Source organism: Ananas comosus, linkage group 6 (genome assembly GCF_001540865.1).
Source record: "Ananas comosus cultivar F153 linkage group 6, ASM154086v1, whole genome shotgun sequence".
Lineage (NCBI taxonomy): Eukaryota > Viridiplantae > Streptophyta > Magnoliopsida > Poales > Bromeliaceae > Ananas > Ananas comosus.
Genome location: NC_033626.1, coordinates 8,691,358 through 8,794,754, shown reverse-complemented (window position 1 = coordinate 8,794,754; position 103,397 = coordinate 8,691,358). Strand labels below are relative to the sequence as shown.

The following is a 103,397-nucleotide window of genomic DNA, read 5'->3' as shown; positions in this document are numbered from 1 at the left end:
TATAGTAGCATATATATATATATATATATATATATATATATATATATATATATATATATATATATATATATATATATATATATATATATATATATTTATCATTCACTATATTTGCAGGGATCTATAGGAAATTAATCCTAATATTTATTGATTAACAATCTATAATTAAAAATTTAGGTCTCATTTGCTGTCCTGTTTATTTTTTATTTTTTGAAATAACTATTTATATGTAAATAGGTGTAAGAATAGATAGTAGATTGGTTGTAATCTTTTTTTTTAAGATATTTATTAAACAATAAAAAAGTTAAATCTTGGGAATAAATTTTTATATTTTCATAGTTTTTCTTAAATAAATTATTATTTATCACTTAGTTAGATCAATAAGCTAATCAACAGTACCAATAAAATCGAAGCCATTTCTCCAATGTATTAAATTAAATTATATAGAACCTTAACAGCAAACGAGGGTTAGCCTACAAATATGATCTTAAAACATATAAAATGTTTGTGTACAAAAAAATTTTCACTCTAAAATCTATCATTAGGGCTGTTTGGTTCCTCGTAAAACTGCAAAAAAAAAATTTTCGGTGAAAACAAAATTTCGGAGGAAAATAAATTTTACACTTTTAGCGTTTGGTTTATAGGAAAAAAAAAAGTAATTTTTCATTACGATTGTTTGATTGAAAGGAAAAAAAAAAGAAAAAAGTTAGTTATAAATAAAAAATTACTCTATATATATATATATATATATATTATATATATATATATATAGTATTATATAATATTTAGTATATTATATATTTTTAAATTTATATAATAATTATTATTATTATATATTTTAATATTTATAATTTATATTTGAAATAAAATATTTTAAAATATATTGCTACAATAATATATATATATATATATATATAATATATATATATATATATATATATATATATATAGGTCGGCTACTATACTATCGATAGTACAAGCCCTTGGTGTATTATGAGTTTGTCTACTGTTAGATCCCCTTTGATTCATTGTCTATCCGTTAGATCTATACTAATTAAACCAACCACGCCATCTCAACCCTAGGGACCTATTAATTTTATACCGGGGACCGGCTTATCATCCTAACCGCTATCTTTTCATTCAACAGCGCAAAAATCTCATAGTATCAAGGGTTTGATACTATTTGATAAGTATAGTAGCTAATGTGCTTATAGTAGTTTTATATATAGATATATAGTAGTATTATATTTATAATCACTATAAAATAAATTTATATATATATATATATAACTAGGCTGAATACTATTTAATACACACAGTTGACTTGTTGCTATTTAAGGTTTTCTGCCCTTGGATTAAAAGATGTGTGGTGTGATTAAGAATGAATGTAGGGCTCTTATTAAGGTGAGTGTTGTGGTTGGTTAATAGTATAAGTCGAACGGCATTAAAATAATAAAGAAGACTAAATCTACGCGCCAGAAATTTGATAGCACCAAATATTTTGTGTTATCGTAGTGTTATCCACCGAACTATATAAATATAATATCATAATATATATAATATATATAGTATATATAGGTATATGTATTAATAGCACCAAGTTATTGGTCTACCAAGTTTTTGGCCATTGATGTTAAAGCGTTGCGGTTGGATGATGATGTTCCTCTTAAATTGAGGTGGATGGATTGGTTGAATAGTATGATCTAACGGTCGAAAAGATAAAATGAGTAGATCTAACGGCGTGAAAATGATTAAAATTGTAGATCTTAACGGGGGCGGCCTCGGGCGCTACGCCGCGGGCTCAAAAAAATTCGGTAACACCAAGTGCTTCATGCTATTAATAAAATAGTAGTCGCGACCTCTCTCTCTCTCTATATATATATATATATATATATATATATATATATATATATATATATAAAGAGGGAGAGAGAGAGAGAGGTTCATCGTGGACCTCTTCTCACGCGGTTCAAGAGGTGGAGCGAACCTCTGAAAAAATTTTTTTACTAGCCACCAAACACGGGAATTATATTTTTCAACTAAAATAAAATTTTTAGAGTGATTTTACGAGGAACTAAACACACCCTCAGGGATAAAACACCTTAATTAAAAATTAATAACAAAAAAGGACTAGTTAGTAAACAGTAATAAGAAATCTATTTTGCCGCCTCGAGAATTCATGGCTCACAGAGTGCAGTTACACACGGTTCAGGCAATCCGCTCGTCAGAGCGCACAACATGACGTGGATTCCGCCTCTGGCGGGCCCCACCGGGGCCCACCTCGGGCTCCTCAATCATTTTCTGTGGGCCCCAGGCTCTGCTTCGTTACGGGCAGCTACCAACTCCTTTCTTTCTCTCTCTCTCTCTCTCCCCCAGGTAAAACCCGCAGAGAGAGAGACAGAGAGATGCGTGTGTGCAGGAGCAGCGCTAAATATATAGAAAGAAAGATCCCCGCCTCCTCTTCCGCACCCTTACTAGGGAAAAAAAAGGAAAATAAAAAAAAATAAATAAAAAGGTTAAGAGGAGGAGAGAAATCGCTTACGGGAACGCGATTCCTGCGATGATATCGGAGAAGACGAAGCAAAACGCGGCGGCGGCGACGACGACGACGACGACGACGACGACGAGAACGGCGTTTGCGGCGGCGTTGGGGATCGGCGGAGAGGACTCCTACGCCGTATGGGAGAAGGAGCGGTAGCGGAATCGCCCCTCCGAATCGCGTCGTGACCGCTTCCGCTCGGATCGCGGAGGGACCGGCCGCGAAACTCGGGGCCTCGATCGCTAGGGTTTCTGTTGGGGGACGGCGACGATGATGAATGGCGCGGATGCGGCGGCGGCGGAGGAGGCGAAGGGGACGGTTTCGGAGGTGGAGTGGGCGCGGTGCGAGTGCTGCGGGCTGACGGAGGAGTGCACGCCCGCGTACATCTCGAGGGTGCGGGAGCGGCACCTCGGCCGCTGGATCTGCGGGCTCTGCGCGGAGGCCGTGAAGGACGAGATCGGACGGTCGGGGTGGCCCATCTCGACGGCCGAGGCCATCGACCGCCACGCCAGCTTCTTCCGCGCCTTCCGGGCCGTGGCGCCCCCCGACCACGCTGCCCAGCACCTCGTCGCCGCCATCGCCCGCCTCCTCCGCCGCAGCCTCGACTCCGCCCCCGCCCGACTCCCCACGTCTTCCGACGACAGCGGCGCCGCCTCCCGCGCCCGCGCCGTTCCGGAGAACCGCCGCACGGCTTTCGCCCGCTCTCGAACCAGCTGCTTCGCCACTCTCCAAAGCTGAATAAATCAAATAAGAGAGAACTCTCTTCATAAATTTTTACTTGCTTTCTCGTTCCCTGCTTCTTCGAAAATAACTCATTAGAGCTGCGGTAAACAGTAGAGTAAAAATTATAAGCTAGTAATATAACATACTTTGCTATATATATATTATGTGGTTCGTACACTGTAGCTATATAGCGCTTCACTATTTTATGTTCTTCGCATTAATTGCATGATTTTGCGAGTCTAATTATGGGTAGAGCTTTTGTTTTTAAAGCAAGAATAAGATTATAGAATAGTAACTTGAAACCTCGCAAACGCTCCAGAAATAAAAAATTGTTGTTGGGTATATATTCTTTCAACTTTTTCTGTAATTACTATTCAAACATTAGTTAGAAAAATATATATATATATAAAAGGGCTACTAGCTTATGATACTAGAGATAATTAATGTAAAGTTAGGTTGTGTAGATATAATTAAGCCACTGGAGTGTGCAAAATAAGTTAAAAATCTCCGTTTCTACACAGGTATATACATATGTCGTACGTATTTATTGAAGAGATTTAAAGTTATTTTCATTTTTTTTCTCCGGGGTATGAGGAAAGCATTTGAGAAAACTTGATACTGGAAAGTAACTAAGGGCCCGTTTGTTTTGGGGTAAGTGGAGTGATGGAACTCAAGTTCCATCACTTTCGTTATTTGTTTTGGTGTAAGTGAAAAATATAATGTAACTCAAGTTACGTTAGAGCTCCACTTCACCTACTCTCGACTTCCGGCTCTAAAGTACCGAACTCGACTTCCACCACACTCAACCTTCTCTAAACAATTTATTAAACAGTAAAACCTAAACTCTACTTTCTTTATAATGGGTTAGAATTACCTTATTTATAATAAATTAAGATTATCTTTAAATAATAATAAAAAATTTAATTATATAATAGGTTAAATTTTATAGTGATAAATTTATTACTATATTTAGGAGATAATGGGATCCACTTACTTACATCAAAACAAACAATGGAACTCAAAAAACTAATTTTACCAGCACTAAGTTACATCAAAACAAACAGCAGAAGTGATTGAATTTAACTTTCAGTGGTACGAGTTACGTCAAAACAAACAACAGAAAAATAATCACACTTCAGGAAAACTCAAACACCACTACACTTGACTTACGTTGAATCTACAAATTCGTCAATCCAAACGCCCCCTAAGAGCTAACATCATTTCCAACGTAACAGGATTAGTAGTTGATAATTTAATGGAGAAGAAGAATATGGCCCTGTTTGAATATCTGAATCTGAATAAATTATTATATTTATGATTTGGTAGTATAAGCATATTTTACTTACAAAATAATTTATTTTATTCTCTAAAAAAAACTTTAAAATTATGGAATATTAATATTTTATTTTAAATATTTAATAACGGTTCTTGTCTACTAAGATCCTATCTAGATATCAGAATAAGTCATTCGGTTAAGAATTAGGAAGAACCCCACTTGCAAATTAAACATGATAAATTACATATGTCCTAATTTAAAATTTTATTTAAATTTGATCGCTATATATTTGAAATGACTTGCACCGGGCCAACTCGCTCCTTTAATTTGCGTACACGATGATTGCAGTGGTTAAACGGCTCCATATCAAAATTTGTCTCGTACTAATGATTTGTTTGTCTATAATAACAGAGATCTAAAAAAATAATAAGATACATAAATTAAAATAGTCCTCAAATAATTTGTAAGTGTAAATTTTATATCTATCCACAAAGCGTACGGATAGTATTGCCCAACAAAAATATTTATAGGTTCCTCGTATTAATTATAGTATCGACAAGTGTCACTCACATGTGGGAAATATATTTATTTATTTAGGACAAGGTAAACAGTTTTAGGCTTTGATTAATTGGTGGGTTTCATTTGGTGCAACCCTGTAATTAATAATAATATTATAATTTTCCAAAACCAAGCTAGTGGTGCTCCATGCACCCTACCAAAGTAGGGACAATTAAAACCATATCCATAAATTTAAAATATTATATTTTTATTTTTATTTTTAAAAATTATCATATATATTATTTTTGTTAGTTTTAAAAAATTTATAGATATACTACAAGCTAGTCAAAAATTATTGTGTTTTAACTTGAAAAAGACGCTCTTAATTTATATATTCTTTTTGTTATTTTAACTATTTTAGTGATCGGAAAGGATTCAGAGCACATCAAGCAATCAAGGCCTAATGAAGAAAATAGATGGACTGTAATTCGACCACCTCGAGTGAGCTTCATTTATGATAATATTAAAAATAAAATAATTATCATACTAAATAAATAGTTTCCTCTCACTACTGTCAACATCTTGTCGCCATCAGCCATATTCGCTGTGAACATGCTTACTTTGGAAGCATTCTTAGACAATAATTAATCATCACCCTTCTCCTCTGCCATCTTCGCCTTCGTCTCTATTTCCGGCGAAGCGCCAAGTGGCCACAACAATGAGCGGGTCTAAGTTTGCCCTGTTTCTCTCGCTTATTAAGTTTCACAACGCGGATACGATAGAGGATCGAGTTAGTGTGGAGGTGGCGGAGGTAGGATGAGCACTCGAGGCCACCGCTGGTGGTGAAGACATTGCTTGCAATGAGGGACCGGAGGAAGGATCGATGGGATATTTAAGGCACATGGGTATTTTAGTTAGTTCTCAAAATTTTGACCAGAAGATACAAAAGTATAAATATATGGTCCATTTATATGCAAAAATATAATATTAGTAATTTTTTTCTTGTAGCAAAAAGTCTAATAAAAAAAACTATTAATTAAAAATTGAAAGAGGTGTCTGCCGGATAAAAATTTGCTGGGCGTTTAGGACGATACTAATGGGTGCCACGTGGCCCATCCGGCGGTCGCCCTCCTCTCTCCCTTTGATGCTTTCTCTCTCTCTAAAAACACAGGGCATCAAATTTTTTTCTTTCTTTCCTTTCATGGGCGCCGATCGAATGGGTCACGTGGCGCGTATCCGTATAGTCCCTAAACTAAATAGTTTTGGAAAGATGTCCATCAATACATAGTGGTTAGAGCATCTAATCAATTAATAAAGCAATCATGAAGAAAAGTACTACCATTATTCCAATCTTCCTGCAGAGTCACATGCTTTGTGGAGTTGAGATCTCATGTGGAGGGAAAGGCCTTACTACACTTATTACATTACCAAATTTAATTCAAGAATATATAAAATCTTTTAATAAAATCTTTAGAAAAGCATTAGTAATTGGGGCCAGTACCGCACCGTGGCGGCCTGCGGCCTGGTGCAGCAAAGTCCTATTTGGATTGTACCAACGTAATAGATTTGGCTTGATACATTTTCATTATTTTTATTGTACTTTACAACTTTTAAATAATTTCTCTATAATATGTAAAGAGTACTATTCAAAACTTATTTCTATAATAAATAATTATATGTACTTTAGAAAAATAATTAAACAAATAAAAGTAAAACTAAACAATGAAAATATTTTTAAAAATAAAACTAATTGGCCTATCCCATCTCTTTACACGAATCTAGTTTGATCTATCTAGGTTTCGAGTTTTGCGGGCCCATCGGTCCGAAAAAATGACCTGATATGGCATAAGGGGCTATTTGGAAGCAAAAATTAGAAAGTGAAGAACTCGAGAGTTTGTGAATTTGACTTCGCTCTACATTTCACAAAAGTCAAAAAGACCAATCTCCATACAGTTGTAAGTGAATGGTTAAACGATCTCGCAACTTTGGTGTCAAAATAAACGCCGATATGGATAAATTTTTTTAGAGTCAAGTAGAGTTTTTTTGTGTCCTTACACTTTGTACGTTACACTCTTAGTTAGTAATAATTTTTCATAGCTTGAGGCATGCTCGCAACTTGACATTGTCATGTTATATGTGTCGTACAATACAAACAATGTTATGTAGGAAGAATAAAGAAAAAAATTATTATTTGAAATGGCAAAAGAGTGCGAACGCAGTTTTATCTTCTTCTTCTTCTTCTTCTTCTTTTTGCTTAACTTGCATGCCCGTAGGCACCACAATCAAACCTGCTTCCCTACTAATTATAAGAAGAGTGAAATATATTTCACTCATCCGAAAATGAATCTAGATGGAGACCCTCCACGCTGAATACCTTTGTCATCTCATTCTCTAAGCTAAGATGGCCGAGTGTTGTAATTCATTTCTAATGGGTACAATTAACACATGAGAAAGATGATAAAAGCATGTTTAATTCCTGGTGCACCTAATATTTCTTTTGTCCTTTCAGCTCAGTTAAAGGGTGATCTAACAAAGTAGAGTGGAAAGGCTCAACCACTTCCATCCTCACCCTTCGAAAATAGTGGCATTTTGATGAAAAAGATATTAAATCATAATGCAAATAAAGTGATAGATAATTGCGATTGCGCCTTTAATCTTTAATTTATTCTGTAATATGAGGTGTATTATAGCAAGTTGTCACGGCTTTAGCATTTTTGTTCGCAAAACGCATGCAGCGCTGCCTTCCTGTTCGAAGATGGGCAAACTTAGCTCCTTGTTGCTAGCTTGGACCTACATGCCCTACGACTAAGTATGCAAAAAGGAGAGAAGAGAGAGAGGCAGAGGTTCCCAAAAAAACTAAGTATTCTACTACTTAGGAAAATAGGATTACAATACACAACTCTTCTTGTGTTTCCACCTCTCTTCCTTCTTCTTTACTTTAGGCTAAACCATCCTCACAATTTATAGGCTCCTAGATACATTGAATCTAGCCTACACTAACTCACCACTAAGCACCCATTAACTCACCCACTATCATATAATAATGAGCCATCATGAATACCTAATGATTGTAAGGTGATCCAAGAATTGCCCATGTCCCTTGGATTTCCACTCGCAGTTATAGAGGCATTAATTGCAGTAGTTACATAACCCTTCATCTCCTATGAAAGGCTGCTGGTTTTGGGCCTCCTTTAGCTGCCCACTTACCGAAGTTGGGCAAAGGACTTAGATTGCACAGCAATTTCACTAAGTCCCTGACATTCTCCCCCACCTAACACGCAGACGCCCTCGTCAGGCGCCAAGCTGCTCCCGATCCGTGTAGCCTTCTGCGCAGTCCGCCGAGCCTTCGCGCTCGAACGGCCCCGAGCCTTGCTACCGCAGTCTCCCTTCACTTCCGCACCAGTTCCTAGTGCTTCACACCTCTGAACGCAAACACCAAGTAGCTCGCTGCGTGGATAATTTTTTCGTTGAGCCCAAATCGTCGAGTGTGCCTGTTCGCCGCGACACACACACGTACACACCGCCAAGTTGCGGGACACTCCCTTGTCCTCTCGGGCTCCTTCTTGGCTTTGTGCTTGATAGTGCAATGCTTCCCTCGCTTGGGTAGTTGCTCTAGCATTGATTGAGACTTATCAATCTTACCCTCACTCAGGTCCTTCTCGAGGCCCCCAGCCCTCCTACACTTCACCTCCTCGCAAAGGTACGGGATTGTAAAGGTCCGATCCTTCGTCGATGGGCCTGAACTTTGATGGTGCCCCTTTGCGTCCCCTGTATCATGACACTCTCTCCCACCTTTAGCCTTGCTCACCTTAGGTAGTTTGCCATGATTACTCTCGGTTCACTTGCGTAGTGCCTCCCTTGTCTTGAGGTCCTCGACCTCCTTGACCTGGGCACCAATGTCCTGAAGCAGCACATCTCGCACATTCCGCTCATCATTGTGACGGGCAAGATCCGTCTTAAACTGCTTCACACGATAGCGGAATGTTGCCATAGCTGTAACAATATCCTTCTCCATCAAGTGAAGCTCATTATCCAACAAACTCACAGTTTGCAGAAATACAGAGAACTGCTCCTCCATTTTCGTCGTAATATCCTCTTGCAACCAGGCACGGTATTTCAAGGATGCGACCTCCTTTCTGAGTGACTGCGGCTCCTGTTAGTGATATACCCTAAAGCCAATCGGTGACACAGGCTAGTGAACATATTAAGTATTTTTCTTAATTAATAAAGGGCAAGCTTTATTCATATTTATTGTTAGCAGTACAATACATTTATATGAATCGTCCATTGAATCTTTGTTAAGAAAATATATTCCTAAGAGTTAGGAATTTGAGATATATATTTCTTTGTACAAGATTCTTAAATGCTCCTAGCCATAGGAATATCATAAGGACGATGATATTTCCGGATAGGCCGGTGTATGCTATACTTCTAAGTTGAGGTGACGAATCTCAAGTCATTAGTGTAGGGACACTAAAGTAAGCATGCAGGTGCTTGTTAGAGAACAAGTACACTGAGCGTGACCATTTAGTTGAACAGTCACATGGTTCCGAATTCGCCAGTGACTAGTTCTTTGCTACAGTTGTGTGAAGTACTCCTTAGACCTGAGGCATCATGGTTGCTTCACATGTAGATTGCTACTGTTTAACTGTACTAATACTTAGACTCTAATCATTGGTCTATGTCTGGTACTGATTGGCTGTAGTAGTTTATATGGGGAGGCATATGAATGCGCAATAAGGAATTCAACACTCTCAATAGTGAGAGAGAACGTCCTATGTAGACTGTCGAACTTGACTCGAAAAATCCTTGGCCAGGGTACGTGGTGTGTGGAAAGAGTTTCCAGCTGTGTTACCATATTGAGTCAGTTTTAGATATTCTAGTCATATGATCGAATAATAAGATTTGGCGAGTAATCATAATTTTAGTTCGATCGGGACGTTGTGTTGGAAGGAATTAATCACACGATAACTGATAGCGGAAAGGTTCATTTTTCATCATCATTCTGGATTACCGTGATATACTGCTAGGTGTCACTCACGGACAGTGAGAAGCTGAAATAATTTAAAATAAATTATTTCATAGATTAGAAGAGTTCTAATTCAATATTAAAGAGTTTAATATTGAATTCCACTGCCGAATGATAATGGACCTACGCGGTCACACACAATGGGAATTGTGTGCATCCAATTTGATAAGATGAGTCTAATTAATACACTAAATAGTTTAGTGAAAATAGTGAGAATTATAATTTGAATGTTACGATAGATTTAATCTCTAATTAGATTAGAGAATAATTAAATATTCATAAATTATTATGAGATAATAATATTCTAATGAGATTAGACTTAAGTATGAATATTTAATTATAATGGATAAGATCTAATTTAAAGAGAAGGATAAAGATAAAATATCCATATGGATAAACATAAATTTACTGTTTAATTATCCTATGCAGCAACTAATTGGATGTGATCCAATTAGTATAGCAACTAATTGGATATGATCTAATTGGTTGCAACAGATTGCGAGGGTGCCAATTTGTACGGCTCTACTATGAGATGGTGTACGTGAGCTGCGGCTTAATTAGTTAAGTTGTTGCCCACGTATACATTATGCTTGATGAATGGAGTTAATTAAGATATATAGATATATATATATACATATATCTATATAAGCGAGGATAATTTTTTTATAAGCTCAGAAGAAGAAAGAAAAATAATATAATTATCCGTCTCTATTAGATCTTCTGAAAATCAGTACATCTCACAAGAGGGAACGTGGATATTACAAGACTGCTAGCACCGTCTTGGTAATCTGCGGCTCATCAGTTCCGTGCGACGGAAGGCGTTGGATCTAGATCAATTCCGTGTGGATACACGTAGAGGCCGGGCACGTGCGCGGCTAATCGGAATCTCAATTTCAACCGTACAGTAGATCAAGAGACCTTAACTGGTCCGAGGTAATGTAACATGAACTTTAAATCTGTTTAGGTTAGATTTTATTTTACATTGCAACATGAGAATGATCCACCGGCACTGGATTGATTTGTTTTATTTTGGTTCATATGTGATATGGATTTTTGTTTTTCGAAAATACAATTTTATTTTCCGCTGCGATTTTTTGTGCCGGATAAATTCTTACAGTGGTATCAGAGCCGATTCTCATGTTCTATGTAAAATATTTACGATCTGTATGGTTTGATTGAAATTTTGGAACTGTTTTCGATGAGATCGATATTGTTTTTCTTAAGTTGCACGTAGTGTGATTTATTGGTTTCACACCATAAAATAAATACGTGGAGACATGAGAAAAACATATTATTGAGTTCTAATTTTTTAATCGATGATTAGATCGATTTGGTTATTATTTTCTGCATAGTTTTTAGATGGGTGATGATCATGGACCTTAGACTTCTGTGATGTGATTATGGATGTATTTGTAATGTGATTATGGATGTATTTGTAATTTGATTATGGGTGTATTTGTAATTTAATTATGGTTGTATATATTTTTTTATCACGAAGGGCCTGCGTGCCATTTTATTGGGATCTACGAATCCTTGTATTTTTATTAGATAAAATTAGGATTATTTGGAGAAGAATCCACATCAAGCGTTGATGGATTGGCGTCGCAAATCGTGATGGCATCAAAGGATGTATCAAATCCAACAGAAGAAGAGGGCTTAATATTTGCAATTGTTGAGAATATGTGTGTATCACCCTATAGACCGATTTGACTCATCGGCTCGAGTCGAATCAGAAAAGTCCATGATCATCCCTAAACTATGCAATTTATTTTTGTGTATGTGATACATGTGATTAATTTTATATGAGATATAACATGTGATGATGAGACCGATATATAATTTTAAAACTCTCTATAAAATATTAAGTTGAAACGAAGGGGCATTTGATGCTCTATCGTGGCCTTCCACCGATCACAAGATGTAGCATTGTTTCAGCATTGAGTAGTCACGCATGGTCCCATGGGGCTACTTGTGTTTGAACTATGCGAACATCTTGACATAAGATGCTACAATATGGCATTATCAATGGATCCAAGAAACCGTCCGGTGAGGGTCTTTTGATAATTCCATATTTGTAGGAGAGGAGGATTAGACTTAACTGAGGTTGTTGCGCCAAGAAACCGTCCGGTGAGGCGTAAAAATCTTAGAGGCCAAAGGACGATTGGATTGCACATAAGATGTGTCGAGGTAAGATGTTACCCGTTCATTAAATTACGGTTTTCCAAGAAACTGTCCGGTGAGGTGAGTCGTAATTTATGAAACCCCAATCGCCACTAAGAAATCTAACGGATGAGGATTTCCGTCTTTCTACTTAGGGAGTGTAGAAATTCGATAAAATTAGTGGGAGGAACCTTTTAAACTAATAGACCCTGGTTTAATTGGTTAAAAAGAAAAAATTACTTATCTAACTAAAATCTCTACTTTCTGCAGACAAAATGAATGCCTCTAACCCTCTTTCTCGCATAATGGAATCTAACCGATTAACCGGCCCTAATTTCCAAGACTGGCTTCGTAACCTAAAAATTGTTTTAGGTATTGAAAAGCTTGATTATGTTCTTCAAGCTCCAATTCCCGAGCTTACCGCTGAAGCCACAACTGAAGAAGTTGAGGAGAGAGACATGTGGGTTGATGATGACCAGCGTGTTAAATATTACATGCTGGCCTCTATGTCGAATGAGCTGCAACGGCAGCATGAGAACTATACTCGAGCATATGAGATGCTTGCGCACTTACAAGAGTTGTATGGTGCACAAAGCCGAACCGCAAGATATGAGATATCAAAGCGATTGTTTAAAGCTCAGATGACTCCAGGCACGTCGGTCAGTGAACATTGTCTCAAAATGATTGACGACATGGAGCAGCTGAAAAATCTCGGCTTGAACTTGGACGCGGACTTGCAGATCGATCTAGTTCTACAGTCTTTGCCAGAATCGTTCTCTCATTTTGTTATGAACTTCAACATGAATAGGATTCATGCCACTTTGTCCGAGCTTATGAATATGCTAATCACAGCGGAAGGCACATTGAAGACAAACGGGATGGCGATGGCGGTTGAAAGAGCTTCAAAAGGAAAGTTCAAAGGAAAGAAAAAGTTTCCTAAGTTCAAGTCATCGGGTGGAGTGAAGAAAGCAAATTTCAAGAAATCCGACAATGGCAAGGCTAAAGGAAAATGTTTCCATTGCGGTAAGGATGGGCATTGGAAGAGAAATTGTAAAGAATATCTTTCTAGCCTAAAAGAAAAATTGAAGGAGGGGCCTTCTGAAGGTACGAACGAAATGCTCATCGTTGAGGCCAATATGATTGGCTCTACTTCTTCTTGGGTATTAGATTCTGCATGCACCTTACATCTTTGTAATTCATTGCAGGATCTAAAGGGAAGTAGAACACTGAAGGACGGCGAGGTGACCCTGCGTGTGGGAAATGGAGCAAGTGTTGCTGTGTTAGCCGTAGGGAGCTGTTCTTTGAGACTTCCATCTGGACATATTTTAGAATTAGAGAATTGTTATTATTCTTCTTTAGTTGTTAGGAATTTGATTTCGGTTACAACTTTAGTACGAACTGGTTATCGTTTTATTTTTGAAACTAATGGTTGTTTTATTTATTTCCAAAATAAATTGATAGCTACTGGTAGTTTAGTTAACAATCTCTACTTTCTAAATCTGGATGGAAATGTTGCTAATATTGAACATAAAGAGAAGAGACCTAGAGATAATAGTCTGAACCAAAAGTATCTATGGCACCTACGACTAGGTCACATTGAAGAAGATAGGATAAACCGACTGGCCAAGGATGGGCACTTGCGAACTTGTGTTTTAGAATCCTATCCAGTTTGTGAGTCTTGTCTTCAAGGCAAAATGGCCAAGTCACCCTTTGTTGGACAAAGAGAGCGAGCCACAGAGTTACTTGCCCTTATACACTCGGATGAGTGTGGACCGTTTAGTGAAACGGCTCGGGGTGGTTATCTTTACTTTGTGACTTTTACCGATGATTATTCACGGTATGGGTTTGTGTTTCTTATGAAACACAAGTCTGAAACCTTTGAAAAGTTCAAAGAATTCAGACATGAAGTAGAGAAGCAAACAGGAAAAAGTATTAAGGCTCTTCGATCAGATCGAGGAGGCGAATACCTTAGTACTGAATTTTTAAATTATCTCAGAGAAAACGGTATTCTCTCACAATAGACACCTCCTGGAACTCCGGAATTGAATGGAGTTTCAGAAAGAAGAAATCGTACTTTATTAGATATGGTACGATCGATGATGAGCTTCACAGACTTACCTTTATTTCTTTGGGGTTATGCTCTATTAACCGCAGCCTATATTCTAAACAGGGTGCCTTCAAAATCTGTTCCTTGTACCCCGCATGAGATGTGGTTTGGCAAAAAACTGGGTCTCAATCATTTAAGGATTTGGGGATGCCCGGCTTTTGTTAAAAAACTTAAAACAGATAAATTGGAGGCTAGGTCGGATAAAGGAAGATTTATTGGTTATCCCAAGGAGTCTATGGGATACTATTTTTATCTTCAAAGTGAACAAAACGTGATTGTTAGCCGACATGCAATATTTTTGGAAAAAGAGTTTATCCAAGAAGGTGGTGCCGGAAACGAGATAGTGCTAAAAGAGATGGTCTCAAATGAGCAAACAATTTCTCAAGAACAATTTGAACAAGCTATTCAAACTGAACCCACTATTACACAATTACCTCGAAGATCTGGTAGAATATCCCAACCTCCAGAGAAATATCGAGATTTCGTTATGGAATGCACAAAGGAAATGTTCCTCATTGGCGATAGTGATCGCAGGGATGATCCTACTAGTTACGAAGAGGCGATGTTAGACATCGACTCAATAAAATGGCAAGAAGCTATGAAGTCCGAAATGGACTCAATGTATACCAATCACGTATGGACTCTTGTTGATCCGCCAGAAGGTATAGTACCTATTGGTTGTAAATGGATTTTCAAGAAAAAGATTGGTGTGGATGGAAAAGTAGAGACATACAAGGCGAGACTTGTAGCAAAAGGCTACAGTCAACGAGAAGGTCTCGACTATAAAGAAACGTTCTCTCCTGTGGTCATGCTTAAATCCATGCGAACATTACTTGCCATAGCCGCATACTATGATTATGAGATCTGGCAAATGGACGTAAAAACTGCTTTCCTCAATGGATTCATAGAGGAGGACATATATATGCAGCAGCCTGAGGGATTTGTGTCCAATAGCCAGAAACATAAAGTATGCAAGCTTCAGAGATCCATTTATGGATTGAAGCAGGCTTCGAGGAGTTGGAACATACGGTTCAATGATGCAGTCAAAACGTTTGGCTTCATGAGAAATCAAGATGAACCTTGTGTTTACAAGAAGACCAGTGGGAGCCAACTTGTCTTTCTCGTATTGTACGTGGACGACATTCTATTGATCGGAAATGATGCAAGTTTGATGACCTCTGTCAAGGTTTGGTTGTCCCAGAATTTCTTGATGAAAGATCTAGGAGAGGCAGCCTATATCCTCGGCATTAAGGTCTATAGAGATAGATCTAAGAGGTTGATCGGTTTGTCACAGCAGATGTACATAGAAGATGTGTTGAAGAGGTTCAACATGGAAAATTCCAAAAGGGGTCTTCTTCCTCTTAGACATGGAATTAATCTTTCCAAGATGATGTGTCCTAAAACACCTGAGGAAAGAGAGCGTATGAGCAGAATTCCCTATGCTTCCGCAATAGGAAGTCTCATGTACGCTATGCTATGTACAAGACCAGATATCGCACATGCCGTAAGTGTTACGAGCAGATATCAGTCTAATCCAGGTGAAGAGCACTGGACTGCTGTGAAGAATATCTTTAAGTACTTGAGAAGAACTAAGGATTTGTGTCTAGTGTATGGTGGAAATGAGCTAACGTTAGAAGGCTTCACAGATTCAGACTTCATGTCAGATGTTGATGATAGAAAGTCAACATCAGGGCATGTCTTCATATTGAATGGTGGGGCTATCATTTGGAAGAGTTCCAAACAGAATACAACAGCAGATTCCACTACTGAGGCAGAGTACATTGCAGCATCTGAGGCATCAAAGGAGGCAGTTTGGCTTCGAAAATTCGTCACGGAACTAGGAGTGGTGCCTTCTATTGAGGAGCCAATGCCACTTTACTGTGACAATAATGGAGCTATAGCGCAAGCTAAAGAACCGAGGTCTCACCAGAAGTCCAAGCATATAGATCGACGCTACCACATCATCCGACAATTTATAGATGAGCGTCAGATTGTTGTGCAGAAAGTAGCATCCGTAGACAATATAGCGGATCCCCTTACTAAGCCGCTCACACTTCAAAAGCTGGATGTGCATTTAGAAAGAATGGGTATGAGATACATGAGCGATTTGCATTAGTGTAAGTGGGAGATTGTTAGTGATATACCCTAAAGCCAATCGGTGACACAGGCTAGTGAACATATTAAGTATTTTTCTTAATTAATAAAGGGCAAGCTTTATTCATATTTATTGTTAGCAGTACAATACATTTATATGAATCGTCCATTGAATCTTTGTTAAGAAAATATATTCCTAAGAGTTAGGAATTTGAGATATATATTTCTTTGTACAAGATTCTTAAATGCTCCTAGCCATAGGAATATCATAAGGACGATGATATTTCCGGATAGGCCGGTGTATGCTATACTTCTAAGTTGAGGTGACGAAGCTCAAGTCATTAGTGTAGGGACACTAAAGTAAGCATGCAGGTGCTTGTTAGAGAACAAGTACACTGAGCGTGACCATTTAGTTGAACAGTCACATGGTTCCGAATTCGCCAGTGACTAGTTCTTTGCTACAGTTGTGTGAAGTACTCCTTAGACCTGAGGCATCATGGTTGCTTCACATGTAGATTGCTACTGTTTAACTGTACTAATACTTAGACTCTAATCATTGGTCTATGTCTGGTACTGATTGGCTGTAGTAGTTTATATAGGGAGGCATATGAATGCGCAATAAGGAATTCAACACTCTCAATAGTGAGAGAGAACGTCCTATGTAGACTGTCGAACTTGACTCGAAAAATCCTTGGCCAGGGTACGTGGTGTGTGGAAAGAGTTTCCAGCTGTGTTACCATATTGAGTCAGTTTTAGATATTCTAGTCATATGATCGAATAATAAGATTTGGCGAGTAATCATAATTTTAGTTCGATCGGAACGTTGTGTTGGAAGGAATTAATCACACGATAACTGATAGCGGAAAGGTTCATTTTTCATCATCATTCTGGATTACCGTGATATACTGCTAGGTGTCACTCACGGACAGTGAGAAGCTGAAATAATTTAAAATAAATTATTTCATAGATTAGAAGAGTTCTAATTCAATATTAAAGAGTTTAATATTGAATTCCACTGCCGAATGATAATGGACCTACGCGGTCACACACAATGGGAATTGTGTGCATCCAATTTGATAAGATGAGTCTAATTAATACACTAAATAGTTTAGTGAAAATAGTGAGAATTATAATTTGAATGTTACGATAGATTTAATCTCTAATTAGATTAGAGAATAATTAAATATTCACAAATTATTATGAGATAATAATATTCTAATGAGATTAGACTTAAGTATGAATATTTAATTATAATGGATAAGATCTAATTTAAAGAGAAGGATAAAGATAAAATATCCATATGGATAAACATAAATTTACTGTTTAATTATCCTATGCAGCAACTAATTGGATGTGATCAAATTAGTATAGCAACTAATTGGATATGATCTAATTGGTTGCAACAGATTGCGAGGGTGCCAATTTGTACGCTGAGATGGTGTACGTGAGCTGCGGCTTAATTAGTTAAGTTGTTGCCCACGTATACATTATGCTTGATGGATGGAGTTAATTAACATATATAGATATATATATACATATCTATACAAGCGAGGATAATTTTTTATAAGCTCAGAAGAAGAAAGAAAAATAATATAATCCGTCTCTATTAGATCTTCTAAAAATCAGTACATCTCACAAGAGGGAACGTGGATATTACAAGACTGCTAGCACCGTCTTGGTAATCTGCGGCTCATCAGTTCCGTGCGACGGAAGGCGTTGGATCTAGATCAATTCCGTGTGGATACACGTAGAGGCCGGGCACGTGCGCGGCTAATCGGAATCTCAATTTCAACCGTACAGTAGATCAAGAGACCTTAACTGGTCCGAGGTAATGTAACATGAACTTTAAATCTGTTTAGGTTAGATTTTATTTTACATTGCAACATGAGAATGATCCACCGGCACTGGATTGATTTGTTTTATTTTGGTTCATATGTGATATGGATTTTTGGTTTTCGAAAATACAATTTTATTTTCCGCTGCGATTTTTGTGCCGGATAAATTCTTACAGCTCCTTGCTCCTTTTCTGGTTGGTCTGCTTCAGAGGCTCAGCAATTACATCGATGACAGCAGCATCCGATGATGACATGGTTCCTCCTCGAATCGGCTCTGATACCAACTGTCAAGGTCGTAGCATTTTTATTCGCAAAGTCGGTGCGGTGCCTACCTTCCTGCTCGAAAATGAGCAAGTCTTGCTCCTTGTTGCTAGAATGGACCTACGCGCCCTACAACTAAGTATGCAAAACGAGGGAAGAGAGAGAGGTAGAGGTTCCCAAAAAAATTAAGTACTCCACTACTTAGAAAAATATGATTACAATATACAACTCCTCTTGTGTTTTTACCTATTTTTCTTTTTCTTTACTTTGGCCTAAGTCATCCTCACAATTTATAGACTTCTAAATATATTGAATCTAACCTACACTAACTTACCACCAACCACCCATCAACTCACCCACTATCACATAATAATAAGCCATCATGAATGCCTAATGATTGTAAGGTGATCCTAATAGTTGCCCATTGTCTCTTGAATTTCTACTGGTAGTTATAAAGGCATTAATTGCAGCAGTTATATAACTCTTCATCTCTCATGAAAAACTGTTGGTATTGGGCCTCTTTTGGCTGCCCATTTACCCAAGTTGGGCAAAGAACCTAGATTGCACAGTAATTTTGCTAAGTCCTTGACAAAGTGCTAGCTATTACCGTTGAACCTAAATATTCTAATACTATTGAAAAAATATTATAGGAAACAATGTTATACTGTAAAGAAAAACTATAAAATATTTGACTGATTTTATTAAAAGTAGTTCTTTATAAAAAGCTATTTGGTAAACACTTTGCTAAATTATTACAAACTGATATAAAGTGTATTAAAAATATAAATTTAATATAGTGGTCCCATTAATTTTTCTATTAACACCCCCTTAATATATCATATGTTAAAATTTAAAAGAATCGGTTAATTAGTGCAAATAAGAGAATTAAAGTTGAGGAACCTATGTTAAAATGGCCTATAATTTAGGAGTGTTTTATACGTGTTTATTTAGCAGCAATGGAACATCACTCCCGTGATTATCTGCATCTCCATGTTAGGGAGTGTCCTCACAATATTATTAACCTTTCAAATTAAAATTTGTTAGTGGTCAAATTTTAGCTTATTAATTTGCTGAACTTCTGTTTTCGAAACGTACGGCCATCTTTTGCCAATCTGAATAGCTGGTTGCCAAAATTACACCTATTGATCTAATGTAAAACATTCCTGAATCTACATTCCTGAATCTTCAGCTATAAAGAATAAACATCTGCCTTAGGGCCAGTTTGATTTAACAAATTAAAATATAGGATCTAAACCGAATCAATGATTTCTCCTCAAAACAATTTCCATGATTGAGATTGGAATCAACCTTGATTTGAAAAAAAAAAAAAGAAAACTCTTCCAAAATTGTTGCCACTTCAAATTCAAATTTAAATTTATTTTCAAATCATAAAATCATTTTCTAGTTCAAAATTTAAATTCAAGTTCTGGACTTAAATTTAAAGAGTAATTTGAATTTAGAGTTCAATCAAAATTCTAATTCAAGGTGTACATGGTTTTATATTTGTAGTATCCTTGTCTTCTTGAGTTGGTAAAGGCTAGGAATGTCATTTGGATTGTGGATAGGAATGCCACCTACCCTCCTCCATGCTTATCAACTTATTTATCTGAGGGTGGCACTTCTCTAACTAATTTTCTTTCTCTCTCTAGTTGAAGTAGAGAGCCGTACGTGGAGGAGCTCTCAGGTGAAGTTCGAGTGTCGCTGATGTCGCGCCGCGGTGCCGTTCGAGCGTGTGTTCGTCGTCGTAGCATCACGAGGAGGCCGGGCGAGGGTGCGATTCCGCCGTTCTCGACGTCACGCCGGATTGGGATTTACGTTTGAGGTGGGTTAATCGTCGGTTTATTCTCTAAGTAGCTAAATAGTCAACATGGGTGCATCGTGTTGTTTAGAACATTGAATTGGCTCGATTCGCGGATTTGGTAGATTTATCTTCAAAGCATGAATTGGAGCTTATATTATGACTAGATATTCACACATATTGGACTTGGACATGACTTAGGAGAAAACCCGCGATTATGATCTGTCATATGCTCAAACTACCTGATTTAGCTCTAGGAGCCGTTGTTATTTTGTATCGCCGCAGTATCGGAGTGGTGGATACCTCAGATAGTTTAGATTTCTATTACGCTCATGCTGTGATGTCGAGTGTATTTTTACAGTAGCATTCAGACTGTTCCGAACTATTGGGTGTCGTCGGGGTTAACGGTGGATCCATATCGCCGTTTGGGCGTCAGATTGTGCCGAGGGCACGTGACCTGTTGGTTGTTAGACCAGTTGATCCTGTTACTTGACTTGGGCTCGTGAGAGCCGGATTGAGTTCGACAGAGATACGCTACATACTCGGTTAGGTAGCTCCCACGAGTGCCACTCCGGAGACAGGCGTTGTGCTTCCGCGTTGGTGTCGTTCGTGCAAGTTGAACTTGCTCTCCACTGACCGCTTAGTGTGGAGATAGCTGTATAGTCACAACAGGGCGGGACGGGTGTGTTCAAAGTGCCAGGGATGGGTATGTTTACAGTCCCCAATGAGATTGGGTCAGTTATTATAGTTGATTAGAGTAGAGCATGATAGTATAGGGCTTTTAGCTGTAGTTTTCTTCCAGCTTTTCCTACTATCTTTGCTCCCTTCTGTAGCCTTGGTGGGTGGACCGATGATGTTGAGGGCAATACCCACTGAAGACTACTTATTTTTACAGTAGTTTTCACGCCCTGTTGTTACCCTTTTTTTGCAGAGCCTTCGGTTCCGGTTGCTGCATCCTCCTAGACCGGCCGTGGCAAGGACGTTGTGAGTAGAGCCCTACCAGATGAGTCGCCGAGATAGAGGATCATCTTCAGCAGGTAGTGGTGCTTTTATTTTTGAGTTCATGTACATACAGATGCTATAACTCGCTTGAGCGAGTACTTTTGTACCTGGATATTATGTATGTATATGGAACTTGCTTTCAGTTTTACCTGTTTATTTTTTCTAGCAGCTCTATACTACTGGTTGTAGTGTTGTTTGATTACAGTTTCAGTACAATTTCGCTTCGTGTACAGAAAAATTTGTTTTCGTATACGACGGGTTTGTTGGCGTGCCCGGGAACTATATAATCCGGGGCGTGACAATATTCCAACTACAAATTTAAATTTTAAATATAAATTTGTCTTTTAAACTTCATTTTAATTCTTTAACTTTCGCTTGATTTCAAAATTTTTCGATATTATTTGACTAGTGATCAAAAAGTCTCAAAATTAATAATTTTAATGGTCAATGTTATACATTTGTGATTTTAACAATTAAAATAATTCTTGCTAAATTTTTATAGAATTTTTTTTTACTCTTTAGAGTAAGATCAGTATCTCTGATCTTAAATTTAACTCTAGATTTTTTTTCAAGTGTTTATTTTTAAAATAAACTTATTTGATAGATAAATAATACTAAAAAAGTATAAAATTTGATTTTTAAATATTTTTAATAATATAGGTCAAATCTAACGAAATAGATACTAGTTGAAAACAACTTAAGGTAGCGTTTGGATTGGGGATAAGGGGTGGAATAACCCCTTATCCCCCTTTATACGCAAACGCTAATTTTTTATTCGAGAATAGTAGTTCTCAGTTACCTATAATAACCGAGTTCATATAAACGCTAATTTTTTATTCGAGAATAGTAGTTCTCAGTTACCTATAATAACCGAGTTCGTATAAACGCTAATTTTTAATTCGAGAATAGTAGTTCTCGGTTATCTATAATAATCGAGTATAACTATTCCCACCAATACCTCCATTTTCTATATATAACTATCCACTATTTTTCTTATTCCATATTATCTATCCAAATGCTACTTTTTTTATCTCCAGAAACAACCCAACTTTCATCCAAATGCTATTTTTCTTATCCCCGTACTTATATCCATCCCTGTAATAGCTAATTTTTATTTATAGCCAAATCAAACGGTGCCCAAGCGCACGAAACCTTAGAGCTACCAACAGAATAGCAATCAGACTCTAATGTAAAAAAATATATTATTGTTAATTAGGAGTCTCTGCACCCTGCCTCCACCCCCCTCCCTGCGTCCTCTTCGCCGTTTCCCTGCCGTCCACCGCCGCCGCCGCCGCCTTTGCAGCTGCCAGCCGCCTCCTTTTTCTCCTCTCCCCCTCCTCACTGCTGCCGGTGGAGGAGAGGGAGGCGGAGGTGAGTATCTCCGCCAGCCGTCGGACCCAGCAGCCATATTGTAGTTTGGCGATGAAGTTCCTTCTTCTCCTCCCATTTGCATATGCATGGAAGAACTTTGTGTTAGTATCACCTTGTTTAAGCCATCCGATACGTGATCTTTGTTTCCACTTACTTTCTTCAAGATTTAGCAATTCTTCCACACGCTCATTTAGTTGTATCCGTGTCAGTCGCTCGAATTGTGCAAGGTTTCGTCTTTCTTCTTCAATATCAGTCCTTAAAATCCGTTTTTTACATGAAGTGATCTGCTTTGTGGATATTTCCCATGCTATTTTTGCTCTAGATTTTTAGAGCTGTCCTAACTGCCTGAAGTTTCAGTAGCAAGTTGCTTCCTGTGTCGTCCACATTTGACTTAAATGCCCAAGCCTTAGTCAACAACATAGTGAACCTTCTGTATCTTGAGCCAATATAGTTCAAATCTGAAGATGGCAGTAGTTGGTATGCGGGTGGTGCTATTGAGTAGGATGTTGAACGCAGAAGCATGGACAGCACCAAGTGTGGGTAAAGTGCATCCCATTTTGTCGAGGTTAGGCATCTGTCCAAACGTCTAAGAATAGGAGAAGTCTAGCTATTAGTCCATGTAAATAAACTGTGATCCGTTAAGGGGTAGATCAATCAAGTTTAGTTTGCTTATCATCTCCCTTAACAAATTAGAATATCTGTTTGGTGCAGACAGAGTATTCTTATCCAATGAAGATTGAAGAATGTTAAAGTCTCCAAGCAGTATCCATGGTGCATTGACATAGTTACGAACTCTTTCTACCTCCATAAGAAAGTCAAATAATCTTTTAGTGCATTGGACGTTGGTCCGAAACATTCGTAACTAGTAGCTTGGTGTTTGTTCGTCAGCAGAGGAGCAAAACAGAGATCGAGTAGATATCAGTCCAGCAATTTAAAATATCAAAGACGTTGTCTTTCCAAGCGATATGTATTCCACCTCTTGATCTTGTAGCATCTTTATGGGCATAGGCAGATAATCTGGAGCCAGCCACAGATTGCTTTGATGTTATCGAGCGATGATGGCAAATTTAATTTGGTTTCTTGGAGGCAGACTATATCACAAAATGATGATAATAGTACGACATGTCCTTGATTTATTGTGTTAAAGATAATGCTAATGAGATTAGGATTAGATTATTTAATGTTATCCATTATTATATTCGGTTATTATTTAAATTATGGTTAAGATGAAATCAAATCAGAGTAGGATTCTATATAATTAGTTATAAATAGATAGGTCGGGATTATTTGGTTAATGAAGCCGGGAGTCGTCATAATTAATTAGCACTTGCCGAAGATTGCATATAGTGATGAGTTATTTTTTTCAATAAAGTTATTCTTAGTTTTGCTTCTATGACAACGTACCAGATTTTTTGATTTGTCTTCTTTCTCTCTTGTCTTTTCTATTTTACTTTTTGTGGGGATCTCTATATATCATAACAAATATATAGAACGTATTTGTTGGAGGCCCACCGCCGTAACAATTGGCGCCTCTTACGTTCCAACATAAATAGAGAAGCTTTTATATGACACTCATAGCAGAATATAGGCAGAGCACAAGGTATCGAGACACAAGCGACCTCTTATTAGAGCTTAGGCGGAGAGTTGGAGGGCTTCCTCTCTGATATTCTCAGGGAAGAGGGATGCCGCATTCACGCTCGATCAGGTTCAGATCTCGAGGTGCTAGCACTTTCCTTGTGGCCGGAAGTGTTAGGGGGTTTAGTCAGCGTTGTGTAGCTCGGCATCTACAAGTGCTTCGATGAAGAGGATAGTAGTAACGGGTTGCGGTTGCTTCTCCCTGGGCCTGTTATGTTGAGGGAGGCCCACTTTTTTTCCCACTGGCTCTTGGGCCTTCAACAGCAAGCTTTTAAAAGGCCCAGATTTCTTGGCGGCTAAATCTTTGACTCCTTTGAAATGGGCTTAAGTTGGATGGGAGGTCGCTTAATTGGGCTGGTGCAACTTTTGAATTTTCTGGTAATAATAATAATTTTATAGGAAGCTCTGTTGTGAGGTGTGGGACCCATTTGGAACATGTGGAACTAAAAGCTGGATCTCCGAGGTTGCAGAATCCGAGTTAAGAATTCCTTGATTTGTGAGAAGTTACTATTTAGGCCAATCAAAATCACTTTTTCAAACTAAAATTACTTTTTCACAAATCACATTTTCAGAAGGCCATAATCTGGTTTGTTTTGGTGGGGACTCGGTCATCATTGATGAGTGGTTGATTTGCATTCATTGCAATGGCAGGGGTTTCAAAATTCAAGTGTCCATGAGTCAAAGTGTGCATGCGCTCTCAGGTAGGTTGAAGGACCATATTTATGCACCAATAATTGCGCACCAGACCATATTCCAAGTTAGCATGGTGCCTGCTGAATCTCGTGTCTTTTCCGTTGGACCTTCTATCTGATCTAAAACAATTAAATTAACCTAGCATAATTTTCTGTGTACATAGAATTTAACTGTATTTTGAAAAATCTTCTTAACTTAAAAAAGTACCGGTAAGATATTGTTTCTTGTTTGCGATAGTGCAATATTTAGATCAATTGACATTACAAGAAGCTTCTAATCAATTACCTAAGATATCTTCTGTATGCACAGGGCGTAATGGACGGCATAGATTAGATCTTACAAAATTAATGAAAATATATATATAAATCAGGAGATTAAATAAGTTCATGTTACTGAATGCTTAAAGGCAAGGTTGAGAGTTTTGTGCTATTAAATGTTGAAAGTAAAAGGCTCAAAATTATCGGAGGCCGAGGTAAACAGTATTTATCAGATGGAGAAAATTCCTGAGATTCAAAAGTACGCGTGTTCTATACATTTCTATTGAAAGTTCACATTGTAAAAAAAAAAAAATCCTAATTATCTTTGGTCATGGGAGGGAGTGGGAATGGTGTGGCTTTATTAGGATCGTAATATAGATGTCAATTGAATCTTTCACGTCCCGAGGCCCGTTCCATAAAACCCCTCCAGGCGCGTAGAACAGACCCACCGGATGTGTCACGTCTCGAGACCAACAACTGTCTCCGTTCGGACGCATGGAACAGACCCGCCGAATGGGCACGGTTTTTTCTATCCGCACGAAACGAAAAAATACACTAATTTGTACATATGAGTAGAATAGAACATCAAAGTAATTAAAAGTTTTTAAATTTAAAAGCTATTACAAAATTACAATTCCATTAAAATAAATAATTGATCTAAATTTTGTATAGAAAACCATTAAGGTTAGTTCAGTTAGTACATTTTTCTGCACATTTTCCTCAAAAGGAGAAAAAAAAAATTTTCTCTTTTTAATTTTTCATTACACTGGATTGATTTTCCTGCTGATCATTGGTATGGTTTTTACCTGATCACCAACAACCTCAACCCACGGGGGGGTGCCCGAAAAAGTGAAAAGATCGAGATTTCTAAAGATAACAGGTATTAGGAGAAACGAGTTTACACGTGAAAATTAAATCTTAAATTTCAAAATAAAAATTCTTATATAATATTTTTGACTTTACTCCACTATATAGTATGAATATATTAATATAATTGGTTTTGTGAGCTGAACTTAACTCCACTAGTAAACATGAAAAATATTTAAAAAAGCTAAGCACTGTGTTAGTTTCGTACCTTATATCTCAAAAACTCGAACTTCTTCTTAATATATAACTTAAAAGATTAGCTTATAGAGACCTTCAAAAGAGACATTTGTGTATCTAGAGAGGGATTAATAACAACATACATGACATTATCACTGATACAGTAATATTTTTTCAACATATTTATAACAACGCCGACCGTCCCTAGAGCAAGTGGCAAAGAGCTTGGTGGTTGGTACCCGAGACCCAAGTTCGAATCCTAGTTGATTTACATTTCCAGCTAAATTTATTTCTAAATGAAATAAACGAAACGGGTAGCATGCTACCTATCTCTCTCAAAAAAAAAAAAAAAAAAAAAAAAAAAACATATTTATAACAACACGCATATTCATAAATTACCTATATGACAGCATACAATATACACTTTCTAAAAACTTAATCACAACACACATAATCAAACTACTGCATAGGAAAAACCAACATCAGCACACAAACACCTAAGTGCCATATAACGATAAAACTAACTATGAAATGAATTTGAATCTCCTCCTGAAGAAGTCCGTATGGGCTCATTTTGCAGCATTGATTGCAACAGCCTTTCGTGCAGCACTTATCATCATTGTGCTTTACTCGGAAACCCCAGTTACCACTGGAGTTACTCCGACATTTGCTTGAACCATGGCAGAAAAGATAATAAGGATCACAACAAAAACTCACTTTTTTTTTTTAAGAGATAGATAGTACGCTACCTGCTTCGTTTATTTCATTTAGAAATAAACTTAGCTGAAAATGTGAATCAAGTAGAATTCGAACTTGGGATCTCGAATACCAACCACCAAACCTTTTGCCACTTGCTCTAGAGACAGTCGGTGCAACAAAAACTAACTTGATTGCCATTTCTTTTGGCTTTTGAGACTAGCAAGTATATTTTGGTGGTTTTTTTTTCTTCCACCGTTGTGTTGCGTTGTGTTGCTTTTATAGGGTGCATGGGAGGTGGAGAAAGTAATTCAAATGATAAATTTATCGGTGATGTTACGTTGGCATTCGCGTACATTTTAAGTAAGAATTCTATATACGTAATATGGGATGTACACCATGTGAATCAAAAGACTTTTTAAGAAAAAAAAAAAAAAAAAAAAACTACTTTCCTTTTGAGTAGTGAAATCAATTATTGCAGCTCTTGTATGAAGCTTTACTTCACATTATTTTTAGTTGTTTCTTGAAATTTAGGACTAGTTATTCTATTTTGCAAAATATCTCTTTCATTAATTATGAATAGATATCTTATTTCTGTTTAGCTACAATAGCAATTGTATGCTATATAAAGCTTATCATAATTTTTTACTATTTTAAAGTTTTAATTTTATTACCTACTTAAGATATTTTCTAATGCAATAAATATTCTCAGGAGCTAACCGGATCCTTTCAGAAAATATCTCTTTCATTTTTATTTACTTGTAATATTTAAATTTAGTTCAATTATTATTCAAACTTACAATTGTACTAAATTTAATAATTTTCACTAACTATTGTTAAAAGGTTTGAGCCCTATAATCAAAACAAAATTAATGTATACGTGTTATGGCAAACATAGCGCTAATTAAGTGTAGTTATACGAAAAAAAAAAAAAAGTATATATGGTGACTAATAAGAAATTCTCAGAGTTAACATTTAACAAAAGAGCCACTTTGCAGAACCAAAAAAATAAAAAACAACTAAAAACAACAAAACATGCATAAAGGTGAACATTAACTCAAAAGCTACTATTACTTGTTTCGGTNTTATACGAAAAAAAAAAAAAAGTATATATGGTGACTAATAAGAAATTCTCAGAGTTAACATTTAACAAAAGAGCCACTTTGCAGAACCAAAAAAATAAAAAACAACTAAAAACAACAAAACATGCATAAAGGTGAACATTAACTCAAAAGCTACTATTACTTGTTTCGGTATTCAAAACAAAAGACTAACTTTTTAAAGTTTTCTCAACAAAAATGGATGGGGCTCCCTCGTGACCTCGTCTCCACACCATATTCACGTGAACCAGTTAAAATTTTCTTTTGAATTGATTTTTTCTTTATTTTTTAATTAGAGTAAACTTGGAATTGCTCTTTTGTGGTTAAACTTTTTTTTAACTTTGCTATACTGTTGTTCCAAAAATTACACTTTGTTCTCTTTGGATTAATTTTTATGTAAAAAATTCTATGTTAAATAAGATGGCAAAATAATTTTTTTTTAAAAAAAGTCGAAGAATGACCAAATAAAAAATGTGCTAAACTACAAGATAGTTAGCTGTAATTTTTTAAACATGCAAAGTTTAACTTTTTGAATCAGGGTTACTGTACAATAGAAGTAATTTGAAATTTATCTTTTTCTTAAATTTAGTTTAATTATTGGTCGAGCCAAAAAAACTTTTTTAAATTTAACCATTTTAGCTAACTATTAGTAAAGAGCTCAGACTAAATTCTGCAAATTTAATTATCCATCAACTCGTGTTAGGGCCAGCTTCGGTTAGCTTTACATAATTATTTTTCTCGTTACCAAACAACTTAATTTAGTAAGAAAATTAAAAGTTCAAAATTGTAAAATATTGTGACTAATTATACTATTTTAAAGTATAATTCGTGTGATTACTAATGAGATACATATCATTTAGTTATAATTAGGGGTGACAATCCGGCTCGTGTGCGGCTCGAAATGAGCTTGAGATCAAATCGCTTGTTTAGAAAAACGAGTTTAGAAAAACGAGTCGAATATGAGCTGAATTTTTTAGTTCGGCTTAAATGGGCCAGCATCCTGCCCTGTGGTGGGAGGCCATGTGGGCCGAGTCATGTTCAAAATGGCGTGAGGCTGGGTTGGGCCGAGTCATGTTCGAAGTGACGTGAGGCCAGATTGGCCGAGTCACAATCGAGACCCGTGGGCGCTGTTTCTATACGCTTTAAGTGAATTGGTTGCGTATTTCTAACAGCTCGAGCTTTTAGAACTAATGATTAGCTCCAACGATCCAACAAGTGGTATCAGAGCCAGAGGTCACGGGTTCGATTCCTGCATGCTGCAAATGTGTGCAGGTGCTGGAGGGGGGATTGTTGGCTTAAATGGGCCAGCATCCTGCCGTATGGCGTGAGGCTGGGTTGGGCCGAGTCATGTTCGAAGTGGCGTGAGGCCAGGTTGGCCGAGTCACAATCAAGACCCGTGGGCGCTGTTTCTATATGCTTTAAGTGAATTGGTTGCGTATTTCTAACAGCTCGAGCTTTTGGGATTAATGGTTAGCGCCAACGATCCGACATTGGGATCAGCTCGCTCGTGTTCTGCTCGATAAATGCTCGAATATATATATTTTATATTTATATAATTTATATTTATATGTATAAATAGATAATTATATACATAATACAAATTTTTATTATTTGATCTTTAGCCTAACTTAAATATAAAGCTCAACTCAATATAAAAAGACTCATTTATGTGTAAAGTTTTAATTATTTGATGAAAATCTAGTAAGTAAAGTCTCATCAAAATCTAGTAAGTAAAGTTTTTATTTGATCAAAATAAAAATAAATTTATTTTGGGTGCCCTCCTTCCAATTCACGTCTGATTTCTTGCTCGTATTTTTTCCGGGAAAAAATGGTCAGGAAAGGATGGGTGTGGACGGTGTTCAGGCGAGGGACCTAGGAAACGATGCTATACTACTCTGGGCCTCTTGGATGGTCAGGAAAGGATGGCATAAGATGAGGAGTAGTCTATCCAAATTAGTAGGATGTTGGTGGTCCATTTGGAAGGCTAGAAATGACTCAATCTTTAGAAGTACACAATCGAACCCTTTACTTGTAACACACAAGCTTAAGCAGCTGCTGAAGGAGTGGGACTATCTTATTCCGACGAGGCAAACCTCTTAGTCCTCTTAACCTATTCTTGTAACATACCCTCCTTTTTTTTTCTTTTTTTTTCTTTTTTTTTTCCGAAGCCTTAGTCGCCTCACTTCTGTAGCCTAGTTCATACTCCCTATGAATGAAGCGGGTAGCATGCTATATTTTTCTCAAAAAAAGAATTGTTAGAATAATATTAAAATTTTGTATTTGAATATAAAATTTTATATTTTTTTTAAGCCTATCTGCTGCGAAGCGCAGGTTCCTTTACTAGTGATAATTATTTGAGAGGTACTTTTCCATTTGAAGTAATATTTCTATGTACGGTGATGGAGGACGCACACCATGCCAATCAGTATCCCTTTTTAAAAAAAAAATTTATGGTGTATATATAGATGAGAGAGCCCCATACATTTTTTTATGATAATTATTTGGATGCTTTTACATTTAGGGTGCATTTGGTTCGAGTTATCCTGACAGAATTATAGGAAATCCTGCCACGATTACTGTATTTGGTTCATCCGCTATATAATCTAGTCGTTAATGTAGGATTACAAATCGAGCAGGATTACACCGAAAATATTAACGAGAGGGGGGTCGTGTATCTTGCATTACTGAAAATGGGTAATACTACGTATTATATAAAGTGACAATTTTATCCTCTAACTCTCGAAACCCCTTCAATACGTTATTTTAAAAAATTTAATTTAAAATTTTGAATAGTCAACTTTTAATTTTTAATTTTTAATTTCAAATTTAAATTTTTAAATTTTAAATTTTTAAATTTTAAACTTCAAATTTAAATTTTAAATATTAAAATTTCAAAATTTTAAATATTAAAATTTCAAAATTTTAAATTTAAAATTTCAAAATTTTAAAATTTAAAATTTAAAATTTTAAAATTTAAAATTTTAAAATTTTAAACTTCAAATTAAAATTTTAAATTTANGAATTTTAAATTTAGATTTTAATTTTTTATTTTATATATATTTATATTTAAATTTTAGATTTTAAATTTAGAAATTTCATATTTATATTTTAAATTAAAATAGTAAATTTATATTTTTGTTAAAATTTAAAATTTAAAAAATTAAATTATTTAAAATAAAATTTGGTAAAAAAATATTGTTTGTAAACAGTAAAAAAAAAGTTTACGAAATATAACTAAGGGCAATTTTGGAATTGACTATACTTTATTGTCTAAATTACTAAATTTTGTAAACAGAACCAAACATAGCAACGCTATAAACACTGCAATCCAGCATTACATTACTGTATTAAACCAAACGCACTAATACAGCATCAGCAGTAATCTCATTTGGAAATCCAAGATACCTAGATATATCGAAATACTTTATAATATTACATAACTCAAACCAAACGCGCCCTAAAAGTGATGATAAGTACTAGTTAAATGCTGAATACATAATAGATAGCATAAGAACAAGATAATACCTTTCCTCAGCTAGCTTTTCCATCTCTGCTAGAAAACCACATCACATGACAACCTCTAAATCATGTATGATCAAGTAACATTCAACTTATTCAGTGTTTCAAGATCATGTATAATAATCCTATTGGGTGTTTCTACATGCTATCCATTTGCAAGTTTAAGGCTCCTGCAGAAATAATATGAGAAATTACTAATTGCATAGACAACAGACTTAAACAATAAAGAATGTTCGAAGGTGTCAACCAGGAAGAATGTTCAAAAGTGTCATCAGCCAGGAGAGCTTTCACCTTATTGAATGGACATTAGCAAATAGCAGAGCACTATCATTCACTTGAAAGCTAATTACATGAAAAAAGTAGTGGCAGTTAATGCAACATTCCGATAGCCTTCTCTAAGAGTGTCTTGATCAGTTTTGATTGGCAAATCACTGAGGCTGCGTTTGGTTGGAAGTATATCTCAGAACAAGGCCGGATATCCCCGTTGTCCCTCCAAACGCAATGCAAAATGGAACAACCCGGTTGTTCCAGGCTTAACGGGTTGTTCCGGGAACAACCCGTTAAGATTGTTCTCCATGAAATGGAGAACAAGCCGGAACTTATTTTTTTTGTCTCTTTTTTTCTTTTTATGCCATTTTATTTTTTTTATACTTTATTTTAATTAATTTCAAATAAATTAAATAAATGCTCAAATTTAATAAATAATACATATATTAATATAAATATTATTTTTATGACAATATATTTATACTTAAATTTTATTATATTATATAAATTAATTAAATTTGATATATTTTTTATTTTATTAAGTTTTATCATTTATATATTAATATTTAATTATTTTATTTTATATTAAGTATTATATACATAAAATTATTTTTTCATATATTATATATATATTTTAATATGTATTGAAATTCATACTTAAATTTTTATGATAATATATTTATACTTAAATTTTATTATATAATATAAATTAATTAAATTTGATATATTTTTTATTTTATTAAACTTTATCATTTATACTTTAATATTTAATTATATATATTTTTTTATTTGTATTGAAATTTATACTAATTATTAATTAAAAATATAGGGATATTGTTAGTATTATACTTTATTCATTAATATATTATGAATAAATTATATAAAATAAATGATTACATAAAATAAATTATTATATATAATAAAATAAAATATATTATTTTAAATTAGATTCTTACATAAAATATTATATTATAAATTACTATATGAAATAATTTTATAAATAATTTTATATAAAATATACTAATATAAATTAATTATTTTATTTTTAAAAATATATTTAGACGTTGTTCTAGACTTTTTATCCAAACGCTATTAAGGATATCCTTTAGAATATCCTCGAATGCATCCAAACATAAATTTACAATTGTTCTATCTTGTACCAGAATATCCCTTGTTCTCGGGAACAACAAAAGTTGTTCTCCAAAATTTAGTTCTCCAATCAAACGCAGCCTGAAAGTTTTCTTGGTTCTTCCATAATATTGAACTGTAAGATATGTACCACATATAAATATAATAGCACTAATATATATAGGTCGTATAACTATAATAAAGTTGACTAATTCGTACTAGTAATCCAGGTACTTTTGGTCAAGTTTCATTTTGATCCTTGAACTTAAAGTTTGACATTCAAGATCCCAAAACTTCCATGTTTGCTTCACTTTAGCCCTCAACAAGGACAAAAAAAATTAACTAACATCATGAAAACTGAAATCATATAACTAGTTTTGTTGTCGTTGCTTTACAAGATCTAACAATGTTTTCCATGTCTAGTTTGAGTGAAAAGCGAAAAAGTTTGTCTTATTTGACTTAACTTAGAATTGCTTTCATTATCGATTTTCTCAATGATCGGCAGGTAATTGACGCGTCGAGGGGACCTAGGGGAGAGAGGTAATCCAAGGTATGGCAAAGGGAACTGCTGCAAAGGACATCCAAGTATACTAGATATAGCAGCAGCCTGTTCCGTAGGGAGGTTGATCGGAGCCAAGGAGCTTTTGCCGAAGTTGATTTTGAGCCCGGAACATGCAGAGAAGGCTTCAAGTAGAATCCTTATAATATCCGCAGATCTGATAGAGCCATCAAAGAAGAGGAGGACGTTGTCCGCGAATTGGAGAGAGTGAATTTTAACATCACCTATTCCGACGGCAGGGATGCAGTCGGCACGGACAGCATTCTCGATCAGTTTGAAAAGCACATCAATACAAAGTACGAAAAGAAGTGGGGACAGAGGGTCTCCCTGTCTAAGCCCACGTTTGCAGGAGAACGACCTGCCCGGATCACCGTTGAGGAGCACATCCGACGTATTAGAGCTCAGGAGAGCTTTGATCCAACCAATCCACTTGTCGCTAAAACCCCTGGCGTTGAGGAGATCGAAGAGAAAGCTCCAGTTGATATGATCAAAAGCTCGTTCGAAGTCGATCTTTAAGAGAGCCGCATGACGTTTAGAGGCATGGAGGTGGTGAGTTAGGATGTGCGCACAACAGAAGTTGTCTAAAATGTAACGGCCCTTGATGAAGGCTGCCTGATAAGGGTTGATGAGCTGATTCATGAAGGGTTGAAGCCGAGAAGCCAATACTTTGGAAAGTATTTAGGCCAAGCTGTAAACTAAACTGATCGGACGTAGATCTCTAGCCGTCAACACCGTCGGTTTCTTAGGAATCGGGCAGATCCAGCTGGTGCTGATTCCACGAAGATCCGATGAGCCATTATAGAAGCTGTCAAAGACTTCCATGATATCATTCTTCAGGATTGACCAGAACCGGTGGTAGAAAAGCAAGGGGAAACCGTCCGGTCCCGAAGCCTTGTCCGGTGCACAAGCAAAGATAGCAGACTTCACTTCTTCAACCGAGAAAGGACCGTGAAGGGAGGAGAGGTCGCAGCCTACTTCGTTGAAAATAGCAGAAAAGTTGACAGAAGAGGTGGGTGGTTGCTCGGAGCCAATCAGATTAAGGTAGAAGGAGCGCAGGTGATTAGCAATAGAATCAGAAGAGGATAGGGGATGTGTACCGTCCGAAAGCTGAGAGATAAAGTTCGCGCTTCTGTGGCAGCTAGCCCGGAGGTGGAAGAACTTCGTGTTTGCATCCCCTTCCCGTAGCCATTGGACACGAGATCTTGTCCGGTTGGCAATGTGCCACTCTATCCAGAGGTGGGCGCTTAATTCTGCTGAACTCGGTCCTCTCCGCCTTTGCCAATTTATTTTTGCTCCGCATTTGCTCTTCCAGCTTGGGTGATGCGTGCGATCGACAGGATTCGTCGAGGCTTCTTCTGGAAAGGCAAGTCTACTACGAGCGGTTTCCATTGTCTTGCTAATTGGGATCATGTATGTCGCCCCAAAAGAGCAGGGGGGGATAGGGATCTACAAGCTTAAAACTATAAACTCGGCCATATTGATGAAGGGGCTTTGGAAGTTCCATAACTGCGGCTCGTTACCATGGGTGCGGCTTTTGAAGCAGGAACACTATAGACGGAGACCAGCTGCTTCAGCTAGCTTCATTCCTTACGGATGCTGCCCGATCTGGAAATACATGCTTAAACTCTATGCCCCTTTCCTCACCTCTGTTGATTTCATCCTTGGCGACGATAAGGATACGCCCTTTTGGTCCACGAGATGGTGTGGAGACATACAACTAAGAAACCGCTTTCCTATTCTCTATGCTGCTTCTGCCAATTCTATTATGACAGTCAATACCTGGTGTCGCTGCTTCTCTAATCAGCCGAATCTGGGGTTCGACTCTCTTAGCGGTCCACAAGAGCTATCAGAAATTCATGACTTAGCGGCGGTGTCTAATAACTTAGTCCTCTCAACCAACAAACACGACGAGCTATCTTGGAGATGGAACAGCTCGGGAAAGTTCTCGGTACACAGCGCGGCAGAATTTCTTTTGTTTGATGGCATCAACAACTGCAATTTCCCTTTCCTTTGGAACCTCAAAATTCCTCTCAGAGTTAAGATTTTCCTATGGCTTGCTGATCGGAACAAACTTCTTACGGCTGACAACCTTCTCAAACATGGTTGGTATGGCCCGACAATCTGCACCCTCTGTCACTCCGATGCGGAGCCCGTCGAGCATATTATGCATTACTGCTTCTATGCAGTTTCTGTGTGGGATTGGTTAACAAATAGACTCACTTTCAACCTAGATTGGAGAAGCAACACAACTGAAGGACTTGCAACACGATGGCGTCGATTGCGGCGAACGGTCTCAGGTGAAAATCGAACCACTCTCGACCTCGGAATCGCAGCAGCCTATTGGGAGATTTGGAAGGAGCGTAATAGAAGACTATTCGACAATCGTCGAACCCGCTACGAGACACTGGGTTCAAACATTCTTCAAACTGTATCTTATTGGAAAATGGTGTTCTTTACCTCTGTCAACTAGGTTATAGGTGTGCTAGTTGTGCTTGTGCTAGTGTGCTTGTGTTTTTGTCTGGAGGTGTGCGCGGGATCTGCTTTGTTAGAGCTAGTGCCGAGGGTGGGATTGGGATATTCTCTGTATCGTGCATGGGGGTGTGCTCGGGTATCATTACTCGTGATTTGTTTTCGTCTAAACGCTTCTGTAAATAGGGTTCATCCCTGTTTAATCAAAAAAAAAAAAAAAAAAAAAGAAGAATTGCTTTCATTGCTCTGGTGCTCTATCAGTTTTACGTTTTTATTATCTAAATAGTCTTCAATATCTCCCCCTCATGGCATAAGTAGATCAGTTCATATGCTGTTTATATTGTGATATCCTCCAATATATGTAATACTTCCTTTGATTTGTTTATTAATGACTAGATGGATCTGCTATAGGCGAAAATGCAGTTTCAGTTGCATATATATACTGAAACGAAGACCATCAGCAATGATTATTAGGAGTCTAGGAGTTGATTTTTTTGTCTCATACCTGTAGGAATTGATTTTATTCTCTTGTTAAGCAATATGGAAGCCATCTAGATGCACCAACCATATCATGTGGTTCACTAGTTCTCTTTGAAATAACTGCTCACATATATAGGTGCTGTCTTCTTCGAATAAAGTTTACTACCCTCTAGATGTTTATCTGGCTGCCACTCATGGTATCTTAAATTCTATCTTCCATACAGTGCCATAACTTCTACTTTGCCATAATTTCAGTTTATTGTAGTATTCCATACAGTGCCAGCATACTTTTCGTAACAATACAGCGTTTGCCGGAGGAAATGTCAAATATGAGAAGTTCACTGCTAGAACTTCAATCTAGTGTCAAATGCTTTAGATAGGTCCAAAATTCTAATCAATCATTTCAATATTCTCATTGCTTTCTACAGTATCTTCCTATGTTGAATGTATTATTGTTCTTCTCTGCAGTGGGTGAATTAGATGTTCCTTGTGAAATCTATGAAAAGAAAACATACCCATTTGAGTTCTCTTCTATTAAGATGCCTTGTGAATCCTATAATGGAACAAATGTGAGACTGAGGTATGTAATTGCTTGTATAAATATGGATCAAGTGAAAGATGCATATAACAGAGCCAGGTCAAATACAAATTTTCTAGAATGTGATCTCTTTCAGCTTTCCTACATAGCAAAAGGGAAGAGACAAGCAAGCAGAGGATCCTCAAATAGTAGCAGAGAATAGAGCCAAGATTCCAAAACGAAAACAATAACCAAACCCGGGCGATGATGGGCTCGATGTCGCTGAGGATCTCGGCCTCTTTATCCTTCCACCAGTGAAACCCGGGTTCGTCGGCCCAGCCCTTGGCGCCTAGCGGAGCACCGACCCTGTCATTGGCATGTGGCGGCGGAGGGAGGTCGTCGGAGCGCCGCCGCCGACGACGACGCCGCCGCGCTCTCGGAGGAGGAGGCTGTTCAAAAATTGCCACCATTAAATTGCCGCTAAAAGGTAAAGCTCCGATCGTGATGCACACCATGCCTTTAGTAGTCCTCCTTTAAAAAAAATAATAGATATTCTATTTTATTGCACATTTTCTTGAAATTTAGTCAACCTTTTGAGAAAATTTGAGGTAACGTCCAACTCGCTAATAATAATAATTTATTAAGTCTAAATTACCGGCACAAATACTTAAATTTAATTATTATTAATAGAGTCCATAGTCATTTATATATGGCTAAATTACAGAAAATCCCCTTATAATAACTTGCTTTTTCACTTTCCCTCCCTGATATTTAAAAATCTACACTTTGCCCCCCTGTAAAATAAAAAATGTGCACTTCACCCCCTACCGTTAGAATTCCGTCAGGGTTCCATTAAAAAATATATTTTTATACCGAAAATACCCCTCTGCCATCTCCCTGTTGCTTCGACTCCCTCCGGCTCGCCACCTCGCCGTCGCCTCGCCGCCTCGCCGCCTAGCCGCCTCACCGTCCTCCACTGCCTCGCCCTCACCCACATCCCCTTCGCCGTCCTCCGCCGCCTCGCCTTCGCCTTCTTTGCCCTTCTCCTACTGTCGCCCACCTCGGTTTTCTCCTACTGTCGCCGAAATCGAGGGCGGCGAGGGTGCAGGAGGAGAAGGGAAGCAGGTAGAGAAGGAAATGGAGAGAAATTGCGGCCGATTGAGGTGGGAATCGCGGCCGAATGAAGGGGCGGCTGAGGAAGATGGGAAAGAAGACGACAATGGCGAGGGGCAAAATGGTCATTTTACACACCGTAACCCTCCTGTGAATATTTCTCATTTTACAGGGGGGCAAAGTGTAGGTTTTTAAATGTCAGGGGAGAGAAGTGAAAAAGCAAGTTATTACAGGGAGGTTTTCTGTAATTTAGCCTTTATATATTTCATCATAATTTCGTTCCTATCCTATATGGTACTATTTATAGTATCACTCCACCTATTTACGCGATGACATTCTAGTCAGCCCAATCACATAACTGTCTAAGATCATCCGGTGATATAATGCGTGGCCTCACATTTGAGTTGGACCTTGTTCTTCTCAAAATCAATTTTAAAGAGTTTGATTTGACGATCGAAATCATTAGACATATTTTAGAATATTTGATATTACCACAAACCAAAATTTATGAAATTTTACTATATTCTCCTCATTTATCAAGTCACCTCAAATTTAACGTTTGATTTGACAGAGTTGTTAATTTAATGGGTAAACACTATTCAAATAAGTTCGAAAAATTATAAAAAAATGCCTTTTATATTTTGATCTAGAGTGACTAGCTATTTTAATTTTCAAAAAATAGCTTTTATAGTGTACTAAGCCCTTTTTTTTGCATGTAATGTTAGCAATTTCTTGATCTACTAGCTTATGTTTTTGTACTGTATTCGAACCCTTTAATATTGTATTATATCTCGTATTTTCATTTGATTTTATCCATTTTTTATATGATTTGATCTACTCCTTTTAATATAATTTCATTCAATATTCATATAACTACACTTAATTAGTGCTATACGTATATGTATTTTCCTTTAAATCATAGGGCGCAAGCCTTTTAACAATAGTTGGTGAAAATTATTTTTTTTTGAGTAAACAGGGATTTACCCTATTTGTGTTACAAGATGAGGGGTCTACAGATGTGACCAAGTTGCCGTGAGGCTTTAAGCCGAAAGATACAAGAATAAGCGTGCGTGAAGAAACACAGAAAGATACAAGTAGAAAGCTGCCCGAAAGTGTCCAAGGAACCACATGGAAATTCGCCCCACAAGGAAGTTCGCCCTTTTATGTAATCATACTCCTAGCGCATGTTGGCAAAGATTCATTGTGTTAGCCACTCTCATTCCTGTTTCGTCGCTTCGAGTAAGTTGTCCACTGAATATACGATTGTTTCTCTCCTTCCACAGTTCCCAGCAAGCTGTCGAGAAGCATAGATCGAACAATTTTTTCCCCCGGCCCCTCACAGAGTATCGAGCACGATTCCATCTCTCTAATAAGTCCCCTGGCTGTGTCAGCAACAAGCGCCGAGTTGTTGGAGCGGATTGCAGCAGGAGGTTCCAAACAGCCTTTGCATAATTGCAAGAGAAAAGGATGTGTTCTAAGTTCTCCCCGTTGATCGAACAGAGAACGAAAATCGAAGGACTATGCCAGCCCCTTTTGGATAGTGTGTCGGCTGTGAGGATTTTGTTTCTCGCGGCGAGCCAAATAAAAACTTTAACTCTCAAAGGGATCTTGAGGCTCCAGAGGAAAGGGATGCCGTAAACAATCCTGCCATCGAAGATAAGCAAGTTGTAAGCTCTACGTACCTCAAACCGGCCATCGTCATTCCAGCGCCAAACGGTTGAATCGTTAGCATTCGATAGGAGAGTGCTCTGGATCAACGTTGTGAGTTGTGGGAGCTCTTCCATTTGTTCTCGCAGGAGTGCCGCAGGTTGGAAGGCTAGTGTGATGTTTTGAGCAAAACATCGCATCCAAGTAGCAACCGAGAGATGTTTATGGGTTGAAATTGCATAGAGATTGGGAAATTGATTCCGCAGTGAGAACTCACCGGACCACCTCGCATTCCAGAAGGAGGTAGTCTGCTCATTGCCCAGTGATACACAAGTGGACACATGAAAAGGAGGTGCGGTGTTGAGTATTCCTTTCCAGATTTGGCAACATCTAATGGTCGGGTTACCTCCAATCGACAGTTGTCAAAGCTTATAATGCTTTTGCTTGAGTAGCCTGACCCAAGGAAGGTCTGGGGAATTGTAAAAATTCCATAATCCCTTCATGAGTAAGGCCGAGTTCATCGCATAAAGGTTTCGGACTCCCAATTCGCCCGCATGTTTCGGACGGCATACATGTTCCCATTTGACTAGGCAGTGGAAGCCATTATGCAGTTTTTGCCCCCTCCAAAAAAAATGGCGTCGTATTTTGTCCATGGACTTTATCACCCAGGCCGGCATTTGAAACAGCGAACAAAAATACAAAGGGGTGCTCGAGAGAACCGAATTTAGAAGCACTAGTCGACCTCCCCTTGAAAGTGTAAGCCCTTTCCATCCCGCCAAACAATTGTCAAGCCTCTCAATAAGCGGCATATAATCAGCTTTACGTAGTTTTTTAGGAGAGAGAGGTAAGCCCAAGTATGTTAGCGGAAAATCTTTCACCGAGCAGCCTATAGAATTAGCTAGGGATGTTGATTGGGAAGTAGGTAGGTTGATTGGCGTGATAGAGCTTTTATTGAAATTGATTGAGAGTCCCGAGCATGCCGCAAACATGTCAAGTATGAACTTAGTAGTTGCAACTGACCTTATAGAGCCATCCAAAAAGATAATCAGATCATCCGCAAATTGGAGTGTGTGCAGCCTTTCGTTTCCGATCCCAAGATCTGGTAGTAGGCGGCTTGTCGTTGCCTTCTGGAGCAACCTGAACAAAACATCTATGCATAAAATAAAGAGCAGGGGAGAGAGCGGATCGCCCTGTCGCAGCCCCTTCTTACACGTAAACCTTTTGCCCGGAGTGCCATTGAGAATCACGGCCGTGCTAGCTGTTTGAAGTAGGGCTTGGATCCAAGAGATCCAGCGTGGAGTAAATCCCCTTGCTTGTAGCAGGTCGAATAGGAAACACCAATTTATTCGATCGAAGGCCCGTTCGAAGTCGATCTTCAACAAGGCTGCTCGGGCTTTGGCGGTATGTAGGTGGTGGATGAGTATATGGGCACAGTTGAAGTTATCGAAAATATGTCGACCCTTGATGAAAGCAGCTTGGTAGGGGTTGAGTAAATCATGTAAGAAGATTTGTAGTCTTGATGCTAGAACCTTCGAGATCAGTTTCGCCATGCTGTGTACTAGGCTTATAGGGCGAAAGTCGTTGGCGAATAGAGCCTCCTTCTTCTTCGGAATAAGACACAACCACGTCGTATTGATCAAGTCCAGCTTAGTCGTGTTATTGTAGAAGCAGTTGGAAACACTCATAATGTCATCTTTGAGGAGGTTCCAAAACCGTTGGTAGAAAAGCATCGGTAGCCCATCGGGGCCTGGGGCTTTCTCAGGAGCACAAGAGAAAACAGCTCTCTTAACTTCAGGTAAAGTGAACGGGCTCTGAAGGCCAGAGCGATCAATGGTCTCATCACAATAGGCAGCATGGAGGTCGATTTTGGCCGAAGGATCTTGTGTCACCCCCAGTTGGTTGTAAAAGAAGGAGAATAGGTGCTCCGCGATAGGCTCGGGCGAGGAGAGTGTGGAAGTACCATTAGAGAGTTTGGAGATGTATTTTTTGTTCCTACGAGCATTTGCCTTGAGATGAAAAAATTTGGTATTTGCGTCTCCTACCTTGAGCCAATGCACTCTGGACCTCTGCTTCTACTTGATCTCCTCCCGTAAGCATAGATCTTCGTATCTAGCCTTAAGCTTCGGTCTCAAGCTGCGCTCGAGGTTCGATAAGACCCTTCCTTCTTCTGCTTTGTCGAGCCATTGGATCCATAGAAGACAAAGTTTGGTCTGTTCCTTAGATGCTGAGGGGAGGCCCACACTCCAAGAACGCAGAGTCGATTGAACAGAAGTGATTTTCTGCGAGAAGAGGCTCACCAGGTCGGAATCCCGCAGAAACGAGTTTGAGTTCCACGCCGTGGCTACCACCTTGAAAACAGCCGAGTGTCGCAGCCAGTAGCTCTCAAATCTGAATAAATTTGCGTGAGGAATAAAAGTAAAGGCAGCAAGTACCAAGGGCGTGTGGTCAGATCGAGGTCGCGGGAGTGCTCGGAGAGTGGATCGGGGAAAAGCTAGGAGCCAGGAATTGGAGATAAAGGCGCGATCCAGACGTTCTAGAGTCGGGGCACCCCTACCATTGGACCAAGTAAAGGATTTATTGAGTAAGGGAAGGTCAAGCAGCCCCAGGTCATGCACAACTTCTCTGAAATTCAAAATGTCGGTAATGTTTGCATTGGGTCCATTCGTGTCCTGGACGGAGAGAAGAACATTGAAGTCACCGAGCACAATCCACGCGCCCATCACCCGCTCACCAATTGCACGAATCTCAAGGAAGAAATCTGGACGCAAGTTTGTTGTCGTAGGCCCATAGACGTTCGAGATTGTTACTAACCTCCCATCCACAATCCTCTTTAACACCACCGTCAGCGAGAATCTGCCAGCCCAGTCTTGAGTACATTCAAATAAAGATGGATTCCAGGCAGTTAGCAGGCCTCCTCTAGTTCTGTCTGCGTTTAGGGTCCGAAAATCAAGCAGATGGAGGCCAGAAAAAGAGCGAAACTTGGCACTAGAAGTAGAGGAAAGTTTTGTTTCTTGAAAACATACAACACAGCATTTGCAATGCCGAAGGAAGAGATTGACTACAGCACACTTAGAGGGGTCGTTGAGGCCTCGTACATTCCAAGTAAGAAATCGAAAGATTCTGTTTCTAGCCATAAAGAAAAGAGGAACATCCCAAGTCCAAGCAGTGAGGAACAAAAGCTACACCCCTGTATAGTTTGCCCCAATAAAGCGAGCATGAGCGTTCTGACAAATAGGCGCCGCACCAACATCTATATCAAAAATACCACAGACAGTCTTGATAAGCTGTATCTCATCGGGAGTAAGGGGGTGGGTAGTGTCTCTATTCTGAGGCGAGGCCAAGTCACTCATCGGAGGTGTCGCATTAGTCTGTCCTGCAAAAGAGCCGGAGATCTCATCCGTCTCTACAAAGGAACCGGAGGCCCCCAAATCGACCTCGGCTTGAGCCCCGGAAAGTCGTGCAATCAGTCGTGGGCGAGGCGGCTTCGAGGTGGGAATCATGACTCTAATCTTCTTGCACCTTAGATCCTGAGCTTTCTGCATGGAAGACTTTTTGTTTTCTCTATTTTTGACCGCGAGGCGTGTACTACGTTGGAGGATGGAGGGAAGTTGGTGAAAATTATTAGATTTAGTAAAATTGTAAGCTTGACTAATAATTGAACTAAATTAATATACTAGAAGTAAATAAAAGGTCAATTAAAAAAAAAAAAGTTAATGAACCACTTGAACGTCGTTTCTAGATGAGGGAAATATCTAAAGCTTCGTTTGGAATTGCGGGGAGATTGTGTTACGTGTGATAAGAAAGTACATTGGAAAAATACTCTGTTTGTTTCCGTACGTAATATTGCGTTCCGCAAATCGCGATGAGTCGGTTAGATATATTTTCTGCGGTCCCACCGGAGAACACAGAATCATATCCCTTTATGTTTTTTCCTCAACTCTATTTTATCTAATAGCGTTAGATAGACCTCAATACCAAACTAAGCCTAAGAGGGCGAATTTGTCCTTTAAATAAATTTTCGATGTAAGTTAAGGTGGGATGCATATTATGTGCATGAAATGTTAATTTCTTTTAGAAAAATAAATAAAATAAATAAAATAAAATAATAAAATTGTAGTACACTGAACTTTAGCAAATTGCAAAGTTCGAGTGTTAGAATAGTAATGAAACTATTCTAGATCTTGTGAGGGGTTGTTGAGAGATTTTCGGCATGTTACTTGAGTGATTAAGTGGCCGGAAGAGTGAAAGTGCATTGGATAATACGAAATCTATTTTTTTTTTTATTGAGTATCGGTACCCCTCAACCCGAGTACCGCTATCCAATATAGCAGCTGCGTGGATAAGGGGGTTTCTTGGTAATTTCATTTTGAGGCTTATCTTTAAACCTCCCAACTCGACCCCCTAGCTGGTTCTTATCATGTTTGAGCTGAAGAATAGGGTAAGAGCTCCTTTCCCTCTCTCTCTCTCTCTCTCTCTCTCTCTCTCTCTCTCTAGTTTTTCTTCTATTTTTAGTGGAAATCAATAGATTTGAGCTTATTTCTTTCCCTCTCTTGATGCTAGCTGAGTTGGAGGGTTTTGGAGCTGCTATAGAAGGGTGAAAAGGAGAGTTTTGGGAAGCATTTCTCAGTTCTAACTCAGCTAGAAATTGAGTTAAAGCTTGTTGAGGTGAGAAACTCCACTAATCACTAATTTTGAGGTATTAGTAGATGTAGGTGAGAAACTCCACTAATCACTAATTTTGAGGTATTAGTAGATGTAGCAGTGGATTTGAGCTTAGTCTTGCTTCTTTGTTGCTAGCTGATTTGGGGGAGGTTTGTAGCAGCTATAGAAGAGGTGTTTTGGCTGTGATTCTTCAATCCTAACTCAGTTGAAACTGAGTTGAAGTTGTGAAAGGTAAACTAGCTACTATTTCACTAGTTTTGATATTGTAATAGATGCTTTAGTGGAGTTTATGGTATTTACTCACAGCAGATTACAGAAACCACTTTGGCTGAGTTTGAATGACTCTTATAGGTTGGTTTTGATGTACTCCAACTTGAATTGAAGTGGAGCTCAAATTTGGGACTCTATACGAGGTAAAATTCTACCTAAGTGAAGTGATTATGTGAGATTCTTATGTGAAGCTCGGTTGAAACTCTTAGCTGATTTAGTATGCTTGTTAGGGTACTTGGAGGCTAGCGAACACCTTCGCTTGCGAGATCGATGAGAGTCGTCGACTATTTGGTGGGTTTAACCTTACCGAAATGGGTGAATTCCTTCTATGTCTTCTTCGACATTATAAAATTAGAATTATTGCATATTCATTTGGATATATGTGTGAATGTTTGGTGTATGCATCAATATGCATTTTATATCGGACATCAGAGAATCTCTATGTAGTAGAGGAAAGATTATGAAATTGCTTAGCTTATATAGATTACTCGCTCGTTTAGCATGTATTCATGATATTAGTAAACTTGTGTAGACAAGTTAAGTATGACATCATTCAATAATAAATAGCTGTAAAGCTATGAATATGACATTTAGTTAGTTGTACAATTGAATGAATGATGTATTTGTTGGAGAAAATTCAAAATCTCTAAATTTCATATTTTAAAATATTAATTTAATTTATTTTTATTATTATTATTTTTTAAGCGAACGTCCGCACGCACTGTGCACGCGCGGACGTTACGCATGCTCGCGCTATTTGTCCGCATGGAATCCATGCGGACATTCATGTGGGTGCTAATTAAAAGGGCTAATTAAGAAAATGTTAACGTTGGGAATACCAACGTTAAGTTTTCTCATTCCCCTGTATATATATTTATATACACTTGTTCTACTGTTCATAGATATATGAACACGGTGGAAAAACAACAAGTGAAAAGAGGGTTTTAATTTAAGTTTTTTTATCAATTGTTTATTTACTTGATTTCTTTATCATCGGGTGTTGAAAGAGTCTCCGTCAACCTCCTTCACGATCGTGCTCGCAGGAGGAGGAATTCCGGTCGTACCTTGGGGTGTTATTTCCGGTTAATCCCGCACGTAAGGACGGAAATACGCCTTAGGGCAGTGCCTCGCACGCTTCCGGATCAATTAAATTTTTATTTGGACTTAGCGATTATCGGTAAGTTGATTTTATTAATTTTATCATAAGATTTTGTTAGATTTAAATCACAATCAGATTTCTGTGCGGTATTTGTTCCAACAGTATTATGATGTCGTACCTTTGAGTTAAATCATGTAATTTCATGTGGTAGAAATGATGACAGAACTTCTAGCATATTATATATAATGGAGTTACATACATATACATTTATATTGTGGACTGAATTGTATAGAAATCATATATAGAGTACCTTATATGATGTCTTGCCTACTTGTGTTAACAAGTTGATTATCATTTTTCACATGGTAGAAATCGCATGAATTTTGTGTTCTTATGTATGATCTAGTTAAGTAACTAGAACTGGGCATTTTGACATAACATGAACATTATACTATTGAATATGATCTATTTAAATAACTAGAATTGGACCTAATGATATAGATTATGACCTAAGGGTCGTGAAATGTTATACTTGTGTAGTCAAGTAGAAGTAATTGCATAATACTTGTTTACTCCATGTAGTGGAGGTTTATGTAGAGATATAGGATATGTGCCATGAGTTATGTGATAACCAGAGTGAGTCATTGAGTATGACCTTAGTAAACCACTTTCTTTATGTGCAAAGAGTAGTGAGAGGACTATATGTGAGTATGCGGGTATAGCCGTTAGAATCATCAATATGATATAAATCATGTATCTGTTTAAGTCATAATATCCATTGGTTGAAATATGTCACCAAGTAGTTGATAGTAGAATATGACTTATTGTTAATTGTCGACCTTGTGTCAAAGATAAGATTTCATGTTAGAGACATGATGAACTTGTGAATACTATACTATGGATTACGCTTGCTTGCCAATATGCTCATTCGCACATGCATGTGAGGGTCGCGCCCTACAATTCGGCACTCCGGAGTTGGCCTACGCTACAGCAGATCGCTTGTATGAGACTGAGCGTCGAAGTCGATTGCCGTGGGTAGTGTTAACTTCCACGGGGCCATTAGGCATGGCACGAGCCAGGACTTTACCAAGTGTAAGTCTCTTGTTAATTGGGTTAATGTAAATGAGTTTAACCTTAAATGGACATAGTAGTAAAGGTACTTTATGTCATTAGTTGAAATATATCTAGTAATAAACATACTAGACGGTAGCCAATCCTGTTAGTCATTAGATGTAATGACATTACCTGTATGATTACACTTCTGTTAGTGTAGGAAGATAGCTACATGATGTCATTAGCTAGTTAAACTGTAATGATGATATCCTGCATGAATCTTGACATATAGATGATTAAACTGATAATTAGCATGACTCATAAAACTTGTATATGATGAACTAGTACATAAGACATGTTAGAAAGCATATCTTGTTGAGACATGTTTATAGTAAATTCACTTTATATGTTTGTTGTATTTACATTTCTTATTTATTGTTGTTTACTCATGCCTCAGTTGACCTAGTGGTGTACTTCGCCACTCTCGGCGGCTTACCCACTGGAAACTATTGTTAAATAGTTCTCATGCTCTTTTGTTGGTTGCTTTTGTATAGAGCCTTCCGCAGTGGGAAAGGCTAGGGTTCCTAGCAAGGGGTCAGCAGCTAGCTAGAACCTCGTCGGTGTTAAATAGATGAACTGATGCAAGCTTATTTTAGTTTAGTTCAGAGATGTATATTGGGACTGTTAGAATGTACTTTATACTTTACTTTTAAGTTGTATTTTGGTTTTATGTTGATATAAGCTTTTGAACTTTTAAGGTTTGCTCTGATTACCCGGTTAAGATATTATGCTTTTACTATGTGGATTGTAGACGCCTGGTATACACTAGAGGTGGTGGTGTATACGGCGGGTCTGTGCACGCGACTGGTGAGCTTTCGCTGAAGTGTAGGGCGTGACAAAATTAATTTTAAAGCTATTCCTTTTTGAGTCCTGCTCTAGGTACTTGCAGTTTTATTATTATTTTCACTTTACCTAGTTTTATTTGTTTCCAATTTGCATAAAAAATTCACAAGTTTTGAGCTTTTGCAAAACTGGTCCACCTTTTTCAATTTTGCGGATTCAGTCCGGATTTTCAGTAAATTGACCAAAATACTCTTATATCTTTTTCTTTCTCTTTTTTTTTTCTCGCATTTTTTTTTTCTCGTTGAAGATGGCGGCGGAGGCAGAGGCAGAAACAACCCCCCTCGCCTCTGCCCCTCCCGCCCTCACCCTCGCCTTTGCCCCTGCCCTCGGCCGTGCACCCCGCACCCTCCTAGCCTCCGACCCCGTCGAGGCTGCGCGGCAACCCTCTTTTTTTTCTCTCTGACCTTCCTCCACCGCCTTCTCGGCCCTCCACGACGATAGCGAGGATGGTACCGCGTCCTCTTCCTCCGTCTTCGCCCTCCACCTTCACTACAGCGGATTTTCCATCCGCCAAACAAACTCGCCATCCCCACTGTCGTTGCCGATGATGAAGAGGAAGTGCTTTTTGAGGCCGAGAAGCACGCCCACGAGGGAGGGGGAGAAAAATAGTTACACTTGGGTGAAAGTAAATTTGTACCCACCGAACCCACTTTTGGGAACTTGCGTCCCCACCATCGCCACCGACGATAAAGAAGAGGCATTTCTTGGTACCGAGAAGCTCGCCGGCGAGGGAGGGGGCACGCGGCCCACCGGCCTACCCCAGAGGGCAGCGGTAAGCGCGGCTTCAACAGTGTCGGAGTTGAGGAGGGCGAGAATTGTACGGGAGCATATCTAAATTAGCACTTTCATTTGTTTAAAACAAAAGGAAATAACTTAAAGGCCAACAACTAGAGAATAATACAGAAAACCAGAGAAGAAAGAAGAAGAAAATGAAGTTGCACTGTTAAGATTTGTCACACCCCAATAATCTCACATTGGATAGGAATAGGGATGTGATTGGGTATATAAGAGACTTAGACATTAGTAATAATAACCGGGTTTAAGCATTTTGGGTGGTAGTTGGAGCCAACAAATTATTATTGCTAGTGGGTTGAGTCGTTACATTTGGTATCAGAGGCAGTTCACCAGCCGGAAGTATGAGATGGGTCTTGACTGAGTAAGGGTCGGAATGACAGACTAAGCCAGGGTCGATGATTGATAGGCTAAGTCAGGGTCGGAATGACAAAGGCTAGCGAGACAAGTCTCACATCGCTTGGTGATCTTGGGCTGTGTGTGTGATTGGATTGACGAGGACGTCAGGGCCTTAACGGGGGGAGTCTGTCATACCCCAATAATCCCACATCGGATATGAATGAGAATGTCATTGGGTATATAAGAGACTTAGACACTAACAATAATAACTGGGCTTAAGCATTTTGGGCCGGTGGTTGGGCCCAACAAGTTATTGTTGCTAGTGGGCTGAGTCGTTACAAGATTAAATTGCACTGTTTTAAAAGAACGTTGCACTATTATGGATGTAAGTTATACTTTTTGAAATATAAACTACACCCTTTAAGATAAAAGTTATACTTTTTAAAGAAAAGTTGCACTTTGGGAGATATTTACACTATTTTTTCTCGTAAAAGGTGCAGTTTATACATCAAATAGTGCAACAAGAGGAGAAACACTAACACTGTTTCTCCTCTTGTTGCACTATTTGAGATATATTTACACTATTTTCCCTCTTGTTGCACTCTTTGAGGTATAAACTGCACCTTTTAAGAGAAAAAATAGTGTAAATATCTCTCAAAGAGTATAACTTTCATTTAAAAATTGCAACTCTCATTTTAAAAGATGCAATTTACATCTCAAAGAGTGTGTAAATATCTCCCAAAGAGTACAATTTTTATTTAAAAAGTGTAACTTTCATCTTAAAGGGTGCAGTTTACATCTCAAATAGTGCAACTTACGTTTATAATAGTGCAACATTCTTTTAAAACAGTGAAAATTCATCATTTTCTTCCTTCTTCTCGATTTTCTTTATTATTCTCTAATTTTTGGCCTTTAGTTAATATTGTTTAGTTTTAAACAAACAAAACTGCTAATCCAAAGATGCTTCCATGCACCCCTCGCCTTCTTCGCCTCCAACATCGCCGAGGCCGCGCTCACCGTCGCCCTCTAGGGTAGGCGGGTGGGCCGCTTGGCCCTTCCCTCGCCGGCGAGCTTTTCGGCGCTGAAAAGCACTTCCTCTTTGTCGTCGGCAGCGGTGGTGTGGACAACACGTTCCTAGAAGTGAGTTTGGTGGGTGCAAAATCTGCTACAGTAGATTTGGAAAGCGAAGGCGGAGAAAGAGAACATGTTGCCGTCCTCGTTACCATCGGATGGGCCGGAGAGGCCGTGGAGGAGGGTCGAAGAGTAAAAAAAGAAGGCAGCGGCGCTGCCTCGGCAGGGTTGGAGGCGAGGAGGGCGGGAGGTGCGGGCGCAGTCGAGAACGAGGGTGCGCAGGCAAAGGCCTCTGCCTCCACTGCCTCTTCGGAAAGAAAAAAAAAAGGAACGAGAGAAAAAAAAAGGAGGGAAAAAAAGAAATAAGGGTATTTTGATCAGTTTGTTGAAAATTCGAATTGAATCTGCAAAATAAAAAAAGACAGCCAAATTTTGCAAAAGCTCAAAACTTGTGGATTTTTTATGCAAATTGGCCTAAAATTTATAGCCATTAATTTTTTTACCAAAATATATCCCCTCTAAATTATGAGTAAATGATATGTACCGTTGTGATGCCCTAACTTCCCAGGGGGTCACCCATTCTAGGACTTCTATCCTAGTATGCTTAACTCTTTTAACCTCTTGGGCCTAACCATCACCCAAAATGCCACAATCCAAAATGCTTAAGTTGGGTTAAGAATTTAGCCCTATTATACCTTTTATATAGGACTATCTGGGGTCTCACATTCTCCCCCTTTTAAGCCCTGACGTCCGCATCAGGCTCAGACTCACAAGTATCAGGCGATGAGAGACTCGTCTTGCTAGCATTGTCATTTTGACCCTGATTCAGCTAAGACTCATCTCACACTTGCGGCTAGTAATTAACTCTAATACCAACTGTGACACCCAAACTTTCCAGGGGGTCATCCATCCTAGGACTACTCTCGTCCTAGCACGCTTAACTCTCTTAATCTCTTGGATCTAACCATCACTCAAAATGCTTAAGCTGAGTTACAAGTTCAGCCCTATTACTTCTTATATATATATAACTATCTGAAGTCTCATATTAGTCATTGTATCAATTTAATGTTAAAAAAATATAATTAGTCATAATATTTTATAATTTTGAAGTTTTAATTTTCTTACTGAATTAAGTTGTTTCCTAATGAAAAAAATAATCATCTAGAAAGCGTGTTTTGGCCCTATAACACAAGTTGATGGATAAGTTTACAAGGTTAAGCCTAAACTTAGTTAGCTAAAAAGTTAAATTTAGAAAGTTTTTTGCCCGACCTTATACTAAATTGAAAAAAAAAATTACGTTTCAAATCAACACACCGACACACACAAAAACAAGCTCTTTGACAATTAACTATCTTGTGGTTTACCACAATTTTTTATTTTCTCATCATATGACTTTTTTTAAAATTTTTTACTTTGCCATCCTATTTGACATAAAATTTTTAAATAAAATAAAAATTAAATCATACAATAGCAGAGTGCAAGTTTTGAACATAGAAATATCAAAGTAAAAATGTAAGCTTAACCTAAGAGAGCAAATTGAAATTTACTCTTGAAAAAAAAAAAAAAAAAAAAAAAAAAGTCACTTCAAAAGAAAATTTTAACCGGTTCACGTGAATAAGGCCTGTAGATGAGGAAGCCCCATCCATTCTTGGTGAGAAAAATTTAAAGGTAGTCTTTTGTATGAGTACCGAAACAAGTAATTGCAATTTTCATATTGACGTTCACTTTACACATATTTAATTATTTTTAGTCATTTTTTAATTTTTGGATTTTGCAAAGTGGCTCATTTGTTCACTTCAAGTATTTTTTTTTATTAGTCACCATACGTTTTTTTGGGCTAAAAGCAGATACTTGTCATGATTTTTTTTACAGTTCTAAAGTTTTAATCTTTTTACCTAATTAATCTATTTCTACTTAGAAAAATATTATTGTAAAGCTAACAGGAGACTATTATAAAAAAGGCTTTTATTTTGTATTTGGCTCCCTCAAAAATTTATTTCAAAAATAGCCTCACCAAATTTATAATTACAATTTTGGTCTTCTCCCTGCCATGCGGGCGTCACGTGACTCACGTCAGCGCCACGCGAGCAGGGCTAGTGCCAAGATGTTAAGTTGAACACGATAAATCATTCACCGTGTTCTCTTCGTATTAGACCGCTTACCTTGCCCAAGCTATCTTCCCCACCTCCTCTCTCGCTCGATCTCCGGATCTCTCTCTCTCTCTCTCTCTCTCTCTCTCTCTCTTTCTATGGCCTAAGCTATCCCCCCCTCTCCTCATTCTTTCTCTAACCCTAGAACCCCCCATCTCTCTCTCTTCCTCTCACTCTCTCACTACGCACACCCCCTCACCCCCCCAACCCTTCTTACAGAGCCCCCCACCTCTCACCTCTCTTTCTTCCTCTCACTCTCTCACTACGCACACCCCCCCAACCTTTCTCACAGAGCCCCCTACCTCTCACATTTATCTCTTTCTTTTATTCTCTCTATACACCTATTACCCCTTCCCCCAAACCCCTCTACAGAACCCCATTCTCTCTTTCTGACCCCCCCTCCCTTTCTCTCTCTCAGATCACACACACACTCTCTCACAAATCATTCTCTCTCTCTCTCTATCTCTCTCTCTCTCTCTCTCTCTCTCTCTCTCTCTCTCTCAGATTACTCTCTCTCTGTAATCAACCCCTTCCCTCCAGAGCTTTTAATCAACATATGTATTGTCCCTCGTGTTGGGTTGCCTGCGAGACTTCAGCATCTGTAGCTTGTTGACACGTCTGGTGGGTACCGGGATAAGTCAGAGTCATTTTAGCGTGAATTGGACGCAAAACAAACTCGACGTAGTGTGAGTAGAGTTCTGACACTGAAATCTGCGAAGTGCAGGATTTCAGTGTTGAGTACCGGTATCTGGGAGGCGTACCGGTACCCCAGAGGGATTACAGAACTGAATGCGCTCGGGTTTGCGCAGTTGATACTTAGTACCGGTACCTGTTAGTGAATACCGGTACTGGGACTGAGTACCGATACTGCATCGGGCTAGTACTGGTACCCAACGCGCGAGCTTGCAGAAAAAGGGCTGAGTATCGGTACCCAAGTTGTGTACCGGTACTCCAAAAGGCAAATTGAGTTGGTAAAGAGCCTTTCGGTCATTTTTGTTGGCGATAAAACCAAACCGACCCTGTTACTCTCTCAATTGTGCTTGGAGCTTGGAGAACTCAGGTAGGGTGGCTCCTTTTCTCTCTCTAGCTCTCTTGCCTTCTTCCTAGCATTTTTTCAGGCTCGATCTTAGTTTTCTTCGCTTGTCTTTGGAGGATTGCGCGCGCGACGTGGTTGAGTCTAGTTGAGGCCGTTGGAGGTCGAGGTAGCGTGAGGCTTCTCCTATCGACTTCTAGTTGATGTTGGACGAGCGTTCGAGGTGGGTTAATTTTTACCAAAATCGTCAGATTTCCTTCTAAGTCATAGAGTTGTCAGCATGTATTCTTGGCTTCGTTCATCATGTTTAGTAGCTTGAATTCATAGATTTGCATGTTTATATGAAATCTAAATTTGGAGCATTAATGTTAGAATATTTGTTACATGTTGAACTGAGATTTGACTTAGGACAAAACTCGTAAACCTACACTTGTCACTTTTCAAAAAGTTACTGAATTTGGCTTCAGGAGCTGTTATTCTTTTGTATCACCGCTGTTAGTGCATAGTGGATACTCAGATTAGTGTAGGTTGAGTTTACACTCGTGCTAGGGGGCCGAGCTCATTTTACAATAGCATTTGGACTGTTCCGTACTATCGGGTGCCGTCGAGGAGGACGGTGGACCCATATGTTTACATCTTGTTTCAGATTGTGCCGAGGGCACGTGAACTTTGGTTGTTAGACCAGTTTGACCCATTTGCATCGACTATAGCCTTTGTGAGCTTGATTGAGCTCAACAGAGACACGCTTGAATACTCGGTTGGGTCGCGCCCACGAATGCTGCTCCGGAGTAAGGCTTTACTTGCGTTGATGTCACAGTAGTCATGTTTGGACAGTGTACATGGACCGGCTACCCCCATGGGTGGTGTACGGTGTAGCTTGGCTACAGGCAGGGTGGGTCCGTTTGGGCAGCTCTTGTGAGATTGGGTCAGTATGATGCATGTTTATGTCTACAGATAGCCTGTGTTGGTTAGCGATAATATAGTGGAATGTAACTGTAGAGTTCTTTTCAGCTTTCCTTACTATTCTTTGCATACCTTACTGTAGACTTAGTGGGCGGGCCATTGAGGTCGGTGATGGTACCCACTGAGGACTACTCTGTTTTGCAGCAGTTCTTATACCCAGTTGTTGCCACTTTTTTGCAGAGCCTTTGTCTGCGGCTACTGCTGCTGCTGATTTCGACCGTGGTAAGGGAGTCGCGAGCTAGATCCTTTCCATTCCTGGTCTTTTGCTAGAGGAGCACCCGTTAGAGGTAGTTTTGGGTTGTTACCTTGTGCATACTGTTATAGTAGTGATACTCACTAGAGTGAGGTTGTTATGTGGCTCATGTATGTACAATGGACCCTTTTATGTTTTATATATATGTTTGGTTTAGTTATAGCAGCTCCTTACCTCTTATGTAGCTATATTTTATTTACAGGTATAGCTATCGCTTCGTATACACGAGAAATTTCTATGTATATGGTCGGTCTATTGGCGTGCTCGGGAAAACGTAGTAATTCAGGGTGTGACAGCATAGAAGTCGCACCGACCGTGTCCGCAAAATGCTAATTCCATCACTCACCCTCTCCTTTGTTGTCTGTTAGAGATGTTCTATGTTAATATGTCATAAGTGTAATACTTTTGTATATTTTATTATATTAGTTTAGAACTCTATGCCCAACGAATGTGTTCCTTTCTGTTGGATAAAATTAATACCCAAAATAAATCGCAAAAATCATATAGATTTTTACATACCTCTTTTGCTACGGAATATATTACAATTACCAGGATCGGATCTTATCTTGTTTTACGAACTCGTTAATCCGCCAACAACCTGTCTCAATTTGTTGCACGTTGTTCTTACTTGTTACAATCTAGCTACTAGAGTCGATCGCCGCACACCACCCAAATCTCTAGGGTTTCCGACAGTGCCCTAGAGCGAACCTGAGAGAGACTTTCGTGGAGAGATTAATTAATTTTTCTTGTGTATTGAATATGGCCAATAACTCATATATTTATAGGACATAAGGGAGACGTTAATCCTAATCCTATTCTAACTGAATCTCACATAGATAGAGATTTAAACAGATTAGGATATAGTTCTTGGATTTGTTCCTTATCTCATGCGGACCGGGAATATATCAGATAATTAACAATATTTATTCCTTATCCAATATAGATTAAGAATATTTTAGATAGCCAACTGTCTGCGTATCCCTTTTTTCTCACATAGTTTTCTAAACTGGTCTGATAAATACTCTCGCCCTCTATTAGTACGTAGAACTTTTAGAGTTCTTTCAATTTGGTTATCAACCTCCACCAAGAAGCATTTAAAGTAATCCAAACTTTCTGAATGGTGAGACAACAGATATACTGAACTAAAACGAAAATAGTCACCAATGAAAGTGAGGAAATAGTACGCGCCATGACGTGCTCTCACATTCATAGGTCCACATATGTCAGAATGAACTAGCTCCAAAGGATGAGTCGCCCTACGTGCCTTACCAAATGGCTTTTTGCAGGCCTTTCCTACTAAACATGGTTTACAAGGAGGTAGGCTAAGCTTAGCGAGTGACCCCAACAGGCTTTCTCTAGCTAGTCTAACTATTCTTTCTTGTCCAATGTGACCCAATCTTGCATACCATTTTACAGAATTAGACACGATATCAGAAGAAACTAATAAATCAAAATTATTATTGTTATTAATAAAATCCAAGTCCAAATTTAAGACAAAGAAATCATTCTTTAAATAGCCATTACCATAAAAGTCCTTACCCAAATAAATAGCTAACTAGGTATCCATAAATTGAAAAGAAAAAACCTAATCTAAAATGCTAAAACTGATAATAGATTACATCGAATATTTGGTGCATACAGCACATCATGTAATATTAAATAACAACCATTGTGCAATCTAAATTGGTATGCGTCAATACCAAGGACTTCTTCCGCAGTGTCGTTTCCTATCGTGACATAATGGCTGCCGGTAGACATCGATGATAATCCACATATTCTGCTCGATCTCTCGTTACATGCTTTGTTGCTCCGGTGTTTACAATCCAATCAGAGAAAACGTGAGCAACAAAAACATGAGAACATACATAAATAAGAGAGTCAGGATTAGGATTTACCTTCTTCAGCTCAGTGCAATCACGAGCGAAGTGTCCCATGTTTCCACAGTTATAGTATTTCACTTTATTTAAGTTTTTCTTTCCACGCATGCCTTTGCAGCGCTTATCTATTCCGCCCTCATTCGACGTGCGATTCCCAGTCTTCTATATTTGTTTTCTCCATTTCGGTGTTTACGCTTAGGCCACTTGCCTCTGCACTATCCACCATGGGCAACAAGTGCGTTTGTATGGTTCGCCTCTCTGCGCTTTGCTTCCAACTCAAGATGTCGAGCTATAACATCGAAGGCCTTACTACCCTCATTGTGAGTTAGCACTAACTTGACTTGATCCCAAGATGAATCCGGTAGGGACCTTATAACTGACTAAACCTGTTGTTCGTTAGTCAGCTCGCAACCAGCTACTTTAAGTTCTCTTATCATGGCAAACATCACCCGCAAGTGCTTTGCCATAGTATATTTTGAGTCCAACATGTACTGATTGAATTTGAGATTCAAGACACGAAGTCTCGTGGTTGATATACTAACATATTTTATTTTGAGCTGCTCCAACATATTCTTAGCAGTCTCATAACTCTCAAATTCTTTGATCAAGTCATCATGCATACAGATCAACATCGTATAGCGTGCACTTTGATCTTTTTCAAGCCACTCATTATACGCTTGCAAATCACAACAGTGCTGATCGTCGTGCCATCTTCAGGCCGAACCATGCTGTTAGTTAAATGCTAAGTACTCTTCTTTTATTAAGGAGATATTGAATTTTTCTATACCATATGACATAATTCTTTTCATCAATAGCAAATCTGCGATAAAAATATTTTGGAAACCATATATCACTATAATAATACATATAATTTTAAATTAGGCACAAATATCCATAATCTTATTCTCAATCCAATTTGATAATAAAATTTCTCATTGCATCTTGAAATAAAAAATTTCGTCTTTGAAAATAATCATCTCATCCAATACAGATTAAAATAATATATCAAATTGATCAAGAATAAATCCACATCGCAAATTAAAAAAATATTGCAATTTTGTCAAGTAACTATAATGTATATAAGACGACAATAACTAATACATATTAATATGACATACATAATTTTGCACAATTAAATATTGGTCTGGATGGTTAGAGGAAGTAAGCCTTATGCTAAGGCTGTGGGTTCAAGTCTCACATCGAACATAACTCAAGACCACGAATTACGGAATTAGGCTTGCGAGCTGCAATTGGCCCACAATGCAGCCTGCGCTCATCCGCGGCCCAAGGCATTGGGCCTACCAACGCGTTAGGGCCCAATTAGGGAAGGCCCTCGCAGGCCCATTGCGAGCGAGCCCTGCAAGTCCATCATGGGTGGGCACCGTAGGCCTGGTATGCTGGTCAAACTTGCATGCGGTCCCAACACACAGCGGGCCTAATCTAGTCGAGCTCACGGGCTAGATGGTCTATCATGCACTTCTAAACCCGGTGTAGTCTACCAATTGCGACTCAAAAATTTTGCCGGTTATTATTATTATTTTTTTTCTCTTATACGAATCAATGCAAATTTGTTGTTTAAAAAACAACAATTAAAAATCTATTCGATATAAAAAAAAAAAATAGATCATCGAGCGAAAACAAGCACTACGCCGCTCTGATACCACTGTTGGATAAACTAATACCCAAAATAAATCACAAAAATCATATAGATTTTTACATACCTCTTTCACTGCGGAATATATTACAATTACCAGGATTAGACCTCGTCTTGTTTTATGAACTCGTTAATCTGCCAAATACCTATTTCAATTTGTTGCACGTTGTTCTTACTCGTCGCAATCTAGCTACTAGAGTCGATCACCGCACACCGCCCAAATCCTTAGGGTTTCCGACGGTGCCCTAGAACGAACCCGAGAGAGACTTTTGTGGAGAAATTAATTAATTTTTCTTGTATATTGAAAGTGGCCAATACCTTATATATTTATAGGCCATAAGGGAGACGTTAGTCCTAATCCTATTCTAACTGTATCTCACATAGATAGATATTTAAACAGATTAGGATATATTTCTTAGATTTATTTATTATCCCATGCGGACAAGGAATATCTTAGATAACTACCAATATTTATTCCTTATTCCATATGGATTAGGAATATTTTAGATAAATCCTAATGTGGACGAATTCTAACACTTTTTATATCCATTGGGACGAAAACTTAGTCGTGAACAATAATGTACCACGATATCTTGGTGGCAGTAAAGAATTGGTTGCTATTCAACGTAATATCACATTTCGAAAATTTGAAAGGGAAATATATAAGGGTTACTAACTATGATTGAGTGGAAAACCGTCTCCACATAATGGTTTGATGTCCAATAGGAGCTAACAAATGAGAATTATAAGTTAACATATCAAGTGACAATGCACTATTTGGTGTGATGAGTTTTTTTTCGTTACATGAATGTATAAAATTATTCGTAGAGAAACATGTGTTGACGACACAAGACCGTCCAAGTACTGTTAACTACATGGAAATGCTTAGTAGTGATTATCAAAGAAATTATGTCAATTGCGAATGAGTTCCTACATTAAGATATATAGTAATGATTTGTATAAATATTTGTTATAATTCCTCAATTAGTTTATGTATGCAAAATTAATAACTTTGTTTTGTAAGTGTTATAGAGAGTTTGGAGTCCCATGTATGCTAGTTAGTGCATCATTGCCATCTACTACGATGGATCCGTCTCCATTGATTGGTCAAAATAAGAGGTAGGTGATTGTATAATTTAGTTACATAAAAATTGGACCAATGCGAATAGTTAATCTTAAATATCTTTGCAGGTTGAGTATTCCTCATAATCAAAGTTGAGGTCCATTATTTAGTGGTCGTAAATGGACCGATTGGGAAATGAGAACTACAATTGATAATGAGGACATAATTAAAAGTGATGAGGGGTATATTATTAAAAGTGATGAAGAGGATCAAGGGCGAATTGATGTTGATTCTAGTGATGATGAGGAATCCTTTCGGGATAATGTTAATACTACTAACATTGAGTTTTATCGTGATCATCTTGATTAGTAGCTATGAGTCTTAGATAAATGAAAGTAACTCAATTTTATTATAATTGTAAATTATATTTAAAAACGAGAGAGTAAGTAACCATATTTATTTTCACAATAGATTACATTGAGACCTTATACAGATGTAGTATTAGAGACATTCCCACCTTTTTGTGTAGCGGGGTCCCAGGTTTGGCGATCTAGGACCACATTAGTCTGCTTCCATATTATTGAGCTGCATCTTTTAGATCGTTTGCTTCGACAGTTTGATCTTCTACAGTATACCTGAAGCAGTGGTTGTTATATCTCGTATCACTTCACGAGATAGAGCAGATGAGAATTGGATGACATATCATGCTTCATATATTTAGTATTGGGATGATAAATTGATGAATATAGTAGAGGTGGACGTTGAAATAGATTCAGATCCTATACGAGCTACCATTGTTTACATGCAGTAGTATTGGAGGAGCACCAGGAGGTGGATATCTAGACTAGTACAGCGCCCACCCCTTGCGAATCAGCCACGTGGACATGTCGAGAGAGTATTGGTATGATTTTAATATATAATATCTCTTTATATTTATTTTTATATATAAAGAAAGTTAAGTGTAGTTTTTATGAGTGTTTTTATTTCAGGTCGATATTATGCAAAGATCACATTATACGATTAGACGTGTTGTAGTGTCCCTGGTGCTTAACTGTCGAAAGACTACTGTATCTGATGTAGTGTGCAGGAAAAATATCAAAATAGTATTTTTTCAAAATTTTGCGATATGTGATTTAGTCGGCACTTCGGGAGAGTGCCGAGAGAAGTCAGATTTGGTTTGGACGCAACAATTGATGTTGCAAATTACTCTGAACTGAATGCATTCTCAATTGGATCATGTTAATGTGCTTAAGTAACACCTTGTGTGCAACTTAACTACTCCCAACCACCCTTAAATGAGAGTCTTATCCTTTAAGTACCCAGCAGAGAATAGAATCATCTATTCTCTTTTTCATCTCCTACTTCTTCTCTTTTTCTTCCCCTCTCATTCCCTTCCTCTTTGCTGTTTCCTTTCCCTGCGCAGGCTCAGGAAGGTTGGTAGCAGCAGCGACCTAACTCCAATTGCAGGAATTAGAGAGGGATTTGAATCTTATTTTTCGGCAACTTAGGATTGGTTTTTGCAAGGAAGTGAATTCTCGAAATCCGAGAGTTAGACTTCGCTTAGAGTCGGCTAATTGTCGAGTTGGTATGCTTCGGGAAGTCCGAATGCGATAGAAATGCATAAAGTGCATTGAGGACGACCCGCGAGAGCAAGTAGTGCAAAATCTGCACAAATCGCAGATTTTATGCTCTCGGGGACCGGTCCCTCTGGGAGGGGACTGGTTCCCGTAAGCATGTGGGGGTTGAGCTGATGCTCAACCTGCCAGAATTGCTCTTTGGGACCGGTCCTTCCTAAGAGGGACCGGTCCCCATACGCGTGTAAGGGTTGAGCTGGAGCTCAAGCTGAGAAAATTGCTCTCGCGGACCGGTCCTCCCTTAAAGGGACCGGTCCCCGTAGCCTGAAATGCCCAAAAATGGGCTGTGTGATATATTGAAAGTTGAGGGGGTTTCTTGCAAGTGTGTGTAAGTGGGAGTGCATAAGAGTGCTAGGGCATCTCTTCTCTCTCTCTCTTCACTCTTTTACAACTCTAAACACTTCCCTCTCTCTTTCTAGAGCTTACTCTCTTGCTCTCTCTCTAGAAGTGAAGAAGGTGGGAGGTTAGGTGGAGCTTAAGACCAAGAGAAGGATCTTCTTCCTCTTCTTCTTCTTCTTGGGCTTGGAGGCTTAGGAGGAGCAAGCTAGTGAGGTAAGCTCCAACCTCTTTAATGGTGGGTTTCTAGGGTAGGAATTTCATACTCTAGGATTGGTTTTAGGTAAACCCTATGATGCTAGTGATGTGCTAATTGCATGAATCTAGGGTTTTGTTGGTGAGTTAATGCATTAATTGCAACCTAGGGCTCCAAAATGGGGTTTTGGGAAATCTAGGGTTTTGATCTAAGTTGGTTGGTTGTAAACCTAATTGCTAGGTATCTAAACGCGTTGGCGGCGACGGTTCGATTATTCGTCGAGTTGGTGCGTAGATATTGCCAAGCGGAGGGCGTTGGGCTTCGTCTCTATTCGGAGGGCCAAAGTAGCATCCTAGGAGGTTTCGAGTTCCTTTCCTACTTCGTAGCATCGCCAACAAGTGAGTGGTGACCATCCCGAAGCAGTTGAACTGCCCCTATGTCTAAGTCTCGTTATTGATCAAGTTGCATATTGAGCATGATACATTATAGGGTGCATTATTAGTTGTTGTATATTCTTGTATGCTAGGGGTAGTGTGATGTTGCTTGTTTAACACTTGGGCCTAGTATGCATGAGGTTGAGACATGTTGATTAATAACCCTATAATGAGATGATACATGTGGATTGGATCCTAGGTGAATGAAAACCTAGTGATTGTGTACAACTAGTGTTTTGGAAACACTTAATTGATAACGAGTGGCATCTAGTTAAATGTAAACACAAGAACGAGTGGAATATGAGAACCTTAGTGTAGTCGAAGCACTAGGATGCTGAGTATAAGAATACATTGATTCCATGATGATGACAACCCTAATCGGTAGGGTATCCTTGGTTCACAAGGATTGGATCGTGCTCACATAGCCTGTCTGCGCTTGTAGTGGTTGCTCTACACAAGCTGTGCACTCCGGAGTTTAGACACACGAGAGGCAGTCGTCGTGTGCTACCTAGACAGCCGCTAGCTGTCCGCAGGCGGTCTCGGGGGTAGTTGAGCAGCGAGACTCCTCCCCTATGAGACTCAAAAACGTGAGATTGAGAGCAAGCCTCCGGGTTAGCCGAGAGATTGGGTGATCTAATGAATAGTTTTATGGTTGAACATAGTAGTATAGTAGCTAGCCCTTACTATGAGTTGCATGCATTTATTATATTGGATTAAGGCATGGTAGAGTACTTGCATTTTTCCTTATCATTGTCGTTGCTTTCAAGTTATCTATCTATCTATCTGCCTATGCCTGCTTAGACCTAGTGGGGAGATCGGCAGAGTTGGCGGCCGAACCCACTGGAAACTATGGACAATAGTTCTCACTCCACTTTGTTGTAGGGCCGAGCTTGAGTACCCCCGGCGAGGATCGTGGCAAGGGCTTAGCGCCCTAGAGGTTGCAGATGCTTCCTATTGCATTAGTAGTCACCCTATATGCTTGAGAGTAGATAATGTATAGGTGTAAGATATTTTGGAAGATTGTGAACCTTATGTTATGTTTTGGAAGTTTAAATATAATCAGATGTATAAAGGTCGAATGGTTGTAATAGATAAGTATCTCTCTTTTATTCACTCGTATATACTTTACTTGTGATGCTTACTCTTGGTTGTTTCGTACTGGTTGTGCTCTCGCTATTGTTGTATCATTGTGTATGTATTCAAGTGATTTCCTGGGAACTTGTTGTACATGATCTCGCTGTTTAGCCTTAGGCAGACAGGGGAGGTACTGTCCGTTCGGCGTCTGTTTAACGCGCCCGAACCGGACCAAATTGGTAGCGGGCTCGTGCGTGACAAGTTTTAGATTGGCTATTAGACGTGAGAAAAGTGATTAATTCACTTCACTTCACATCATGTTAGTGGAAGTTAAATGCTAAAATCTTGTAGGGTGAGTAAAATTTCAGCATTGGTGATTCTTTTTTTTTTTGAGTTCTTTTGACCTCGTTCTTAATTATTGGCAGTAAAATCTAATTCATGAAGGTGTTTTAATAGGTAAGAGGATCTAGTGGACTGCAACCTTCATCTCAAATTTAGATAGCATGATAGTTAAATTGCTGATTTAATGTTATGATGCTGTGTTAGAACTTCATGCAGTCCACTTGTGGTTGAAGCCGAATTTTGATGGAATTCTCTTTATCTATTTTATTAGCTGTCCTTTGGTGGTGACGTAGATGAAATTATCCTCATCTTGAACTAGTGGAAGAGTTCTTTGAGCTAATTTGGAGGTTAGTATAAGGAGAATTTCGATTTTGATTCGAAATTATCTAAAATTAGCATATACTACACATTGATGATTAGACCCAATTCCTAACCTCTTTTGATTCAGAATAGTTGATGTAAACGTATGTTAGCAATGTGTAGGAGCTGAGGATTTCATAATGTATCTCTTCCTCCTCCTTCTAGCATATTTGATGGTTAGATTGTAGTCTAACGGCTGGCATTTTCCGCAAGTAAAATTATGCTTTAACAGGATTCTAGCAGCAACAATAATCTAGTCTGGTAATTTAGGGTAGTCGGAGAGTTAAGTTCCCAAATCAAGTGGATTGCTGTATTCTTAGAGAGGTAATGAATCTAGGGTTTAAGTATTATCAGCAGATTTGAATTGGTTATCACTTTTACTTTTTCGAACTGAACCTATTGATGCTTTGAAATGCAGCAGGATTTCTGGATTGTCTTCGCCTCCCTTTTGAATCAGAACTAGAGGAAAGTGTTCGTGAAATTTTAGTTCATTCTGGGATTGGATTAGCGTATTAGGTGGGTTAATGTACACCGAAATCATCGGATTTTCTCCTAAATTGTATGAGATTTCAGCATGCATTAATTTGTATGAATTATCCTATTTAGTAGCTCAAATTTTGATTTGCATGTTTATATATGATATCTGAATTTGGAGCTTAAAGTCATGAGTTTAGATAAATTTTACATGTTGAAATGGAACTTGACGTAGGAGAAAACCTATAGAACATACATATTGCATTTTTTGAAAAGTTATCAAATTTAGCTTCAGGAACTGACTTTTCTTTTGTATCACTGCTGTTAGTGCGTCGTGGATACTTAGATTAGTGTAGGTTGAGATTACGCTCGTACTGAGAGGCCGAGATCATTTTTTTCAGCAGGGTTAGACTGTCTTGTATTGTTGGGTGCCGTCGAGACTGACGGTGGACCCAAATTTTCCCATCTTGTATTAGATTGTGCCGAGGGCACGTGAATCTTGGTTGTTAGACTAGTTGAACCCATTTGCATTGACTATAGCCTGTGTGAGCCTGATTGAGCTCGGAAAAGACACGCTTGCATACTCGATTGGGTCGCGCCCACGAGTACCGCTCTAGAGTGAGGCTTTTCTTGCGTTGATGTTGCAGTATTCCTGTTTGAACAGTTTCTTGGACCGGCCATCCCGTGGGTGGTGTGCGGTGTAGTTTGGATACAGGCTGGACGAGCTAATCGGTAGTCCCTTGAGATTGGGTCAGTGTGTAGCTAGCGATGCATTCCTTTATCTACAGTGAGCTTGGTTTGGGATAGCGATAATATAGTAGCATATAGCTATAGAGTTTCTTCCAGATTTTCTATCCTTTGCATACCTTACTGTAACTTAGTTGGTGGGCCGTTGAGGTCGGTGACTGTACCCACTGAGGACTACTCTGTTTTGCAGTAGTTTTCACACCCCATTGTTGTTACCTTTTTGCAGAGCCGTCCGTTGCTGCTGCTACTGTGGATTCTGACAGAGGCAAGGGAGTCGCGAGCTAGAGTCTTCCCTTCCCGGGTCTTTTGCTTATCACGCCCGGGTATCAGCGGAAGCATATCCGGCATGTGCACAGACCCGCCATACACCTGCAGTATATAAGGCGTCTACAAAGAAAACATGTCGATAGAAGGAAAACATAGAAGTATCCTATCCTGATATCAGAGCAAGTATAAGTCTATAATACCATCATCAGAGGAATAAGGAGTATACAACCAAAAATCTCAACATCAAAGAGCAAAATCAAAACTAAAATCCCCGATTCAAACTACTCATATACATCACAGGGTTACTAAAAATACATGTACAATGGTAGTCTCTCTATACATGGATACATCACCCTCGGCCGTGGCACGAGTAGGAAGGTGATCAACTAGCAAACATCAAGCTATGTCTAGCTAGACGCGACTCCCTTGCCGCGATCCCTAGCCTCTCCTGTAGGTGACTCTGTAAAAACAACAATAAAAAGGGCGTGAGAACTATTATCCAATAGTTCCCAGTGGGTAAGCCGCCAGCCTCGGCGAATTACACCACTAGGCTCATGATATACTGAATGAAAGTAAAAGCAGTAATTGCATGATATATCTATACTGTTAACAGGTAATAGGTAATGAACATATAATCAACATGTAATCATACTTTCTGCAGTAATGAATCGACTGAATAATAAAAGTATTGGATATACTCCCCACGGATTGCCTCGTGGTAGTATATACTCCCCACGGATTGGGTGCCGAAGTGGATTGCCTCGTGGTAGTATATACTCCCCACGGCAATCCACTTCGGCACCCAATCCCGCACGGGCGAGCAACTGTCGCGTAGGCCAACTCCGGAGTGCCGGCTTGTAGGGAGCTACCCTCACAAGCGTGTGCGAATGAGCACGATGGCAAGCAAGCAAAGTCCATAGCCCAATATGTCTCAACCATCATGTCATAGTACACTCTGTTCTCACTCTCGATCTATTGATCGGAATTCTCAATATGATAAACAATGAAACTTGCTAGTATCCACTAGATTAGTAACACATAAAAGTAATGCCAATTTTACATATTGCATTAGAAACTTCTCACTATTCATATACTATCAATAGGGTCAAGAGAATGTAATTGTTCTCTACTTTATAGAAGCATAATAAACTTATCTCTTGGTTATTCAATTGAACTAAACAAGAATACTTTAGTGCATGAATACTTTATGCATGAATACTTTTATGCATGAGTTCTCTCTCCTTCATAGAGGTTTCATTACAATATCTCAACCGATGCGGCGATGATGTTTCAAATCCTTATCAATCACATAATCATAAAATGCACCTATGTACCAAATCTATAGTAACATATAGAACATAGGGGAGCTTCACTTGCTCTGGTTAGGTCAAACCCACCTAGCACTAAGCTCGATCCAGCCCCAACTGAGTCCCAAAATTCAGCTCGCTAGGTCTCAAACCTGCTGAAAACTGAGTATCAAAATCGCATTGAAGCGATGGCCAAAATGTCCGAAATCGGCAAAATTCTCACTTAGTACATAGTAGTAACTTAAATCCCTACTTTGGTTCACTTTAGTACCTCAAGTTTAACCTCCAAAAGCTCTCACAAGTTAGTCAAAGATAATCCAACGGTCGATTGCAACCTTGCTGCGAGTAATCACCAAACGGCATCAAAACACTTGTATACTAGTTAATATAGTCGGAATCTTACGTAATCAGTTTTCTAATTGAAATTTCTACTTACCCTTGGTTGAAACACCTTTCAAACCAGTCCCCCAAGGTCACCAATTTAGCTCAAGGTGGTTCGGAAACCTGCTGCGAAGAAACAATTCCAAACTGCATCAATTTACTCGCTTAAACCTCGTATAGCCGAACTAGAGTCATAGATAACTAATTACCGTTATCAAGCTTCAAAGCAGCTTATCCCTGGTCTAAAGTGGATAAATCACAGCTAACTAACTCCTCTCTAGCTGCTGGAAACTCCTAATTCAGCTGGGAGCAAAGAAACTAAAACAACTCAAATTCCGATACTAAACTTCAAATTAGAGAAGTCTTAAGCAAAATACTTATCAAAAGCTGCAACTTAGCTTCCCCTGGTGATAGGACCTCAGAAATTCAGTAAGAATCCTTCTCCCCACATGCCAAAGACTTTCCTTGAGTCTCCAAACCAGCGAACATCGAGCGGAACGCGGAATCGGCTTGAATCGGCGACTTCTACTCGAAGAGAGAGAAACCCTAGAAAGAGAAAGTGAGAGAGGTGCAAGAACACTTCTCTGAGCTCTAGGATCATCTAAGGAGCTCCAGAGGTCGTGCTGGGTAGATAAGGATGGGTTAAAGAAGTGAAATTACTAAATTAGCCTTGCTGCCACGTATCTGTCATTGTGTACCGGTACACAATGATGGCTGTACCGGTACACAATGCAAAAAAATGCTGAATTTCGCCAGAACAATGCACTTTCATGCTTCTGGCCTTCCAATCACTCTCAAACTTGTCCAATATCTTCTCTAAACCCTTTAGAAGATGTAGGATAGCTCCAAATATCCTTCCACACACTCGAACTTCGCAATTTGCGTAAGTTCAATGTATTACATTGCTAGAGAAGTACCCTTGCAGAGTTAGATAGATTTTGCCTTGTACATACTATTATGGTTAGTTGTACTCGCTGGAGCGAGGTTGTGCTGTTGGTTTTTGTATGTACAGTGGATGATTTATATTTTGTATATATTTCAGTTCTAGCAGCTCTATACTCTTGGCTATAGTTATAACTTGTTTACAGGTATAGCTATCACTTCGTGAAAAATGTTAATGTATACGGCGGGTCTGTTAGCGTGCCCGGGGAAACATGGTAATTTGGGGCGTGACACGTGTCCTGTCAGATATTTCATATGGCGGAGTATTAGAAGCTTTATCACAAGGTGCCGATCAAATGGAAGCGGTTTTGGAGACTCTACCTACGCTTCCAGACACTGTACCTCCACGGCCAACAAAATATGGTGGACTATCGACGTTGGTTCATGTCCCACTGTATAGTCCACCGAGGCCATCTTCACCGATAGAGGAGTCATTTTATTATCCAGACACAATGCCAACACCAGAGGATCTCCAATACAAGAGGATCCACCTCGACTAGCTGATATTGTTTATCATAGGCGCCAATGACAGTTGCAGTCTCTCCACACAAATTAGCTCTCATCTTCAGCTCCTCCACGACCAGACATACTACCGACACCTGCTATGGTTGAGCACGAGATGAAACAGGTGATAGAGACGCAGGATACTCAGCCAGTTGTGGAGGGTGCTGCTATCGAACATTTCGACCAGTTGGAAGTCACATTGCTCTTCGACAAGTATAGTGTTGATCGTGGTCGCGGTCGTGGTAGGGGACGTGTAGGTAGATGTGGTCAAGAGATTAGGAGGAGAATATGACTTTACATTTTTGTAAATTTTAAATTGTATAGAACTTTTTAAATTATTGATAAACTTGCTCTATTTTTTGATATTTTGTTGTGATAATATGGTATTGATGCTCTATTGATATTCTGTTGGATTTATTATTGTGTTGTTGTGGTGGATTTGTTGTTGTGTTGTTAAAGTTGAATTTGTTAAGTTATCGATGTATCATGATTTGTTGTGTTATTGTGCTGAAATCTGCAATGACCTGGGTAGAGTTCTACTGAATATAGTGAATGGTTCACCGTGTTTAAACACGGTGAACTATTCATCGTGTCTAAACACGTTGAACGATTGACCGTGTTTGGACATAGTGAATAGTTCACTGTATTTAATATATTATTCTTCCGAGTAATATAAGTCACTGAATACGGTGAACCATTCATCGTGTCCAAACATAGTGAATGATTCATCGTGTTCAACTTAACACCTTGATCCCAGTCCCACTCGCGTGGAGCTGACGTGGCGCTTGTGTGATAGGAATAGGACCAAAATTATAATTATAAATTTCGTAGGACTATTTTTAATTTTTTTTTTTTTTTCGAGGATCAAATGGAAAAAGAGCTCTTATAAAAACTGTCCCTGTAGGTGAAGGTAGTATTCGGCTACACCCGATTCCTACATTGCCGAACTGTAACTGTGCTACATGACTAATGTGTTTAAAAATGAATAAGTTTCTAGATTTGGCCTAGTTCTTTAGTTCTTTAACAATAGTTTGCGAAGATAACTCAAGTTTTAAGTGAATTTTAAGCAATTTGCAGATAACCCCTTAAGGTTTTAAAATTTTTACACACCATCCAAACTTTTACAATTTTATATTTACCGCTCAAATTTTAAATTTTTTTAGAGATGTTGCAATTCATCCATGCAGGAGTGTACATACGCCTCATAATTAGGGCTGGCAAATGAGCGAGCCGGCTCGCGTTCGACTCGTGTTCGGCTCGATATTCGGCTCGCTCGAGCTCGACTCGAAATTAAATGAGCCGAGCTTGAACAAAATAAAAGGCTCGAAATTCATTTCAAGCCGAGCTGACGCTATTATCTCGGCTCGTCGAATAGCTGCGAAAAGCTCGAAAAGCTCGGAATTATATATAAATATATATACATATATATATATATTATAATACATATATATAATATAATTATACATATATATAGATATAAATCATATATATATATATATATATATACATATATAATATATATATATACATATATATATCATATATATATACATACTATCATATATATAATACATACATATATAATATACTAACATATAATATAGACATACATATAAACATATTACATATATAAGTCATAACATAATATACATATACAATATACATATATATATATATTATAATATACATACTATACATACATATACATATACATATACTAATATATAGGCCGGCTACATATCTATATAATAGACCCCTTAACTCATAAATTTTTTAAACGTGATTCGATGGGATTGTTTTAGGATGATGGTGTCCCCACTTACGAAGATACGTGGTCCGCCATAGGGTTAGTGGGTAGTGTGGTAAATAGTATGATCTAACGATTAAATGATTAATGGAATAAATTTAAGGTGAAACTTATGAGTATAAGAAACCAATACTTCATAAGAAGTATAGTAGCTCGAACCTATAATAAATATATATAAATTTCTATAAATAAATGTATTTAATTATATATATAGCCTTAAATTTAATTGGGTCCATTATTGTGGCCCATAAAATAAACGCCAACAAGTACAACGTACAATTGAGCCCAACTCTAAAGTTTACATAACACTTTCTCAACTGTTGTCACATAACTCCAAAACATGATAACATTCAAATTTTCAAATCCCTACTTTTTTCCTCTCTCTCATCTCTCTCTTCTCTCTCTCTCTTCTTAAGACCCTCATCAGTCAGGAAGTCACCTCGAGCCTCACATTTTTAAAGTATTATTGTAATTGTTTGAATTATTGGCATGTTGCATCAAATTGTAGATAAAGTTCATAAAAATTAACTATTGATTTATAATGCGAGAATTCAATGTAGCGAGCTCAGTGAGCTCGAACATCGAGCTCAGCTCGAATAGTCTCACGCTGCGCTCGAATAATTTCAAAGCGAAGCTTGAGCCTAGATAAGGCTCGAAATTAATTTCAAGCCGAATTTGAGATGACATAAGCTCGCTCGAGCTCGGCTCGTTTCCACCCCTACTCATAATATTATTAATCCTTCAAATTAAAATTTGTAAGCGGTCAAATTTTGGTTTATTTTCCGAACTTTTGTTTTGAAAACGTGCGTTCGATTTTTTGCCAATTCGAATAGCTGGTTGCCAAAATTAGACCCACCTATTGATCTTATGTAAAAAATTCTTGAATCTCTAGTTATAAAGAATAAAAATCTGCCTCAGGGCCGTTTGATTTAATAGAATCGAGACCTTTTTTGCATTTTCCCCCTTCAAAAATATTATTTTCACAAATAATCCTACCAAATTTATAATTACAATTTTAGCCCTATCCCGCCACACAGGTGCCACGTAAGCGCCACATTAGTAAGGGAATGAGTTGAACACGATAATTCATTCATCGTGTCTAAACACAGTAAAGGAAAATGTAAATATGGAACACAGTGAAACAGTCACCGTGTTTGAATATGATTCACCGTGTTCAACTAACGTCCTAGCCTACTTGCGTGGCGCTGATGTGATGCATGGGTGACAAGGATAGAACTAAAATTATAATTATAAATTTAAGAGGGCTATTTATGATTTGTTTTTGAGGGGCCAAATGCAAAAAAAAAAAAACCTGAATTAAAGTTTAGGATTCAAACCGAATGAATGCTTTTCTCCCTAAAATGATTTCCATGAAAGAGATTGGAATCAACCTTGGTTTAAAAAAAGAAAAGGTTCTTCCATGATTATTGCCACTGACATTTAAATTTAGATTGCACATTCAAATTTAAATTTAAAATTTAGTTTTGAATTATAAGTTCATGTTTTAGTTTAAAATTTAAATTCAAGTTTTGGACTTAAATTTAAAGTTTAATTTAAATTTAGAGTTACATTTTAATCAAATTTCTTATTCAAGGTGTGGTTTCATATTCCAACTACAAATTTAAATTATAAATATGAATTTGGCTTTTAAACTTTATTTTAATTTTTTAAGATTCACTTGATTGCAAAAATTTTCAATATTATTTGACTAGTGATTAAAAAGTTTCAAAATTGATAATTTTAATGTCGATGTGATGCGTTTGTGAATTTAACGATATAAAATAATAGCTAAATTATAGAAAACCCTCCTGTCAAAAATCAAATTTTCACTTTCCCCTCATGTCATTTAAAAACCTATACTTTGCCCTATTGTGAAATGAAAAATGTTCACTTCATTCCTTGCCGTTAGTGATATATTAGGGTTCCGTTTATAAAATATTATTATATATTTTTTATGCCAAAAATGCCCTCAGCCTTCTCTCTTCTTGCCAAAAGTGGTGAGGGGTAAAATGGTCATTTTGCCATCACAGTTTACACCGTACCCCTTGTGACTATTTTTTATTTTATAAGGGGAAAAAGTGTAGGTTTTCAAATGACAGGAGAAAAAAAGTGAAAAATCAGATTTTGACAAAAAGGTTTTATGTAATTTAGCCTAAAATAATTCAAATCAATTAATTTTTTATAGAATTTTATTTATAGTATTTAGAGTAAGATCAATATCTCTTATTTTATTTGAGGTCTAGATTTTTTTTTTTTTCAACTATTCATTTTTAGATTACTCGTTTGATAAGTAAATGATGTTGAAAACTTATGAAATTTAGTTTTCAAATACTTTCAATAGTATAAATCAAATTTAACAAAATCGATCATTGATTTGAAAGCCACTTATTAAAAACAACTTGGTTGTACGAAAGTTTTTGAGCTACCGATAGTATAGTAACTTGACTGTAATATAAAATATAAAATATATATAGAGTTGGGCTAGAATGCTATCGATAGCAAACGGACTCCGTTGCTACTCATTTATTTTCAATGATAAAGCCTCTAAATCGACGATCGACATTATTGAACATGATTTATACCACATGAAGTACATAGAAATCAAATTTCAAATCTTTTCAATATTATTGTCTTAATAATCAAAGGGTTTTAAAATTTTTATTTTAATGACCGATATGTGACATTTTCTCGTTTAAGGACATAAACATATCCAAATTAATTAAATTTTGGTTAGAAAATTCTTTAAACTATTCAGAAAAAGATCTATACTCTTAATCTTGATTATAATGTTTATATCATCACTTTTTAAAGAATATTCATTTTCAACCGTCCATTTTTATGTCATTTTGATGGATAAGAGAATAATATTAAAAAAATATAGAATTTGATATTTAGATGCTTCAAGTGGTATATATCATATTCAACGATATCAATAGTCGATCGATTTGAAGGCTCGTCATAAAAATTAAATTGATGGCAAGTGTCTGTTTGACGGGATAAATTTTATGGGCAAATTTAGAGACTATGTGAATTGGCGCCACGTGGCTGATCCGATGGCCACAAATCTCAGTTGTTTTTTCTCTCTCTCTCAAATTACAGAATTTTTTTTTGTTTTCTCATCCATGACCGCCGGATCGATCACGTTGCATTGATCTGCATAATTCCCAAACTAAATTAGTTTGAGGACTATGCCGGTAAAATTTTTGTCCCCGTTTGACGTAGCATTCCAGCTCAACTCAATTTATATTTTCTTATTGTTAATGAGGGGTTTCTCCCCCTCTGCGCCGTCTTCGCCGTTTCCCTCCACCGCACGCCGCCGCGGCCCTTGCAGGTAGCCGCCACACACTGCCTCCTCCTCTCCTCCCTCCCTCCTCGCCACTGCCGTCCACCGCCGCCGCCGCCTTCGCAGCTGCCAGCCGCCTCCTTTTTCTCCTCTCCCCCTCCTCACTGTTGCCGGCGGAGGAGAGCGAGGAGGAGGTGAGTATCTCCGCCAGCCGTCGGGCCCAGCAACGATGAAGGGAGAAGAGGGAGAGAGGAGAGGGAAAAAAAAAAAAAGTTTCTTCTCTCCCCACTAATTAGAAATAAAAATTTATTTTATGTAAAATTCTTCAAACAATTCAAGAGGGGTACATTGAATTTAGACCATGGCCAAATTCACTGTACCTGTTCAAGAATCACTGTGCTTAATTTAGGAGATCCGCAGATAATTTTGGCATGATCTTGATGTTTCCCTCTTGGGTTTTTTTGTTGTTGATATTTGTTAACATCTTACGTAAACGAAGGGCAATTTTTTTCGTTGCAATGGTTCCAAAAAGGGAAAGTTTACAGCCAATTTCTCTTGGAGTGGTAAGTGAATTGCCTAATCTCTCTCCCTCCTTTAATTCCTTGCTGTACTTTGTTTAATTTCTTTCTATTAATTTCTTAAAGGTATTGTAAGGATTTAATTAAGAATTATTATTATTATTATTATTAGTAGTAGTAGTAGTAGTAGTTAACATTAATCAATTTTTTTTTTTTTTTTTTTTTTTTTTTTTTTTTTTTTTTTGATTCGGTTAGGTTCTTGTTATTATTTGGGAGAAACGTTAGTCTAATTTCTATATAATGGTACGAAGAGCAAGAGGTGGTAGTAGCGTGATACATTCTAGTTTTCCGTTTGTTTTGGTTTTGGTAGGGCNTTTTTTTTTTTTTTTTCCATCTAGTTTGAATGCATATTCATTATTCAATGAGGAAGGTGCTTTCGGCTATTTCCTGTGTCTTTTGGATGTTTAGCTTTAAACCCTTCTCGCTCAAGAAAGGAACAAAAGAAAGTTAATTGCTGTTAAATGTATGAATAAAGAGATTAGTGAGTGCCCTGAGTTCTCTAGCACCTTCATCTTTAAGGGAAAAAAAAAGTTTCATAACTATATATATATATATATATATATAGAGAGAGAGAGAGAGAGAGAGAGAGAGAGAGAGCGCTAGTCTCCTATACTATCTATAGTATTGGGGCTCCGGTACTATAGTCTCGTTTTCGATCTTAGGGTATTCAAATCAACGATCCACATCATTAAAATTGATTTAGGGTATTTAAAGTTTTTAGAAATAAAATTTTAGTTTTTTTCGACATAGTTTACTTTATGATCAAACTATTTCAAAATTGTTAATTTTCAATGGATACTATGGCGAGTTTGGAGTTTAACGGTGTAGAGGAATCTAAATTTCTTCAAATTTTGATAGAAAATACTTTAAACTATCTAGATTAAGGTTAACATTCTTGATCTTGAATTTAAAAGTCCTATGCTCAAATTTTAAAGATTATTCAATTTCTACCGTCTATTTTGACATAATTTATTTACTAAGTAAACGATATCGAAAAAAACTAAAATTTTATTCCTAAGAACTTCATATACCCTAGATCATATTTAACAGTGTAGATCGTTAATTTGAACACTCTAAGATCGAAAACAATACTATAGTACCGGAGCTCCGGTACTATAGATAGTATAGTAGCCTAATTCTATATATATATATATATATATATATATATTGATCGCCTCTTTGTACAAAATATAGCTTAATATTGTTGTCATGTTTAACGATTTTTCTCGATTGTAATGGATGTTTCATTTTTGAATAATATAGTGATTTTTTTTTGAGACATAATATATGTGAATTATTATTTTTTTTATAGATGAGGTGAATGAGTCGCCTATTGAAGAAGTGAAATTAACCGTCCCTACCACAGATGATTGGACGCTGCCCGTGCTTACCTTCCGAACATGGTTCTTAGGGGTCGCAACATGCATCATTCTTACTACCATAAGTACATTCACTTCATTTCGACAAAATCCTATCATGTTCCCCATGCTCACTATCCAACTTTTGATTCTTCCTGCCGGCAAGTTGATGGAAACTATTCTTCCAGCCAAGAATATAAGAATTCCGGGCACAAAATGGCAGTTCTCATTGAATCCAGGCCCCTTTAATATTAAGGAGCATGTTGTTATCTCTACATTTGCTAGTTCAGGGGTAGGATCGACTAGTGCAATCGACATTATGGCAACGGTCAAGGCCTTTTTTAAAACAACTATTCATCCGTTGGCATCCTTTTTGCTAATCCTAACTACAAATGTAAGCATCAACTTGTTGTTTTTGTTGTTGTTGTTTTTTTTTTTTCTTTTTTTTTGTATGCTTAAAACTAGCTATTTAAGCTACATTTTTTGTGAGACCCGAGGATTTGGAAAAATCCTATATATAAGGTATAATAGGACTGAACCTCCTAACCCGGTTATAGCATTTTAGGCGGTGATTATGCGCAAGAGCTTAAGCGAGTTAAACATGTTAGGGCTAGATTAGTTAAGGATGGGTGATTCCCTGGGAAGTGGGGCATCACAGTTAGTATCAGAATCAATTACTATCGTAAGTGTGAGATGAGTCTCGGTTGAGTCAAGATTATATAGCGGGTAGAGCAAGGCTCTCTGGTTGATGATTATTGTGGGTAGAGCGCGACTCCCACAAGATCGGCTAAGGCTAGCGAAATAAGTCTCATATTGCCTGGAACTTGAGAGTGTGCTTAAGCCTGGCGAAGACGTCAAGTCTTAAAAGGAGGAAAAATATGAGACCCCGGATTTGGAATAGTCCATATATAAGGTATGATAGGACTAAACCTTCTTAACCAGACTGTGATTTTGGGCGATAGTTAGGCTTAAGAGCTTAAGAAAGCTAAGAATGCTAGGGTTAGAGTAGTCTTAGGATTGGTGATCTCCAGAGTGGGTGTGGGCCTCAACCAGATGTTGTTATTTTTGCCATTTAAGCTACGTTTTTTATGAGATCCTAGGATTTGAAATAGTCTTATATATAAGATATAATAGGATTAAATCTCTTAACCGGCTATAGCATTTTGGGCGGTGGCTAGATCTAAGAGGTTAAGAGAGTTGAGCATGCTAGGGCTAGAGTAGTCCTAGGATGGGTGACCCTCCTAGTAAGTGGGGCGTCACATTTTTGTAAATTTCAACATACAATACAGCATAAACATTTTGAGCCACTAAATTCCATTCTTTGAATAGACTTGATTATCAGTGAAAAATGCCATCCGTTTGAATAATTTTGGCGGAGTATTTTAGAACAAGGTTGAAGTTATAATAGTATATTTGATTTCTTTTTAAGTCGGTTCACTGATGAACAATGTCGAATTATTGTTGCTTCTATTCTAGAAAAAATAGATTAATAATTTATTTGAATGTACAACAAATGGGGGCTTCAGTTCTTTTATGTTTGTGATTCAATATACCTTTAAAACTCCTTATTGTTTTCTACATGGTGCATATTGCAGGTTTTTGGGATTGGATTTGTTGGCTTCTTCATGAAGCTCCTCGTGGATTCTCCTCATATGTGGTGGCCGGAAGTCCTACCTTCAGTAGCTTTTTTCAGGTCTATTCATGATAACACCAAATTGTTAAGTAGCCTCTCTCTCTCTCTCTCTCTCTCTCTCTCTCACCCACCTTAATTTGTTTTGATGATCTAGAGCATTACATGAGAAGGAAGTTAAGTCTGGCAGAAACTTAACAAGACTTCAATTTTTCTTCTTGGCTTCGGTTCTGAGCTTCTCCTATTATGTCGTGCCTGGCTACTTTTTTCCTTCAATATCAGCACTTTCATTTGTTTGCTGGATACGGAAGCACTCAGTCACAGCTCAACAACTTGGTTCTGGTCTTAATGGTTTTGGCTTTGGATCCTTTACTCTTGATTGGAATACAGTTGTCGGTTTCACTGGCAGTCCTTTCGTAATCCCATTTTCTGCTGTAGCCAATGCTTTGGTTGGATTTGTTATATTCCTATATATTGTTATTCCAATTGCTTATTTGTGCAACTCGTACAAGGCAAAGAACTTTCCACTTGTCAGTACTGATGTTTATGATGCACATGGTAATCTCTACAATATCTCAAGAATTTTGGATGAAAAAACCTTGAAATTTGATCAAGTAGCATATGACAATTATTCAGAATTGTATCTTAGTGTCATGAGCGTGTACTCTTACGGATTTACCTTTGCAAGCATAGCATCATGTTTTTCGGAAATTGCACTTTTCCATGGGAGGTAAGATTTGATTTATTTATTCCCTTATCTTTCCATTTATTCTTACTCTTTATTTTTCTTTTTTGTTCAAAGCATATATATTGATTAGTGGATTTGGCTATTAAAAAAAGACTTGAAATATTATTATCTAATTTGCATGTTAGGACAATATTGTTATCGGCAAAATCTATTATGTCATATATTTACTGGCCACATCTTGTGTTTATGGATAAGAAGGAATCAAAAGTAAGATCCAAAATACTAGTTCTTTTTTCTAAGGAATCAAAAGTAAGATCCAACATACTAGTTCTTTTTTCTTCCAAACTAGTAGAGTTTCAATTTGATGGTCGAGTTGTTCTACGCTTTTCGGACTTCTAACAGTAGGAATCTTCAAAAATACATAAAATATCAAGAAAATAAGAATTCATGAAATAAATATCATATGTATAATATGGCAAGTTTGTTTTGAAGAACGTATAATAGTTAGTCTTGATTATGAAAACATTTTTCTATGAATTCCCCATTTATTTTTATTACCTTCTCTAGGTGACTGATCCTAGTTATTAATGAATTTCCAATTTAAAGATTTCACAATTTTATTATGTGTAAAAGGGTGAGGTTAAGGTTGAAAACAGGTACATAAAGTAAAGAAAAAAAAATTAGGAAATCACTACGAAGTTGTTAAGAATGTCGTAAGGTTCAACGTGCATCACAGAAAGTTAAAATGTTGTTATTATTGTAATCATAGAATAATACAACAAATATATTGTGGATGATACTGTGTGCTATGTAATATAAGATATGACCAGTAAAAGAAACATGAAAAATTGAGATGGCGATGAGTGGGATTCTCATCATATTAATTTCCTCTGTATCTACGATTGTTGTTTGTAAGTCCTTCGAACTTTTAGAATAGTTAAAATATAAACTTGAAATTGCGAGATATGTTGAAATTGTAGATTTTTAAGCAATTAGTTGCTTTTGATTGGAACTTGTTTATTTTAACGCAAGCTTTTGAATTTAGTTGAAAAGTTCAATAAGTTTCTCATACCACTCTTATGCTGTACAAAGAAGTGTTCAACAAATCAATTGGAACTGCACATTGTTTAAGGTTCTAAACTTCAAAAGCAGGAAAAAAGAAACACCATCCAACAAAACACTAAATTATGGCAAAGTGAAGATATTAAACATTGGAACTTTTAAGTCGCTTAAGTGTTGCATTTTATTTGGTGATTCTAATTGATTTTTGTTCTTAAATGTGATGTTGTTCTTGGTCATGATGGAGTATTTATTAATTTATCTATTTATTTATGTAAATTCATTTTGTCACCCTCATTCATTTTCTTTATATTTCGCAATTTATTGTTGATAGTGTTGTCATTGCATTTTGGTGAATATAATGTGAGAACAATCACAGACTTTAAAGGTTTGGGTTAATATAGTTGCTTGCTGTCCCTCAAAGAATTTGATAAAACATGGTGAATTAAAACAAAACTCGAGGAAAGATAATACACAGTAAACAGAAACAATGGCATGTGAAAACTGACCTTTTTTTATTTAGTTTTCATGACTTCATTTTTTGTTTATTTTGATAGCTTAATTTGGGGCCAACTAACAAAGGCATTCCAAAGTGGTAATGGGGTTGATGTTCATGTTAAGATGATGAAGAAATATGATACTATTCCTTTGTGGTGGTTTATTATTCTTCTGATTTCAATGACGGGCCTGACTATTTGGACTTGTGAAGGGTTTGGTAATCAACTTCAACTTCCCTACTGGGGAGTTTTATTACTATGTGTTCTAGTTCTCATTCTTATGCCTTCTTTCGGTGTCCTTCGTGCGACTGTATCTAAGGTAAACTTTTATTGGAGTTTTTACTGTGGCAGATAAAGATAATAATGAGTTATTTTTTTTGTTTTACCTTTGTTCTGTAGCATATTTATATACATAATTGACCTTTAACTTACACTTTATTCAACCTGGCACATTTTTCTGCGTAAGAATTTAGATACAGTAGGATGTAACAAGTAAAAGTATACATATAATTAGGAAAAGTATGAATAAATAAGCAATATTTTGTTTTTCTAGAAGTTTTCTTTTTCTATCTATTTGCTAATTATTAAAGCAAGCAAATTTTAATTTGTGCACACAAATAAATTTGTGTAAGTGTTCTCTATGTACTAATAATGCTCATACTTTATTTGAAAAATTAAAACTGTAGTTCCGTTGATGGATATGTGCTTGGTGAATGGAAAAATAGCTAATAATTTTAGATTTTGCATGTGGTCGATACGGGCCGGAAATCATTTATCGATCTAGTTTCCGTATCAAAATTTGTTCTATATATTTATTGACTACGATCACGTTTTTATTATTTGAAGTAGTATGGTTTTTTTTTTTTTTTCATTTAATAAGCTATTAAGATGTGCACATTCTTGAGAATATATTGCAATCTTGAATATAGTATATTAATATTGCAATTGCACGCCTATATTGATGATTCGAGTTTAGTAGATTTTCTCATATGTTGCGCTACATTCAATTAGTTGTTCTTTTGTTTTAGCTTATATTTATCTTAGATACCAAATTTACAACATATGCTAGAGGTCTCCTTAGATTTTATCCACCAATGATGCGCAATTACTATGAATCAACCTGTCAGGCCTCGGGCCCTTTGTGGTAAGCATATTTGAAAAACCCTTTCGTTTTGAAAATAGTCTTGCTGAAAAACGTATATATATATTTTTTAAAAACCTTGCCAGAGACATGCTTAGACCCGCAATATGCATAGAGTTTTCTCTATTCACGGGGACAAAATCTCCCATGTATATGCACGATGTAGGAATATAGAAACACAATCACAAGCAACCTGAGCAAGGAGGAATCACCATATGACTACTAATAAATCTAAAATCATAATCCAAAATCCCTAGACCACTACAAATGGAAACCTAATAATATAACTAAACTCAAATCACAATATTGAATCACATAAATTCCACATGATAATGAAATGAGGTAAATCAAGAACTAGCAACACAGATCCACAGTATGAGTTATCTAGATGTTAACTATTACGTTCTCACTTGCGCCCTAATCTGCACTGTCAACAACACTTGTAAAAACAGTGGGGTGAGAGATATATAAATATGTTTTTCAGTAAGGGCAATCGGCTGACGAGGGCAAAGCGTACTCACTGGTCAACAAAAGAGTAGGTTAAGAGATTAACTATCAATATGGAATAATCAACCACAGTAGTATAAACATAAACAGATAAGTATCATGAAGTGGAATACAAAGCATTGCCGCTACTGTAAAAATAAAGCAAGATACTAAATAGATGACTGAACCCAACTACAATAGTAAGATGATAAGCAACTGTCATGAATAACAAACTAATGAATACCGCTACTGTAAACGAAAGCCATGTACAACTCAATAGGATCATCAACTATAGTAGCATGATGATACATAACGAAATAGCAAGTCTCTCAATGAAGGATGCCGTTACTGTAAACCAAACACTTACCAGAATGCCATGCACAACTCAAATTGAGATATTATGCATTAACTGGACATATAGATTCTAAGAATACCCAATCACCATGATTTCTCATCAAGACCTAGTCTAAGCTTGCTCACTAGGTCACAAACGAAAATCAAGTACTCGAAGGGACACAACAGCCTGTACCGAAAGTCGCTAACTCTGTCTAAGTGAGGTGTACATTAAGTTGGGGGGTGAAGCATTGAGGGGCATTAGCAGCTTCAACAGCAACCATGAAAGCAAGGTTTAAAGTGCCGTGATACGGAGGCATGCCGCTGTCTGCCTTGGCACGGTATCGCACCGGCACGCTTCCGTGTCGACATATGGTACGCTTGTGTGCCGATGGATGCGTATGACCTCCTACTTACACGCTTTCGCACAGACTTATTTTAGTTTTTTTGGTTCTAATAAACTCTTATAATGTTATTTTGAAAGATTTAATCAAATAATTATGAATATTTACTATGTATAATTTATTATACTTATCAATTAACATACTTGTAAGCTTTTTTGTATGTAAAGTATAATTACACTTGATGCAGAATAAAAATTTTTGCAAATTGGAATTTTAAAAATGTAAAGACATCTTTCTTTCTTTCTTTTGACCATATTATAGTTTTTCTTTTATTAAATACAAAAGTTAATTTTTAAAATAATTTTAAAAATTATGTTAAAAATTATTTTAAAAAGTATTTTGAAAAAAATATTTTTTAATTATTTTTTTCAAAAAATTATTAGATCTATCAAAAAAATTAAGTAATAAATTATATGACAAATAAATTAAATAAATTTAAGTGTCAATTTATTTAATTTAGCTTTTAATTTTATCAGTATTTTTAATCTTCTAACGCAAAAATAAATTTTTATGTTTGATGTGCCTCAAAATTTGTTTATTGAGTTCGATTTTGTTCCCTTAATTCGCCAAGAATTTCGCGGTGCGACAAATTTTGATAAAATAATTTATAAAAAAAATGAATGTCTATGGTGGAAGCGGAGGGCTCATGACGATAAGGGGGGTGTAGGGGGCTTCGCCCCCTGTGGTATGGATTAGATATGTAAATAAAAAATTTGCCCATATATTGATAAACAAAAAAAAAAAATTATAATTGTTTTGACTTACCTAACAAGTAGATATTCGATTTGCAATATTCTTGGGGGGTGTGGGATGCTTCATGGTATCCTAAAGAACAAAACAAAAAGAAAAAAAAAAAGCAAAAAGCAAAGAACAAAGCAAAAAAAGTATGTCGTGGCACGGACCTGCTTATCGTTATGTCTCGCGCGATATGCAGGTCTGTGCCGCGGCATGGAGGGGGGTCCGAGACCCCCTCTGTACTATGCCACCTTCTTGGTGGCACAGTACGTGCCGCTCTGTGCCATACGGCACGGGGCGGCATTTTAAACCTTGCGTGAAAGGTTGCTGGCTGGTCTAGTAGTTAGGGAAGGTTGATAAAAAAGGAGAGGCCCGAGGCATAGTGGCTGCTGCCAGTAAAAGGTGAAGATAGGTTTAGCAGGGGGTCCAAGGGGGTCGAGCGGCCTGGGGTTTGCACCGGCGGGTGGAAGCGCCATGGGGTTAAGGCGGCGGTAGCGACGCCGACAGCGCCGGTGGTGGGCGCGGCCCAAGAGAGGATCTCTCTGATATATACATGAGTCCAGCTATGGTGCTTGTAAAAGCACCAAGCACTTGGTGCTTGCAACTTTTCCGCCGTTAGATCTACCCCTTTGATTATTTTCAGTTGTTAGATCATACTATTCAACCAACCGGCCGCTCAACTCTAGGGGACCATTATCATCCTAACTGCACATTTCTTAATCCAATGGCTGAAAACCTACGGGCACCATACTTTTAAAAGTATAAGAGCTCAAATCTATANTCTCTCTCTATATATATATATATATATATATATATATATATATATATATATATATATATATATATAGTGTAGAGCTACTATGCTTTTGAAGGTGCTTTCGACTTTTTGGCCATTGAATCAAGAATTATATGATTGGGATAATAGTGGTCCCCCTAGAGTGTATTGGTCCTCCTAGGATAATAGTATCAATCTAAAGGCTTGAAATGATCACAGGGTTTGATCCAAAGGTTAAAGAATTGGAAGAATAACATGAGTGGTGCTTCCGAAAGCAGCATAGTTGGACCATATGTATAGAGTCCGGCAACTATACTCTTATAACTACGATTGCTTTCGTACTCATAAGTCATTTTCGATGATAGGGCTTCCAAATTGATGATTCATAGTGTTAAATATGATTTAGAGAATTTGAAACTTTAAGAAATCACATATTTAACTGTATGGGCCGTCAATTTGGAAGCTGCATCGTACTCATAAGTAGTTTTTAATGATGGAGCTTCCGAATCTATGATCCATATCGTTAAATATGATCTAAAGCATTTAGAACTTCGAGAAACTAAATTTCATAATTTTTTGAAATTATAATAAAATCCATTAAGAGGGCATAAAATAAATGGTCAAAATTGGATGAAATTCTAAAAATGGATGATCGGATCGGACTTTTTTCCTAAATAACCCTTTAAAATATTTTAATGAGCAAAATAACCCTATAAAAATATATTTGGTAAAATAACCCTCATTTTGCCAAGTCAGCATGAAAGGAACTTTTATTTTAAAAGCGGTGAACCGTTCACCGTCTTTAAGAAGACGGTGAATGATTTACCGCTTTCATGATACTCTACTAAGGCACTGAACTTGAACTTCTTAAGGATTGCTTCTTAGATTTTTTTTTTTAGGCTGTTAAAATTATATGTAATTTGTTGAAATTTTTATATGATTGTTAGGATCATATATGAAAAATAAAAAAAATGTGATTTGTTGAAAATTTTATATGGTTGTTAGGATTATATATGGGAAATAGAAAAATTAAAATTTTTATATGGCTGTTAGGGTTGTATGTGAATTATTAAAGTTTTTATTTGGTTGTTAGAATTATATGGATAGACTATTAAAACTTATTAGGTTGTTAAGATTGAATTAATTTGTTGAAATTTTTATGTGGTTGTTAGGATATATATGGAAAAAAAGAGGAAAGTACGTATATGAACAAAAAGATGGTGAATGATTCACCGCCTTTGTGGAAATTTAGAAGGCAGTGAGTGTAATGTTTCGGAAAAAAATATTAACTTATAATTTTTCGGAATGATTACGATCCGTTATTTAATCGACACATTGGAAGTGTTGGGGCGAGTCGGATTGGTATTGGATGCGAAATTGATACCAAATTTTAATCCAAATGCCAATGAATCTTAGCTAGTGTTGTTTTACTATAGTGTGCCTAAGGCACACTAGATTGAGCCCCAACTACCCCAAATTGGGGAGTTTGGACACTTGTTGTTGGCTGAGAGAAGCCCTCTTAAGTTTCCTCTTCCTCTCCCTTCTCCCTCCCTTCTTTTCCTTCTTTTTCACCTGCTGTGAACTTCCCTGCGTAGGCACCAAGGTGCTGCTAGCAGCCTTGGAGCTTCAGCTACAGCAGCATCTTGAAGGAGATCTTCGCTGCTATAGCAACAATTGAGGAAGATAAGTTATTTCTTTTTCTTCTTCCCTGGTTCCTTTCCCCCTCTCTTTTGATTCCTTTTGCTGTATCAAGGGGAGAAGTTTGCAACTAAGCTATACTCTCAAATAGAACGAGGCTGCCAGCAGCCTCTGATGCAGGCTCGCAGAAGGATCAATGATGGAATAGGGATCAATTTATTGTCTTTTGATGCTCCAAATTCAAAATTGAACACTTGGAGTTGTGTGGAGGGAGGCTAGGAATGTTTTGGTACTTGAGCTGGAATTGAAGGTTAGTGGCTTTAATTTTAAAGTTGATCAAGATTGGTTCAATGCTGAAATTTCAGGCAGATTTCGTCCACTGTTGGAATTCGTTAAAGTTCGTTCAAATTTTCTATAGGAGCTGAGCTTTGAAGAAGTTGGAAGTGATCTTGATTTCGTCCTCCACTGTGTAGAATCTTGTTTCGATCAATTCGGAGGTAAAATGAATGAGAAATTCATTTTTTTGTTGAGGTCGAAGACTAAAAAACTGTTTTTCGTCGAAGCTGAAATGTTGACCTTTATCTTTCAATTGTAATGAAATTTCTTGGGGAAATATAGGTTTTTCTTGTAGTGAAAAGGCCTAAGATCACTTGTGAACAAGTCCCAATTCCCAATTTTGCTGTTGGTTGGTTGTTGGAGCAAGAATGAAGTGCAACTCAGTGCTGGCAGCTTAGAAGCCAGCAGCAGCTTGGAGATAACTGCAGCAACCTTGGAGCAGGGACAGCAGCAACTATTGTTGGAAATTAGTTTTTTTGCTGCAATTCGGATGCTTCTAGGGTGTTCCTGAGGTAGAGAGAAACCTGCAAATCAAGTTGCAACTATTGGTTTGAGGTGAGTAATGCTGAATTTCAACTTTTCCGAACCGAATAGACATTTGATGGATTTGTGATTCGATTTTTAATTCAGCTCGATCCAATAGGGATTTGTTGGATTTTCTTATACTTGTTGGTGATTTGGGATTGAAGGCATGTGACTGCTGAGTTTCGCTTTAATCTGTGGTCGGATTTGCATACTAGGTGGGTTAATGTTTACCGAAATTTTCGGAATTCCTCCTAAGTCGTAGAAATTTCAGCATGTATCATCTTGTATTGATCATCATGTTTAATAGCTCGAATTTATAGATTTGCATGCTTTCATATGACATCTGAATTTGGAGCTTAACTTATAATTTTAGATGAATTTTACATGCCGTACTGGGACTTGACTTAGGAGAAAACTTGTATAAACCTATGCACTTTACTTTTCGAAAAAGTTATCAGATTTAATTTTAGGAGCTGATTCTACCTGTGTATCATCGCTGTTAGTGCGTCGTGGATACTTAGATTAGTGTAGGTTGAGATTACGCTCGTGCTGAGGGGCCGAGCTCATATTTACAGCAGAGATAGGCTGTTTTGTACTGTTGAGTGCCGTCGGGGTGGACGATGGATTCAGATTCTTACATCTTGTACTAGATTGTGCCGAGGGCACATGAGTCTTGGTTGTTAGACCAGTTTGACCCATTTGTATTGACTGTAGTCTGTGTGAGCCTGATTGAGCTCAACAGAGACACGCTTGCATATTCAGTTGGGTCGCACTCTCGAATGCCGCTCCGGAGTGAGGCTTTTCTTGCGTTGACGTCACAGTAGTCCCGTTTGGATAGTTTTCTTGGACCGGCCACCACGCCCGTAGGTGGTGTGCAGTGTAGTTTGAGCGCAGGCTAGATTGGCCAGTTGGCGGTCCCTTGAGATTCGATCAGTTGTGGCTGATTTGTAGTTAGAGATGCATTTATATGTCTACAGAAAGCATGGTTTGGATAGCGATAGTATAGTGGCATTTAGCTGTAGAGTTTTTTCCAGCTTATTTTACTATTCCTTTTACCTATCTGTTTACTTCTCGTACTGTAGACTTAGTGGGTAGGCTGTTGGGGTCGGCGACGGTACCGACTGAGGACTACTTTGTTTTGCAGTAGTTCTCACACCCGTTGTTGCTACTTTTTCTTGCAGAGCCTTCTGTTGCTGCTACTTCTTCTGATCGAGGTAAGGGAGTCGCGAGCTAGATCCCTATCTTCCCCGGTCACTTTACTAGCGAAGTACCCTATCAGAGATAGTTTTGGATATTGCCATGTATATACAGTTGTGTTTAGTTGTACTCTGAGATGTGGTTGTACTTTTGGAACTTGTATGTACAGTGGGCCTTTTATGTATATATGTTTTTGTTTTAGCAGCTCGGTACTTCCAGTTGTAGCTATTATCTGTTTACAGGTACAGCTATTGCTTCGTATACACGGAAAATCCCTATGTATACGGCGGGTCTATTAGCGAGCCCGTGGAACGTGGTAATCCGGAGCGTGACAGTGAGTTAGTTACCGTCTTCTTAAAGGCGGTGAATCATTCACCGGCGGTAAATCATTCACCGCCTTTAAGAAAAAAATTCTACTGTGGGGCCTAGTTGGCAAACGGAGGGTTATTATGCGAATTTTTTTTTCCAGAGTTATTTATTCAAATATGAATTTTTATAAGGTTATTTTGACAAAAAAGTTCTAATGGATCCTTCAATTTAGGATCAGAGTTATTGATCTTTATCTATATAGTGAATAGAATTTTCTGTCAATAGTTCAACCCATTTCGATTATTTTTACATTGCTAAGATAGCAAGTATCCCACACCGGCAATCAGAAGTTATCAATTTTGAGATTTTTGATTGTAAGGCAAATTATGTCGAGAAATTATGAAACTTGGCTTTTAGAAGTTTCAAATGCTCTAAATCATGTTTAACGGTATGGATCGTTGGTTCAGAAGTTCTATCATTAAAAACAACTTATGAGTATGAAAGCGATCGTACTTATAAGAGTATAGTAGCTGAACTCTATACTCCTATGCTTTTAAAAGTACCAAGGCATTAGTGCTTGTAGGTTTCGGCTCTTAGATTAAGGGATATGCAGTTAGGATGATAGTGCTCCTCTAGGGTTGAGTGGTGGTTGGTCAAACAGTATAACCTAAGGTGTGGAAATGGTCAAAGGAGTAGATCTAACGGCGGAAAATTTACAAGCACCAAATGTTTGAAGCTTTTAAAAGAATCATAGCCAGACTCTAGAACTTTCATATGCTCTAAATCATGTTTAACGATATGGATTGTTAATTCAGAAGTTCTATCATCGAAAATAACTTATGAGTATAAAGGTATTGTACTTATCAGAGTATAGTAGCCGAATTATATATATATATATATATATATATGNCACTTTTTGAAGGATATTTATTTTCAGCCATTCATTTTTCTGTTCACTTGATGGACAAGAAAACAATATCGGAAATGTGTGAAATTTGATTTCTAGATAGTTTAAATAGTTTAGATCATGTTTAACAGTGGCGATCATCAATTTGGAAGGTTTATAATCGAAAACAAATCGGTAGTAAATTGAGCCATTTACTATCGATAGTATTCTAGCAAAACTCTATATACATATATATATATATATATATATATATATATATGTATATAGAGTTTTGCTAGAATACTATCGATAGTAAATGGCTCAATTTACTACCGATTTGTTTTCGATTATAAACCTTCCAAATTGATGATCGCCACTGTTAAACATGATCTAAACTATTTAAACTATCTAGAAATCAAATTTCACACATTTCCGATATTGTTTTCTTGTCCATCAAGTGAACAGAAAAATGAATGGCTGAAAATAAATATCCTTCAAAAAGTGATAATACAATTTTTGTATTTAAAATTTAGAGTCTAGATCTTATTTTAAATAGTTTAAAGAATTTTCTAACAAAAATTTAGTTGATTTGAACTCTCGAGCAAACGCACCATATCGGCTATTAAAATTACAGATTTTGTGACCCTTTGATCGTTCAGTTTGTGATGTCAAAAAATTATGAAATTTGATTTCTAGATAATTTAAATGGTCTAGATCATGCTCAACGGTGCCGATCGTCGATTTGGAAGCTCTATCATCAAAAACAAATCAATAGTAAACCGAGCCGTTTACTATTGATAGTAGCTCAGTCAAGCTCTCTCTCTCTCTCTCTCTCTCTCTCTCTCTCTCTCTCTATATATATATATATATATAGTGTAGAGCTACTATTCTATTGGAAGCATAGAGGATTTGATGTTTCTGACTTTTTGACCCTTGGATCAAGAATTGTACGGTTGGGATGATTGCGATTCCCCCAGTGTTTAGTAGTACACCTAGGGTTGAGTGGTCCCCACAGGGTAATAGTATTAATTCAATGATTACAAATGATCAAAGAGGTTGATCTAAGGGCCAAAAAGTAGGAAGCACCAGATCCTCTATGTTTCCGATAGCAGAGTAGCCCTACTATATATATATATATATATATATATATATAGTCCAGCTATGGTGCTTGTAAAAGCACTAAGCACTTGGTGCTTGTAAGTTTTTTACCGTTAGATCTACTCCTCGGATCATTTTCAACCATTAAATTATACTATTCAACCGACCACCCACTCAACCCTAGGGGGCCCACATCATCCTAACCGCATATCTCTTAATCCAATGGCTAAAAATCTACAAGCACCAATAACTTAGTACTTTTAAAAGCATAGGAGCTTAATTCTCTCTCTCTCTCTCTCTCTCTCTCTATATATATATATATATATATATATATTGAGTTTTGTTAAAATACTTCCGGTTATATCGGCTCGTTTTTACTACGATTTGTTTTCGATGATAGAGCTTCCAAATTGATGATCGGCACCGTTAAACAAATTTAAACTATTTAAACTATCTGGAAATCAAATTTCACACCATTTTCGATATATGTTCTCTTGTCCATCAAGTGAACAGAAAAATGAATGGCTGGAAATGAATATCCTTCAAAAAGTGATGATACAATTTTTATATTTGAGATTTAGAGTCTAGATCTTATTTTAAATAGTTTAAGAATTTTTTAACAAAAAATTTATTGATTTGAACTCTTCTATATTGTTAAACGAGCAACACACCATATCAGTCATTAAAATTAAGATTTTGTGACCCTTTGATCGTTCAGTTAGTGATGCCAAAAAATCATGAAATTTGATTTCTAGATAGTTTAAAATGGTCTAGATCATGTTCAACGGTGCCGATCGTCGATTTGGAAGCTCTATCATCAAAAACAAATCGGTAGTAAACCGAGCAGTTTACTACGATAGTAGCCCAGTCAAACTCTATATATATATATATATATATATATATATATATATATATATATATATATATGACTATTTTAACATAACTTTAGTTAGTAATCATGTATATAAATGTAATTATTTTTATGCAAATATAATATAACTATTTTTCTTATTTTAATTGCTATTATTCCTAATATATCTGATAACCATGTTTCTAAACATTGATGAATGTTTTTGTAGTTGTTAGATAATATTATGCTAGATATTTTTAAGTGTTGGCATGTTTATTAGATGACTACAAGTGATCACGAATGACATTTTACTTAAAAAACATTATTATTCTGTATAAATATTTAGCTCATTTATTTCACAGCTGATTGTTCCTATTTTAAAAAACTTTTTAGTTCTTTTTTACATTTATATTTATATTTATATTTTTAATTTTAGTAGATGTACCACATATACATCCAAATATGCATTTACATGCTGCATACGTACTATGCGGTGGTTCGACTGCCCGGATACCACATATCACATTTTAGAACATTGATAAAGAATAATGCCTTGCTAATTAATTTATTATATTTCACATATTAGTTTTTATCCACAAAAAAGTCCCTGATATTAATTGGGATTTGATGACAGTGGTGGAATAAGGCTCTTCCTGATTGTCTCTCTATGTTTAATTTCAAGAAAAATGAAATATTGTCTATGCATGGGCATGTATACATTGTTACTATTTTGTGCAATCAATATTGAAGTCCCTTATATCTTTATCAACTCATTTTTCACTGCTAAAGTCAATTATTTGACTTAGAATTTTATCGGATTTACATAATCGACTTTTTCATTTTCTACATTTTTTTTATGGCACCGCCACCTTTAATGTGATTACCTTATTCCCCACCTTGTTTAATTGTATTTGGTGCTTCATTTGTCGCAGCAACCGCCTATGGGTGCCTTTACGCAAATGATTATGGGGTATGTGTATCCTGGGAAGCCGTTGGCTAATGCTACTTTTGAAGCCTATGCTATGATGTGTGTTGATTGTGGTCTTACTGCCATTTCTAGTTTCAAGCTTGGGCTCTACATGAAGATTCCTCCAAAGGCAATGTTCCTTTCACAGGTAAGAGAAATACAAGCTATGCATGATCTTGTAGATATTACTAATTTTTTGGAGTCTTTTAAGGTTTTTGCGTGATCTAAAAGTATTCGATATTCTGCTAAAAAGCTTCCATTCTAAAAGGAGCATAAAATTTTTGCAATGATAGGGCTTCCAAATCTACGTTTCATACTGTTCAACTCGATAAGGTATTTGAAGTATTAGGAAAACTAAATTTCATATACTTTTATCTCCACGACCTTACAATCGAAAGGTCTTGAAAGTGACAATTTTTTATGGCAAATATCGTATGAATATTTTCTCATTTAGTGATGTTGCAATACAACGCAAATAGGGATTTTTAATCGAAAGTTCTAGTCACTTCCGAGGCAAGTTCCACAATCCAGATGTTAAATGAAATAATCCAGTTCTCTATCTTCAAGCGATTGTTCAATGTTTGACTGTTCATTTTGTGGTCGTACAATGCTTTGAACACATATTTTTGTTTGTTTCAAAGGTATGTCTTTCCATCATTTGTATGGAGTGTTTGATTATATTCAATAAATATCATTGAATAGTTTATATCAGAGCAAGGTTGTAAGAATGCCTATGACATTTTTCGACTCCATTAGTTGGGCTCTAAAGACTTCGTTTAGTTCGGGTATAAATAAGAACTGCTTATTTCAGGAATAGGTATAAGTTCAGGTATAATCAAGAACTAGACCAATTTTGCATTTGGATCAAAATTGAGTTGTTCCTGGGAATAAAAAAATAGCGTTTGGATAGATAAAATGAAATAAGAAGAATAGTATAGTAGGTAGTTATAAATAGAAAAATAATGATATTACCCCTCTCATTATATTTGAATTTAAATTTTTAAATTTAAAATTTTAACTTTTAAATTTCAAAATTCAAAATTAAAATTTTAAATTTAAGATCAAATTTAAATTTTAAAAAATATAAAATTTTAAATTTTAAAAATATAAAATATAGTTTTAAATTTGAAAATTATAAAATATAATTTTAAATTATAAACTTTAATTTTTAAATTACAAATTATAAATTTTAAAAATTATAAATTTTAAATTTAAATTTTTTTAAAAAATAGGGGTGGGACGGGTTATCCTAGGATAACCCGTTGATCCCACCCATAGCATTTTGCCTTTGGGTATAAAGGGGGGGAGGGGATAACTCTTATACCCCCCCCATCCTTGAACCAAACGCTAGTAATTAAGAATTGACGATACGCGTAACTCACAAGCATCATGTTGGTTGCAAACAAAATAATTAGCTTGCTTATACTTCCAAAACTAACTTTCTCATGAGTCATGCCGACCATTAGTTGGGCGGAAGCTCTTGCTTAGTTATTGCATAATTATGTTATCCAACTCTGTGGTCGGAGTCTAAGGTGAAAGAAAAAGAAAAACTTAGTGGTTGGATGGATATATTGTTGCACTTGGAGACTTGAAAGTGATCCAACTGAAGTGAAAGAAGAAATATGGCAAACTACACGGCAAAATATTACTTCCATGCTATACAAATATTTGGGTAAACTTCAATTTGCCCCCCTATGTTTTAGCATATTTTTGCTTCGTCACTACGTGGTTCAAAAAGTTGTGCTGAATTATCCTATATTTTAGTGCATTTTCTTACTTTGCCACCTTCCGGTTCAAAAAGGTACAGTGATTTTATTTTTATTTTAATATAGAAACCTATTATTAAACAAATGCTTCTTGTGGTTTTTTCAAAATTTTTTTTCATTTTGATATCCTTTTTGATAGCAAGTTGTTTTTGTGAAATGAAAAAAAAAAAACCGCATAGTAGGTAAGTGCAACTGTTTAAGTCACAAGGCCGGTGGCAACGTAAAAATGCACTATGCCAAAGGGGAGCAAATTGAAGTTCACCCCACATTCTTTTTTAGCTGTGAAATTATCGTTAATTCTCTTTTGTTGTGAAATTTTATTGACTACAAAAATACATTCCCACATTAACCTTGCCTTTTCTTTTTTTTTTCTTTTTTTTTTTTTGGCATAAACAAGTTTACTATCGTGTTTCATTTTCACATGATAGGTCATTGGCTCCTTCATCGCATCTGCTTGTGAATTTGCTACAGTGTGGTTGCTCTTCTCTTCAGTCGAAAATATATGCCGGCCAGAGTTGCTGCCTAGGGGAAGTCAATGGACATGCCCTTATGACCAAGTGATCTATAACAACATGATGACTTGGGGTGCTGTGGGTCCGAAACGCGTTTTCTACCCTAATGGTGTATATTCCAATCTTTTCATCTTCTTTCTCTTGGGCGCCCTCCTTCCAATCCCCGTCTGGTTTCTTGCTCGCACTCTTCCTGAGAAAAAATGGATCAGGCTCATCAATGTATCGACCATCTTAATTGCCGGCGCATCCATGCCCCCCGTTAGTGCCGTGAACTACCTGTCATGGTTCGCCGTTGCTTTCTTCTTGAAGTTCGTGGTGTATAGAAAGTACAAAAGATGGTGGGCTAAGTACAGCTATCTGCTATCAGTTGCAATTGATACAGGAGTCTCTTTGATGGCATTTTTAGTAACTGTGACCCTCCAAATTCACAACGTCAGCGGGATTGATTGGTGGGGCTTGGATGTGTCCGACCATTGTCCCCTTGCTACGTGCCCGACTGCTCGTGGCGTACATGCTGAAGGATGCCCTGCCTTTTGACTGACTTGACTCCCAGGTCTACTGGATTTATCAGCGTCGAGTCGAATTTGTCTCCATTCCGAGAAGAATACTAATTCTGCTACTACCAAATGTCATTCGATATTCAGTTAATAAGTTGAATTTTCCATGGATCAGTTGATCAGTGCTATAACATTTTTGAATTTGATGATCTAACTCATTTGCCTCCGAAAATATCTAATACTAAGCAGTGTTTTAGAAGATCGACGCAGCTCAAGAATTGATCTTTGAAGGAAGGCGGTGCGATTAATTGTGATATTGTGTAAAATCTCTAAGTATAGGCATTATCAAAAGCATTAATAGTGTTCGAAAAGAGAGGAACACTTTAAATGTCGAGTATTAGTAGTAGCTCAAATCCCAGCACGTCTCACTGGTCAGAAGGATCAGATTTTTAGCAAAGATATATATATTGTTATGTAGTATATTTAGTCTGAAACAGTTAAATTAACTTAAACAGATTTTGTGTGTACATAGAATTTAACTGTATCTTAAAAGATCTACTTAACTTAAAAGTAACTGGTATAAATTGTTTCTTGTTTGCGATAGTGCAATATTTAGGTATAGTGACATTACAAGAAGCATCTAATCAACTTAAAGATATCTTTTGTATGCACAGGGCGTGACGGATGGTATATATATTAGATCTTACAAAATTAATGAAAATATATATAAAAGGGGAGATCAAATAAGTTTGTGTTATTGGATGCTTAAATACCAGATTGAGAATTGTATAATTAAATGTTTAAAGCAAAAGGCTCAGAATTATAGGAGGCCGAGGTAAGTTAGTACTTATCTGATCAAGAAATTTCCTGAGATTCAAAAGTAGGTGTGTTATGTACATTTCTATTGAAAATTCACATTGTAAATAAAATTTTCCTAATTTTTGGTCATGAGTGGGAGGTGTAATAGTGTGGATTGGTTTGAATCGTAATATAGATGTCAACCGAATCTTTCACGCTCGAAGGTCCGTCCCATAGAACCCGTCCTGTCGTATAGAACAGATTTGTGGAACATGTCATGCCCCAAGACCGCACGAAACAAAAAATATACACCAATTTGTATAATGTCATATATAATATGAGTATAATAGAGCATCAGAGCTAATTAAGAGTTTCTAAATTTAGAAGCTATTACAAAATTATAATTCCATTAAAATAAATAATTGACCAAAATTTTGAATTGAAAATCATCCAGGTTAAATAAAATAAATTGAAAGATTAAGTAGAAAAACCAAAATTTAGAAACTTACATAGTTTATACATTCTTCTATACATTTTCACCAAAAGGAAAAATAAGCACTTCTCTTTTTATTTTTCATTACACTGGATCTATTTTTCTACTTACCGCAAATACTGTTTTTACCCAGTTGACTAACAACCTCAACCGAGGTGTTCCCGAAAAAGTGAAAGAATAAAGATTTCTGAAGATAACCGATACTAGAAGAAAGGAGTTTACGCGTGAAAATTAACTCCTAAATGTCAAAATGAAATTCTTATATAATGCTCTTGACTTTACTCCACTATAAAATCAGTTTTGTGAGCAGAACTTAAGTACTCCACTAGTGAGCATAAAAAAAAATTTAAGTGTTATGTTAGTTTCATACCTTATATCTCAAAAATTTGAACTTTCTCTCAACAATTGAAAGATTAGCTTGTACAGAAATATTCAAAAGAAACATTCTGTGTATCCAGAGACGGATTAATATCAATATATATAATATTATCAGTGATACAATAATATATTTCAACATATTTATAACAACATACATACTCATAAAGTGCCTATATGGCAGCACACAATACATACTTTCTAAAAACGAAATCACAACAAACATAATCAAACTACTACATAGAATAACCCAACATCAATGCACAAATACTCAAGTGCCACACAACGATAAAATTGCCTAAGGAACGAATTTGGATCTCCCCCCAAATAGTCCATTTGGATTCATTGTGCAGCATTTACCGCAGCAGCCTTGCATGCAACACTTAGCACCATCACCATCGTGTTTGACTCGGGAAAGCCCATTTACTGCTGGGGTAACTCCAACGTTTGCTTCAACTGTGGTAGAAAAGAGAATAAGGATCACAACAAAAACTAACTTGATTGCCATGGCTATTGAGACGCTTTGGTGGTTGTTTTTCTTCCACGTTGCTTTTATAGAGTGGGAAGTGGAGTAAAAAATTGCATGGTCCACGTGTATAGACATGTGGTTTAACTAAACTTAGCTCAATATTTTAGAAAGTTATTAGAAGTTATTTAAAACTTATAAACATTTTATGACCGAAAAATTAAAAATATTAGGTTTTTTTGCTGTTTATTACTAGATTATTATTATTTTTTTTAAATCAAGTTTTATGGGACAATGATGAGAGAAAAATCACTAATATTTTTATTAGAATTTAGTCAATTTTGTCTATAGTTTTGAGACTTATCAGATTTGTTAATATTTTCATCAAATTTATTAGTCTTTATTTTTTGGCAAATAAAACTAAAATAATTAGTAATTAAAAGCTATTAAGAATATTAATCTCATATCTGATATTTTTGGGGTCTGTTCGAGTCCTGCAATATATATGATATTAGATCATAGTTTATATTTTGTAGGCCAATTTTGATTTAGTCATACTTTCATCCGGCTTTATACACTGACATATCTACTGGATTGGAATTATTTTACTAGTCCCATATATTTTTATCAGAACTTTTTTAGAAAAAAGCACTGTTGTTATTTATTGCGTTTTCAGGAAATTTTCTATGTACATGCAGTAACATGGGTTGCATGCCATGTGAAATTTATGGCCAGTAATTTTTTTTACTGAAATATATATATATCTTTTATTAGTTATGAGTATATGTCATATACCCAATTAGTGATTGTACTAATTTTATACAAAATTCGAATAGATTGTCATAATAATTTACAGTTTTGCCTAAAGCTATAGCTGGGCCCTTCGCAGAAACTTTGTCCATTTCAGGTTAAGAGGTGTCAAGTAGGTTTCATATTACTTTTGTATAACTATATAAGATTTATGCTATGTAGTCCTAACACTTTTGAATTAGGCTTGAGCTTAGCAAAAATATTTTTTCAGACTATAATGTTAAAAAAAAAAAGTAAAAAACTAAATATGCTTCTATTATTTTTATTTTTTCGTCCTGAACGAAGGGAGTATATATTTAGCGGGTTTATCGATACGCCCGATAACTTTCGTTGGATATAGTTATTTTTCTAGTTCTATACATATTTATCAGAATTATTTAAGAAAAAAAAACACTGATGTTAATTAACAGAGCAATTTTGCATTCTAAAGAAATTTCTATGTATAGTAACATGGGATGCACACCATGTGCATCTTAGGGCTTTATTACGGGAAAAAAATGATTAATACTATTCCCTTTTTTTTTTCCTTTTTACTGTTCAAATTTAATTGCAGTTTTTGAATTAATGTTCACTTTACCACTTCTACTTATTTCTGAAATTTATGGCTAGTAATTTTTTACTGAAATATTTCTTTTATTAATTAGTTATGATTATATCGTATACCCAATTAGTCACTGTATTTTATATTTAAGTCTTAGTAGATTTTCTTAAAAAATTTTCGCATAAATGAGACACTTATATAAAAGTGTCCCAAAAATAAAATATGTCCCTATGACTTAATTTTGTTATAGAGACCTTCGCAGAAACTTTGTCCTTTTTAGGTAAAGGGGTGTCAAGTAGGTATCATCTCAGTTTTGTATAACTACATTAGATTCATACTATATGGTCCTAACACAGTATAAATGGATAAGTCTTTTGGATTAGACCTGAGCTTAGCAAAAATAATTTTCATATTATAGTGTTATAAAAATAGTGAAAAGCTAATACTCCTCTCTTTTTTTAATTTTTTTCGTCATGAAGGGGTGAAGTGCTTTTTTTCTTTTAATCTAAGAGGTTAAATGTTTTCATCAGAAGTTTCGTAGGGATTAAGCATATTTCTTTTTTATCTAAGGAGTTAAATGTAACAGATAATATATTGAAAGATAAAGTATATTTTAGCTAAAAATATATATTAGAAAAAAGAGAAAGCAATTCAAATGATAAATTTACCCATGATGATGCATTTCCATACATTTTAAGTAAGAATTATTATAGGTAATATGGGATGTACACCATGTGAATCAAAACCCTTTCTTAGAAAAGAACAAAAAAATTAAACTACTTGAAGTTCTTGTATGAAGTTCTACTTCACATTATTTTTAGTTGTTTCTTGAAATTTATGGCTACTCATTCCTTTTTGCAAAATATCTCTTTCGTTAATTATGAATAGATATCTTATTTCTATTAGCTACCATAGCAATTTTATGCTAAATATATAGCTTATCATAATTTTTTACTACTTTAAAGTTTTAATTTTATTATTTATTTAAGACATTTTCTAATGCAATAAATTATTGGATCCTTTTTATAGAAACTTTCTCTTGCATCCGCACTAAATAGGTGTCATGTGACCCTGACATGTACTTTGAATTGGTGTCATGTGACTCTGACATATGTACTTTGAATTGGGGTTGAGTCTTTGACAGTAATCAGACAAAATAATTAAAAAGTTAATAAAAATGTGCTAGAGTCATTATAATTCCTCTCAATGATCATTATAATTCCTCTCAATGAAACTTGCAGAGACCTTCAAAAAGGCATTTGTGTATCCAAAGAGGGAGTAATATCAGCATACATGATATTAGCACTGATACAATAATATGTTTTCGATAAATTTATATCAAAATGCATACTCATAAGCTGCCTATGACAGTATACAATACACACTTTCTGAAAGCTTAATCACAACATACATAATCAAACTACTATGTAGAAAAATCCAACAAACACCCAAGTGCCACACAATGATAAAGCTATCTCCCACTCTATAAAAGCAGCACAAGGGTGGAAGAAAACAACCACCAAAAAAACACTTGCTAGTGTCTCAATAGCCAAAAGAAATGGCAATCAAATTAGCTTTTTTTGTGATCCTGTTATCTTTTCTTCTATGGTTCAAGTACAAGTGAAAATTACCTCAGTAGCAGCTAGAGTTTCTCGAGTGAAGCACAATGATGATGATAAGTGCTACAAGAAAGGCTGCTGTGCTAGATGCTGCAAAATGAGCCCAAATGGATCATTTGGGGATCTCTAACGCAAGTGGTAAAGGGCATGACGGTTGGTACCCGAGGCCCCAAATTCGAATACTAGTTGATTCATATTTTAAGCAAAACTTATTTCTAAATAAAATAACTGAAACGAGTAGCATGATACCTATCTCTCTCTCAAAAAAAAGAAGAAGAAAAGAACAGAACAGAAAGAAAACAAAAGCTTTTAGGCATGGATAGCAAATTGTAATATACCTATCTCTCTCTCCAAAAAAAAAAAAACTATGAAACGAATTTGGATTTTCTCCCAAATTGTCCATTTGAGCTTATTTTGCAGCATTTACTGCAGCAGCCTTGCTTGCAGCACTTATCATCACCATTGCACTTCACTCGAAAAACTTCAGTTGCTACTGAGGTAGCTTCTACTTGGGTTTGAACTATAGAAGAAAAGATAATCAGAACTACAAGAAAAACTAATTTGATTGCCATTTCTTTTGACTATTGAGATACTAGCAAGTATTTTTTTTGTGGTTGTTTTCTTCCACCCTTGTGTTGCTTTTATAGAGTGGGAGGTGGAGAAATAATTTGCATGGACCACGTATAGACATGTGGTTTTTTAACTCAACTTGCTCCATATTTTAAAAAGTTATTAGAAGTTATCTCAAACTTATAAATATTTTATGAACGAAAATAAGAAAAATTAGGCTTTTTTTTGCAGTTTATTACTAGATTATTTTTTAAAAAAAAATTAAGTTTTATGCGACAATGATGAGAGAAAAATTACTAATATTTTTATTAGAATTTAGTCAATAGTCTCAAATAGTTTTGAGACTTTATGGGACAATGGTGCAATAATTGATTCACAAGTGAATCAAAAGTCTTTTTTAGAAAAATAAATAAAGAAATAAACTACTTGCCTTTTGAGTAGTGAAATCAATTATTGCAGCTCTTGTATGAAGCTCTACTTCACATTATTTTTAGTTGTTTCTTGAAATTTATAATTATTTATTCCTTTTTGTACAATATCTCTTTCATTAATTATGAATAGATATTTTATTTCTGTTTAGCTACCGCAGTAATTTTATACTAAATATATAGCTTATCATAATTTTACTATTATATATAAAGTTTTAATTTTATTACCTAATTAAGATATTTTCTAATGCAATAAATATTCTCACGAGCTAACTGGATCCTTTCATAGCAACTCTTTTTTACAACTGCACTTTGAATTGGGGTTGATAAAATAAGGCCAATTTGCATAAAAAATCCACTTATTTTGGGCTTTTGTAAAATCGGGCCACCTTTTTCATTTTTGCAGATTCGGTCCGCTTTTTCAGCAAACTGACCAAAATACCCTTATTATTTTTTCTCTTTCCTCTTCCTCTCTCTTCTTCGTTTCTCTCGTTTTTTTTTTCTCGCCGGTAGAGCGGAGGCGGAGCGGAGGCAGAAACGGTCCGTCTCGCCTCTCACCCTCATGCTCTCGCCCTCACCCTTGCCCTCGTCCATGCACCCCCACCTTCCTCGACCTGCGACCCCGTTAAGGATCGCGCCAGGGACTTTTTTTTTTGCTTTTCATCTTTCTTTCTTCTCTGACTCTTCTTTTCCACCCGTCTCGACGCCGACGCTCTCGCCCTTCCGCGCCTTTCATCTCTCCCTCTCCTCATTTTCGTGCCGCCTCGACGCGATTTATCTTCTGCGGGCGCCGACGTCGACACCGTGATGTCACTGCCAGCGCTACGAGCTCGGAGCGGGCGGTCCTTAGCGGTTACATCACCGGCGCCGTCACGGCGTGCCTGGTGAGTGTTGCCCAGAGAAGGTGAACAAAATTATAGAAAAACAGAAAAAATAAAGAGTAAAAATTATTATAAAAGAATATGAGATGGAAATTTACATCTGTTAAGTTACAAAAAAATTATAAGTGCCACGATTTAATTTATGAAACTGCTGCTTTAAAATAAAAATTATCTCTTCATTGAACGAAATGATATATACTATTTTTTTTATCTTAACTGCATCATTTTAAGGTGATATTTATTATGTTTCTCTCTTGTTGCACTGTTTCTCCTTGTTGTGTTGCACTGATTTGTTCCTTTATTTACACAGAAATGGGCTGCAACAAAGAAGAAAAGTGCCAACAAGAGGAGGAAACAGTATAATATATCTCAAAAAGGTGCAGTTTCTTCTCTTTATTGCATTGTTTCTCCTCCTTGTTGCAACTATTTTTTTATTGTTTACACAGAATGGTCAACAGAGGAGAGACAGTGAACAAGGATAGAAACAGTAGATATTATCTCTTAAAACAATGCAGTTCTTCCTTGGTTGCACACTATTTCTCCTTGCTGTTTTTACACAGAAATTGCTGCAACAAGATGGAGAAACAGTTATGTATATCTCTTAAAAAGTGCAGTTTCTTCTTCTTGCACTGTTCTCCTCTTGTTGCACTATTTCTCCTTTATTTACACAGAAATTGGGGGCAAAAGAGGACAAAAACAGTCACTAAATATACTCTTAAAGGTGCAGTTTAGATAAAAACAGCTGTAACAAGGTTGATAATGGGTGCAACAAGAGGAGAAACAGTGCACTTTTGTTTTAAAGAGTGTAACTTTCATCTTATCGATGATTTACATCTGAAAAGAGTGTATAAGATGAAACAGTGTAAATATTTCTCAAGAGTGTAATTTTCGTTTAAAGAGTGTAGTTTTTATCTTAAAGCTTGCGGTTTACATCTTAAATAGTGCCAACTTATAATTTTTTCTTGCAGTTAACGATACATTTGATGTTTCATCCTTCTTTGATATAATTTTTTATCTTTATTTTTTATTTTCTGTTTTTTATATAATTTTTTTTCGTCACCTTCATCTGCGCAAACAGTCCACAGGTCGCCAGCGTACGGACACCGCTAGAGGCCTCCCGCTCGAGCTTGTAGGCGCCGCAAGTACTCCACCGGTGTCGACGGTCGGCGCCGGCCGAAGATGCATCTGTCGTCGGACTCTAAACGCTGCAGAGAAGTGAGGACGAGGGAGGACGTGAGAAGGGCGGCGAAGGATGAGGAAGGCGAGAAGATCGTCGTCCGCGAGCCCGCGAGGGGCGGGCAGGAATGAGGGAGAGGAGAGATAAGAGGGCGGAGAAGGACAAGAAGGCACGAGAAGAGGCATCGTCGTCGGAGACGGTCTGTGAGAAGAGTCGGAGAGAAAAGAATAATGAAAAAAGCAAAAAAAAAAAAAAAAATCGTGCTCGGCCTTAAGCGGGGTTGTTGAGGCGATGGAGAAGTGGCGGTGGTGCGAGGGCAGGGCGGAGGGCGAGCGCGAAGGCTAGGAGCATGAGCAGCGTGAGCAGGCGAGACGGACGGTTGTCCTGCCTCCGCTTGCCGGCGATAGGGAATAAAAAAAGAACGAGAGAAACGAAGAGGAGAGAGAAAGAAGAAAGAGAAAAAGTAAAAAGGGTATTTTGGTCAGTTTGCTGAAAAAGTGGACCGAATCTGCAAAAACGAAAAAGGTGGTCCGGTTTTGCAAAAGCCCAAAATAAGTGGATTTTTTATGCAAATTGGCCATAAAATAATTAAAAGGTTAATAAAAAATGTGCGGGAGTCATCATAACTTTGATCTACTCTCAAAAAAACCGACTAGGATTTCAAAAATTTTATATTTACCGTCAAATGTTTTAAAGTTTTAAATTTATTACTAAGCTTTTAAATATTTGCTTTTAACCACCTAAATCCCTATCATTGATTAGTTGGTCGACAAATAAGAAAGATAAGTTTCCTTGATGCCAAAAATCACTCTGATGGAGAAACTTAACCATAATTATCACATTAAATTCATTCAAATGTTAAAAATTAATTTTAATACTGTAAAGCGGATTTTGACGTGAAAAGACCTTCTATGTCGCCCATTATTGATTCTTAATTATTTCTAAATCATTTGGCTAGCATTAATTATTTTAAACTGTTAAAATATAAAACAACTTAGTTGATTATAAAATTTTTGAAAATTTAAACGGTAAATATAAAATGTTATTTAAAGGTTAGGTAGCCATATACAAATGGTACTCATTCCACGTATAGAATGTGGTGAGCAATTTTTTAACTATTAATTAAGAACAGAAAAGTTTAAAAAAATATGATTTTAAAAAATTTCTTTTAATTAAGATTTTGATCCCCTACATTTATAATGTAAATAAAAAACTCAAACGTTCATCGTAAAGAGTATCTGGTATATATAACTTCGTCCGTGTCATTTAAAAAAAAATTAATTGAAAAAACAGGAAGAGAAATCAAGATAAAAAAAAAGATCGAATCAAATTAATAATGATTTCTAAATTTTAAAAGATTATGTAATTTACACTCTGGGATCTATCAGGATATATACTCTATATTATCCCGATTTGAGAATTGGGCCGAATTCGTAAAACCCACCACCGATCTGGATTCTCCAATTCTCTCAATTCGCACGATCCTGCCCTCATCAGGATCCTACCCACTGAGAGACCCTTCAGCCCCGCATAAGTCTACCATAGTCTCGGTTAATGGTCGGCCTTTACACTCTATTCAGAGCCGACTCGGTCCCAGACCTACTGTCTGATCGTTCTGCTCAGAGTGTAGCGGACCATGAACACTCAGACTCGGACTGCTCCTGCAGTATCGAATTTCCTCCTCTCTAACACTCTGGGATCTATCAGGATATATACTCTATATTATCCCGATTTGAGAATTGGGCCGAATTCGTAAAACCCACCACCGATCTGGGTTCTCCAATTCTCTCAATTCGCACGATCCTGCCTTCATCAGGATCTTACCTACTGAGAGACCCTTCAGCCCCGCAGTGTAATTTACGTTGTTTTGATAGGTTCGAAGGTAGC

At 37.0% G+C, this 103,397-nt stretch overlaps 2 protein-coding genes and 3 long non-coding RNA genes across 14 annotated transcripts; 4 read left to right on the top strand and 1 right to left on the bottom strand.

The window, feature by feature from the left end:
* LOC109712183 lies at positions 2,354 to 3,531 on the top strand. Its single transcript, XM_020235608.1, has one exon. It carries the CDS (start codon positions 2,810 to 2,812, stop codon positions 3,275 to 3,277), a length of 468 nt encoding a protein of 155 aa, XP_020091197.1. The 5' UTR covers positions 2,354 to 2,809; the 3' UTR covers positions 3,278 to 3,531.
* Positions 20,145 to 21,470, top strand: LOC109712225. Its single transcript, XR_002216800.1, has 2 exons — positions 20,145 to 20,344; positions 21,252 to 21,470. It is a non-coding gene; the product is annotated as an uncharacterized LOC109712225 (long non-coding RNA).
* Positions 44,182 to 62,500, top strand: LOC109712191. 5 transcript variants are annotated; one of them, XR_002216788.1, is made up of 7 exons: positions 44,182 to 44,255; positions 44,378 to 44,482; positions 44,615 to 44,710; positions 44,831 to 44,892; positions 44,980 to 45,040; positions 54,333 to 54,439; positions 54,608 to 54,622. It is a non-coding gene; the product is annotated as an uncharacterized LOC109712191 (long non-coding RNA). The 5 variants fall into 5 exon arrangements; XR_002216787.1 differs by lacking the exons at positions 54,333 to 54,439; positions 54,608 to 54,622 and adding exons at positions 46,794 to 46,940; positions 47,456 to 47,828; XR_002216790.1 differs by lacking the exons at positions 54,333 to 54,439; positions 54,608 to 54,622 and adding an exon at positions 62,482 to 62,500.
* Positions 65,046 to 67,139, bottom strand: LOC109712038. Of its 3 annotated transcripts, XR_002216754.1 has the most exons (6): positions 66,929 to 67,139; positions 66,761 to 66,854; positions 66,607 to 66,674; positions 66,442 to 66,509; positions 66,261 to 66,322; positions 65,046 to 65,323 (listed from the first exon to the last, which is right to left on the bottom strand). It is a non-coding gene; the product is annotated as an uncharacterized LOC109712038 (long non-coding RNA). The 3 variants fall into 3 exon arrangements; XR_002216753.1 differs by having other exon boundaries at positions 66,261 to 66,325; positions 66,761 to 67,139; XR_002216752.1 differs by having other exon boundaries at positions 66,761 to 67,139.
* Positions 73,039 to 93,922, top strand: LOC109711258 (oligopeptide transporter 5-like). 4 transcript variants are annotated; one of them, XM_020234209.1, is made up of 8 exons: positions 73,039 to 73,650; positions 74,978 to 75,417; positions 76,619 to 76,716; positions 76,811 to 77,383; positions 78,958 to 79,216; positions 86,452 to 86,484; positions 90,543 to 90,725; positions 92,772 to 93,611. In XM_020234209.1, exons 2-8 carry the CDS (start codon positions 75,142 to 75,144, stop codon positions 93,390 to 93,392), a joined length of 2,043 nt encoding a protein of 680 aa, XP_020089798.1. In that variant the 5' UTR covers positions 73,039 to 73,650; positions 74,978 to 75,141; the 3' UTR covers positions 93,393 to 93,611. The 4 variants fall into 4 exon arrangements, with proteins under 4 accessions (XP_020089798.1, XP_020089800.1, XP_020089801.1 ...); XM_020234211.1 differs by lacking the exon at positions 73,039 to 73,650 and having other exon boundaries at positions 74,728 to 75,417; positions 90,543 to 90,580; positions 90,671 to 90,725; positions 92,772 to 93,922; XM_020234212.1 differs by lacking the exons at positions 73,039 to 73,650; positions 86,452 to 86,484 and having other exon boundaries at positions 74,729 to 75,417; positions 90,543 to 90,580; positions 90,671 to 90,725.

Bases quoted from the DNA above. Each gene is read 5' to 3' on its own strand.
- LOC109712183 (XM_020235608.1), top strand. From the start codon at position 2,810: ATGATGAATGGCGCGGATGCGGCGGCGGCGGAGGAGGCGAAGGGGACG.
- LOC109711258 (XM_020234209.1), top strand. From the start codon at position 75,142: ATGTTCCCCATGCTCACTATCCAACTTTTGATTCTTCCTGCCGGCAAG. The intron at 75,418-76,618 runs GTAAGCATCAAC...TGCATATTGCAG, and splicing joins TGCTAATCCTAACTACAAAT to GTTTTTGGGATTGGATTTGT. The intron at 77,384-78,957 runs GTAAGATTTGAT...TTATTTTGATAG, and splicing joins ATTGCACTTTTCCATGGGAG to CTTAATTTGGGGCCAACTAA.